The sequence below is a fragment of the Epinephelus fuscoguttatus genome, linkage group LG3 (assembly GCF_011397635.1).
Source record: "Epinephelus fuscoguttatus linkage group LG3, E.fuscoguttatus.final_Chr_v1".
Taxonomy (NCBI): Eukaryota; Metazoa; Chordata; class Actinopteri; order Perciformes; family Serranidae; genus Epinephelus; species Epinephelus fuscoguttatus.
In genome coordinates this window covers 21,356,832-21,477,294 of record NC_064754.1, presented here as the reverse complement: position 1 = coordinate 21,477,294, position 120,463 = coordinate 21,356,832, and the positions used below count along the sequence as shown (strand labels likewise).

General features: G+C 42.1%; 1 protein-coding gene across 2 annotated transcripts; it reads right to left on the bottom strand.

The window, feature by feature from the left end:
- Positions 1–7,897: 7,897 nt before the first annotated feature.
- On the bottom strand, positions 7,898–120,029 carry cntln (centlein, centrosomal protein). 2 transcript variants are annotated; one of them, XR_007448922.1, is made up of 28 exons: positions 119,705–120,029; positions 119,325–119,413; positions 114,665–114,753; positions 111,560–111,644; positions 107,352–107,486; positions 106,172–106,351; positions 103,583–103,716; positions 102,528–102,690; positions 101,468–101,692; positions 89,076–89,216; positions 81,415–81,534; positions 78,441–78,562; positions 74,643–74,759; positions 62,299–62,399; positions 59,484–59,581; positions 57,951–58,480; positions 52,327–52,408; positions 49,170–49,251; positions 48,537–48,805; positions 42,617–42,856; positions 41,201–41,298; positions 38,236–38,362; positions 37,846–37,983; positions 36,599–36,784; positions 26,953–27,150; positions 23,145–23,397; positions 21,638–21,712; positions 9,374–9,430 (listed from the first exon to the last, which is right to left on the bottom strand). XR_007448922.1 is itself a non-coding variant. In XM_049571394.1 (27 exons), the coding sequence occupies exons 2-27, from the start codon at positions 119,403–119,405 to the stop codon at positions 9,320–9,322; spliced, it is 3,927 nt and encodes a 1,308-aa protein (XP_049427351.1). In that variant the 5' UTR covers positions 119,406–119,413; positions 119,705–120,029; the 3' UTR covers positions 7,898–9,319. The 2 variants fall into 2 exon arrangements, 1 of the variants encoding a protein (XP_049427351.1); XM_049571394.1 differs by lacking the exon at positions 23,145–23,397 and having other exon boundaries at positions 7,898–9,430.
- Between the last annotated feature and the right edge of the window lie 434 nt (positions 120,030–120,463).

Below are 120,463 nucleotides of genomic sequence, written 5' to 3'. Positions count from 1 at the left end.
TGAGCATCCATGGAACATGGCGGTTCCCCAGAGGTAAGCCTGTTCCACTGTAAGGGGCCTCCTTGGACTGGACTTGGCTGTGACCTGTTAAGGCACGGACACAGGATTTCTGGGGGTAGTCCTTTGGTTTCTGGCACCAGGGCATTGGCAGGAAATCCTTTGAGTCCTGTTGGTTATGAGGTGGTGCACTAACATGTCCCACAGACACTCTGGGTGATCTGGGGAATTTAGAGACCAGGACGACACCTTGAGGGAGTGCAACTGTCATAAGGAGGTGTACGTGGTCTGTAATGGAGTTTAGGTGGGTGAAGCGCATTTTATTGTAACTAAATGATCTTTTTTTTTCTGTAAAGATATTACTGGGGCTTTTTACCTTTATTTGATGGAGGGCAGCTGGCAGGGGGCCGTGGGTTGGAATTGAGCCTGTGGCTGCTGCAGCTGGGACACAGCCTTGGTGAATGAGGCATGTGCTCTACCTGGTGAGCTAGTGGGCGCCTCTACATGATCGATGTTATTCACTTCACACGCCAGTGGTTTAAATGTTTAGGCTGATCTGTGTACACATGATTACAGTATGTTCTGATCTCTATTAGATCAGACCAGCTCCACAGTGAAAGCAACATACACATGAGGGTATATCAGATATATTGTAGAAGCACCTTGAAAACCAAGTGTTAGTTTGGTCTAAGTAGCTCTTATTGTCTCACAGACAGTACGAATGATACATCAAATGGGCTGACAGTGACCTGAGTGCAGTTCTTTGCTCAGTTTTCCTGCTCGCTGGCCTCGACGGGCAGCTCTGATAAAGTGCCCAGTCCCACAGCTCAGTGATCTGTGTGTGCGCGTGTGGCCTGAGGTGAGTGTCCATTTGTCTTAACTCGTGAGACCATAAATCTCACCTGTGCTGTTCAGACAGATGGAGGCTGAGCTCAAGTGAAATATGAGATTGTTGCCATTAACTTTATTACACTGACCACTGGTCTCATTTTTTGTAATCATACTTTGGAAGTTGGAGCAGTTTCTGATTCACACATTACTGACATGTTCACATGCTTTAATGGGGGCACATTTTTAACATGTATCTCCAGTTATATCTACATCCAGATAATGTTCTTTTGGTTCTGTTGTATTTTAAAACCTTATATTTGGGGTAAATGTTGGATTCAGAGCTGCAGGCCCATTTATTTCCATATTTCAATAGATTTTCTATGTATTTTCGATAATCTTGAGCTCTGAATCAGAGGATATCATGACACTGACACTCACTTGGGAAAATGCCCCAAAGATATTTGAACTCTGTCATTTAGGACAGCAACTTGCTCCCAACCTGAGGAGGTAACCACATATTTTCTGGCCTCAGACCTGGAGGTTTTGAGGTTTCAGCTGAGGTCATAGTCCAATGAGACCATCAGAACTACAATGCTACAAGCAGAAACACAGTACTGAAGTCACCAAACTGAACTTATAAGATAACACAGGTATGAAGACGAGATGGGCAAACTCCCATGACCTCTCTTTTATCTCTGCTGAGCGGCTAACTTGTTTAGCCCTCTGATAACTTAAATGGGGGATAAAATGATTTAACTATGAGGCTTTTCTAGACTTTCAAAATGCAAAATGCATTCGGACCGAATGGATCAAATCCAAATTGTGAAATGAAATTTTTGCGGGGGTTGTGATGCACAGAAAAAATGCATTCACTAATTTACAGATGTCTCTTTCCCAATCTTACTATATAATGACAAAAACTCTTGTCTGTGTCTCTGTTCCACGTTTTTCTCCTCACTGACTTGGTCAATCCATGTGAAATTTGGCACAGTGGTAGAGGGTCATGGGAGGATGCGAAGCAATATTACATCAATTGGCCAAAGGGGGGCGCTATAGCAACCGAATGAAATTGCAAATTTTGAATGGGCATATCTCATACCCCGTACGTCATAGAGACATGAAACTTTGCACAGAGATGCCTCTCCTCATGAGGAACAAATTCGCCTCAAGAACCCATAACGTCCGGTTATATAGATTTTCCGCCATTTTGAATCTTTTGAAAAACACTTAAAATCGATCTCTTCCTAGGAAGTTTGACCGATCTGCATGAAACTCAGTGAACATAATCTCGGGACCAATATCTAAAGTTCCCTCTTGGCAAAAGTTAGAAAACTTACTAAAACTGAGCTTCTATAAGGCAATGAATATTGCAGAGGGCGTGGCTCATCACATAAAGGTGTATAACATCTCAAGGGTTTCACCCATCACCACGCAACTTTGTAGGCATATGACCACACATAATCTAAGAGGACCCCTCCATTATTGACCCCAGCAAACAAAATGGGGGCGCTAGAGAGCTAATTTCTTATCTAGGCCTAACCGCCATATGGATTTTTACTAAACTTGGTAGATATGTAGAACAGGACGCCTCAAGGTGACTGGAGAAGTTTAACTCTAATTGGCAACTGGGTGGTGCTATAACAACAGAAAAATGCTTAAAAATGGCTAAAATGTGACCGATCCCTGTGGCTCCCCCTGTGGCCAAATGTTTGGGGGGGTTTTCTAATTTTTGGTATGACTAAGTCATGGTATAGTATGCTGTACATAATCACGGAAACTGTCAGTGTGTCATTCTGTCAGTCAGTCATTCTGTCTGTCCCACGTTTTTCTACTCACTGACGTGGTCAATCTATGTGAAACTGCACACAGGCATTGAGGATTGGCATAGGTAGAAGGTGACAAAGCTACCAATGGGTATGGACTAGTATAAGTAAATAGCGAAGTTTTCTGGGGGGCCCAATGGCACCAATAGACATGGGTGCTTCGGGATGCTTATTTTATTTTATTTTTTTATCCTTTAAAGAAAAAGATTTGCTACTTTTTACATGCATATCAAATCAGTATTGACGGTAAGAACAGTCAGTTGAAGCAAGACATTCCTCAGTGCGTGATAAATTGACTGGAAGAGCTGAGTTCACAGCTGCAAAATCTGCTGTTCTTCCTGCATCCAGACCCATCATTTGATGTGCCAGTGACGTAGTTTGAGGCATGAAAAACTACAGGCCATTTCTGCTTGGATTTTGCCTCCAGGTAAACAGGGGACATACTCTAGACGCAGTTAAAAAGCAGAACTTCCTTGTTAATTTTTTGTGTACTGCAAACCAGCTACGTTTCCAACATTTTCTGTTGTTTTATTGTGTTTTGGCTGACTTGGATATTCAACTGTATTTATCCGAGCCAGAATCCGCGGCTGAAGAAATGCAGCCGAGAGAAGCCGAAGCTATGGCTGCATAAGAAGATATGACCGGCAAGGACTCTCCAGAATCTCGGCTGCTGAGCGCAAATGCCAACTGGTGGTGCCTTCGCTCAAATTGAAAACTGAATCATTCTGCTGCAATGAATGTCAGCATGGGCAGGTTTTGCAGGATGCTGTCACCGTTGGCAACTCCAAGAGAGCTGTGTGTGTGTTACTACGCATGTAGGTTTAACTCCTCACTTAGTACAGAGGTGTGCTGGAGAACTTCAGGGTCCTGAAGATAAACTGGAGTCCTGCAGAGCTGAGAGCGCAGACGAGAGGATTTTTGTCACTTAATGCTACAATCTATTGGGCTCATAATAGCTATAGGCGTCAAAGCTCGCTCATGTGCAATGCATGCTGGTGGAAGTAGGCACTGCCAGCACGGATCTGCGAGCAGGAAAACTCGGTCAATATAGCATGCACTTAGGAATTTATTACCTAATTTGACTGCATTTACCATCAACACTGATTGGACATCAACATAAAAGATGACAAATTCTCTCTTTAATTTTTACTTTAATTTTAACTATGGTAGTTTTGCCAAGATGGTCACTTGAAATGCTCAAGAGAAGAAGCGCCTGCTGTTCCACTCAGTTAAATTCATTGTCTACATCTGTGAACTGAACACATCTTCCTGCTTGTTTCTGTTCACCTTTGAGACAAAAACCCACAGGAAACTGACTTCACTGTTTTATATTAATCTTTAAAACATTAGCAAATGGTCATGTTTATATTTCTTCATAAATAAAGCCCGAACAACTAGCTTCTTAAGAAACCTGCGATTGTATGTGTGAGGTGAATGTCTGTGTAGGTGCAGAAGGAAAAGACAGGATGGGATGTGACAGCAGACCAAAGGTCATTTGTCACACATATGCCAGTGGTGTCACTTGAGACAAACAACTAACACACACCAGGCTACGGTCATGTGTTTCGTAAGGCCTACCAATCCCCACGCCATCCCGCTCCACTCAAACATGCTAATGTACCTGTGCTCATGCTCTAATTGGTCCCAGTGATGCTCGCCCTGCTCCACCTGTGTTCATGGGAAGCCTCCAGTCAGTCCTGCAGTCAGGCCCCCGCCACTGTGTGCGAGCGTGCAGTGCTAATATTATGCAAACAAACACTTCTTTGTTGTTTGGCACTTCTTGCACCGACCCGCCACTGTGGAAGAAAGGGAGAAAGTAAGTAAAAGGGAAAAAGAGAAAGGAATAAGGGGCGGGTGAGCTGGGGGGGGCGCTTGAATTCATTAGTGTGATTACCTGAGGTGTGCTACTTTACAGGGGGTAATCTGCCAGCCCGCTTCATACCCTCCAAACTTCAGCCAGTCCGCTAATGAGCGCTTGGAAAAGTTAGTCAAGGTGGAGAGGTGCTTTGAGGAGCTATACACCGTAGACTAAGGTGTTATTATATATGCTGGAGCACAAAACAAAGGATGGCTGCCTATTTTATAACAGCTCGGTCCAATGAAGACTGATGCTGTTTGTTTTGATTCTGAATGCACGTAATAAAATGGTCCTATGGATAGTGTGCCAACTGATGAACACAAATCCTCTGCTTAGAAGCTTGGCACATTTGAAAGCATGAAATCTCTGACAACAATAAAGTCCACCAGAGTGACAGCTTGACTGATCTGTGATGTTAGGAGTCACATTCTCTACAGCGTTTGAGACAACATCCCAGATTAGTCATAAGGACACCAGAGGGTTCAGGTAGTCACATTCAAAGAGTCGCTTCTCTCTGAGGTGATGTTGAGGACTGCAGCTTCCCTCCTACGCTGTAAGAGAAGGTGGATTAGAGACCAGATCAACCCCTCTCCCATTCTTTCTTTCTCTCTTTTTTCTCCCCAGGAGCTCAGGCCATGGCTTTAGAGAGACAGCTGCCATGAGCAAGGCTTAGGACAGTCCACAGGGACGGAGAAAGTGTGTGTCAAAGAACAAGAAAAGTGCAGGAACAGCTTGGTTACGATGGACAAGACAAAGAGGTGAGAGGGGAGGGGAGAGGAATCCAAAAAGAGAAGCCAGAGGATGTATACAGTATATATATATATATATATATATATATATATATAGATAGATTCTGTAACTTTCCCCTTCCTCTCGCCCTATGCCTCTTCTTTATCACACAGCATCAAAACATAGCTTTAGTCCCCTGAGCGGCTGGCCTTTTTATCTGCTCCCTAGCTTCCCACGGCGGGCCGCATCCACCCATAATCTGCTGCCGTTTCATGTCTGGAGTGCTGTAGAGGAGGATAAGGGACTTGTTCAAGTGAAGATCAATGAGGTTGTATACATAGCATATGTGCATCAGGAGATTCCTTCTTTCTTTTTAAGGTGGCATCTATAATGAAAAGGAAAATTACACATGGACGTGTTGAGTTGTATATGTGATCTGAAAGTTAAAAAAATAATTAGGCTCTTCACTAAAATTTCACACAACAGTCAGTGGTGAGATTTCTGTCATACAGTCTGTAAACAGCATCTACCTTTTGTTTCTGATCCTTCTCTCTGTGGATCAAACATGAAGGAAAGACACAATAAAGACTGTAAACATGTTGCATTATACATTTGTCAAAAAACACATTTGGCTGTATGTCACACGTACCTTGTTATTTCAGACAGTGCCAAGTGTCTGTGTGAGTGATATCAAAGCAGACTGGTATATTGGCAGCAATAGCCGGGGTGCGAAACTGTGTCAGTGAAGTAAGGGAAATCACCAGAGGCTGTTTTCTACTCACTCCACATCTGGTTGACGAGATCTGCAAGGACTAATTGTGCATCAGTTGGAGGCTGCAGATATTCTCAGCCTGTGCTTTGACTGTTCTTTGTACTGTGGGCTACCCGCCTTCCCACCCAAGTGGCACGCACTCACACCAGACTGAAGGAACTTAAAAGTACCACGGAGAAGCCTTGGGACACACACACACACACACACAAGACAAACACACACAAACACAAATCATCGATCGACCCCAAAGTCAACCCGTGACCCTGACCTCCTCTACCCCTCCAGGAACAATCTCCTGCAGGAATCCATGGAAAGAAAAAAAAACACAAGAAAGTTGGATTTAAAAAGAAGTCGGGGTGAGTGAGAGAATGAGAGATAAAGACAGAGGAGGAAAAAAATGACACCAAGTTGATTGTGTTGGAATGAATAAAAGGGGATGGGAGGAAAACTTTGCATTTGGAACTACTGATCAAAGTAATTCCCACAGGAAACCTCTCTTAATGAGAGCTGTACAAGAAAAGAAGGGTGGAAGACGAGGAGAGAGTGAAAGAGAAGAAAAGAGGGGTATGGCACGCCATTCCTACGCAGAAAATAAAGAGATGAATCATATACAGCGCCTAGTGGAAGACACGGGTGTGTGTGTATGTGTGTGTGTGTGTGTTGGGGGGGGTTTGAAGGGTGTTTTCAAGATCGTTTTAACGTCTTCACTGAGGGAGCGTCAGAGGCAAGGCCAGGTTAATTAAACCCAAGGGAGTACCAGCTGAGGGGGCCCGCATTTGAATATGTCACAGAAATAGCACGAGTGTGTCAGCCGAGGCCGGGGCTCGGCAAGCAAACATGTTGACTATGCATTACACGCTAAAAGGAAGAGAGAGAAATAGAGACAGTCAGACAGCAAAGGGCGGGGGGCTCCGAGATAATTTGCGTGGCACCGATGCTTTGCTCTTCTATACCCACCGAGCCACCGGATTTCTCTGAGTTATTAATGTTTGTCATTAGCTGCGTTACCCTGGAGGACAGTGACTGGAGAAAAAAAACTGCAGAAATTTATATGGGACAAATATTGACAATAGCTGGCTCATGGGTATTGGAGAGGAAGAAAAGATGCAAACTATGTTAATGAATGGTAATTAACCACAAGGGTTTGTCTCTCCTGGATCCCAGCTAAATTGGTCCCCGAGTTGCAGCTAGAGACAGTCCTGGCCTAATCCTTTATTATAAAAAGATAAAGGAAAACGACATCATTAGCATATATTTGAGAAGGGAGGGGGGATTAAAAAGTGGAATTATTTCTTTTTAATTCCTGAACGGAGGATTCTTTACACCATTGTTAATTATACATAATAAAAAGAAAGAGGGAAAGTGGTGAAGAGGAAAACAAAAGCTAGGAGAGGTATAGAAAGGAGTAAAAAAAAAAAAAAAAAAAGGATGACTTGAAGGGAGGAGTGTGTGGTCTCTTGTGTAGGATGCCAACTCAAGGACAGAGGAGACCAGGATCACGGTTTAATATTCAAAATGAATAAAAGAGTGGGAGGAAGAGGGAAGCAGATAAAAGGGGTTGGAGGTAGTTATGTCAAGGATGTAACCACTCCTCTAATACACCCCTGTGCTGTGCCGTGTGTGTGTGTGCTCATGTGGACCCTTGTTAATGATGTCAACAGCAGGGGTCACTTGTTACAGACAGGAACCATGCCAACAGTCAGCTGTCAATCATGAGAGAGGTGTGAGAACCCTGCTGCCCACCAGAGCATCCTCAGTCACCATCGCACGCAGACTGACAGTCCTTTGAAATGCGGGAAAACATACAACAGAACATTTAGAAACCATGAAATTTACAACAACAATGCAGTTTCTGAGGAGCAAAATATAGGCAAAAATATGGGAAATTGTTTTTTATTAAGAAATTTAGAAAAGGTTTTCAAAAGATACTCATTAAAATGTAACATCATTACCAAATAAATTATAAAAAGAACAAATACTGACAGAGTTGAAGCTGTAACACATTTTAAACACCCAAAAACAAAGATAATTTCCTTCATAAAATAAATACTTGCAGTGAATTTGATGGATAAAACTCAGCGGGCTTCAGTTGATGACTATGTTCACATGCACTTAATATTCCGTTTTTTGCCCTTATTCCAAAAAAGACAATTTTCCTACTGAGCTGTTGACATGGCTGATCAAAATGAATATTTCACTAATAGTCTTGTTTACGTGCAAGCGTGCATACTCTGATTGACATGCCCAAACATGACGACTGGAGCAGCTTGTGCCATTTTGTTTTTTTGTGTCAAAACAGGATTTTTGAAAACGTTTTCAACCAGTGGCACACTCGCTGGACCGTGCAAACACAGCCTCCATCTTTCTTTCCTTTGACCAGCTTTTTGGAAAGATCGACGTTGCCACATTTGTGCATATCTAAATACCTAATGATATCCAAGTCTTTTACAAAGTCTACAAGTAGGTGTGTTTCTTCCTCTGATCAGAAATGTGGGCTTTTCTTTTTGGGCATACATCTACTCTTGCAAACTGTTTTGCAAACATCGCAAATCGCAAATCATCGCAAATTCAGAACAAGCTGTATACATGTCCAAAGAATGCACATAAAACACGAATAATACCATCATATCCCACATTCAAATCTGAAAATGCAACATTTGGAAAAAGTCCTAATTTGGAATATGCTGTTGACATGACCACATCAAATTCAAAATATTCTTATATTTAAAAAAAGCAGAATATTAGTATGCATGTAAATGTAGTCACTGAATATGTTCTCTATGAGCAGTGTGGTATCAGATATGAAAAATGGATCTAAGCTCTCTGAATATTCTGGTCTGTGCTGCACTCTTGACTTTCTCAAAGTGTCGACTTGGCATCGCTAGGTCAAGTCCCTGCACCCTAAGGTCCTCCAGGTGCCAAATAAATTAGGGGGGAGAGGTAAAAGAGAGCAAAAAAACTAACTTAAATATTAGCGTAAGCATTTGCCTTATCACCCCAGGTCTGCGTTCAGAGTGGGGGGAGAGTGGCTCCACTGTAAATTAGCTTGGCGCTAAAGGGCCCTGTCTGATAGACATAGTGCACTGAGTGCTAACACAGATGTCGAGGGCTCATTTACAAAAGCCGGGCTGCTGTGTTGAGCCAGTGGCCCAGAGTGAGTCGACAGCGCTTTTCTCACAAATATTGGTTCTGCTGCCCCGGCTCAGCTTGGCTCAGCCCAGCTCCCACTGAGTAGGTACCGGGGAGGGAGTGAAGAAGGGAGGGAGAAAAAGAAGAGGATGACAGTTTTCCCAGCCTCAGCCCAGGGAGTCAGGCTTTTTCGCTGACTGGTGTTGCGAGCGTGGCCAGCTCTTCTGTCAGCACTTTCCTCTCCTTCATCTTCACGCGCACAGCCTCCATTAGCTGGCCGGCAGAGGGGATCTGCAGGGGAGGGGAGGGATAGAAAAAGGGTGTGGGGGCGGTGGTAGAAGGGGTTAGAGAAAATGAGGAAAACACACAAATGCACAAGTATTAAAAAAAAAAAAAAGCTCAGATTTTTGACACCTGGCAGCTTTTCAGAGAGCCTGTGTGCTGTTTTGTGCAACAACAGAACCTCAGATGGGGCCTGAGGACTTGTGAAACTTTTGAGGGACCGGCCATGTTGAGCGTTCTGACAAAGCAATTCACAAAACAGGCTACACAGCACTAGTTTCAACACCTAATCCCACGCTACTTTTTTTCCAAGCTTCCATTTTCAATCAGTGGTGAACCGTGCGATTAAAGGACAGGTTCACATTTTTGTTTTGAATTTTTGTTAATTTGGTTTCATAAATCTAATTTATAGTTCTATTAGACTGCAGCTGTAATGCTCCATTAATACAGGTGCGTGCCTCGCTTTGTGTGCAGCAAGCAGGGGAGCAAACAGTTTTTAGACTGCAGTGAAAATATTTTTTAAAAGGCAAACGCCAACAAATATGGGTCGAAGCAGAATATTTTGTAAGATAAAAATATGTTGTGAATTTTGAATGATTACATCCATCTGTTTCAATAAAGTTTGGCATCTGGAATTTTACAATGCTCTGGAGTTACTGGAAACGTTTGGATCACACCAGTCAGAAACAATCCTACACAGCCATTAGTACAACACAATATAATATTAGTGTAGCATTCTTACTTTTATTTAGAATTCGTATCACATTAATGATGCTTCGAAGCCTCAAACCATTTACCACAGCCTTAATTTTATCCCTCATCTTACACTGGAATCATGTCAGAAAGGCCAACATGAACATGAGGAATTATCCCAGCATCCAAAAACTCAGAACATATGGGCATGTTAGTAGTGTGTTATGATAGACTTGAAAAAATGCGAAACTATTCATTAAGCACAGGAAAATGGCAACTATAGCCTTTTTTTTTCTTGTTGGGACTGAAGACACTAGAGCTGGGGGATATAATTTTTAGATGCACTGCCATCTAAATGTTTTCTAATAACCTGATGTTGATGAAATGAAAGAAGCCGAACTCAGTGGCGAGGGCAGTGCAGCACCTGAACAGTCTACCGCACAGCACATGCTAAAGTTAACTTCAAATTAATCTTTACAAAAGGCAGCGACTGGAAACAAGTTTTAATTTGGTATCTACATAACTATATTTGTGAGGTGAACGTCAAGTAGTAGAAAGTAAATACTTTCTATGCCACCACTCAGAGACTAACGTTAACAAAGAGGAGCAGCCTTCAGCACATAAACAAATGAGATCCTCCTCAGAGAAGCTGCTCTCTGCTGCTGGAGACATCAATACCAACACAGTGGATCATGCTGCCTCCCCCTTATTTTGTTATCGTCATACAGGCAGAAGAGTGTGAGGTGCTTTCAAATCAATTAATTCATGAATTAATGCATTTAATCTTTTAAAATAAAAAGGCTTCTGACCATTTGTTACGCAACAGTATATGAATTAACTATTTCAAGTAAAATATTACAGTATATAAAGGTTGGACGCTACGCCGGCATAAATATCTCATAGTGGATAACTAATGTGAGCAACTGCAGATAGATACAATCTGACTAGTTTAAAAGTTGGGTCTGGATGCATTGTGGCTATAAGGTTGAATAAAAAAGGGACCTGTACAACAGCCACATGGTTCCAGGTTAATTCATCTGTTTAATATGGATCACTACAAGTAGACTATGCTGTTTTAAAAGTAGTCACAGTGAGAAAAATATATGTACAGACATCAAACATTTTGATTCATCATGATGCATCGATAATCGTTTTGTCATCAACTCATTGCCCTCTAAATTGTAATCCAATCATATTGTGAAGTGCCTGGAGATTCCCACCCCTAGAAGACACTTTTCAGCAGACGCTCCTCTAGGCATAATTGAAACATCACCAGCATCGCAGGGGACATGTACAGCATTGTGCTTTTACTTATGATGGAAATGTAAGAGGATGAGAACTGATGTCCAGTTAATCATACAGGATCACAAGGGTTGCGTATGAAGGAACTACATGTGTTTGCTTAGTTGTTGTCGTGGAAACGATGGGAAAGTGAAAATAAAGAGGTGGGCAGGCTTCTCCTCAGAGCTCCGGCTAATTTTGTTTTTCCTCCGAATCGACACAAGGATTTTATGGTCATTAGGGCGCCTGATCAAAGGCAGGCATTCATACTGTATCACCCATAAATATTCACTTCAAGTTATGTGCAGCCTTTTACAAGCACCCTTTTCAAGCAGGGGAAACAAATTCATTCCCTGAGCAAATTTTCTAAGTCACATGGCATGAGATGAGAAATGGACTGGCCGAGTTGAAAATAGTGGCTTCGATATCATTAAGTGTTTGACTTTTTATCTCTTAAAAGAGAATGTGAAAACATAAGCTATTGAACCATACACACAGAAAACAGGCTGACTGAAGTCTGAAGTGCTGTAACAAACTTTGCTGAATAACATCTGCATCGGGGAATACAAGGTAGCATTGCTTTGAAGTGATCAACACAAACACACAACACATATTGGAATTAGTTCTGCAGCTGACATGTTTTAAGAACACGACAAAGGACGCTGATGAGATTTCAAACTCATCAATATCCGATACGTCTGGAGAGTGAGAGCCTCAAACTCACGTACAAAAACACACACAGTCCCCTGCCCCTCGACACCTCTCTCCTCTTCATTAAAGGTAACAGGAGCAGGGAAGACAAGACCCCATGTGCTTGGAAGTGTGTGTGTGCACGCAATTGAGCATATGTGCAGTGGGGAGTCAGTTCCAACGGCACTGGATGCATCAAACACACAGCGCTATTCCTCCGAGAACCACTACACTGAAGTAACTGCTGAGACATCTCCCTCTGCCTCCGTCCTCCAGGGAGGATTCACTCTCGCTGTCTCACACACACATTCACGTCGACACACACACATGCACACAATTTCCTAATCAGCTAATTGCACTTAGAGCCACTAACTATGCAAACAAACCCACTAAAATAGAGACACAGCCACAACACAAGGCTCTATGGGACAGCAAAGAGGGAGACTGGATCATTAAAAGTACCGATATGGGAATATGGGTAAACAACACTAACAGGTAAACATGATCTAGATAAACCAAACATGAGTGAAATTTAAGCCTAAATCAGATGTTAAGGCTAAAGAAACCCTACCTACTTTTAGCTCTTTTTAGCATTTTTAAGGCATTTTAAGTCTTTATTTCGGACAGCTGAGAGACTGTGGGAAAAGAGAAGGAAGAATGTTGTGGTTCATGGGCAACATCTTGACCCCTAACTACAAGCTCTTGATTTTAGGTTTTGCTGGTCAGGTCCGGAGTACGAGCTTAAACCAGTTCAGTTTTATGCAAACCAGCTGAACTGGCATTTAAGATGACGTAGCAAATCAAATAGTTGTCTGCATCAGCAGTATGATGGTGCCACAGCGCTAAATCCAACTTGTACTGCAATGGTAATGAGCAATATGACAACATGATTAACATAATATTATGTGTACATGTTTTGAAATGACTAATGGAGCCACTAGTGTCTGACAGGCTGTAAAGCAATTTACTTACAACATGAGGTCATGTTGTGTTTGTTTACTAGAAAGTTCATGTGTTTTTTTGGTTGATGAGAAAACTAAAATTGTGCCCGTATGGCAACATTTTGAATATGAGGCCAACAAAAGTGTTGCCCTAACTAGCTGTAAGCGACATGTTGTGCTGTTTTTGAGCTAGACTTTTGTAAGACATCCTATTTCTATTTCTTTCTGTTGCTCACTTTGAAAGCGCTGCAATGGACGGAGAACAGCTGATTGATAAACCTGAACTGAGTAATTTACCTTTTACTAAGCCCCGCCCCTTTGTGATGGTCCAACAAGCTGTCAGAGAGAGCATGGAGCCTACACTGTAACTAACTGCACTCCCTGATGAAATATTATCATATTTTTGGAAAACTGAAAGAGTGATTCCAGAGAGAAGCAGACAGAAGGGTCTACAGCCTGTGTTTGACGGATATATCCAGGATGTCAAACTGACTCAGCAGCAACAACAGGTTAATAAGACAAAGATAGTTAGAAGCTAAAGCCGAACTATAGGCTACAGATCACAGTGTAAAAGCGAACCACCACATCACTGCTGATCACCACACAAGACAATGAATATAAAGGGAAACGGCCACTGAGTCAAAGGCAACACCTATAGTGGTAGAATTTGGTATACCGGTGCAGTCCGGTGTTTGGGTCAGTATCACACCAGTTTAAAAATTGGTGTACACTGGCCCAACCCTACCCCTGACGACCTCCCATTTTCTTCACAAGAAATCAAAGTACAAAAACTGCCATGTATGAGTTTCACGATTCCTATGCATTTTCCATTCAAAAATTTCATCCTACTGTGGACTTCTCAGGGGATTTATCAGACCATATTTGACATCTGAGTACAAATAACTAGATGTTTATTACAGTATGTAAAATCAATGGTTTTGAAAGCCAACATGTATGTTACATTCTCAATATGTATGCTATCATGTTGCCAAATAACTGCCAGAAGACTGTAGCTAGGTGTTGTAGCTCATACAAATCAACAGTCCGTTCAGTCCACACTCCTACACATAAATTTGAGGCAGCTCTGCGTAGGAGTGGGTGCTCAGTCGCACGCCATAGTTCTTCCCTTGCTTTCAACGACATCAAGCTCACTCTGGCCCGCACTCTCTCACACAGTCATAAACATTTTGGCTGAACTGGCTGCCTGCTCCAAACACCATGAAAAACGCTTTGCTTGTATGATCAATTTATTGTTTTACAAATTCTGTGTTTTATACTTTAGAACAGAATAGAGGCAAAAGTCTGAAAACACAAATATTTTTCAACACTCTCTTTTCTTTTTTCCACACACCCACACCTGTAAATGACTAAAATCAAATTCCATACTTTTCCATACTGCCTAGGAACCCTGGATCATTCATTAAAGCTGATAAATGTCACCAGCTACAGTGAGAAAACTTTTGGTCTTGTTTGACAAATGATTCTATTGCGTTTGATAAAACACCTCTCATTCAGATTCATCTCCCTGTGTGACTCACATCAGCAGATTCTGGAAACACGTTCGCTCACAGACGGGACAAACAGGACCATCCTTTCCTTTCATCTAACTGCCACATTTGCTGGGGACCGATACCCTGCAGGATGGTTGGAGGTAAGCTGTGATGCAGCTGCTCTACTGGATCCCCTGGGCTGCTTAAGGCAGTGTTAGGAACTGGCACTAATGTTATGCTACAGTTGATTTAGCCGGGCCCCTGTCCCCTTTGGCAGAGCTAGCCAGCACCAGCGCTAAGCAACGCAGCCGCTGTTTTGCAAGAGGCCCTGTCCCCTATGGCAACACTGAAAAAGCTACTGTAGCATTAAGCCATGCTAACTCACATCCATTACTATTCAACAGGCCCTGCAGAGCAGACCTTTTGTCTAGATGTGATTTCATGAACATGTTTCAGAAGTGAACTGACATGTAAAGCCACTGACACTGACAAGTGTGTGCGTAAGAGAAGCTGAATGTGTGTGTGTGTGTGTGTGTGTGTGTGTGAAAAGAAGAACAAGGGCTGCAAGCAAAAGGTGTTTTTATGAGCCAATTAAATGACATTGCTATTCTACAGCCTGGGGCACACCTCAAGGCAAGGAGCAGCTCAAAGTTGCAGCACTCCAGTGACCATTGTCTGGTAGTGGCATTACACACATCAACTTTTTTTTTTTTCCTTAAAAGATCGATCATTCCAGCTCTTTTGTCTTCTCCCTCGGAACGGGTTAGCGCAATTATTTCCAAGGGCCCAATTTGTGAGTGGTTGTAAAGATTGTGTCAGACTGCTGGATATCTAAATGAGTCAGAATGAGGAGGGAGGGGGAATCACAGAGCCTAAGAGAGATATAAGGGGGTACATCATCCAAAATTCCACATGTGCTTAGCATATTACAACTGAGTGATCTTTCTCAGTCATTCACTAGTTTACCACTTTACCAATTTAACTCTAATAGCCATGCACAATTAGACAGATGTTGCTGCTTTATTTAACCAGGATTTTCGACAAAAGAAGACATTTGTGTCCTTCAAAAGTCCTTCAGTCAACCTGTAACAACAGCATACCTTACAGTTGTACAGTGTTTATGTATACTGTAGAAAACAAGAAGGAACACTACAGTTTTTACACTAATTTTATAATAACCGTAAAAAGTAAGGTTTCAGATCTGACTGGTATGACAGGAGCATTTTCAAAGTAATGAAGTACTCTTGCTATAAATCTTTGTCCCTGGCTGAGCCGTCTCCAATCTAGGCCACTGTTCAAGGTAAGGGAGAAGTAGTTACAGTAGTTTTATCACAGAGGGGAAAAAACAGCTCTTTGATCTTTGATCTTCTCACTTTTGTTTGAAAATCAAATTTATCAAACGGGGGAATAACAACAACAACAGCATGATAAATAGATTAAAAAAAAAAAAGCCCAAGCACAAAGGCACCACACTAAAAAGTCTTGCATTTGATTATCTCCGATAATGAATATGTCACATTTGCAAAGAGGGGCTCAGGTAAGGAAATCACTAACGCACCGACAAGCCTATTCTCTCCCTCTCCTTCATAATTACCTACCCCTGCAGTGGAGCAGATCCCTCTCTTTTCTCCCCTTTAGGTCACTAGAGACTGATATGAAAGGGAATTGGACACTTGGGGCCACAAATACTGTAATTAAAAATCTCTCCTTTTCTTGATACGTTGTTTGGAAACATCATTTCAGTGCGCAACATGCATTTGTTAGGGATCTGACCTAAATACACCCTAGATTAAACACAGGAAAGCACCGGGTCTTTGTTTCAGGTTCCTACTCATTAGGTGTGAAAATGAGGTGATACAGGCACGACTGGGGTATAAATATAGAAAGGTGATATCCATACAAAACAGATGCAACCTTTAGGTAGAATTCAGCAATCAAGAACACAACCCGTGATTAACAGTATGGCTCATTGGCTGAGGTAATGTACTGGGGAGCAGTAACAATCAACAAAAGTGGCTGTGCCTGCAGCAACCTGTCACACAAAAACAAGAAGGTGCTGAGAAATGTTGCCCTTCAATATTTGCTTACTGACATGGAGGAATCTAACACATCCAGCCATCTATTCAACGACTTTCATCATTAACTCTCTTCCTGTGTTAACTTAAAGAGTGGAAGTCCAATGTGCGCCAAAGGATGACCCTCGGGTACAATCACACTGGCAGTAAACTTAAAGCTCCAAATTAGCATCATGACTCAAGATTAATACTATTCACCGGGCCTATTTCGACTGATCTGCTGAAATGTGTTGTTTGATATATTGTAGCCTGCCTGTTTAAGTAATCATCCCAACAGTTAAAGGTCCAGTGTGTAGGATTTAGGGCGGTATATTGGCAGAAATGGAATATAATAACTATGTTTTCTTTAGTGTATAATCACCTGAAAATAATAATCTTTGTGTTTTTGTTATCTTAGAATGAGCTGTTTATATCCACATAGGGAGCTGTTCCTTGTCCACAGGGTCCGCCATGGTGTACTGCCATGTTTCAAAGTAGCTCAGAATGGACAAACCAAACACTGGCTCTAGATATGGTCATTCGTGTTTCGTGTCAGATACCTCAGGTAGCAGCCCCACTGGAAAGAGCAGCAGTGGAAAAACAGATTTTTGTAACGTGAAACTGCTTTATTCAGTGTTTTTAGTCGTTCACAACACCAAGTCTTTTTTTTTGGGAGAGGAAGAGACCTCTGCAGATAATTTGGTTCTTGGATCTGGATGTTAAGTTATCAGAGTAAAAAACTGAGCACACCTTAGCAGGTGCTTAATGCGAAACTACTTTATTCTGTGTTTTTACCCGTTTAAATCAATGAGTCTGTTTGTTTTCGAGGGTGGAGACCTCTGTGGATAACTCAGCTAACAGTAAAAACCTCCTGATCAGTGAACACTGAAGGAATTCCAGCTGGAAAAAGTTTCAGCTGGTTGTGATCTTCAATCCTCACCACTAGATGCCACTATAACCCCTAAATCTTACACACTGCTCCTGTAAGTAATGACCCAACAGTCTAATAGCTAAGGAACAGCACCAAAAAGCTGCAGCTGCTGTTTCTATTTATGTGAAATACAAGTTGAATGTACCAAATAAGTCACAGTGCGCTCTGGTATTAACAACTCTAACACCAATCTCCTCCTGGGATCCCCCCTCCTCGTCCCTGCCACTGTTCCAGTGACATATTTACAGTACAAAGGCTTGGGCTCGAGTCCCCTCCACACACATACAAACGCACTTACAGAGACAGAAAAAGAGTGGCTGATTTAATTAGCTCAATCATTAAATGAGGCTTAATTAGAGTCACTTTCCTTCAGAGGGAAGTGTGGGACTCAGAGCTGTTCCTTGTCATTACAGAGGCATAATGAGCCACACAACACAACACACTACCCCTCACCCTCGCAGCACCGAGAACAATAGAAAACTTTCTCACTGCATTAGCACTGTAAGGCATGGAGCCTTTGATATGTTTAATACTGAGGGTTAATGATGTAATGCCCTGTGGAACTGCCAACACGGTGTGAAGCTTTGACAAGAAGTGACATGAATAAAGTCTGTTATTTAACTTTAGATAAATGATGCCATTAACATCGCAGCAATAAGCTACAGCACCCCCTCCCCAAAGTTCAATAAGGGTTTGAAATTACAGGAAAAATCTCAGCCCTGTAGTCCATCCATAAATGCCTTTGATGTTTTATAACAAGTCCAGTCCAGATTGGTCCGGCCTGCCTCTACTACTGTCTTAATGTAATGTTCACCTGCTTGTTATAGTTTGGAGGCTGATAAGAAGTGATGCTTGTACGTCTCCCTTGGGTGTGATAGTGAAGTAAATATTAGCAGGCCCTCAGCGCCACCCCATACCAGTAAACCAAACCACTGTCCTCTCGTAAAGAAATCAACAGAGTCAATGACTTTTTAAATGTTATTATGCTGTCATGAGGCTTGAGATGGGTATGTGTGTGTACAAAATGAGTCTGAAAAATGATCTGGAGGGAACGCGTGTGTTTGCATGCATGTGCGCACGCTTGCATGCACATGCTCCTCCTGTTCATTATTGGCCAGCAGCAGAAGCCAGTCATTTCCCTGTCTTCATAAAGACTTGGCCCATTAAATTCTACCTCCAGTCAATAATTAGGACTCCACAAATAAACCAAAGGCAATTAAATCAATGCTTCCCCGGGCCGGTGCCTGGACCCCATGGCCCACATGGACACTCCATCTTCTCTGCTGGCCTTATTCATGGTGGGTTGCGGTGGAACCATACAGTACACCCCCTGGCCTGCTCATGATTATTAGATAGCACCGTCCCTCGATCCTGGCTATGGAGCGCCGCTTATGGTGGCTCTCCACTGAGAGGTGTAGGGTTTGATTTCATTAACTCACCAGTGGAGGTGAGAGACGAGGAAATGAATGCAATGTTTCATTTGGTTTTGAGTGGACGTGTGGGGCAGCGGTGAGGGGGCTCCAGAAATCTATGCCACTTCTTCGGCGTGAAGGGAGCGGTAACTCAACACATGCACGTCACGTATCTCCATGCCTGCAACACACTATTTGCCGCTGTGTTACGGATGTGTCTCTTTCTTGTTATGTTGACATGTGGCAGTGCAACGACAGTGCCGGCGAACAATGGCCCACACACAGAGACACAGATGCACACATACATACCACTTCTCAGCTTTTTCACATCTGCACACACACAGAGTGAGTGATGGGTTTGCTATTGACAGGGCCACTGAGATAATAAAGTGCTGTCCCACTGGCAGCTCCATTAGGCACTGACAGTGACAAGATGAGGCTGTCGTGTGAGTGCACATGCACGCAGGAACACGTACACGTACCCAGACATACACGCGCAGATGGACACATCCTCATCCTCTTTCAGTGACAGCTAGCCAGTTAAGGACATGGATCTCTCTCTCATCTTTCCTTTCACTGGGTCTATTTCTGTCTCTGTGTCTTTTTATCTGAAGAAGTGTGTGTGAGTGCAGCTTCGGGGGTAAGATCATATCACTATTAGGGGAGTGTGTTATTAGTGTCACAGGCAGGGTGACAGGCCAGGCCATTCCACTTCACAGATGTTCTGCTTGGTGAGCCTTTCATAAGCTATGACAGAAAGTAGAAAGGAAGAGGGGGTACAGTGTGACAGTTCTTGAAGTGTATTCCCTCACTAAGAAAATGCTCGCTTCTTGGCATCAGCGGACACGTGTGGTAGAGGCACTTTATCATAGCGGTCTTCAAGACATCAAATTAGGAGATCTACCTTAATTAACCAACAGACAGGCGCTAAAAGCATCTTCATAGACTCTTCCCGCGGTCTGTTAGTATGTGAGATGTCACACCAGCCTTTCAGCAAAAAGAGAAATACGAGAGACACATGCAGAAGGAGAGTCTAATGTCCCCCTGATACGACAGTACGCTTCTGAAAACCAGACGAGAGGAAACCGCAAGATGGAGAGAAGAGGAAAAATTAGAAATAAATAAATAGACAAAAAACAGAACAAGATGGACTTGAAAGGGGATAGAAAAAGTCTGTTGCAGTGAGGGGGGATGACTGCGGTGGTCCCAGCGGTCCCCACAGAGACCTAGGGGCGAGTCTCAGCCTTGTCATACTCCACTCTTTTCCTCCTCCACTCCCCACACCAGCTACTCCACTCCCTCCCCCTTCCACCACCCCTGTTCTGCCCACGGAAAACGTCGATAGCAGGCTGCCAGTGCCGAGGTCTCTGGTGGACACTAGCTCATTCTCCCGGCATCGACAGGCCCGCCAAATCAATATTTAGTTCCCCACTAACAAGCTGCCTCGGGGTCTGAGCCAGAGAGAGAGAGAGAAGGAGAGAGAGGGAGAGAGAGGAATGCAGGACAGTGGAGGATGGCAGAGAGAGACAGAGAACAGGGACTGAGAGCTGTCCAGCTAGAAGGGAAAAACATGGATTTGGTAGTGTTGTGTGTGTGTGTTAGTGTGGGAGGGGTAGAGGAAGGTGGAAAGGTCAGGAGAAGATCTGGGGAACAAGAGAACAGTGTCTGGTGTGTGTCGTGGTGCGGAGGCGACGCATGAGTGCCTGCGGCAGCCGCTGACAAGAACACAGACAAGACACACATACACACAGTCGACACTCTCAATCATACACATATCACAGCGAGCAGACGTTGACAGCACTCGAGTAAAGCTCCAGCAGAGCACTCACAGATGAGTGGCTGTGCACACAAAGACTCTCTCTCTCACACACACACACACTCACACACGCAGAGTGAGGATGTAGTTGCTTTTCTTTGTTTTATCTTTTGCATCATTGTTTTGTTTTTTTTTTTCGGTGCCTCGAGCAGGACACATTGGGGTGGGTAATAAAAATTCATCCTTCATTTACTGTATTTAGGTGAAACTGGTGCCCTCAAAATATTTAGCATCAGGTATTCAAACAAAAAAAAAGTCAAACCATAACTGACATCCAAAATAAGTGCAAGTGCACTAAAGATATGTCGAAAACCCCCTTGGCCTTGTACACAAAGTAACACCATCATTCAATCCTTAAATGGAAATGAAACTTAAATTAATTATTCTTAAACTAAATTATCAAACCAGAAAGTCAATATATCACAAAATATCTATTTTTCAGGTGATGCTCTTTAATACTTAAACATTTACTTTGGTAATAATGATGGCTTTTAACAATACTGTAGTTTATTCCGAGATAAACCGAAGCATCCGACCATTTGTAAAATAAACAAGAGAAACCACTAATTACAAAATATAATAACAATCAAGAATAACTCATAATTCAATTCATATTAATAAAAACATTCATTTTTTTATTCATCTTATTAATTAATTAATTTGTAGTTTTTTAATAAAGTACCACTCTGCTTCATTTAAATGTATTTTTGTGACCATTAAAAAAGAAAAACTTCCTAATTTTCCTTTTGACACTCCAGACTGCAGTCATTCTACAAATCTACACCGTGACTAGGAGACGTGCTAGGCCAGAAATTTATTTTACATTAAAGGAAGGCTGCTAATAGCTTGTGTATGTGCAGGAATGAGTAGCTTGTATGATCATTACTGCAGATGGGTGTGAGCCTGACCTTCTGCTGGAGAATGTGGTTGAGGTGGTCGAGCCACTCCTGGTCTCTGGGACTCTCTGAACGGGCCTCTGCCCCCTGTAACACACAGAAAAAAAAAAAATACATGTATTTCAATGGCAGGATTGAACATAGACATGGAGACGGATATAACACCTTCAATAAATCCTTGGAATCTTAGCATTTATATGTGGTGGAAATTTCAAGCACATCAGACTAGAGGTACTTGATGTTTCTATAGAGAACCCGCCGCTGTATCTCTGGATTGGCCTCTGTGAGTCTCCTGCTTAAGGGCAGAACTGAAGCAGCCATCACACCAGCCAGGACCTTGAAGAAGCTCTCTGGAGACTCAGTGGCAAGGTGTGCCAGTATACGTTTGCATGCTACTCATGTATAAAGCCCTAACAGAGCGGTAGCCTTGTTACTGCTAATGAACAGAAAGGAGAGCGACTACATGGCCGTGTACACCTCAGCACTAATGCGTTACCTCTTCACTGCAAACCCCAGGTGTTGCTGCTCGAAATGATGTGACGAGCCTTGTACTGCCTCACAGGGACAGGGCGAGGGGAGTGCGGGTGGGAGGGGGAGAAAAGTGTGTGTGTGGCTGAATCTAAAAGTCCCTGCGCTTGCACACCAGTGGACCCAAAGGGCACAGTTCTGTGAAGCCTGGGACGGCAAGAGCTGTCCAAAGCCACAAGTTCACAAGGGGGCTCATGCAGACTTTATGTGGACTCTGACGGAGTCCGCTTCGGGTGCTGACTTCACCAGAGTGCGCTCTGAAAATCACCAAATGTTCATAGCAATATTAATGTGTCAGAGGGGCAGATGTTGACTCTCATCCAACTGAGAAAGGACTTTCAGCTGAGAAAATTATGAGTGATGTTAAGTCTAAGACATTCAAAGTTAAGGGGAGTGTTACGGCGCCTAGCAATCATTTTATGGTCTCTATTATTTTATCTAAAGCTGCTGACTGCACACGTTGCATAAATTACCAAAGCAAAGAAAAATTGCAAATTAAAGATACTACATGATTTTCTTCCAAACTAATTTAATTACAGATTCCAGATGTGTTTCAGTTGTAAGGCCCTTGGAGCAGAGCTGTTTTGCAGGCTGTGATGTACAGGCGTAGAGCAGCTCTGTGTAAGAGTGTGAATTCAGTTGCACGTCATACTTCTTGCCTTGCATTTGACGACATCAAGCTCAGTCTGGTCTGCACTGTTTCACACACTGGTAAACATTTTGGCTGTGCTGGATGCCTCCTCTGTAGCCATGAGAAACACTCTGCTTTGGTGAATTTATTTTTAGACATTCTGAATTTTGTATTTTCGAAAGCAGAATAGGGTCAATAGTCTGGAAACAAAAGTATTTTTTCACACTCTTTTTTCCATACTTTCCAGACTTACTGTGTAGGAAGCCTGTCTTCTGTACAAAATTAAAACAATTAAGAAAGATAAGGTGGCACAGTGCGGTGGTTAGCACTGTCACCTCACAGCAAGAGGTTCAAACCCACCAGCCAGCTGGGTCCCTTTTATGTGGAGTTGGCATGTTCTCTCTGTCAGCGTGGGTTTCCTCCAGGTTCTCCAGCTTCCTCCCACAGTCCAAAGACATGCAGGTTAGGTGAACTGGGGACTCTAAATTGCCTGTAGGTGTGAATGGTTGTCTGTCTCTTTGTGTAAGCACTGTGATTGTCTGGCGACTTGTCCAGGGTGTACCCCACCTCTCGCCCAGTATCAGCTGAGATAGGCTCCAGCCCCCCCACGGCCCTGAATAGGATAAAATTTTGGCAGTGGTTATATCCATGGCAATGAGTAAGATCTGGAGGGTTGACATTTGGATTAGGCATGTGTTTCTCCCTGGCGCTCCCCAGCTTCCTGGTACCCTCTATGTGTGATCCCTGGTGAGAGCAGTTGGTCTTGGCTAATTTCAGTCTCTGCCTAATTGTGCCTGGTGCTTGGAGTAACTGAGAAGTAAGTTGAGACCGCGGGTGGGCAGAGTGTGTGGTTATATTAGTGTGAGAGAGAGAGAAAGAGGGTGAGAGAGGGCTCCTTGTGACTACATGCCTTCAAGCCTCCCACGGGGGTGAACACGTTGTGTGAAAGAGTGCATGTGCGTGAGAGTGAGCGTGCTTGCCCACCCTTGGTAGATATATAACAAAGCACTGACCCTCCATCAAACATTAGGTGCAAAACAAACTGGCCTGGCAATTACAGCCTTATTACATCTGGATCATTAACTCCACAACAAGTTGCCGGGGGAGCCTGGAGCTGCTCGGCCCTCTCTGGTCCTCTGTTGCACGCTATGGAATGGACAGAGGCAAATAACAGTGTGCAGCATGATACATGTGTGTAAGCATGTGTGGAGTTGTTATGTTTGAGCACACTTAGACGCCTTCTTTGCATCTATATGCATACATCACATTGATTTTGTGTGTTTGTGCATGTGCTTGTGCGTTAGGGAGCAGCTGTAAGTTTCTCTATGACTTTTGAAAGCTTGGAAAATCAATTAATAAATTAAAAATACAGAAAACAAGTGAACAAATTGCTTATTCCCATGAAATAGCTGAAAACACTTGGTGCTGTACAGTCTTTAACTACAGAACCAGCTGCACAAATACCCTTGTCACAACCACATTTCTGCTCAGTAAAACACCTCAAGCAACAGCTCAGATTTCTTTGCAGGGACAAATCAACAAAACAAGACTGATGCTCTGGAGGAAAGGAAACATGCAGGCTTTGGAAAAGATGGTGGTCGTTACACGAAGGTCATCTGTTCCCAAAATTCTCCTAAAATATAACAACAACCAGGAATAATTCATTTAGAAATGTTGATACGCCTGAAATTCAAAAATTCATTGATTTCAAACCCAAGTGCAGGTGCCCTACAATGTTAAAAACCTCTGGAAATATTGTTGACAAACTGAGGAAAAGTATCTACGTTGGCAATGGAGTATTCTCATTTAAAAGTAAAACTGAAAAAGTAAAAGCAATCCCATTGAGCCCTGAGCTCTCATTCAGCACACTGGTATCGCACAACCAAGTGAATAAATGAATACACTTGCTATGTGTTGGACTTGCTGAAGACTGTTGGGACATCCTGATAACCTCATGTCACGTCTTCAAGTCCAAAGAAAAACATACAGTCTCTACAAAGGTTGTGCAAAAGCTCCGTACATTTCTTTGAGTCGAGGGAAAAGAAATCACAACTCTGAAACAAGTACCACGAAACTTCAGCTCTGTACCAAAATTTTTAATAATTTTCAACACTGTGTCAAAAATGTTTCACAAACCAGCCTCAGTTCAGATTGTGGATAGTTATATACCATGGATCCAGTCTTTGCTCACCACTAGTGAAGCCTAATCTGCACAGGATAGTTAAGGTCAGGCAGGTTTAAGTTGACCTACATCTGCATATGGATACAGACTTCCATGCAGATCTGTGACAAAAACCAGGATGGTCAGGGTGACGCCATGTTTCCACACAGTTCTGTTTTGTGTTTGTATTTTCATATAGTACATGGAGTATGCCTCCCAGTGTTCAACACAGGTTGTCATATATTTTGTAAAAAGACGTGAGACCTACTATGCATGTATCGTATATGTTACACTGCTAGCACGCTACCAATGTTAGCTAGCTTAACATGCCGTCAGACATTTCACGTTGGATAAATGTATAAATGGAGCTGTATTAGATTCATCAGTCTGTTAGCTAATTTGTTTTATGCTAACTTCCTGTGGCACAGTGCACCGTCTGTCCCAAATCTTCCGAAAAAGTTCAGTTTTCACAGCACCTTAATATGAAACAGTCATTGGCTTTTGTTTGATACCTTGTGTCTGCAAAAAATGTAGTTGCACATTTTCGATCCATTGTTAGCATAGTTAGCAAGCACTAGCTTGGAGGCCTAACTTGGCTTGTTTGCGATATCATGTGAACATCATTGTCACACTAAACGTCACGTCGAACCCTGATCCAACTCTCAAACTGTGTGGAAAAGGAATGAATAGTCAAATATTTGTATTGGACAGCCAAATCTAAATTAACTCACATAATTTTGTTTTAAGTACAACCTTTATCTGTGCAGAAGCATTCACAGAAACAGAACATTTGTTTTGGAATCTAATTCCAACATTCAAAATTACACCAACACCTATACTTAGCCTCACTGAGTGGCACAACATTTACAGTGCTCTGGTGGGTACGTGTATTGTCGACAGCGCTGTGATGTATTAATGTTCAATTAACAAAATGGGAAAAACACACCCATCATGTTAGGGGCGCAAAGCAGCACACCATTAACCGCCATTAATACGACAGAGAAAACAAGTAGTGAGGAGAGGAGAGTGATTTTACACGCAGAGGTTTCAGCTCTGATGAAGGGGACTTTTCGTCAAGTGAGAAACTGTTCCCTGTCATCTCCTGGGTGGAGCTGGGCTGCAAAGGGCTAAAATTGGTTTCAAGTGTGAGTAAGTGCCTGGCGCGCCCTCTCTCATCTTGTGATAGATGGGAGGAAGTCCCCAGGGATGGGAGGTTGATTGTAACATGGGATTGCTAATTGATGACATTGCTGGGTATGATCTATGGCGCCCACCGAGTTGGAAAAAGAGTGTGAAACTCAGACTTTTGCAAGCGGACGACAGTCGATAGCAAGGCTTTTCAGTTCAATGACTGCTTTCAGCCGAAAGAAAAGAGTTGTACTTACTCAACTTGTGCCTTATTAAATCTTATATCAAGTTGACAGGTGCTGCAGGTGTTGACAGGTTTTTGATCTTGTCGAGAGCAAGAGCACCAGCTTTAAACATGAAGCCACATCCTTCTCTATTGCACTGCAACTTCCTAACTTATTAGTGACATGCCTTGGTGTGTGGTTCAACCTTGCTTACTTGCCAGAATCTATCTACCCATCAATAAGAGAAGGTCAGGCAGAAACAGAGATTTCCAGCAAGGCTAAACACTGTTAGATACAGGTGAAATGAAGTACGAACAGAAGGCTTCAGTTTCTCCATATCTCCTCCCCTACACTAACGCCAATCTGCAGCATCCGTTCCCAGAGGATAGGCCACTGTTACTGTAGCACCTCATTTGGTCTCAATTGACAAAGAAGATACTCGACAAGTTGATATTGATGATATAATATCTTTCTCAGTCCTCTGGTCCAATCACTAAGCAAAACCCCCTGAAAACTTTTAGGATGTTTTGAAATTTTACAGTATAGAAAATCTATTAAAAAGGTATGCAGAGTGCTCTGGGCATAATCTAGACTTGATATAGATCCTAAAGTTAGCGTTTATATGAAATGTTGACGCACTGTCCCTTGGCCTTACCTGGTCAGTGTCCATTATGTCCGCAAGATCATTCTCTGACATATTGAGGATGGAGGCAGCGATGGACTTGGCTTTGATCATAGACTTGGCTGAGAGGCCGCCCTTTGCTGCCACAGCGTTGGCCTGCCTCAACCTCCTCCTCTTCATCAACTGCTGCTTGACCTCTTGAACGTCTAAAAGTATTTCACTGGCCAGGGCCTGAAGGGGGAGGAGAAGAAGGAATAAAAAAAGAAGAGGATGATGAAATGGATATAGAAAAACAAGAGGGATAGCTCTGCCTGGCAGATGAATAAATGAAATTGATCAAGCATGCGCCAGAGAGGCCTAGTACATTATGGAGGAATATTGAGTTTGACACACTCAGATTCTCTTCGGTTTCGCCTCACGCTCCCTTGTAGGAATGTGGACCTGAGGGTTTGTTGCCCTGTCGATTGAAAGCTGAGGGAACACAGCTTTGATACCAAACGTACCCCAAGTTTTGCTAAAATCTCCACAGACAGAGAATCATGCATCAGAGAGAGAAAGACAGAGAGCTACTGAAAATACAGCCATTCATTTATTTATTTGCTTTCTGAATGTCTCACAGTACAACAGGGCAGCATAACACTGTTAATAATTAAGCTACGAGGGGCCGTTTCAAATGGTGCCCGGGTGAATGGCAAGCGAGACGAGGAAGGCCTGGGATGGCACAGTTGTCGGGCACTAAATGGGAGTTTGCTCTAAATACAGAGAGACAATTAAATGTTAAAACTGCCACTGTACACGAGAAAGTCAATAAAGTAAACTCCCCTTTGCTTCATTTTGAGCTTATTGATCGAGGCAATAATCTTCTGTATCATTCCCTTGTAAGCCTGCTGAAAAGCTGACCTTGGAATAGATGGTCAGATGAGAGAGAGCTGGAGACAGGAGAACTCGCAGTACACAAAAACAAAATATTAAAAAAAAAACAAAGTACAACTTGCTCTTGGACAGAACACAATATAGCCAGGCAGGCGAGAAGTACAGTGTGCGCACAGAAACATAACATACGAAAACACTCAAGTGCATTACAGTAACAAGGGTAATCACACATGAACAATGTTGAATTGCAGCAAACATCTCCACTCCTCTCTCTTAATGTCACACAGGTGGACCAGGTGCAGTTTATAAAGCAAGTGGTGGTTCTCACAGGAGAGTACCGAATGAGTGGTTGGAGGCTCGCAGCTGGAGTACGTGCAGTGTTGCTATTTGTCTATTGGCACCATCAAATATACACATGCAGAACTCAGACATTCAGAAATTCAAAGGAGACACGTAGGAAAACCAACAGGATCACTTTATACAAAGCCCATATGGATTAAAATAATGATGAAAGAAAGAAAACAGAAAAACAATCTGTTATATAAATCAACTGAGAGGGCGAACGCTGGTTTTTCAACTCCTGATCTCAAGTCTAATGCAAAGACTGTTACACTTTAGAACAAGAAGGAGGGCTTATCGATTGTGGCAAAAATCATAATCAGGATTGTTTTGGTCAATACTGAGTCATGATTACTTAATATGATTACTTGTTTGCTTTGGAAACATGCATTTAGAGACTTTTTTAAAAAAAAGACTTAGTTTGTATTTCAATCCCAGCAGCTTAAGGTAGGGGAGATAAAAATTCATATATACTGTAAAATATGTAGGCGGATTTCGACTCCTTCATTATGTTAGTGATGCCATAGCTTCTTCTTTTAATGAATATTTCTTTTTGGAGTCTCAAGGAGTACGTTATCTGTTCCATCTGGTACATTTCCCATACCTTCTCAGACCACATATGTCGGGGGTCAGGGTTTAACCACTTCATTGCAATGCATTTAAGTGCTGCTGTTGTCAGTATTTGTAAAAGGTATTTGTTTTGTTCTCCCATCAATGGGTGCGGTTACATGATGGCTTCTCTTTCAGAATGAAATAAATCTGAATGAAATCATTAGGAGCTAAAGTCTTTCCAGGTAGTTTACATGAGAAATATTCATTCCGAATGAGGGTTTACACGAGAGATCAGTTTAATTGCCTTTTAATCACCTGTATTCGGTCCGCGCGAGGTTTGGGGCAGGGAAGGTTTCTGATTGGATAGGGGGCGGGGCGGATGTTACGTGTTTATTCCTCGTTCCAAATAACAAGATGCTTGACAACACCGTTCTTAGTGCCTTTTTCGAGCTTGTTTTGCTTATATTCTTGAAGCAGCAGTATGACAACAACCTTGTTCTGCTAATACTTCGTCTGTTAAGGAGGAGAAGGGAGGTAGAAGGTCGAAGAAGGGAGACAGATGACCGTGCTGTGGCAAATGGAAACCAGTGAGTGCAACGAGTCCGACTGCTCTGTCTCAGCCCGTTGCTATGCATGCTATATACGTCAATGCGCCAGACGGGCAAGGAAACGAGCATGCGCAGAAAGACCGGAATGAACTTAAAGAAGAATGAGTGTATACAAGTGTGAGAAATTCTTTCATTCTGAATTAGAAACTGAATATTCCAGCCCCTTACATCGGAATGAATTTTCAATTGCACTGGCCATTTTCATTCCGAATTAGGTGTTTAGAAGATCACTTTTAATACGAATGAACTTTCATTCCGAATGAAAAGGAAATTAAACTGTCCATATAAACCCACTCAATGTCCTCTGGGGTTAGACCTAATATTACTATTATTGAATCTTTAGTGAGATTTTGGTAAAATATTTTCTTAAGTGCCTCAAAAATCTCTTCCCAAAATGTACTTAACTTAGTGGATGTCCAAAATATGTGGGTATGGTTGCCATATTGTGTAACACATTTATTTGAGTACGTTGAGCCTGTTTTAGCCACGATTTCTGGGGTCTGAAAAAAATCTCATTACCACCTTCCATCTGAATTCCCTCCAAGTATTTTAATTGGTTACTAAGTACGCACCAGTACATACTTCCTCCCATTTGTCCTGTGGTATGTATGTGCCTACTTCAGTTTCCCATTTCTTTTTTATCTGTATTATTAAGAGTCATGCTTGGAAATACACGATAAAAATGACATACACCTTCTAAAAACTTCTCCATTGGGGTGGGCTCCAACAGTTTATTCCACTATTAATGTTTTGTTAGAAAATTACTTAGATGTAAATTTCTAAAAAAGTCTGTTTTAGGAAGCATGTATTCCTTCCTGTAACTGTTCAAATGACTTAAGGCTGCCGTCATTACATAGCTTTACATAAATTTTAAAAAACTTGTTTCTTTAACGGGGGATTTTCTTAACTCTTTAAATATAATTTGACTGAAGAGCAAATTAAAACAAAAAAGAAAAAGAAAACTAGATAAATAATACATAAATATAAATAAAAAATACGGGGTAAGAAGGGGAGTGACCCTGTACTGTTGGCAGAGGAGCACTGGACTGCAATTACTCTGAGGAGCATGCATGGGAATTAATTACAATGTCATATATTTCAGTATATTTATAGCTTTTCCCTGATGGTCCCAGTTTGTTGCATTTTAGAAATAAAGTCACTAAGAGCGTAACGTCACAAGAAAGTCGCCAAGTTGGCAATGCTGAGCTGTGAAGAAAAGGAGCACGCTGAATTTATAACACGAGACAAAATGAGAGCATCACTGCAGCACAATAATTGCTTAATCTCAATTATATGTTTTCATAATGACTGGAAGCCAAAACTGTTGTTGAATTAAAATCTATTAATCGCCCAACCCTAGTCTAAAGTCAAAAGTCAGTAAGTTCAGATGCTCTTGATTTGCTCTTTGTAGATAACAGAGCAGTGACCAGTTAAATTTAATTTTAAATTTTCAGTTTCATAGGTGGCCCATTACGTCTGCGTAAAATAAGCAGAACAGCACTGATTAAAGAGGACGAGCAGAAATCATAATCGCCGTCCACCTCCTAATGAAGGACGGCAGCTTTTGCTCTTTTTTTGTGATCTGAGTGCCGTGTTTACCCTTAAGGAATACACAGCTCATTAACTAACAGTCTGAGATCCTATTCTTTTATTTACAGCCTAATAGATATTCACTGTCACTAGGCAAGGGTTACATTAAATTGACCTAAACCCTGCATGTGGAAGAATCCAGAAAGAGATTAAGGGGTGAATTTATCACTCATTCTCAGCCCTGGGAGAGACAAAGGGTTGGAGGGGGATATGCGAGCACTAACACACACACACACACACACACACACACACACACACACACACACACACGCTACTCATATACATACATGGAAGGTGTTGTGTCTGTGTGTGTTTGTAAAGAGCTCTTAGTCTGGCTAGTACACAATCACAATTGCCAGAGGAGCAATTTAGACAGGACGAGGATTAGGGCATAGAGATGGGGATCAAATGAGCAGCAAAAAGATATCCTCTTTAATAACTAGCTACCTCTGAACCTCTTCACACACATGAGGACACAAAGGGCCATTCAAAAATATAAAGAGCAAAGTGGGAGGAAAAAATGCTTTAATTTTGTTAGATTTTTTTTAAAAAACTGTTGTTTACTTCCCTACAAACTTCAGTAAGATGTTTAATTGTGTAAGCACCTTTTACAGAACAGGTTTATGAAAGGTACTATATACTGTAAGGTAGTCAAATGTTAATGTGTTTAGAGTTGTACTGATTAGGCTTGGATGGTCTCAAAGTATTACGGTATACCAGGGTACTGTCTTCTGGGTTTCTAGGCTCCAGAAATCTCTACCCGAGGAGACATGCTAGCACATTACCCATTTTAAATCATTACTTAAAACATATTTTGATAGGAAAGTTTTTCTTTTGAATGCCTGATTTGTAACTTGAGTGTGTTATTTCCTTCTGTTCCATTTATGTACAGTATATCTACGCATTATTTTTCTTAGCTATTGATTATGTTTTTAATAACTGTAACTGTATTTTTATGGTTTTACTTCCATGCACTGTGGGAAGCACTTGGTAACTTTGTTTAGATAAGTGCTATACAAGTTGTTATTATTATTATTTAGAAATCCCCAATGTACAATTTTCAACATCATCAAAAATATGGACACTCTGCTTTCTATTAAACTGATATTATAGATATTGAGACAATGTATTGTAATGCAGAGCATACAGTCACTGCAGCTGAGCTGAAAAAGACGGCGGTTGTAAGTGGTGGGGATAATGTTACAGGGCTAATAAAAAGAAAAATGCCTCTGTCACTGTTTGGGAGTATTGCCACATATGACTTTATCTTCAGACGACTTCTTCCAACTACAAAAGCAGTTTATCGGCCACATGATTTTATTCAACACATCATCTCCATTCATTTCATTGATGTGTCTGTATCCGCTGCGGCGAAATGTCATCAGGTCCTCCAGCGAGAAGGGCGCTTATTTCCTATCTATTCAATATTCGATCAGCCTAAGTATTTAAACCCAGCATGACTTGTCTAAGTAGACTAATTGCATGCTGGAAAGATTTTTTGTTTTGTACACAAATACTGTCATATACTGTATACCTGAAGGTATGAAGGTATGGAAAAGCCACCGATACTGCCTAAAATGCTGGATTGGATATCACTGAGACTGCTGGTCTAAGCACCAATCTGATACCATGTTACCCGCATTTCACGCAAATACATTTTTCTTCGCTGCTTTAAAACAGTAGCCTACACAGCAATTTGCGCTGTGCAGCCACTGGCAACTACTGTTTTAGAGCAGTGAAGAAGAACTGATTTCAGGTTAATAGTTTAACATTAGCTGTTGGCAAAATATCAGCAATACTGTCAGTATTTTACACCAGTAAAAAGGCAATGCGTACAGTATTTATGGCTTCAGTTTCAGGGTAAGTAGTATACAGGTGTTACATTTTTTTTCTTACTGGATTGGTACTTGGTATCGGCCGATATGCAAGTTCAGGTATCGGAACTGGTATCAGGAAGGCACAAATAGTATCAGAACACCTCTAAATGTGTTGTTGCATCATTGTTGTAGGTTACTTGAAATCTACGATCTAATGCAATTTCAAATGATTACAGAAATACTCCTCTTCAGGAAAAAGGAATTACCCAAACTTTTCAGCAGGGATGACAAGCCAAAATATTCTTTACAAGAGAACTACCTTTAGTGTGTATGTCTTTGTGTGTGTGTGTGTGTGTGTGTGTGTGTATGTGTGTTGTGCAGTAGTCACTACATGCAGGGCCACTGTTTAGCAGTTCAACAGCAGTGCTTACAGCCTGGGGCGTGTGCAGGGGCCAAAAGGGTTTTCTGGCACACAATAAAAAAAAAAAAAAAAAAAAATCTCCACACACAAATACATACACACACACACACACACACACAGTACATACAGGCACAAAGAACAAAAAAAACAAGCTCATAAAGACACACACAGACACATCTATCCACACACACACATGCGCAGCCCTCCGGTCCTGATCAATACATGACAAGAGTAAATCTCCTCCGGACGTCAGGCAGTCCAATCAAAGGGCTTGGTGTTCTTATAGGGAATCACAGGAGCCAGGGGGAGGCAAACAATGATGTGAATCCTCAACAACAACACAATGGCCCCAACAGCTTTGGGTTATGGGAATGGAGGAGAGGAGTTATACAAGCGTGAACTGTATTTCTATGCATTTCTATATGTGTGAGCTTTCACCTGTAATGCAGCCTCTATTCATAGGTTACATGTAGATTGTATGCATGTGTGTCTTCATCACTATATAAATGTGTGTGTGTGTATGTGAGAAGGCTAAGCTGTGGGGGGAAAAATCTGATCTATTCACCTCCAATTCTCTGATGCAAGTGAGCCATATAAGGACAAGAACAGTTTTAGTCATGTCTAATATTCCTGGCTTGTAAAGACAAAAGAAATGGAGAATAACCCCTAAACCATATCCATGATCTACCACTTGATTTATGTGTGTGTGTGCAAATACACTGCCACCACTATCTATCTCTGCCAAGCCGTTTCCTCATTTGATAGACAGGTGTCAGCTAAACGGAGTTGATGAACAGTCTTTATCAGTCTCTGCCAGACACACACACAGACTGACACAAACACCTCAAGGTGATGGATTAGGCCTTGACAAAGACAATAGTACTCATTTCCATTGGGTACACCATATTCTTACAGTTGTGGCCTGTGTCTCACTGGAAGAAAGTGCAAATGCATAATGGCACATTTACACATTGTTACAAATCCGTCCATCTGCTGACACTAAAGGGGGATCCGGTTGTGGTGCCTGCAGGTAAAGCAAGGTAGTGTTGACATCCTTCTACCTAGCTGCATCCCCAAGCTGCTCCTGGGGGATCCTAGGGCTTGCCCATGCCAGGTGGGCTGTGTAATCCCTCCAGTGTGTTCTGGGTCTGGGTTTCCTCCCAGTTGGACATTCACAGAATAAATCCACTGGGAGGCATCCAGCTGACGTCCTGATCAGATTCCTGAACCATCTCAGCTTGTTCCTTTCAATCCGATGGTTCTACTCTGAACTCCTACTGGACATCCTTTAGGTAATCGAATGATCAACTCTTATTCTTTCAATCACTACCTACCTCACAGGGCTGAAAGGCTGACAGCCAGGCAAATTGAGAGCTTCACCTAGAGGTTAAGTTCCCTCTGTACTACAACAATCTGGTACAACATCAGTTCACTTGTTGATTTCACTTTCCATCTTGAGTTGCTGCAGCTCAAGAGGTAGAGCAAATTGTCCATAAACAATCTGCTGTTTGTGGACAAACTTGACTGTTCAATTCGATGTATAAGTGTCCTTACTAGTCCATACCGAACTACCAATACCATACCAATTTCACCTGATGGTTAGACTAGTGCCTTGCATGGGTGAATGTAAGGCAATCCATTTATTTCATTTTAAGAACAACACTGAGAGACTTGAATGTCTTCACTAGTGGCAGCAACTTGCCCCCAGGCATTAGGGGCCAATCCACTGAACCATTATCTCAGACATATAGGTGCTGACTCTCATCCTAACCACTGTACACCTGAAAACTGTGCTTTGTTGTTTAATGAAGCCATCAGAACAGCATCATCTGTAAAAAGCAGTGAAAAAGTCCTGAGGCCATCAAACTGGACACTCTCCACTTATTGAAATAAAGACCGTCACTGCTGTTATTCAGTTACTGCACTCACCCCAAATTCCTTAAGATGTCCCACAAGACACCCAAGGGAACATAAAATACATGTGGGTTGGATTGCTTCCAACCTCCATGTAACATTGAAGAGACATGTCAACAATGACAGCCCAACAATACTTATAACTTTCAGCATGGCAACATGCCACTGCAGATCTTTTCTGACTATCTTAGTGACTTCTGCCAAAAACAACAGCCCAAGCAAGGCCCTGCCTCCCTTTTCTATGTCCTTCGAGAGTTTGCAAGAACTGTTCAGAGGCCAGAGACAGGAAAATGTGTTCAGAGCTGTGATTTTAGTAGGTCTCATCCAGATTTTCCCAACAACAAAACATGACTCAGGGTTACATGAAGCAGGCTGTTTATCCCACTCCATGTTTAAACACCAAGCTAGTGTTGAAGTCCTTGAGGACCCCAACCAGAGACTCCAAGAGGGCTAAATACTTTGAACTTCCTGTCCATGACTCTCACTTACATACAGTATAAGCAACCCCCTCATTAGCCTTTTTACACAGAGATTGCGCTATAGGGCCACTATGAAGTCCCTTCTTTATGCCTTCTTTGCATTTTTACACAGAACCAACCGATGGCGGCATCATTTTGCTCCAGTGTGTGATTACATACTGCATCGTGGGTTTGAGGAATCAAAACAGGCAGGACAGGCTCGACATGTAACACATCAGCCTCGGCCTCCAGTGTGACATATAACGTGTGTCTGCAGCCAAACAACAACAACTTTCCAAACAACAACAATGGCACTAATGTGTCAGTAACAGTCATTTACCCTCCCTGTTATGTAGCAGCAGATCTCGTCCTCTGCTCGGAGGGTAAGGAGCCCTCGGACCTCATTGTTTTCCCAATTTGCGGACGTTTATGGCCACTGTTCTTCTTCTTTGAGTTTGCATCTAATTGCTAACAGCTACTTTTTAAATCTCACGCGATGGTCGCACGCGTATCACATCAAAAAGTCAAACCTATGTAGCCCATCATCCCACCCCACAGACTGTCCTATTTATACAGACACCATTTCGGCACAGTCACTACTTCCCGTGGTGGATTGAAGGCAAGATCACTCTGTCCCCCCATTCTGCGATCATACTACATATAGAGCATGGCGAGGCAGCATAACTGCTATTCCCGCCTTACACAGGCAGTGTAAAAAGGAAAATTGTCTGGGGAACATAGAAACACATTGGCACCCGACAGGGGGTTCGTGAGTATTCCCACAACCACCTGGGCAACTCTGGGACAATCCAGACCCTTGAGAGGGTGCTGTGCATAGAAGTGAGTCCTGCTTTACAGTATCTGTCTGGCATAGCACCAAGAAGGAGGTGACATTCTGTTACCCATCAGCCTTCTTTTCAGCAGGCCAAGGCCCCCATCTTCAACTTCGCCCCAATTAACAATGTACCCAGCCTTACAGGTGATATACACACACAGTATCATGACAATTCATAGATGAAGAATTTGCATGCACACCACACCATACTGGTTTAAGACCAGTCAGAAGATTTCACTAGACTTTGATCCCTTGCCCCTTTGGTACAGCACCTTAATGAAGGAATGAAGCTGCTCCAGCTGGGAGTAGGCCTGGCCTAGCTGTCTCTGAAGCCTGTCCAAAGCGTGGGAGCTCTGCTGGGTCAACCCCTCCATTTGCTCAGTGGCTGTCTGTTCCAATGCAGCCAAAGCCTGCTCACTGGCTCCTATGCGAGCCTGTAAGGCATGCATGCGTTGCTCCTGTAAAGAAAAACAGCAGGCAGAACTGGTCAGTTGAAGGAAAACAATCTTTAGAAAGCAGAGAGTCTGCTTAGGCCGGTGAGACCTTTGTGGTAATTTTAGAATTTGAAATTTTCTGACCAATCCTAGTGGTAGTGTGTCTAGTGTATCTAGGGACACGAGAATGAATAGGCCACACCAGTTTTCACCAGGATCGTCCATTTATCAGATGCGATCAGAATAATTTTAACAACATTAAAGGGAAATTTCAGTTTATTTCAACCTGTCTCCTATCGTCCTAAATTTGTTTCAAGTGACTAGTGACATAAAAATAATGGTTAGCATGTTAGCCGTTAGCCTAGATACAGCTGGGGCGCATAGTAGCGTCAGACCTGTTAAAACGTAAGTGAACGGGCATACTTCAAGTGCAAAGTTAGTCCACTAAACAAGCTTTTTTTCCACAAGCTCGCAAGATATATTTCAGCCGCGCTTTGGAAAACAGAGCTAGATGGGAAACAAACATGGCAGCACACCAGTAAGGTAAGACAACACGTTTACATGTCGTTTTCTATATGTTCTCTGACATTTATCCTAACGATATGAGGCGGTCTTTGTGGAAAAAAAGCTGGCAGAAATGCAATCTTGGAACCTTCTGGTTATTGTCTGATGACCATTTAGCTTTTTATTAGCCTTTTTTCCAATTTATCTGTTTATACAGTATCAGGATTCTGTGTATATAGCATTGTTAGCCAGACTGTAAACAATGACCTTCACATGGAAGAGAGAGTCTTGGCCCAGATATTTGTTACCCAGATACTGGCTACACTGGAATCCCTGAAACATTGGCCGTTGCCTCCAGAGACCACGTTGCGGTCACAGTGATAGCCAATGGGTTCTGAGATTACATGCTGCTAAACTGTGATGTGATATGACGACAATTTTCACCTTCAACAGCAGTGTATCATAACACTGCACAGGGACAGAGGAGTTAATTATACATGTAAACAACTGAACTATATTTGCCTCTCACATCCAAAGTGCTGTGGCACAAAACAAATTGTGGCACCGTGCCTGTTTCCTACCTTCTTTTCCAGGTCTTCCTTCAGTTTTTTGCAGGAGGCCTCATGCTGGCTTTTTTCTGTGGTGGCAACATTCAGTCTCCTCTTTAGAGAATCAATGAGGGCCTTCCTGTTGGTGGCCTCCTCTGATAAAGTCTTCACCTGTAGAGAGTTGGAGCAAAGAGAGAGGTAAAAAAATTAAGCTAATCAAGGGAGTGGGGGCACAACAGTTCTGCTGTGATTAAGGCACACAAATCATACATTTAACATCAAGTAAAATCTATTCTCTAGGTTAATGTAACAGTAATTAAAATGCATTTTTTTCCCTTTTAGTCATCCAGGAGACATAATATCCAGGATAACAGAAATGCTGAGCAACGCAATACCTAATTTTCTGTGGTGTGTTTTGTGTACCTTCTTCTCCAGCTCCTCCACTTGCCCACGGTAACTTTTCTCCATCTCCTGCAGGAACTTCAGTCTTGTCTTCAAGTCCTCCACAAGCTGCCTTTTCATATTCACATCTCGCTCCGTGTGGCTCGTCCTAGAAACACAAAAAACAAACAAACAAACAAAAAAAACCCCACAAAAATGGTATAAAGCATAAATGAGTGAGAATTCTACATAGATATTTACATTCATAAACAGGAACACACTCACATGCAGTATCTACATAGCTGAGAAAATGCAGACACACTGAGACAGATGTGCACACGCATGCACACACACACACACACACACACACACACACACACACACACACACACACACACACACACACACATGCGTACACACACAAAGCTGGCAGGCACAGTGTCCCCATGCAGTGCATCAAGCATGACAGCTCATTATGACAACTAAATACACTGGCATGCTGTTTGGGTAAGTAGAGGGGGGTGAAATAAGGATGCATATATAATTCTAACTGGCATATATTAGAACAAGTGCTCTGGCGGGGAATGCCACACTAAGTGTGACTGGGGAGTGCTTTTTGACAAACGGCATTTAGAATCAGCAGTGACACTACTTGAAAGACTGTAATCAAGTATTTAAATGTTTATTATTTTCAGCTCAGCGTTACACCAGTCACATATAAAAACACGGCAGCGGGGGGACTCGGCTTGGGAAAGACTGATTATGAAGGGAATACGCTCCAAAAAATACTGTTTATTTGTGTGCTGTACTGTACTGATAATACTTCCCTGAAGAGTCCCTGTGTTGTAAGCTATTCATGTCTTAACTGTTGCAAAACATGCACCACGTGTCATTTCCTTTCTCCATAACCTGCCTTATTGACATGTTTAATATTCCGGCATTCTGCACAGCCACATTACAGCGAGGCCTTGTTTTAAGTGAGCTCAATATGTTAGTATGTTTTATTCTGTTTTCATAAAAGGCAAATATGAGGCACTTTTTCATGGTTGTCTATACCTTGGGGAATTAGAACAAATAGAATAAAGATCATAAGGATGCAGTTAATTAAAATGGTTTTGCAGTTTTCTTTATTTCAAAGATGTAGTGGATCTCTTCGCTCCCACACGCACCATGGCTTGTGTGTTTTGAATAAACAGATGACGAAACACCAGAGCAAATGCTTTCGTGTAAGTAAATGTCCCTGTCTCCCTAGGTGGATGAGTGCCTGAGGGCAGACTGGCTAAATAAATGTGAGCTTGTCCTATTGGAGTGACATTAAATTAAATGAGAGAGGAGTCTAGCCTGAGGTCTTTGGGGGGAAGTAGCGCTGGCTGGTTACCCCATGGATTTGGCCATTAATGAGAAAACCCATATTGAACCTTTCAGATGACTGTCTGGTGTTGACTTAAAGACGGAGAGCAGCAATAAGAGCCCCAGCAAGCTCCCTCTGCCCCAATGCTAATGGCAATTAGATCGACAACATTTATTTTAGATGTTCTCTTCTTCTGCACCCCAAAAAGAATAGAGGATAAAAAAGAATGAAGGATATATGGTGCTTCTGCCGGAGCGTGTGATCTCTATTTATGAGTGTTAGTGGAAAGAGAGAAAGAGCCTCAAACTATATCCCAATCACTCACACGTTTGTTCCCTTTGTTCTGCGCTTGTTGGCAATATTGTTCATCAAACATGCGTGTATTGTAATGATAACAGTCAGTGGTCTGAAGTGCGTGCGCGTAAGTGGGAGCGAGAGCGCACATTTCTGTGTATGTTGTTAAGAATGAAGTGCGGGTGGACATTTCATGTGGCTGATAGACAACAGGGCTAAAGATGAAAGAAGCAGCTTCATAAATAAGGCAGGGCCATAGTGCCGGATATTGACTGAGGACATGCCGGTATACTTTGAAATTCATTTCTTTTTTCCCCCCTTCTCTTCTTTAAGGCGAAGCAGCCTTGCTCCCTGTGTGTGTGCTGAGATGTATATTTCAGAGACGTCTAGACATGTCTTTCATTCTGAGAAGGGGTCCCTCCATGGAGGCAAATGGAGTGGTAGGCTAGAAGGGATGGCGAGTTACATGTGTGTGCAAGCGAGTGAGTGTGTGACAAGAGCCAGAGGAGCGGCTGAGGCTGTCGTGGAAACTCAGCTGAGGGATGTTCACTCTGTCTGGCTGTGATCCGCTGTGCTTTGGTCACACACAAACACATACCCGCTGTGATAGTACACATGCCCTGGATGCATTATTGAGAATGGCAGGCAGAGGACACAGCATACTAGACAAAGAGAACGAGAGGGAGGAAAGCCAAGTTGTTCTTTGTACCTTTCTCTCAGTTCAAAGATGAGATCCTAATGCAGAATGATGATGTACGCCTTTCACAACACTGTTCGAATCTCCAGTTTCCTTGAGTGAATTGTTTATAGCTATACATTCTATGTAATGTAACGAGTGCTACAGTAGGTGAACCATGTAACTCATTAGGACTTGTGGCCCACAGGCCAGAGTGATGCTGTGTGGGTTTTAGTGTCATGGGCCAAAATGGTCCCTCCTGCGGCACACAAACAATCAATACACTGCTTTGATCAGCACTCCGCATCAGCTACCCACATACGCAACACTACACTACATGACACACAAGACACCCACATGCACACATGTGCATACACACTAATTCCTTCAGTCATTTTTTTTCACTCGCTCATAAGAACATGCATAATTTCACAAATGATTCACGTTGAGGGGAAGCATGCCTAAGTGGAGTGCAGCAGACAGAGTGCTGCCACATGGTGGAATCAAACACTACAGATGGGAGCTGCAGAGAACGTGCACACAGGGAGACGGAGACAAAGACAGAGAGAGTGATGCAGAAAGACAAAAAGAAGGAAAAGTAACAGCTGTACTGTAGAGCAACTGTAAGAAAGAAACACAAAGAAAAAAAGAGCTAATACTAATGAAGAACAAGGTGTGAGACTAACTTGTCTTGCAGCTGGCGGAGCTTGTCCTCCTTCTCCTGGAGTTGGCCTCGCAGGGCTTTGTTAGCTGCCACCTGCCTTGTGACCTCCGCACTTGCACTCTGGGGGGAGGGCACACGGTGTGTGTGTTTGTTAATGTGTTTGAGTGTGTGTGATAAAGGGTGGGGGAGGTTTTCACGACACGGCTGATGACAGGTCAGGCACAGCATGCCTCCTCATTATAGTTACAGCGGGAGGGTGGAAGGTGCTAAAAGAGGTTAAGAGGAAAGCTGTATTTTCCAAAGTGGATGAGATAAGGGGAGTAATAGGAAAAATAACCATGTATAGACCTATACTACTGAGTATATTTTAATGGAATATATATATAAATATAAAGACTAAAACATTTACCAACATATTAAAATATCCCGACACAAACATTTAGTTAATCTTATTAAAATTAGTCTTTTATATCTTGTTGTTTGCATCTCTTGTACGATGAGACATATTAAGATACACGGCTCATGACGACAGGCGGACTTCTGATCATTCGACTGATGGATATTTGAACGTGCATGTTCACTTTGGTTTAAAGGGCCCCGTGTCTCTTGTGGGAACTGTACCAGCACAAGCTTTTGACAATGTGCTCACACGGTGCGCGCACCCCCACGGTGCATCCCTCGCCCTTCCCTTTTGCTGTCACCTGACATGACTTCCTCGGCTCTGTGTAACGACAGCAGCAATCTGCTCGGTGACACTGATGAGCTGGCAGCGAAGAGGGTGATAATACTGTGGTACCACTCACACCTCATTCCCTATGATGTAGGGCACGTCTCTACTGTTATTCCCCATTTCTCATCTTTCTGACAGGTGCTCCGAAATAAGATCAAATGATAAGAAATGCTAATTCATGTCGAAATCACATGCAATTTCAGGTGATGTTGAGTGTAAATTTAAAGGCTTGAGAATTAAGTTTTTTTATGTTTTATCATTTGAAAGTAAATCCTTGACAGAGTTTCTCTCAGAGTTTCTAAACTCCTCAAGGACAGCAGGCTATTCAAACCAGTGAGTTAAAGCTGAAGTGACTCAGAAATATCGATGTTTGATAAAATAGCCTGGAAATGTTTCTTCTAACTAAAAAATATACAGTAAATGCATGTAGACTGTTTGATACAGCATAATTAGAAGTAAAAAAGTGTGTAAGATTGTTTAATATATTTTGTGAGCCAAACAGCGTTAACTCTCCCAAAATTCCACAACTTTCTTGTTATTCATGGTATTATCCACTCAAGCTTCATAGTGCGCTAAATTGGAAATGAACACAATCCTTAATACCATCATCCTATTAAGAGATTTATCTCATAAGGCGTGCACAATAAGACAAAGCATGAGGGCCATTCATTAACCCCAGAGTTCCTCTCAGAACTTTTAACCACTAACCTTCAGTCTGGCTTGAAGTTGTTTGACCTCAGCCTCCAGTGCCTGAAGGGTAGTATTTGCTGGGGCGGGCACTGTCCTGCACTGGCAGGAACATTCTGTGTTGTTTACTGGTGCTGCTGGTACTGCTGGTGCTGCTGGTGGTGCAGTTTGCTGCGGGATTGTGATCTGCCTCCACTGCTCCAGCTCCATCTCCAGAACCTTTTTCTGCTGCTCCTTACCAGCCAGGTCAGAGGTCAGCTTCTGCAAACCGACAGACAGAATTGGTGGTCTTGGCTACTGCTAATGATACTTGAACTAAAAACAAAAGTTTTGTCCACTGTTATTAAACCAAGGAGACCTACATTTTTGTTATAGGATGTTGAGAGTTACAGTAAGAGGTAATGGGAAACATGATATACTGCTGGAAAATTTGATGTTCACTTAAAGAACTTTGGGTCAAATGTAATACCAGCTTCCTCTGTTTCATGATGCAAAAACGTATTACTACTGTAAGAAAAAAAATCCTTTGACTTAAAGGTCCAGTGTATAGGATTTAGGGGGATATATTGACAGAAATGGAATCTAGCATAAGTATGTTTTCTTTAGTGTATAATAATCTGAAAATAAGAATTTTTGTGTTGTCGTTAGCTTAGAATGAGCCCTTCATATGTACGAAGGGAGCAGGTTTTCTTTTATGGAGATTGCCATGTTGCATCTTCATGTTTCTACAGTAACCCAGAACGGACAAACTAAATGATGGCTCCAGATAAGGCCATATCTGTTTTCGCTTCAGCCACTGTAGTAAGCAGCCCAACTGTATTGTGCAGCGCTGGAGTTAAACAGATTTGTAATGTGAAACTGCTTTCCTCTGTGTTTCTAGCAGTTTAAATCACGTGGTCCATTTGTTCTGAAGAGGAAGAGATCTTTGTGGATAATTCGGCTCCTGGTGAAAACACCCTGAACGTCTGGATCTCATGTTATCGGAGAAAAAAGGTGACCACACATTAGCATGTGTTGGACTACCCGTCCGCAGTGACATGTCGGACTGTATCAGAAATACATGGATTTTAACGTGGGTCTGTTTGTTCTGGAAAGGAATCGACCTGTGCAGATAATATGGCTTATGGTAAAAATATACTTAACGCCTGGACCTAAAAAAGGTGAGCACAAAATAATAGCATGTTGTGGGGGAGCCCTGAGATGCCAAATAGTGTCAGGGCTGCACTGATTTGCAACGTGAAACTGCTTTATCAAGTGTTTTTAGCGTCTCTGATCGCCTGGTCTGTTTGCTTTGGAGAAGAAGAGATTTCTGTGGATAATTTAGCTATGGATAAACACTTCCTGAAGAATAGACACTGAAGGAAATCTGGTAGACAATTCACCGCTAGACACCACCAAATCCCCCTATATCTTACACTTCACCTTTAAAGGAGTGGTGTGTGGGATTTAGCGGCATCTAGTGGTGAGGTTGCAGACTGCAACAAACGGAATACCCCATCCACTCAACCCTTCCTTTCCAAGTGTGTAGGAGAACCTACAGTGGCCTTCAGGTACTGTAAAAATGTGAAAGGCCCTGTCTAGAGCCAGTGTTTTGTTTGTCCGTTCTGGGCGACTGTAGAAACATGGCAGTGCAGCATGGTGGGGTCTGTGGAAGAGGGCCCGCTCCCTATGTCGATATGAAGGGCTCATGCTAAGCTAATGAAAACATGATTCTTCTGTTCAGGTGATTATACACTAATGAATATTATATTCCATCTGCCAATATATCCCCCTAAATCCTACACACTGGTCCTTTAAACCTGTCTTAATTTTAAATTCAGATTACATGAATATGATAAACGCAGAGACAAAGTAAACACAATATGTTGGAAATACTGTATGTGTTAGCCACAAGAGAGCTGCAGGCTCTGCTTTCATATCTGGTCTGTGATAAATTTCCTTTTTTATGCTAATTAGGAGACAGATGATGCCGTTGCCTGGTCAATGGGGCCTAATTCTCACTGTGATTGGCATGCATAATAAAGCCATCCTGCAGAATCTGAGAGCACTTTGGGACGGAGGGAGTTCAGCATTTGGTGAGTGGTTGGGTTTAGAGTGATGAACTATAATGGCACTAGCTGATCATGTACAATGTACAGTGTATCAATGATTCTAAACATAAGCATCTAAGGTGAACACTTTTAACCACATGTGTGCGGTGGAGCTCAAAAAAGCACTTTGCCTGCTTATTAAGAAAATACGGGGCAGTAACACGTCTCAGTAAGTTTGGTTCAATACTGCCACAATTAGCTGATCTGGTATCATTTCAAACATTAAGAATGCTTAATGGCACAAATAGGAGATATGATACATGAAGATGTATGCTGTACACAACGGGTAAATGCTGGAACACACACAGACACACACACACACACACACACACACACACACACACACACACACACACACACACACACGAGTGAAACCGCAGATTCCCAGGGGTTTGCTCTCTGCTCTGCATACATGGAGGTTATTGATATCTAGTTGCTGGCTGACACCTTTTAATAGAATCCCCCTTGTTTTAGGTTTCCTTTGCTCTGTTGAAGACGCACATGCTATATCCCGAGAGAGGGTGAAAGAGAGAGAAGTAGGAGTGATAGAGCGAAGGAGGGGTGTGTGGAGAATGAGCAGCGGGGCTATGGCTGCAGTGGCAGTGGTGCACGAATTAAGAGTGGCATTGACACTTCCTGTAAGACAGGCTTTGATTTCACAGGCCATTTTCAGCCCTGGTGAGAGATGACACTGACATGGACTGATACACTGGTGGTCCATTAGGCTGGAAAAAAAGGACACCTCTTTCTCCCATATGAGTAGAGGTCTCACTGATGCCGTTCCAAGAGATACTCAATCATTAGCAGGATAAATAAGGAAACACAGGCTGCTGAAATAGCCACACATACACACATGTAAAAACTCAAAATGAATTTGTCAACATGAATCAAACACTAGCCTAATGTCTTACTATATAAGTTCCTCAGTCACTTTGTATTCATCCTGTTGGCCTGACTTTTTATGTGATTTGTAGTGCAACTATCATTAAAATTTAAATAACGTCTTGAGCTTTTTAAATTCAGTCAGTTGTGTCTGTTGCACCCCCTAATCCTGTGATAATCCCAGCCCCTTACATGTTAGAGGAGGGGAGGACACTTCACACATAAAGAGATAAGGATGGTGTATTTGCAAGGCGATGTCACAGTACACTGCAGAGTGGAGAAAATGGGGGAAGTAATGACTGAGTGAGGTAGATTATCCAAGCAACCAAATGATCCTGTATTTGGATGATACGCATGGCGAGCACATTCTGTCAAAAGTAAGACTGGGTAGAAATAAGAGGGTACGCTTCACCTGCCACCTGAGGTTTTTTTTAAGCTCCTTAGGCCAATTTAAAGGATAATTCCAGTTCATTACAACTTGTGTAATTTTTTTTCGTAGATTTTAGCCACTATTTGTATCAGCAACAGTAACATTTACATGAGGGAATAGTTGCCATATTACTAGAGCTCAAAGGTAACTGTTAAGATCTAGGAATATGGCAACATCACCTGACATCAGACAGGTGAAAAAACACAGCTGGTCAGATAATAGGACTGGTTTTAATGGACTTCTAGGTAAGAGGAAATTATTTGAAAGAGAAAATGACGGTGACCTACTGTGACCCTCAGTACTTACCATAGTTGTGATTGCCAAAGACTCAAGTTGTCATAAATAGGAATCATCCTTTAAAATTAACATGTCAGGAAGAAAGGGAAACATCCCAAACTTTCTACACTGCAGGTCTAAGGAGTTGGGTTACGTTCTTTTGCTGATCATGCTCATCCTGCTCATCTTGACATCTGCTAGGATACTGTGCAGCAGGTGACTAAGTGATGAAAGTGTCACCATGCTGTTGAACATATTTTCCATCAGCAGGGACATGAAGAGCTGAGTGCAGCACGAGAAAGCACGTCACACCTCTTCACTGCACGTCTATTTTTCTCTCATGGTATAGATTTTGGGCAGCAAAATATTGTTAGCTATTAAATGCAGCTATTAAAGGAAAACTTCATCCAAAAAATTATCATTTGCATATCAACTACTCACCCTGTTTTACTTCAAATTTGTGAATAAAACATTGCCTAAGCAAATGCATTTTTGGTACAATCATACTATGTATAACATTTCCACATAAACAGTCTCGCGCACGGACAAGGAGCGCTCCTGGGCAACTCAATGGCATGCATGAGCAGAGTTTAAATTCAGCTTCTATGTAGACATATTTTCAATAGTAAGGTTTAGGCAAAAGTGTGTGTTTAGGAAGTACTGAGCAATTCTGCAAGTCTGGATAAATGAGACTTGGATTATACTGCATGAGCATATAGTTTTGCTGTTGTTAAACATATTCCCCCCTTTACTCTAATTCATCCAGAATGTCTGCAATATTTGGAGGCATACAAGGAAGTTTTCTTCACGAATTCAATGTAACACAGGGCGGGTAACTGATTTACAAAATGTCATTTTGAGGGTTAAGTATTCCTTTGAGACAGGTAGACTCTCAAAATCCAAACTTATACAAAGACCACAGAGGAAAGCGTAATAAAAAATGGGGCACACTGTATAGCAAGTAAGAAAGAAAGGAATAAGGAAATAAGACTTAATGATGGAAGGAGGTAAGGAAGGAAGTAACAAGGGAAGGACAGAATGGCTGGAGGATCAGGGAGACACAGCAACACAAACAAGTTTCTGAGAAACTGCCATGCTACTTCTCACATGATGGCCCCTGTGGAGGCTGTCCTAAGCCAATTACAAGCAGAGAGTTTTAGTTGGAGAGTTGGCAAGGACCGGCTGGAACAAGCCCAAAGTCCATCACCTCTTGCCCTTTCCAGAGAGGGCAACAAGACGTGGCTTTGCCCAGTCAGTCGGCTCCAACTTTCTCTGGTGGAGTGGCATTAATACTGCAGGAGGAAAGAGGAAACAAACAGGAAGACAACAATTCCCTCTCTGTCCACTCTTTCACGCAACAGTGTGTGTTTGTGTATGTGTGTGCATGCACGTGTGCCTTTACTGCTGTGTCTGAGTCTAAGGTCTCGTTGGGCCTTGGCAATCAGATGCCTGGGTGGGAGCACAAGGGCCACTTCCTAGGAAGCAACACTGTGAGGGCTGGACTTTGACCTGTGTGTACATGTCCAATAGACTGCATCTGTACTAGTCTACTCAGTAAATATACACACATACAGACACATGCGCCTAATCAGGCTTCCAGTGGGCCCTCGCTGGCTGCTGCTATCTCTGGATTCAACTAAAGAAGTCTCCTGCCTGTACGATTAACGACTGTATCTGTATAGGTGTGTGTGTATTAGTGTGTCTGTGTATGTGTGTATACATATGTTGGTGTGTATGAGGAGGCCCTGGCAGGAAAGGTACTGTTTAGGGCCAAAGTGCTTGGTGTTTTATTTATAGTCTATACTGAGTCTAAGAGTTTCCTACCTGGAGGAAGGTACTAAATAACTAAATGGGTGTGTGGCAGTGGACTCTATGAAAAAAAGTCACCTTGTGTGTGTCTGTGCACACAGGTGCACATATTTGGAGGAATGTAACTGCTAGTGACACAGATTGTTGTGGAGAACTGGCTTGTTGAAACATTCAACGAGACAAGAGCAGAGTCAGAAAAAGAAAAAGAGAGAGAGGGAGATTCTCGTCTTCACTTCTGCTCCGTGGTGCTGACCTCCACAGGCGAGGGTAGGCCTGTCAGCCACACTTATTAAGCATGATAAGGGCAAAGGACCTGCTACTGCTGCACTCTCAGCCCCCCAGCAAACCCAAAAGAACCACAAAAAGAAAGACAAAGACAGAAAAATAAGAAACTTCCCAACACTTACAACTGGCTTTCCCTTTTACTCATTTCCCTGTTTCTTTCCCAAGTTACCTGTGTGAGCTGCTGGCTGCTGCAGAGTTTCTCAGTGAGGGAGTCGAGCTGTGCCGTGATCTTCTCATTGGCCCTTCGCAGCTCTCTGGCTGAAAGCACAGCGTCTTTCCTGGCACTTCGCAGTATGTCAATGTGACGCTGTAGGGACTCTATGCGCTGCTGCAGAGAAGAGGAGGAGCAGTTCTGGGTCTTCATTAGCATCCTCTTCCTCCTCCACCTCCTTTTCTCTCCTCTCGTCCCTCGGTCCCAGGGCTCATGCTGTTCATCGTCTAACAGGAGGAAGTACACGCAGGCACCTCAGAGTTGACAAGTGCACGTAACAAATCCCTATTTAGAAGCTACTGGTGGGAGTTAACAGGCTTATGTAAAAGTGTCTTTGTGTATGCACAAGTGAAAACTGTGATATATTTAACAACTTGAATGATTAACATTTTCCATTTATAACCAATTCAGGAGTGTCAAGTTCTGAAAGAAAAAACAAAACAAAAAAAATAACAAAGCTTGTTAACTTCTTGGATAGTTGTTTCTGATCAACAGCATGTACATACATCGAGTTGTTCTTCCTGCTTCAATTAATGGTCGATTAGATTTTTGTAGTTTTGCATGGGTGTGAAAAAGGAAAACTTCTGCTACCTTGGGCCAGAACATGATGTTGTTTTCTGTTGGATTCTGCTGATGGCGCCGCTGTGTTCGAGATCAGTGAACACCTGTAGGACTGAAAGAACAGAAAAGTTAGAGACAGAGATGAAAAGCAGCTGTTACGTGTAACACAAGCGGTTGACATGTTGTGCTTCCTGAAACGCAGCTCATAATGACACCATGATCACAGGGTGTGCTCAGTTTAACGCGACAAGACAAATCACCCCGCGCTTTAATAATTCACCTGAGCGTGTTCAACCGACTCCAACGTGAATGCTTCTCAGCACGGATATTACTTCTGACAGATGCTTGCACATGCCGCCTTTGTTCAATCACTGTCTGAAAGCCCTGATTCACTCTTACAGTATGACGTGTGTGTGTGCGTGTAGTCATTTGCACTCATAAGTGTGTATGTGTGCGTATGTGTGACACCTCCCAACTGCACCATCGTTTGTAGTGACATCAAAGACGGCACTCCTCCACCACCACCACCACCACCATACCCCTCCTTCTTCTCTGCCTCTTTCCCTTTGTATATGGGGTCAGGTAGGATTTGATCAGTGCCAGGTTTGATCACACGGTGCCTTGCAGGGAGGAGAGGGGGGATGAACCCTTTGGTTTGTGACATAGCACGTCGTGAGGAGCCAGGGCTGTCATAGCGATGAGCCCAGAAGGAGCTGATGGGCACATTTAGCGAATCTGGAGCGGGGAAACTTAAGGGGATCTGAGAGTAAGGGTCCTGACAGCTCCCTGGCTACATGTACAACAACAACCTTCTCTTCGTCTCCACCTTCTACCTAGCTCTCCTCCACTGAAAAAAAAGAGAAACAGAGGGAGAAAGAATATCTTTAAAGGTCCCTCTCTTTCCTTTCTGTTTTTGACAGACACACTGAATCTCTCTGGAGGTCGGAGCTGCCATGTCCTCCTGTGGAGTGGCTTGATATGGACAAGAGCAAGGGTCCAGGCCTATTGATTTTAATGGTTCAGAGAGGAGATGAAAAAGAAGGCGCACCGACAACCACACTTAACAAAGACTGTAAATGCAAGAGCAAAGGGAGTGAAGACAGTTACACGAACACTCCTAAAGCTGACTAATCACATTAACCTCAACAATTACTACATTACCCTTTATGGTTAAAAAAATCAAACAACTCACATAGGCTTAGAATATCACAAGAGAGTAGAGCTGGTTGTAGAGTTGCAGTGGTATGAAAAGACAAAAGTACATGAATCAACTCGCAACAAATAACTTCTCATATCTACAGTTCCTTCCTTAAATATATAGACACTAAAAACATTTCCAGAGTATATTCTTTAAATTACTGTATGAGGCCCATGGAACACAACACAGACTTTGTTCTCAGTGTTACTGTTAATCCTACCTGGTTCTGTAACTGTGGTAGTGTATGTGGAAATAACTGTGAACATAAGAATCTTCTGCCTTAAATTAAATTCTGACTGCACTTTTTTGTAAGATAGTTCCACAGATTCTTTCCTACATAAGAAACAATTTACCCTGAATATGCTTAACATCACATTGTACCTACATTAAGTTGTCATAACAAACTTTGCACTGCAAGAATGAACATATTTTCACAAATTACATTTGAGTTAAATTGTGAATGGTGGTCAGAAAAGGATGAAGGTAAGGAAAGAACCCTGGACATTTCACTGCAAACCTCCAGGTATGCGCATATGACATCACAAGATGTTGCAATGACTGTCCAATCAAGCTGTTAACCCACGTATGCCATCAAAGCGACTGTGAACAGACTTTTATCTCACTGTTTGCATAGTCAATGGAAACATACAGATAAATGTAGACGACACAAGAGCTAGTGTACACAGAGTAGCAAGCTAGTGTGTTATGCTTGGCAACCGTCCATTACCAGTCTAGTTGTCCATTATTTATGCTTGTGGAGCCAAATAAATCATTAAATAAACAACCAATCATAATCTGTTGTCTCTTCTTAATGTTAACTCATAAATGGCGCTTGCAGAACTGCTGTAGGAAAGCCTGACGCCTTGTGCCTACAACCAAATCACAGCCATGCCAATATTCAGCACAACAGCGCTTCCCCTTGTGTGATATTAGGCCCGTTTCCACCGCAGGAACTTCGGGGTAATTTTACGGGGCCAGTGCCGTTGGTGCGTGTCTCCACCGCAGGAACCACCCCCGAAGGACAGAGTTCCGGAACTTTTACAGGTGCTAAACAAGTCCCTGCCTTGGAGCAGGTACTCAGAACGGCCCCGAAATGGATGTACTCAAGGAGGGATGTGACGACAACAGAAAGCAACAAAATAGCCAGCATTTTTAAAACTCAGCAGACGAGGGTTAGCTCGTTCATATAGCTTCTGCCGCCATGTAAAAAAAACTCACTAAATGGCCCGTGAAAAAAATATTCTTTCCAGTGGATATCTTAGTTACAACATGATTGAGCTAGCAAAGCAGTTTTGTGTTGCTATGTGTGGTATTTATTCAGTTATGGGAAATCGCGATGTCTAGAAAGCATCAGTGGCCGCAGAAGCAGCAAAGCTAACATCAGGACGTCATCTGTTAAAAGCCTCCCGTTGTCGGACACGACATGAAACTACTCCAGTTAGCTCAATCATGTTCTAACTAAGACATCCGCTGGAAAAAATATTATTTTCACGGGCCATTTAGTGAGTTATTACAGACACCGCTATCGGCTACAGCTAACGGCATCCCTATGTCGCCCTGGTCAAAATGGTTGCGCAACGATTACGTCACATCCAAAGCCCGTAACTTTACAGGAACCTTCCTCGTACTCCGTGGAGACACAGCGGTTGAGAGGGCCGAGCGAGAGGACGTTCCTGTAGTAGTTCCTGCTCCCCAAATAGTACCAGGAACTTCTTCAGTGGAAACGGGCCTATTGCTTAAATAACTGAGTGATAGTTTGTAAACAGTATTTTAAGTATTCAGAAACAGTTTTTTATGATGGTCTAAAAACACCGGCACAATTAAAACAAGCCTGAGACAATTCAAATATAACCTATATGCATCCATAAACTAAAGGCTGGCTATTCCTATTAATCTGACTGAAATGTTACTCTTGCAGAGGTAGTCTGTAATGAAATCAACACACTCGGCCAAAGTTAAAACCTAGAAGTTCACTGCTTTGAAACCAACCTTGCTCTCAGCGTGTTGTCTGTGAGCCGTTGTCCCTGAGGGTACACCGTTGAGACTGTCCACATACTCTTCTTCACTGTCACTGCAGAGGAAAGTGAGAAGGGTTATTACAGGCCAGAAGTTGAACCAACAACCCTGTCTCTGAAAGTACCAACACTGGACAAAAATCCAATTTACCTTTTATGGTTGATTTAGTTGACATCAAGCAAAAATATGTGCATTTCGCCCCTCCCCTCCGCCTTCCAACAGAAAATCAATGTCCCATCCAATTTCTGAGCTGGAAGTGTAAATGTGGGTGTAAATTAAGTGAAAAGCTGCAGTGTCTGGTGCTGATGGTGAATGCATCAACATGTATGAGAGCGGCTGTGGCCTTCATTAGCCCTCTGTGTGTGACAGACGTGTGTGAGAAGCACGGCTGAGCGGAGCCAAGCAAAGTTGCATCTGATGGACACACGGTAAGGGCTTCCTGGGACACACATACACACACACATACACTCTCACACACAAACACACACACAGGTTTATTGACAGTGACCTTTGACGTGAAGGTGGAAGCCAGTGACATTTACGCTGGCGGGTTTATTAAGGTGGGGCCTGGGAGAAGCAGCAGAGGTAAAGACCACAGAGAGAGGATCTAACTGGAACATGACAGGGCTGGGGGCTAGTTAGGGTTAAACCTGGTCTGGAAGGGGCACAGGGACTTGCTGAGGATCACTAATCACCACCACAAAGACCAGAGCTACATGCATTTGATGAAAAATGCTACCAGTCTCATGCTGGTAAGACAGTTGAACAGGTCTGTCTTGAATTTAGCCTTGTGAACACAATTCTGAAGTCATCTTACCATTAATTTAAAAATACTTTTCTACTAATTACGCATCAGATGTAGATTCAAATTGACAAATACCACAGTCAGCATAATACTATGTCTCAACCTGTCAGCTCACATTAGGGCTAATCAGACAACAAGAGTCATGGCAATTGTATCAACAGGCCATCAAAGTCTTCTGGATGTGTTTCTACTGATGACTGTATATAAAGATGGAGAACGCGTCTCCACTGCCTACCACTGTACAAAAATAAAGCCAAACTATCCCGGGTACGGACACTGCCATCTTGCCCTGGTGACATCATTTGGAGCACAAGTCTTCCTGGTAGCGAATGGGAAGTGTAGCCGCAGTATTGAGTTACCTCCCATACACTCGTCCAACCAAACTGCAAGCAGGGCCACTGATCACAAGCACACCAACGGACGCACAGCTGTCAATCATGATGTCAGACCCCCTTTCTAGAGCACCTAATAACTAATTAAAACCAAAATTATCAGAAAAACGAACACTTAAACACACATCTGTGTGATAAGAACAACCTAAACTGACAAAAACAATCTTTCAGAAAAAATTCTTTAACGTGTACTTTGTAGTTTTGGCTTTACTTTTGGGGAGCTGTCATCATGACATCCATCTTTATATACAGTCTATGGTTTCTAGGAACAACACAGCTAAGGTTGTTGTTAAGGTGATCCTTTAGGGAGGACTTGTGTTAGTCACAGAAACACATCTCTTTGCATTTACAGGCTGGATGCAAAGTTGGGAAGTGATGGAAGAGGCTTCCAAATTATAGGATACATGGGGTCACTGAATGATGTTATGATTATGAAATTGAAGTGAATCATGTGCCTTTACAGTCACCAGATCTTGAGAGATTTTGGAGCAAAGTGCTAGACAGCACTCTCCTCCACCACCACCACCAAAACACCAAATAAAGTAACATCATTTGAAAGAATGGTGACAGTGCACATCATTCAGTTGAGGTCCGGAGAACATATGAAGGCACACTAACCCTGTTCTGGCGGCTTGTGGTGACTCAACACCTCACCAAGACACTTACTGTTGCCTTTCCTTGTAAATAATCTGCCACCCATGTGTATTGTAATGTATTCCAACAATTATTAAAAGCACAATAAAATAAACAATCATAAACACACACTACCAGGGCAGGAATTTCACCAAAGGCCACGACAGCCATGGCTTTTGTCCCTCTGTCTGCCTTTGGTGCCCCTCTGAAAATGGTATGCCCATCAGCAAATGTGACCTTGATGCCTCGCACTCTGCCTGTTTTGTTTTCCTTTCCTCGTCCTGCCTCTCCGCTCTCTCCGTCTCCTGTCAACTCATCTCCGGCACCAAAATGTTGGTAACATTTAGGCTACTTGATTGGCCGATAGTAATATATAAAAATGGACACATTTGTAAATAGTCACTCCGAACACCAGAGCACACTCTGGCACAAACTGGACTGTTTGTAAATAAGAAGCGCTGTGGAATATACCGTTATATGTTAGAGGTTATTCAGAGCAACACACTCTCGGATAGGCCTGTCGCGATATGCGATAAGTCGGTCAACTGCACGGTAAATTTAAAGGGAGACAGTAACTTTTCCGGCCGCGATTAATTGCCATATTCATGTGTGTTTGTTTTCCTCGTCTCTGTCCACTAAAGACACTGGACAACAAGAGCGTTCACTGCCGTGTATCATCTGGCAGCCAGGTGAGTTGGTTCATTAGCGTAATGAACGGAGGGAAAGTGTCGAGTGTTTTTGTGTCTGTGGGGGAGGCGGGGCTATGGGCTACACACACACACACACAGTGCGATCTTCGTAAGGGGGAGACGAGGTGGAGAAAAAAAAGAAAGAGTTGAGCATAAGAGAAAGACATGGAACTTGTTCCTAAACCAAATGCCACGGCCCCTGTGTGGGAGTGTTTTGGATTTAAACCAAATGACAGAGGGCAGCCCAGTAATTTGGACGAGCCGGTTTGCCAGGTTTGTTCTAAAACCATCTCAACAAAAAGAGCGAATACGACCAACTTAACTGCACACCTGAGAGTGAGAGACTAAGAATCTATTTTTTGTATTTATTAATTTATTTGGATTTTTTTTACGTATTATTTCAGATATTTAAATCTTTTTTGCATTCCTAAGTATTCTTGTTAAATAAATGTTTATTTCTCTTTAAAAGAGAAATTATATAAGTTTAAAAAATGGTCTAAAAACATCGAAATTACAACAATAATAAAAATGGTCTTAAAAGCATAATATTACTCAATATTATCGCTTATCACAATAATTTCTGACGCAATTAATCGCCCAGCAAAATTTGTTATCGTGACAAGCCTACTCTCGGAGTGGCAGAGCACACTCTGCATATTTAGAGCATACTGTCTGGAAACAGAAGAGCAGAGCGCCAAATAAAATGAAAGTGAAACTTAATTGTTTGTTAGATATAGAAACAGAAATGCTATATATCTCTGAATAACATTTTCATTTTAGCGTAAAGCGTCAAATTGGATTTACAAATGCACCCAAACAACATGTGTGGTGTGACCAATAAAAATGCAAGTGTGAAAGAGCTCTTGTTTTGGGTGACAGTTTTGCTACTACTCAATCCCACGATCAGTACTGTGCCAATGCAGCTCTCAACAGAGAAAAGAAGGAAGCTATAGGGTTCACTCGTTAGTTACTTTCAACACCAGCTTCAGCAAAAATATGTTTAATTTAGAATGTTATTGATTAAGTGTTATTATTGTTATTAATTAATGTTTTTGAGGGTTTCTCCAAGGGGAATATCCTTAACATAAATCTTATGATAAAATATGTAAACTACATACAGTGTATATGTCTGCCTATGCTTACAGATGTCACCATATACACTCATATGGTAAACCTTATCTGCATGCATCAAGAAGATGTTAAAACTTGTTTTAAAAAATCTTAATCAATAACATTCTAAAATAAATTATTTTTCTTGATAAAAAGGAGTGTTCATTTCTCTACAAGTATTGCACTGTTTATTAAAAAGGCATTAAAATGGATTTGTCTATTTAAGTAAAATCAAAATCGTGTTTATTAACTTATGGCCTTGATGCTCTGTCATGTGGCCTGTGTGCCCTCAAAGAAAATTGCCCGGCTGCAGGCCAAGTGGTTTGGTTCCTGAAATTACAGAATCCTAGGCCTGCACACCACATATCCCTACTAAAAGAGCAATTCCACACAGTTCAGAATGATATTCCTCTGCCCCTCTGCTCCCATTCTGTCCTGCTCTCTAACAAAACTGCTGATCTGCTCAAAATGGTCAGCTGCCTCCAGCAGCTCAAAACTTGAGAGAGGAAGCCAGAGGCAGCGATAAAAAGGGAGGGAAAAAACAAAGACTTGTCAGTAGCCTTAACGAGTCTGACATCTTTATTTGGTATTATTTAGGCCAAACTTCCTTAGGCAGTAATACTGTATTTCCGGGAGCGCCTACCAGACATATTGCTGAAGAAGACCGCTGCGGGATAAGAGACGCAGAAGGCTTTACAGTAACAAATCAGTTGACAGGTGCCTTAAATAAGACAACATCTCAGTTTAGACTCCTTCTTCACAAATCCACTTAGATCCTCCTCTCAGGTAAAGCGTATATTAGACTGCTGCTTATTAGCCACATGGAGAGGCATTAGGAAAGCAGGGCATAGCTGCACCCAGTCCCTGTTAAACGGCCTCATGTGGATTGAGATGGGGTGGATTACAGCCTGATGAATTAGTTGGTGAAGAGATGGGGAGTTAGCAGGACCGAGCAAAAAAGGGAGCGGGTAGAGGGAGGCATACAGGGAGAGAAAGTGAAGGGAAATAAATATCAGCGATAGCTGTGAGTGTTTGAAATCAAATCATTCCGACCATCACTCAATAAATGTTGGCTCAGTGGCTTTTTTGCATAAAACATACATGAAATAATTACTGTCGATGGTTCTTAATTTAGAGGGTGTTAAACAGCTTGTAGACATCTGGTACTGAGCCGAGTAGGGTCATTCAAAATTTATCTAACTAAATTAAGGAGAGGAGAGGAAAGAGGAGGGCGGGTAAGATGGAGAAGAAGTGTGTGTATGTGTGTGTTGGGAGGAGTTTACAGGGGTGGCTGGAGGAAATAAGAAGAGCACACACACATTTGTGAATTGACATGCCACAAGATAACCAACATGACTAGACGCAGGGTGGGGTTAGCTTCCATGCTTGTATGGTTGTGTGTGTGCGGGTGGAGGAGATGGGTTGGGGGGCCTGGTACTTGCAGGGGGATCCTTAGCGCTGTCAAGGGGGGGTTAGTGAATATGCAAAGGACCAGTAAATTAAATCAAACTGCCAAACTGTCAATTTCGGGGTAGCGTGACTAGTGCATGAAAATGGCATCACTGGAAGGTATCAAGGCTTTGGCGGCCCCCTTATCCCTTGGCTTTTCTGGCATCAGTTCAACTTTGTGTGGAGAGGTGGCTAATTTTGCATGCAAATTTCAGTCAATAAGCTCCAAGCAAGGCGTCCCAGGATATTTCAAAGGATCTGACAGTAGTTTCCCCCTCCTCTCTCCTTCTCTCTATCATTCTTGCTCGCATTCTTCCTTTGGCTCCTGAATACCAACTAGACAGAAGATGAAATTCAATCACCCATTTGCTTACGCTTTGCATATGCACGTTGTCCCCTCGATGCTGCGTGGGCCCCCCACAATTCAGCCAGCCCACCCGCTCCATTCCTACCACCTAAAAATAATGAGGAGGGAGGCTGTGAGAATAAGTGCATCTGTGTGTGCGTGTGTATCATTACCTATCTACGCTCATGTCCTCCCACTCGTCCTTAGTGGGACTGGGGCTGCGGCCTTGCCAGCTGATGGCTTGATTGGGGCTGACTGTTCGGTGGCTGCGCTGATGTAGCGGACCTCTGAGCCTGGCTGTTTTGAATTTGACCTTGCTGCTAATGTTGCTAGTAATCCCGCCTGGCCGCGTTGGTGCTGCTACACGGTTCCTATAGAAGTCCCTGGCTGCTCTGAGGATCCCCAGCTCCTGTCTCAGCTTCAGCAACTGATGATGAAGCTTGGTAACCTCTTTCTGAGAGGCAGCCAGCCGGCCTTCTAAAGCCATGATCTCGCAGCGATGCTGCTCCCCCTGGGCCAGGGCCTGGGCCCGGGCTGCCTCTTCACGGACAGCTTCCTGGGTTTGCAGATGATCCAGGGAGGCTTGGAGTCTGCGGCAGTTGTGGGCCAAGTCTTCCTTGGCCTCGAGTAGCTGCTCTTTCTCCTCCCTCAACCTCTCTGTCTCCTTCTCCAGGGACACCATCCTCCGCTCCAGCTGTTCAATCTGAAGGAATCAGAGATACGTGGCCTCAGTGGTACAACATGGTTAGTTTTTTTTCCCTTGCATATCTGTCGTTTTTACCATAAATACTCAAACTTCTGAACATATTGCTCTTGCAATGCTTGTAAAAACAACAACATGCCAAGTCTGAATTAACCCTGTGTTTTTTGTTCTACAGACTAAGTTATCAGTGAATATTTCTATGAGAAAGGCCAATTCCTGATATGACCTGTGTGTGGTAGCGTGCACACAGTGGTCTCCCTCCCCAAACATTTCCTCAAGGGTGTATAGGCCAGTGCATAAATGGTGTGTGTATGGCTAAACCAATGAGGGGGGCAATATCCCACCCCAGCCTGGCAAGGCCGTGGACATCTGACTGGCACCCCCTCACCCTGATCACCCTCATCAACCAGGAGCACTTAGTCTACTTGTTAGATCTTTGGTGGAGACTGTTTAAGAGAACACTGCATGCCTGCTGGGTTTGTGCCTCGAGGCAATTTTTCCCTTTTATTTGGTTCTCACTCTGCCCGCTGGTGAAGCCTGGTACCTTTCAAACAAAATTAGATGGCTATCCTCACTCTTGATGATTCACTGCCATGAATGCAGAAGGGGGGCAGCATATAAACTCATGCAAGCAGGGGTTTTAAAAGCATGTATGCACAAACATGTGCAACATACTAACAGCTCAGATATGACATTTATGTTAATGTATCCGCTGTTTACTAACATAACGTCATACAAATTTCTCTTCTCCACCCCTACAGTTATTATTTGTCGTTATTTTATTATCATTTTCTTAACTGTAAGACAAACACACAACTTTCTGTCACTTGATTTGGAAATGACAATATGACCAGTTCTCCAAAGAGTAGAAAGAACACTTCTGAATCATTCTTGATTGAGAAAAAAACACATTTTCTGAGAGGCATTGTGCGTAGTTATGGCTCTGTAGGGTTTCTTTTATTGGCAATGACAAAGAACACTTAGTGACTGCTTAGTGCCGTACCTTTTTAAATGACTGTTCCATTCGTTCTGAAGAAACAGAAAGCTTTTTCGGAGTGCTGCTTTTGACCTGGCGCTCCTCCACCACTTTGTGAAGCAATTCTGCAAAGGGGAACAAAGCTCGTTATTGTGACATGGTGTGTCAAACTCAGGCTGCTCAATCAATAGAATGATAATAAAGAGGGTACATTAAATCAATTAGCATTACTACGGTCTAATTTCCCCCCTAAGGTCCGGTTTCTTCGTTTTTCTTTTGTCAATCAAATCAGAAGGAGCACAGAATCCCTGATGCTGTTTTCAGAGGGACGTAAAATTTTCACACTGCTAAAACCCACATCCTGTTTCTAAAATCTCATCAAGTAGCCTTTTAATCTCCTGATTAACAAAAAGGTGCTTTATTTAGTAGGAAATACGAAAACGGTGTTCAAAAAGCACACATTGCTACATGCTATGTGCAACCTCTCTCTAGGGATCTAAAACAAACGAAGAGAAGTGCTTGAATCCCTGGTGAACACACAGCCCCAGGCTGCACTGCTTTGTAGTCCACTATGTTTCCCCAACGGACAACTAATCTCTGCAGACTAACATGCTGCTTTATTCTGAGAACTTCAATAGTGGCCTTGGCAAACATATGATTTAGTCTTTATGATAACAACAGAATGAATGCAGGACTGCTTGGGGATTTGATGCACAGATATCCATGTGTGCATACACAATCCAACAAGCCTCAGTGTCACTGTTTGACATACAGCATATACCTGCAAAAGCAGCAATACCTCCTCATCTCACCTAGATGCAAAGGGCAACACAAAACAATATAAAACTTTCTGCCTTTCATTCTCTCCTGTTAAACATTTATGACAGGACGACCAAAATAATTTGTACAATGAGGCTGGAAATATTAAATATTCAGGACCTTGACTTTTCAGGTCAGTTGATCTTTTGGAGAGTGAGTTGGAAAAAGAGGCCATAGAAGGGAGAGTCAAAAGAGTGAGGGTTATGTTGTGAGGAGCCGCTGCTCCCTTGCTTTGCATTTGACGCTTTGCCCAGGGAAGTTTGTTACTTTGAATTAGCCTGCTCTTTTGTCTTCCCAGCATGTCACATTCAATCAGACAGAGCACCAAATAGGACAGGAGGGCTGCCGTGTTCGCTGGGTACATAACCAGGTTGGGAGACAATTATCCAGCTCCGGCGCTGGTGGCTTGGGAGTTGGCACCTCAGCACTACCTTGATAAGAAGACATGGTGGCTCCCTAGTCACCCACAGTTGGAGGAGGTCCTGGCACTGCGGCATATATTAACGTCCCTCCCACGTCTCCTCATGGGCTGCAGCACAAAGGCCCTTTTCCTTTCATCTGCTGCCTTTCGTTAGTGTGATCCTGGCGTGAGCGTATCAACCCTCCAACCCTTTGATCGGGTCACAGAGGTTCTTTGGGAGCACATGTTGTGGCCATTCACATTTTTTACTTAATAATGTTGACTTTAATTCCTACTGACATTAAACATATTGATTGTAGTCTAGATGTAAATATTCCAAATGACATCAAAGATGATAAAGCCTTATTTTCAAAACAAAATAATAAACATGACCCGCATTCATTTTTTTCACACAGTTTGTGGTAAGATAACAAAATCATCATGATGTACAATTTAATTATTTTGACAAATATATGAAACTAAAATAGAAATAAAATAGGCAGTGCCTCCGTGGCTTAGTAAGAATCTTTGTCTTTCCCTTTAAAAAATTGTTGTAAAATAGTGTTGAAGTGAGTCTTGTGTTTTAAAAAGTGTTATTTCAGCAAAACAATACACAGTACGGAAATGTAAAGTGCTTTATATCCTAAATATATAATATATTTAATGGATGTTTTTTAAGCTTGGTACCAAGAGTGTATTTATATACAGAAAAAATACAGCTCTAACATTAGCGGTAAAACAATAAAAATAGCAGTTCTGGGGAATACACTGTGTGAAGCCAATCTCTGCACTGGGCAATGCTTTTGTTTCAGTATCTTTTGAATTTTTACCTGATAGAAACTGGAAAAATATTGTACACGATAACACAGAAGACAAGAGAGATCCGGCTCTTGTGCAACATTTATATTTAGTGATTATTTGTCTGACAAGATGTAAAATTAAGTGTCTCCTTTCAAAAGAGCTTATTTCCAAGTATTCCTGACTAAACTGTCAATAGGAGAGGATCCACTATTTTAATTAGTGCCATCCTTTAAATCACATGCCTGCATCTCCAACAGACACCATCATTGGTTGTGAAGAAAATTAAAGTGATGAAGGACAGATTTGTTATTGAACTAGTTAATTAAGGCCAACGGTTGCGGTGGTCAGTGCCTGACAAAAGGTTGCAGATTGGCTTGAAAAGCGATGCGCTTTTTAACATTAGGAATGATAAATGCAGACAAGATGAACACCACTTGATCTCTCAATCAATTGGCAAGGAATTGATCAAGTCTTAATTGAGTTGTCGTATTAATTCCACCGGGAGTTGTCTTATTAATTCTGCTCCCTAATACACATGGCCCAGAGGTAAAAGGATGGCTTGAAGGTGCTGTCATGTTGAACACCTTTGTGATACTTCCAGGGCTTTTTTTTTTTTTTTTACTTTGTACTTTAAGTCTGTTCCCCATCCTTGGCATTGTAGAGAGCGATAATGAACGCAAGAATAACTGTGTAAGAATTCAATTTGGGCAACATATTTTCATACCAACAGAAAGGAAAAAAAACAAAGGATGATTTTAAAGAGCCATGTTCACCAAGAAAACAAAAAAAAAAGAAAAAAAAAGAAAAGAAAAAATGTTTCACCTTGGTGCTCATTAGCAAGACACAAGTGGAGCTCCTTCACTGTGGCCCGGTCCATGGCAGCCTGGACTCGCAGCATGTCCCGTTCTTCTTCCACACCAGCTCTGCAATCACGCACACATAATGAACTTTTCTTCACACAGCTCTTACATCAAATCTATTCTTCAGCAAATATAAATGGCCTAACAAAATATGAAATAGATGAATATGAAACCAGCACTGTATAATGAGTATCTTTTTAAATCTCCACAAATATCACTCTGTGGACTCCTTTACTGTAGAAACTTTTATTACACATTTCAACTTGAATCTTACGCACTGGCTTTCTCTTCCCAACAGAAAAGACGACATGGGGAAGAAATCTACTAATTAAAATGCTTTTTAATTCATCTGGAAATCAAAGTGACAAGCAACATGAAACACCAAGGTAGGAAAGTACAGTGTGCGCGTGTGTGTGTATCATCACAGACAAACACACTGGAAAGTGTGCCCAATTACCTCTCTGCAATTAGCTTGATTCCTGCTAAAGGCTAATTATGTGGAGCCATGCTCGAGACTTTGCACTTTCAAGTTATTATTAGGACCCCAACTGAAGTCTACTGAGGATACACACAAGCCCGCTGAGACAACCACACCTGAAACACACACCTAATTTCCCTCCCCTCTGCTCCACAGAGTCAGAGAGAAACACTAGAAACAAGCTCCTGCTACTGGTGGCATTCTTCCCTCAGTTAACCTCATTACAACAGTAGGTCTTCCTTCTGACTGACTTCTTGAGGCATGCGGCGAGTGCAGCACACGCGATACACTCTGAAGTGTTTCAGGAGTAACAGGGCATTTGTGGCTATAGCGAACTGTGAAGAGCATAATGGCAATTAACTCAAACTAGACACCTGTTTCAACCAATCTAATTTTGCTAGATCAACCAAGAGATTTTTCCATACATATGCCAAGACAGTGACTTGGGAAAAGTTATCGCCATAGCACAGGGAAGGAAAGTAATTAGCTTTTTAGCCCACACAGTCCAGTGGAGGCCTGGTCTAATGGCTGACCGCAGCTTAAATAAGTACACAAATGACTCTCCCTGAGGGGGGGTGAGGAAGCAGATGGATATGTGTCGCTCCTCTATAGATTTTCCTCCATAAATGAACTCAAGTCGATGAGGCACCGGCACTGCCTTATGTGTCCAGGCTGTTAATGGGACAAATGAGCTGAAATATGCAGTATGTGAAAGGAGCCCGTTCCATCTCATGTTTCTCTTTTATGCCTTTTCGGATGCTGATGGTATTGATGCTAAACCAAAGTTCATATGCAAAACATTCAATTTTGTTGAAGGATAAGCATACTTTCTTGGATGGAGCAGGGATTAGATTGCAGATGGAGTTCATTGGCCAGGGGCCTCCAGTTTCACATCATAACATTCTGGAGATGGAAGACTATTGCATCCTTATTCAGTAACACTCAGTTGTTGCAGTGTGTGCAGCAGTCGCCCACAGAAAGGGAATTATCAGAGCTAGGGATGCTACAAAGGCAATAATACAGATTTGGTGTCTTACATTATTTAATGAAAGTAACAATAAATGCAAAGCCAAAACAATTTACACTTTTAGACTTTGGTTTGTTGGCCAATTTTAGTTTAGAGCAGCCATTTTGTTGCTTCTGCTCTGGTTTTGTTACGTTAAATGATGTCAGTCGCAATGTTACAGCACCAAGAGTTTGTTCTATATCAAAACAGCACATTTGGAATAGGGCTGGGCGATGTGGCCTATAATTAATATTGCAATATTTAGGCTATATCGCAATATATATATATATATATATATATATATATATATATATATATATATATATATATATATATATGAGTATTTGAAATTCCCTCTAAACTACTGTAGACTACTAAAATATAAACTACTACATTAAAGCAGCTGTGCAGAACTTTTTACCATTTATAAAACTGTCCCTAGTTTGTATCACCCCCCCTTGAAGATCCGCATATTAATTTGAACCCAACAGCGACAAAAAAGCCTTTCTCTATATGGCTATTTAGCGCAGCCTCGGTCGGGTCGGACACAGCGGAAGTCAGCAAACCAGAATACGGCATCTGGAGGCGGAATTAAGTCTGCACGCCCGCAGCGGCTCACAGCCATTAAACCACAGAAGAAGAAGGAGCCATGTTTACGAGTAGGATTTAAGAAACAGACTAAATGACATGTAGTAGGGAGTAGTGAATGATTTCGGACACATTGCACACTCTTGTACAGTAGATGGTGGTATGCACCTGGAAGTTGTTTAAGATCCGCCAGTAAATTGAGAGAAGAAGAAGAAGAGCCGTGTTTACAGAGTGTTCTTCGAGTAAGCAGTACACAACGGGCATTGCTGAACACATAACAATTTTACCAGATGTATCTATAAGGACTTGGTTGTACTTTCGATGTCATGGCGGATAAAGAAGGAACACCATCTAAAAGAAAAAGAACAGAAGAAGGCTAAACGGGACAGTGATAGGGCTCGAGCCCAAAAGTGTGTAAACCTCGGTCGGGCATTCACCAAGTGGAGAGAGCTGAGAGATTTGAAAGGTTTTAAAACTCATCCTGAGTTGGCCCTTTTCCAAATCGACAGGTATGTAATTTTTGTTTTTATTTAGAGAATATACCGCAACTTGTTAGACGTTGTTTCACTTCAATATATGATGACATGGAAGTTATAAGCAAGCTAAATGTAACGTTAGCTGATGTGAACTGCTTTTGTCTAGTAACGTTACAACAAACACCACAAAATTATCTGTGACTGTGACCATGAACACAAATATACAGCAGGCAGTTGTCCTCAGTTTATAAGAAATTCAGAGCTACACCAGAACAAATGCCGGCTGCAGTCGTAATTTTACGACACCAGGCTGTGGATGTCATACTGCTTCGACCAAAGGGGGCGCTATAATCAATGAAAACGTAAAGATCCACACAGCTGCTTTAACTGCTGTAAAATAAACTTAAAAGTAAAGTATTGTTATAATGAAATAAACCAAAGCAAAACCACTGGTGCTTTTATTCTGAAGCACCCAGCTCGTCTCTGGATGGAAGTGTCGATGTTTTAGCTGTGAACTTGAAGCTTCCGGTCAACAGTTTGCTGTCAGCAGTTACAGCAGCGCCGTTAAACGTGAGGGTTTATTCACTGTCACTGGCTAACTAGCGCTCCAGGTTATATTAATAATATTTGCATGTCACACTGGTGCTCAGTGGTCACAAAATGACACACAATCTGGAGCCCTGCAGATACAAAAACACACACCTCACCTCCACACACTCTATTGGCCAGGACAGAGAGATCTGGATGGGTGGGGGAGAGTCTGTGACATATCATGTTTGTGAGTCTTTTTTTTCTTCATTGTGTCTGGAAGAGGTAGACTGACATAGGAAAGAGAGAGAACCGAAACACCGTCATGTCAGTGGATTAAAAAGATGATGTGAAAATTTGATATATTTCATTTTATACATACCATGTGGAACAAGCCACAATACATTGAGTATATAATTACCCACCTCTAAGTTGGATGTACTGTCTGTCAACACTTTTAGTGAATTTGGTCAATGACAGAAAATATTTATTGATTTACACTGCTGAAAACAACCTTGTCTCTTTTCCTTAGGCAACACGTCAAAACAAATTTTAAAACTAAGAAACCATTTTCAGCAGCACAAAACTGTTTCCTTGTTGGCTCCAACCCTCCCATACAGTCTCACTCCTCACACTTTGCTTCCTTGTGCGAGTACATCATTTGATAAACAGGTGCTTACTACTTTCAGCCTATCGGGGTCCTGATGATGGGAAAAGAGTAGCTTTGAGAGTTCGAAAGAATGTTTAGGCAACACTGTGAGGCTGCAGAAGCACTGAGCTAAATCCAAACCTCAAGGAGCTGTGTTTTAGATCTGCATCACATTATAGCCGCCTCCACCTGAACCGAATTCCAGACCTTTTCCCTACGTTAGACTTCCTCCAGTAACCTGTAATTTATCTGAAATGAAACCATGTTCTCCTGTCATATCCTTGCTAATACGCTGGAGAAAAGGCTCTCGACAGCCATACCTCCTATAGAGTGTTCAATTCCTTTTTTTTTTTTTATTTTTAATCTGAATGATAAATCAAATTAAGCTAGCCACACAATTTTCAATTCCCTCTCAACCCGCCGCTTTACCTAAGGTAAAATAACACTCAGCGGGCATAAAAGCAAAGGAGGTTTCTTGGCAGAGACCAAACTAAAGGCACCAGACAGGTGTTATGTTTGGTAATGATGTGGTCTGCAATGTAAGTCTGTGTCTCACGCCGCTCTTTTGGCCCCATTTTTGAAAACATTTTCTCTCTCGTGCAGCGCTAGAACTTCAGCCCTGAGCTATCCACTCCATGTCATTTGATCTCGTCTCTACCAGTGTTGCACCTAACACAGCTTAGAGCACAAACTGCCAGCCTCCATCCACAAGGGTGTACAACACAACATCATCTGCAGCAGCCATTGTGCTCTCACACGCCAGCCTCCTCTTGGTTTCTTGCTCGGCACATAAAAATACACAGGAACAGCAGGGAATAGGGTGAGAAAGCGAAAAAACCTCTGGCATTTTTATCGCTGGGGAAAGAGTCTTGTTTTTGGGGGGTGGGGTGGGGGGGATTCCCTGATGGTTAAACTCAGGCTAGAGGGCTGTTCATTCATGGAGGGAGTTTGGGTGGATAAGCCACTGCTGTCAGCAGAAATGGTGACTGGTGGAGTTTACATGGCTCAGTGCTGTATTTTAGCTCTGGGTAATGCAGCGGCAGCAGCAACAGTGAGTCTTTAAGAGTTAGGTTCTCCAGCCACAGGCCACTGATATGAGACATTAATGGGGATTCATGTAATAACTACTGGAGGAAACAACTTAGGAAGTCCACAGTATTCCCTGTTTAAGAGGCTTGTTGATGCTGCTAGGTATTCTAATAATAAATAAGACAATATCATAATGTTGTATTTAATAAACATGAGGAGCAAATAGCACTTCCGCAGTCAATGACTATTTGAATATGAGAGGAAATAGGCACATTACATTCTCTACTGTGTGTGTGTATGTGTGAGGTTTGGTTCTTTGAAACAACTCTGTTCTTTGTCCTCTAATTTTATCTCGTTATGGGACTGGCTAAGACTTGATGGTGCACTGAAGCTTGCAACATAATTACAAGCTAAGTGTAAAGCAAGTTTTTTTTTTTACACAATAATTAATTTACCAAATAATTAATGAAGGAAAACCTTAGTTGTATGAATTAAAAACATGCATAAAACATTCTGTTTGTGTGTGTGCGCGTGTGTGTTTGTGCAAGCAAATGTGTCCCTCCTCCAACTAAGCCCTGGTCCGGGGGGCAAAAGACTCTCATTACTTCTAATACCTTTTAGCAAATCAAGATGAAACGAAAAGGAATAGAGGAATATGAGGAACATCGGGGTAAACTTTATTAAACTTAATTAGTGTCAACGTCGCTTATTGGGGAGGTTCACGTCCATAATGGTCACTCTCTATAGAGGAGCTTTCACTGCTGCTGCACTGCAAATGATCTCAAAGGCTTTTTCCCCAGTAATCGCTAGCTAATTTATGCTTTGATGTCGTCTGAGTATAGCATCTTAAGTCTGAGGGTGCACTGCATGTGTTTATTCTGTTTATGGGGCCTAAATAATCCCTGCCTCTTTTTACCAACAGACCTTTAACAACAATTAACAAGCACGGACATGGAGTGCCGCAGACAGATGCATAATGAGGCAGATAAAATGATCCCACTGCGAGTTTTCTAGCCCACCCTGCCCTGAGTTGCTTACCAGCCATCTCCTACAACCAGAAGGAAATCTCAATCAAAAATCATCCTTGGTGTCACCTGGTTTATTGTCTGTCTTTTGCATTAAAAGTACTCTAGTGAGATACTGAGAGATATTATAAACAGGTTACCTGTTGAGAGATGGGTCTTCATGTCAGATTCTGTCAGTGTTAATCACATGACTACATAAAGGAGAGGCTATTTTTGTTGTAGCATTGTTTGCTGGCAAAGTAGAGAAAGCAACAGGACAGTCCCACACTATCAAGGAAACCTAAAATCATATTACCTGAGATCAGAAAGAATTGTCAACCCATTACACTCTGTTTTGAACTCCAGTTTGACATCGCGTTGACTGTAACTGATTTCCCTGAGGTAGAGGGATATGATTTTCCCTAGCCAATCAGTAGAAATCTATGTTATCCCCCCAAAGCTAACATAATTTTAGGTCCACGCTGATGTGTAGCCACGCCAACATACTTGCTTTTACGGGTTAAAGAGTGGAGAGCATCATCAAAGTAGAAAACAAACAATGTTTGGCAAAATTAAGAAGATGTGTCGATAGAGGACAGCCTCGATGGCAGCGTCAATCTTGTCTATAGTGTTTGCCGTTGTTGTTATTACCATTGGTTCCAGCCCGCTGCTTAACGGCACTTGAAAGTACTGTTATTCCCATCCATGGCTTTAACTGGCTAATTGTTACTCCCTTCATGGTGCTCATTGTTTATTTCAACTGAGAAATGGCTGTTTCATGTTACGATGCCACACGAAGTTGGTTAGTCTAAGGTTGGAACCCAGGCAAGAAATCACGAGAGTACTAGCATCAGGGGTCGTGTCAAAGCATTTTTTTCCCCTGAGGCCCGCATATTTTTGAATTGTTTGCAATGGGAGTGCCACATATTCACACTATACTACAAACGGCAGCAGCATGCTAAGGCGCTGAGTGCTGCCCATTTGGCTTTTTTATTTCCTGAGTGCTGAGAGTTGAAAAATGTTCAGCTTTGGGTAAAATGCTGCGCTCGTCACTGTCATTTTCTACCCAGCTGCTCAATCCCGGTGGAGGAGAGACAAATAGGCCTACCACGAAAATCAACAAAAAAAGTGCTGAACAATAACAATGGAGGAGAAAAATATCAATATCTTTTATTTACTGTATATGTACATTTCCTCTCATGAACCTAGATAGACCATCAGGTCTGTCTGCTCTACAAATATGCTTAAGCCTTCCCTTCATCTAGAAAAGGTACTCTAAAGGTGCGGACACACCAAACCGACATCAAAGAACTAGCGGCGATGAAAGCTAACTGTTGCGTCGTCTATGTTGCCTAACGTTGCCCTGTGTCAGTTGCATTTGAACACACTACACGGACTAAATCTAACGGCCAAGTGGCACGTACGTTCTGCGCCTGTGTGAGAGAGAGTGGAGTGATAGAGTGATACATCCTGACAGCTGAGGGGTTTCCTATCTGTGCAGCCCAGCACCTCCACAGACTATTACATTCAAGACAGCCCGGTGTTTCCTCCGCAAGCTCCACTTCACTCAGCTTCACTCAGCTGCCCGATAAACCTGCTGCGTCTTCCCACTTTAACTTGGATAACAAACCAGGGCTCGGTGCTCCGGTTGGATCCAAACGGAGAGCTGGGGCTAGCTCAGAGACTAGTGGAGGCTAACTGGCTGTGCGTCCCTCCGTCATGCTGCGGCTAATGCTCCGCTTGCCTCCCAGCTAGCACTGGCTCTCCATTTGAATCCAAATGGAGAGCTGGGGCTAGCAGAGGCCAGGGCTAGTGGAGGCTAACTGGCTGTGCTTCCCTCCGGTCATGCTGCGGCTAACATTCCGCTAGCTGCTCCCAGCTAGCTCCGGTTTCGTATTCAGGTTAAAGAGTGAGAGGCAGTGGATCTGTGGGGCAGCTGAGTGAAATGGAGCCTGAGGAGGAAGCACCGGTTAGCCCTAGTTTCACAACAGGCAGATTCCCTCGCTACAGGGGCGAGGGAATAAAACCTAAACAGCCAATTAGAGTGATCTCTTTTGCCGACTAGTTCTGCCGCCGATTCAACATGCTCAATCGACCGAAAAGCCGCCGACGCTGAAGGGCCGACAGTGTGGGACACACCTCAAAAACTAGGCCGACAGGCGCTCACCAACGGCCCGATTTTGGTCGACGGCCGACCGTCGGCTTGGTGTGTCAGGGCCTTAACTTGGAATGAAATTTTTACTTCCCGGCTACTCCCTATCATAGCATCCAAGCACAACCACAGACAAATTGAATTATTTTTAGGTGACAGAAAAGACACTGAAAAGTGTGTGGAGTAGAAGTTAAAACTTACTGCACCTTACTAATGCCTGAGTTACAATGAGATATTTGTGCACAAGGGTGTGTAATATGTACTACAATGCACTACATGTACTAAAAAATAATATGCATAACATCCTGCTAATAGATCTCTACAACTTTCTTGTAACAGGTTGTCAAAGAATAAGCAAATTGCTGCTTACTGCATCCTTAAGTCGTTAGGATGATCCATGGGGAGCCAGTAAATCACCTAAAAGAGCAGACAGGCAGACCTGTTTCACCTTCTTGCTCAACCTCTTACTCTAGTGAAGAGATTAGAGGGAAGGCTGGGCTTCATAACCTTCTCTTAACACTGTGGGGACCCACTGTGCAGGACTTATCCCAGCAATATTCATTCTGGGAAACGGTCATTTGGGCCTCAAGACGGTGTTTTACAAGTGCTGTTTTTGGAGGAGGTGATAGGGAGCATCTGTGCGCAATATCATGACAATAAGGAAGAGCAAATGAGAATGAGTTTAAACAGAGACTCTCCTCTAAAGACAGCCACTTGCCATTTGGAGCTTTATAAGGGGCCTTTATTTGGCCCTAAATTCTTCATCTGCCAGGAGTTAATTACCCATTAGTGGATCATTGCTAATACTTATCGAGCATAACCTTCAGAAGCACAATCATTATACAGTAAATACGGTCAACAGAACAACAAGGTGCAAATGCTTTCCCAAGAGTTTCCTTCGAGTTGTTTCCACAAACTCTTGTTGTTGTTGCACTGTGATGGACACACTTCCGCCTTCTACTTTGCCTCTAAACGGAGATTTGCATTGCAGGGAAGTAAAGATGTTTGGTTAAGCTAACTTCGTCCACAGTCCCAACAACCTTATCTGTTTCTGTTCCTTCCAACAACAGGAGAAAGCGAGGAGTGGAATAGAGATGGGCAGTATGCTTTCGCTTAGTTTAACACACTGAGCTGTACGTGTGTGGAGATGCGTGCCCTGGAACGGAGAGTTTTTCTAAAGCACAAGTTTAAAGACCTCAGACAAGTTTACTTTGCACCAGCCACCCGGGTAAGGAGGGGCCCCGGGGGCAGGAATGGAGGAGATGAGGTGGAGCCGGTCAGGGGCACATGAAGGGGATCAACACTAACCCCAGAGGACAGGCCAGTTACACAGCTAGGAAAGAGGCCAGCCGCTCTCCATCCCTCGTGGTTTACCTCGCAGGTCAGTTCCAAGGACCCTGCGTGTTCGCTGTAGTCTGCTCAGCCCCCTCGCCCCACCCCCAGACCATCCAGTGCTCAACTCTTCTCAGCTCGAGTCGTGGCCGGGCAGGCAGGCAGGCGGATGGACATCCCTTAACAGGCAGCATCGGCGGCACTAGGGCTGCTAGCCTGTAATTAGCTCGGACAGCTCAGGCTTGGAGAGAGGCAGCCGGGCTATATCATAATGAGCTCAGCTGGGATTAGGAGGACAGGGCAGGGGGGTGAGCAGAGGGGAAAGCAGTAGAGGGGGTGGGGGGGGGCAAGTACCAGAATTCTGGCCTCAACCTACTGCAGCATCACAGAGGGCCGCAGGGAGGCAACTGGGAAGACAAGTAGGAAGAGGACGGTACAGAGGTATAGGATAGAGGAGGGAAAGAGGTGAGGAGAGGTGAAGGCTAGGGGAGATTGGAGAGACTGTGGCTTTAGGCCAAGCTTTGTGTAGCATCATAGAGGGTCAGTGTTAGTGGTACGGTTATAGGGGCTTCTCTAGATCAAACAAGGCAATGGCTATGCTACACCCAGAGACAGACTTTAAGACATAGACAGGAGAAAAGAAAGAGAGAAGGAAAAACTGAGTAACAAAGAAAGAGTTTAAATGAAAAGCACCTCTTGAAGAAAAGTCCCACTGTGATTATCATCACAGTCAATATTTGAGCTAATCGCACAACTACAGCTCACAGCATGGTTTCAGTAAAAAAAAAAAAAAAAAATGGTGCCAGTCCACGTGTCCTGAAATATTTCAATGTCCACGACACATGGGCAACATTCAGGTCAAGTGTATGTCAAATGATGTACGTAAGAAGCAGACTCTTACAGCTGCTTCTCTGTAAGCTCCGCTAAATTGCTAATAATACTAAACCACTAAATTTAAGCTCTTATGTCTGTTTTGCAAGCCTTGGTGGTTCTTTCTGTGGTTGGCTTGGACGGTGGTGGGCATCTGGCTCTAAGTAATCATAAGCATGAGGAAATCAACTCACCAGGCTAGCTAGCCAGGTTGATGATCTTACAATGTAAACATGAGTAAACACAGGAAAAGATGGAGAAGAATGGGCACCAGCTGAATCAACATCCTGCTAGCCACTGTACAGATGTTTATCAGGAACTGTAATTTGATTCACCAAAATGTGGTGAAATCCTGCACAGCGGCATTCAACCAGACATTTCCATCTCTACATACCAATCTGACAGAGATGAGCGTTCTGACAAGAGAAGAATAGGAGGCCTGTACTTTACAATGAATAAGGACTGGTGTATCAGTGGGAATGTGAGGTGCTCCTGGTCCAGCTGTGGGTAACTGCTGTAACACGTCACTGTGCAGAGGCGACTGCAGTGTGGTGCTGCTGTGTTCAGGAGGAACGACCCTTCGGATTGTCTTATTGGGGTCGCGATGTGTGGACAGTTAAATCATTCCAAAGAGTTGGATTACCAGAAGCATCTGGAATCATTGACATTTGTATGGCATCAGCCAACAAAATAAGAAGAATGAAAAAACAGAAGGACTAAATCACAGCGCTTAAGTTAAAGGAGTTAAAGTTGTACCATGTATTATTTCCATGTGACAAATAAATGATGATTGATTGATTGACTGACTGACTGAAGTATTAAGGTTGTTGAGCTTGAAATCAATTGACAGGCAGGCTAAATGAAGAACGACATCATCAAAGCATGCAGCTTTAATATTTAATTTATTGCAGTGTAGGCTACTTTGCTTAAACATTATATTCCAAATAAATTAAGTCCCTTCAACAGAGTAACATGAATAATTTAGTTATCTTAAAAATAAATATTATGTGAGCCTACATTCATGAGGGCAACACATGGACACAAAGAATTTCTTTTAGTTTTACACCATGTCCGAAATGAATGTGACCCGAGCAAGAGTTAGCGAAAATCAGTTTGATTGCATCGTTGTTTTTAAATAGAATGTCCCAACTTGCTTGTGTTGAACTTTAGTTGGACGTCTTGTTTCTATTAATTCCTGTTGTTCGTTTTGGAAGCATCACAATGGAGGAGACACGGCTGATTCATGAAGTTGAAATGAGGATTTATTTGATGATACCTCCTAATTTCACTACAAAAACCTTAATAAGGTGACAGCTGGCTGGTGGGATATCACCAGGGAGCTGAAACATTCTGGTAAATGAACAGTGATAACAGCAACCTATGCCAGTGAAGATTCTCAGTCATCCAGATCATGGTAGCACTTATGATAACAGCAACCTACTTCCTGTTGACAAAATGTAATTTCCAGTATAAGTTCTAATCCATCATCTAAGTGGTTACAGCTCCAGGTCCACAACTGATCCTCCACTGCTACGATATAGTGATTAAATTAATGTATGTGCCACAGCAATCCTTTTGAATTTGTGGTCCATTACTTTCTGATCAGGTATCTGACACATAGGGCCTAATGTTACTATCAATATTATAATAAAACAGCAGTGATGTGGAAATTAGACAAATTTTAAAATATGCCGGTATTGTCATTGTTTTAAAGAGAAGATGATTGAATAAAATATGTAAGTATTTATGGGACAGGTTTTTGATATCTATCTTATTTTAGGTATGTAAAGTGTCTAATTGACACTCACTTAATAACAGCAGCAACAGGACTACAGTTTGGCATAAATGTTCCATTGAAATTGCAATTATTTCACAAAGACACAGCTAGGGATTCTGATAATGTGATTTTACTTCCTGCACTTTTATGTGTGAATTTTTGGGCAGCCAATTTTACAAATGAGCACGGAGTCTAATGATCTTGCTTTGGCCCCTGCTGGCTGGTAATGATGTGGAGGGCTAGGTGGATGCTGTGAAGCTGGGAAGGGCACACTCAAATTTTAACACCCACAAACAAGAAGGGACAGTGGGAGTGTGTGTCGGTGTGTGTGTAGATTGAGAGAAAGACAGTTGTAAACATCCGGAGCAGGTATTTATCTGTGTTTCAGCCAGGCAACTTTGACAGCGGGTGACTTACTTTTCAATGGAGAGTTTTCTGGTGAGGTTTTTCAAGTAGGCCAGCTCATTCCACACCGCATCACTGTTCTCTTGTCTTAGCTGCCACGGTTCTGCGCGCTGCATCCTTCCACCTGGCCTTGGACACACGTATGCAAAATATAAGTAGAAATGTAGAGGCAAGCTAAGGTGCAGATAAATTGAACAGATAGCCTCACTTATAGTATGCACGCACACGCACACACACACACACACACACACACACACACACACACACACACACCCACACACACAGAACCAGACACTTAAAGCAAACATACTAACAAGGGGAAATGGTTGGTACTGTACATTATCTTGCTGCCTCTGGCCAATTCACATGGGGTAACGAGGCCCCTTAGTCTCACTCTGTTTTTGTTATTCAGCCATCTTTAGCAGTATTCAAATGAGCAGCCTTGACTTTGACATTTCAGTGGCAAATCATGTACACACGCATGCATGTTTGTTAAAGCCCAGGGCACTGCCCGTGTGGCAGGGTGGTGGACCATTCCCTGTGTGCCATGCAAATGTAAATAATGGCAAAAACACACTTGCAAACGAGGTCATTCAAATGTCTACACCTCACTTATGAATACTTAATGACACTTTGTGCTCAGTGGCTGCCCCTTCCATTGAACTTCCCCTTCAACTCTCACACACACACACCCACACACACACACACACACTCTGTCCCTACTGCCCCCAACTGCATCCCTGCACACACCGAACTCATCAATCAGTCTTAGCCCAGCACATTCAATTCCAATTAGCCTTTCATTTGCAAACTAAAACGGCTTTTAGTGAAAAATCCACAGATTGCAAAAGTGGCAGATGAGAAGAGAATACCATTTTTGTCTCTCTCTTTCTCCCTCTTACACACACACACACACACACACACACACACACACACACACACTACAGTTTCTCATTTTTACTTAATCAATGAGACAGAGGTGTGGAAATGGATTGTGAGGGTCACTGCTATTGCGGAGGGCTCCTTATCCCGTGGTCATTATTGGCTATGTAGACACAGCCACACAACGCTAATACTAGTTAAACCCCGGTGCCTGGGAGTTGCAGGCTACTGAGGAACGGCAAATGTTTTCATTTAATACTGCTAATGCCCCTGTGAGCAATTTGGAGCCCTTGAACTTATTCCTAGTATATGTGCATGTAAGTGTATATGTGTGCTGGGGTTAGTTTCCCAGAGTGCAAAGCTACTTAACGGATAATCTCACTGTACAGTCACAGAGACTGATACACTTTTACTCAATCTACTGCAAGCACTCGGTGAATTCAGCCTGAGCTATCTTCACACTGCCTGGAGCTGTAAAAGTACATGATATTTTACCCACAGCTCTGTTTTAATTCGCTCTGTGTGATTTTTAGGAATGTAGTGTATCAACTGCATTCCTTATGAAAGGTGTATGAAGCTTTATTAAGTCACGGTAAAGCTTTATACATTTTAATTTGTTTACAGTGGGCCAAAAAGCTGTTGAACATGGAGCCATGAGAGAGCTATCTTCTTCAGGCCTCAGTGCTTCCTCCCCTATGGTATCCTAGTTTCCATTATTAAGCAGGAGGAAATAGAGAGAACTTTTCCACGCTGCTGCGGCTAATTGCTCTGATTCAGGGGGAATCTGTTTATGGGCGCAACTTTGATCAGAGTACGGATGCTTTAATAACCTTTAATTTTATTTGCTCACCCCCATCATCCCCAGTCTGATTAAAAAACTTTTTCCCTTCTCTAATATAAATAAGAAGTTGGCTTTTTCCCCCTCTCCTTCATACCATTTTGGGAAAATATGGTGGTAATGGTGAATGGCAGGGTGGTTTCACTGGGACTGGCCAACTGCACTCATCCTGCATGCTAATAAGCCGACGGACCCCGCGTCTGCTCTGTGATTGGCTGGTAGTTCTATCCTGGGTGGGACTGGTTATCACATACACTGGTGACGTCACGCAGCAGCTGGCCATACAGCAACCAATTGTCTAATTCAGTACTTTACTCTGCTGATGAGAGGTGAAGATTGATAAGAGGGAAACTAAAATCTAGAAGGTATGGGAGACATTATGTTAATGTCTAACACTAATATATTTTAGTTGAGGTGCACTGTGTGTATTTAACAGAAGTTGCTGTAAGTACAGGCGTATGTGTGTGTGTGTGTGGCAGGTAAGGGGGCTAGACACATTACAGTCTTATCTTTTGGTCCTGCACACAAAAGGGGAACAAAAACGACCCCCCGCATCTTTCCAAAAAGGCAACAACACAGCATGGAAGCTACAGGGAAATCCCTAACAAGCTCGAAATGCAATGAGACTCGACGCCTATCCCCACTGACTTGTTAGGGCCCTGATTTCCCAGCACTAATGGGAGTATTTAAGTCATTTTCTATTGTCTCTCATTCAGGCTGGCATTACCCCAGTGGGTTTAACAGCTATTTAAGGATGGGGCTTAATGCCAAATGAATGCCAGGATCATAACATTGAGTGACTGGCTGGTGCCATGGAGGGCTCTGACTGAAAAGGGCAAAGCTGCCTATTGCATCAATTTTATGTCAAATCAGTCATGAAATACAAATACACTGACACTGAGACTGCAGATGTATTATTATGGATTTGCAGGTCTGCTCAGCTCTTGACTCTTAACCACAGCCCTGTTTGTCTTATCATACAAACATACATGTTTTCTCCTCTCAAAATCAAGGCAGTCTTTGACAAAAGTACATTATTTCACCTCACAGAACATTTCTTTGATAACCTGCTAAAATGTAGAACAGCAGCACAACTGGTGTTGACTCCGAGAGTTCTCTCTCTCTCTCTACATCTCTCTGTCTTTGTTCCCACTGTCTCAGACACATGCTGTTGAGCCGCACTGAGCTGACATGAGCCGAGTCGAGCCTTGCGCTGAACACGCTCTCTCACTCACTCCACTTTCACACGGGCTCACATTGCACTGCTGTTTTCTTTAATTAACCCGGAGAGAAAACAGCTGACAGGGTCAACACTTTGCTCCCGCGCGGCCACCAAACATATGCACCTTTATTTACATTTTAAAATGGACTTGATGATGCTGTTGGAGAAAAGAAACAGACACAGAAAAAGTGGGAAAAGACTGGGAGAGACAATGGAGAGAAAAAGACCAAATATTAATGACATTTTTCCAGCACATTTTCCACTTTGTGTAAAAATCCTGGGGTTTCTGCTGAAGATAACAGGTCGAGGCAGGAAATGGACCGCTCCCCTCCTCCTCCACTTTCCTCCTCCCTCCACAGGCCTTCTCAAACACCTTGCACCCCCCAGGACCAGACACCTCCAGCCTCTGGCTCTCACATCTTAATGAACGCTGAGGGAGAAGAGACGCAGAAGCGCACACACTCTTGGCACAAAACGGCTCAAATTGACTGGGCTTAAAACCTCAGAGCTTTTCAAAGGCAAAGGAAGGAATTTCTCCCACTTTCCCAAATCCAGCACTCAGGCCTTGTCAGACAACATGTGGAGAGCAATGAGTCCCTAAGACTATTTGTGAGTAGTTTCAGAGGGTTGTAGCATTTCACAAGGGCTTTTAACATAAGGCAAGGTAAGTTATGTGCTTTGAAACGTCTCTTAGTGCCTGCTGCTGGGTGGAGCTGGAAGTTACCCAAGTTGCTTTGTGTATGTAGAGGTCCTCTGCGCACACCAACAGGTCCTGTGCATTGTGAAAGTATAAGCTATTTATTTTGCCCCATTTTCCCCACTTTTCTCTGTGATGAGTTTCAGACTAAACAGTAAGCAGCGTACTCACAAGCCATTTGATTTCTCCAGCGCTTTCAGCTGCTCCCTGACTGTCTTGTAGCTGGTCTGAATCAGACACAGGCGTTCACGGCGCTTATCATGAGCTCTCCTCAGCTCTTCGTTCTCCTCCACCTGTAAGGCACAGTGACAAGATTTTTTTCTCCAAAAGTTGTACATGTCAAATGAAATATAACTGAAACAGGGAGTCAGCTTCATTTACACTGGCACAGCAGTGTGGCAGGGAAGCTGAGAGAAGCCCATCACCGTCTACATATTTAAACTGGTCTACAGCTGAAACACCTTTGCCTGACAGAAACCGGCAGGTTCAGTTTCTCTTCGCTCTCCCACTGCCTCTCTGACAAGTGCTTCCACTCTCACTGGGCAACTGAGACATCATTAAGGGACGACATTTACAGGACGAGTCAATGGGGCCACAGAACACCAAGCACACACACACACTTTAACCAGCAAAGACACTCACTCACTGGAGTTACCGACTGACGACCAGCACGCGTTGTGTTGGTGGGTTTTTGCAGCGGTGGGCTTGTTGCTGACAGCTATTAAAACACTGCAAGATTTGGCTCCAGCTTTAAAGAAGGAGTAAGAGAAGACAACATATAGATTTTTCTTGTCAGGGGCACCCCTCCTCCCCACCACACTGACCTTAACAGCGAGGGCGATGGAGAAAACACTTTCAAAAGGCAGGACAAACAGAGGTGGAAAGAGAGCAAAGGAAGAGAGAAAGGCAGCTGATGAAAACAGAGGAAAGAGAAAGGGAGAGAACAGAGAAATTAGAAAGAGAAGAAAGAGAGAGAGCAAAGCAAAAGACAAAGTGAAAGGAAGAGTGCAGGACAGGTTTCTGCTTGAGTGGCCAGGGCTAGGGAGAGTTGTCGAGCGCTTTCTGAAGGGAAGGAGCTTGTTTACTGCTGATATGACACGGCTGCCCTGCAGAGAGGGAAATGCGAGCCCTCAGCCCTGTTATTATTAACAAGGACAAAGAGAACAGAGAGAGCGCACAAACATGCACCGGACACACAACAGGTGCACACACACACACACACACACACACACACACACACACACACACACACACACAAACACACTCTTGATGCACACTCACACTGCCATTGTGACAAGTATGGATTTTCCCTGGTGCGGATTATTCACAGAGGACATCTGCAAGACATCCTCGGCCCCTTCAAGCTGCCCCCAACCTCTCAAAAACAAGGCTCTAATGAAAGGGGCCAGACCAGGGCAGTGTTAACTGGTGGAACTAGGAGCTGGGGGAGGACACAGAAGAGTTGAAGCTGACTGATGGAAGGGAGGAGGGGGGGGCAGGATGGAGCAAGTGGCAGGGCATTAGCCACATCATGGCTTCCCAGGCTCCTTACAGAGTTTCCCCTGGGCAGCCCAGTTCTGGTCATCAGGCCACAGACCCTTGCCCACAGATCAATACACCCCCTTACTCAGCCAGCATACACATCTGTGGACGTTCTCAAGCTGAAAAATAATTACACAGCAACAGCTACTGTTTACTTGAAAGTGTGCGGAAGAAAAAAAAGAGGCCATTATTATGAGAATTGTTTGTTTGTCTGCTGCTGTTAGCTGCTAAGGTCAAAATGTCAATGGTACAGGCTGGCGTACCCAATTTGAAAGGCATTCTATTGGAAAGAATTGGATAGGATCAACTGGAGAACAACAGACTGGACAAAGTGAAGTGCTGTACTGTGAGGTGGTGGAGGTAAGGTCTCCACTGTAGCTGATGGAGGGCATTTTACTCCATGCCATATCCAAGCAAAGAACATAACCACTACATCATGCTCTGACCTAATGCTCGCATTAATGTGGCCACAGATGTGAGTTGCCAATCACAGTTTTTCTGTGCATACCTTTGCTAAATGCCCCTCAACTGGCAGACACGTAAATGGCACCATTAACTAAGACAGTCATGCGTGTCGTCTGAATCTATGCTGAGCGTTAACGTCTGACTAGGTGTCTGCCGGTGATGTAATTCAGACACTTCAGATCTGACAAGAAAATGATGTCTAATGTGTTCCTGGGATTGTGTTCAAAGGGAGATGACCTCTGCATAATCACATACTCACTGGTCAGCCTGAAAGATGGAAAGGATAACGAAAGGCAACCGCTTTAGGGAAAAGTCAAAATTAAAAAAAAAACAAAAACGATTATGGCAGTGGAAGATATATTCTGCTGACATAAAATAAAAGAGGAAGTCAAATTTTGAGACCTTAAAAGAAACATAGGGGAAAGGTGAAAATTAAGTGTATTTTGCTTGCAGTGAATTTGAGAGACAGAAGAAAATAATACATGGGAATGAAGAATAGTGGGAGAAAGACGTCATAGAGCATGTGAAGGTTAAAAGACCAATAAAGCTGATTCGTTTAAGGGAAAAAACCCTGCTGCATCCACTTTCACCAGAGCAGCTCCTCTCCTGCTGCTTCACTGCCTACGCACGCTCTGTTTGTGTGCGCACACATACGTATTTGTATGTGTGTGTGAAAGACACTGTAAGAGAAGGTCATGGAGGAGGCAGTGGCAGCTGTATTGCAATTGAACCCTTTGGTGACCGTGACTCTTACAGAGCTGCAAACCTTCCTACAACCTAGCAGCTGATAGCAGCAATCATATGTAAGATAGTGGCCAGAGCAACAAGCAGCTCCAGTATGCCTGTCTAGTTCGCCACACTATTAACTGGACATCTCTTTGTTACTGAGCGTGCCCAATTCACTAACCAAGGCCTTTATGTATGTCAAAGTCACTGGCAGTCAACAGCCACAGGCATGAGGGGAAAATATTGAGACAGACGATTAAGACAGAAAAGGCAGTGAGGATGATGAAGGCTGCAGGAAACAAAGAAGTTACCGTTAGAAAAAAACATAAAGAAGAGTTTGGGATAAACTGATTAATGTAGAGTAGAGAAAAGGAGAGGATATTATGTGTATTCATCGATGCTAGCTAGTTACCTTCAATTGCAGCAGCTCCTCAAGGTCTTTAATCCTCTGTTCTGCCCCTCTTCTCCTCTCGCTACCTGACTCTGCACTGCTGGCTGGGGACAGAGACCTGGATCGCTGCACTGGTGCACCCTGGGACAGGTAAGCATAGAAGCACTGGGGTGAGAACTTGAGCACACTTCACTTACACAGGCATGCACAAACCCATGCAACAATTAACATCTGTAGAAACACTGAGTGAATGCCAATAATGGAATCATCCATGTTCATTCCATTCCCCTCTCACCTTGAGTAAAACATGCACATTGTCTTCTCCGGTACACACATATGCACACACAAACAAACATGCTATCAGAGGAATAAAGCAAGCTGGCTGGAGCAGCAGTCCGCAGAAGCTGAAGGGAGGAGGTTCGGTTTTGTGTGTGCGTATGTGTGTGTTTGGAAGTGGGAGTTGCAAGCTGAGAGCGGCAAAGGTTTCTCCCTGCGACTGGCTAATGAGTATGTTCATTTCCATTTACATTGTTTCTTTGACAATAATGATGTCCCATTAGGGGAGACTAAAGGGGCTATAGATTCCAGAATGTGCTGGGCTTCATTACAAGAGGTGGGCAGGGAGGCCGCTCTAATTGCTCTACTAGGGGCCTCCAGGTTACACTTGATAGGACAACTGGAAGAGCCGCCGATTAGGGGGGGGTGCAGTTTGCTAGCCAGCCTCTTCTGTAGAAATAAATAAAGAAGTGGAGAAGTGCTGGGGCCGCGCTGTAGAAAAGCAGTGGGAACAATATGCTAGTGGAATATGAATATGGGAGGATAGGAGGCCCCCTGCGGTGCCAGGCAGGGCTGACCAGATGGCAGGCTAAAATATGCAATGCGACTAAACGTACAACAGTCCTTGGGCTGGAGTGGATGAGTAGTGCAGGAGGAGTAGGAGGTGGTGGTGGTGGAGTGAGGAGGTTTATGATAGGACAATGGCTCAATAAGCCCCCTCCCTCGAAAAAAATATGTTCTGATGGCTGTTACAAGCTTTGTTGTCTTTTGAAGTTAGAAAACTAGAGTTAGGTAGAAACGGCAAGTGTATTTTAATAACACAGGTCCTAGGGTTACCCTTCGAAATGATACATGTATCAACCACAGGGGGCAGCAAACATGTCTTACGGGCCCACCAGTAGAAGAAGAGGAACTCATATTTGTCAGGGTTCCTACAGCTTAAGGCTAGTTGGATTTTAGACTTCTTAGATCCCTTTAATGCCAATCAAATGAAATTTAAGACCAATTTTACAATAACCAAAACTGAACCAACCTCAATAACTTAGTGTAAGGACAATTTTGTCCAAATGTTTATTGTAACATAAAACATGAGTTTTGTTTCATGGTGAAGACGAGGGTAGAAGAGAACTTGGAAAATACCTGGCATTTGTTGTTGAGTTTTCTTGGTGATTTTGTGATTCCACTGCCATGATTACCATCATGCCAAATTTGAAAATCTTTCTGCATAAAGTACACCGAGCCTCGTATGCACTGTCTTGTTCCATGTTCCATGAATTTGCACTTCTCAATATCGTCCAGGGTACAGCGACAGCAAGCCAGCAGACAGTTGATCCTACTCAGGCCATAAAAGTGCCGTTGGTTATGCTGTCCTGATCTGCGTGACGTTAATGTAATAGGCATTTAGTAAATTGTTTAAAAATAGATGTTACCAGTTATTATTAAAATACACAATGCAGTGTCAGAAAAAATGATAAAATCCTACTTCCCATGTCTTAGCATTTTTAAGACCTTTTAAAGATTGATTTAAGACATATCGATACCAATTAAAGCCTAATTTTTAGATTAATGAATTCAATGCCTTTAAAGACTTTTTAAGGATCTGTGTAATCCTGTTTGTTTACAGTGCAGCCAAACAAACCGTAGGCTATGAAGGGTCATTGCGTGAAGTCGTCAAAGACCTAAAAAGACAGTAAAATGTTCTACCGCCTGCATTATGTAAAATGCATATATGCAATGGTGATTGTCTGCTGCATCATGTCTACCATGTATAATTTTCTCTGAGGGAAGCAAAATTCGTCAGTGGCAATGAAAACCATAACTACAGTAAGAGAATTCAAATACTGTATATTTAAAGGCAATAACAAATCCTGGCCAAAATTGCAGGGTGATATTATGAAAATATTAAGGATTTTAACAATAGTATATACACATTTATGTAACTTGTCTTGTGATAGGTTTACATTATCACTACAGCATGCATGTTTGTAAAATCATTTGCCTGTGACAAAAATGCCTAAGTATGCAAGTGTGTTTGGGAATGTGCCCTCGGGCTACAGTTGACTGCAGTGACCTGGTGTGCCCGCTTCTGCTATCATGCCTGCATGGGTGCCAACCATGTGTTCTAACTCAGCCTTAATGACTCTATGCAACTAATTAGCAGATTGATCTGCATATTCCTGATGAGTGGCAGGCCAACTGGCTTAGCCTGTATGTGCTTAGGGGAAAGGGAGAGGCCAAAAGGGGGATCCAAATCAACTAAAAGCCCTAAACTTAAAAGTGAAGAGGACTAACTATAAAGTATGATTACTGAGGATGAATTCTAAATAGGTTTTCAGGTGGAAGTGCATTTTGGGGAGGATTTATTTAACAATGAGTGAATATTCCAACATTAGTGTTCCTCTGTATGTGAGAACCAGAGAGGAACTGCAGTGTGCTTTGTCTGAGGGAGTACAAGGGAAGATGACATGGTGACACTGACAAATGACTGAGATTTGCTGCAGATGTTCTCTCTGGTCCAGTTGGACGCCTGTCTGCTGCAGGTTCACAAGACACATGAATGCCTTCTGTTTGTGTGGGAGGCTCTATGTTGTGACATTGTTGCTAATGTTCCACAAGACAGGCCTGAAAGATAAAAAGCAGAGACCATGCACGAGGCGAAGAAAGATGTGCCCGCTGTCTACCTCAGCTCGGCAGCTGGTTGGCGGCCATGACCTGACCTGTGCATCGCACCCTGTAATGGCTCTGCAAACATGAGAGTGCAATGCAGATGGAGGGGAGGAGGGCATACAGTAAGAGGGAAACGAGGAGAGAGGCCCGAATCTAAACAGAGTCTGTACGCAGGCAAGAGTGAAACTTTTAGTTACTGAGGGGTCAGTGTCACTGGCTGTTGAGCAAAGAAGAAACATTTAATCGACCGCCTTCCTCCTCCACTCTCTCACTCTCTCCATCTCCCAGAGAGAGGGGTCACTGTCATCAATGGGCTTCTTTATGATTGCAGCAGCGTGTCATGTGTGCGTCTGGAGCTCTCAAAGCTGAACTTGTTCAAGTTCCCGGGTGAATAGGAATGTTGTGCACATGCACACAACACCAGGACAAGACACATACATAGACAAACTTATGTCCAAGTGTAAACACATGGGTGCACACATAAACACAAAGTCTATCTCACAAAAAATCTAAAAAGGAGCACAAAAATAAATAAATAAATTAAAAAAAACAAAACAGGATACAGTGCCAAACGCATGTCTAATGTAAGAGCTGGTGACCTGTGAATAAACAACTGCAATGAACGCACACGGAAGACGAGTGCACCAACAAAGACACCGTCATGTCGAGGCGTTATGTATGTATGTGGAGATGCCCAGCTTGCACTAGCACAGATATCCCTGAACAGAGCCCATGAGGTAGCCATATCCCAGGTGGAATGCGCCAAAAGGCTGCAAGCAACCACTTTCTAAGACAAAATGATAGCCCCACAACCCAGTGTGACAGACCCTTCTATGAGAAGAGACTCAAGATACAAAGAGGTGGTTACCCTTCCTAAAACCCTGAGTCCTGTCCAAATAGATGCGTAAGTGGAGAAAAATGAAATTAGCCATCTAGGGCTCTCCGTGGCAAAAGGCATTCCCATCACTAACGAAATTCGTGTAAACATAAGCTTCATCTTCCTCTCCACCACCACGCTCCTCTGAGGAGCTGCACTGGGGTCTTCCATCATGTCCCCCCAGCAAGACCAAGCAAAAACGGCTTTACCACTATGCAACGGTAATCAAGAATTCTAACCAACAGGAATCTGCATCTTCAAGCAATGTCCAAGTGTGCTTCACTCCCAAATATGTGAGTGTGCAGAGGCGATGGTTGTCCTTCCCTGACATGGCAAAACCACAAAAGTCTAGGCAAGGGCAGAACTACGTCCCTAACCTTGCCACCACCAGCGCTCCCCTGAGAGGATACAGCAATAGCCGCAGCAGCTAACAAAAAACCTTGACGGCTAGCAGCTACATACATGCACGCTTACTTTGACGTGCTAGCTTGTCAGTTAAAACAGAATGAAACAGGTATAAGTCCACCACAACTCAACAACCATAGCCTGTGAATGCATCTCCTGACACCAGATAATCCACGTTCATAGACTATCTTGGCTGTGTTAAGAGGAAAACCTTAAAGTAAGGACAGCTGAGGAACTCAAGTGATCTTCACGGGGAAGAAAATGAGAATACCATGTTGGGGGCCACAGGCGGTTATGAATGGGGATGGGGCACTTCCCATAGTGAGATACCTTTCAAGGTTTGAAAGAAAACTATAAAAACAAAATGATTTGTCAAATAAAGTACAAACTTTCTATGGCAAAATTACAGATTATGCTGAACTGACTGAATAATATTCAACTTAATTTTTACTAATGATTGAAAGGTTAATTCACTTGTATTTGTTTTATTTGACTCAGGCTTTCCCAATTAAGGAAAACTTTACTCAAATCCTGACAACATCAGTTTAACACTTACTGTGTGTGGCAAATTGCGAGTCATGTTCAGCTGTGAACTGCTCGTTGCCTCGGCCAATAATCGCATTTCACTTTAGGCACTTACTGAAAGAGCTGCAAATTGTGTCCTAGGTGGTAGCAGTGGGCTGCACAGAAGGCTCATTTCATCGCCGTCTGACCTTGCAGACTGATATTATTGTTTAAATGGAGTGTAATGAAGCATAACAAGTTTATGGTTTCTTTGGAGCATCATCATATTTGAATATTAAGCTGCCAACAGCAACAACTACTCAAAATGTTCATGTTTTTAATGACAGTAAGGTTTAAACTGATTTATCAAGTTGGCATGATTGACCTAAAGCTTATGACCTTAGATTTGCAACTCTTTTGACTTATTGGGGAAGAGGGAGAATCAAATATTGACTGTATAGATGAGCATGCCACTGTGCCACACAGCTGGTGGCTGGTTGAGTGAAGAATGTCTGCTCCTTGTAGCAGCCATATAGAGGACTGTTTTGTAATCATCTCTCAGAAAATAAAAGACGAAACTAGGGATGGATTGATTTATGCGCCAAACACTGGTATCAGCCGACATTTGCTTTGTTGACTGCTGTCATACTATCGGCAAGTAAGATCTCATTCAATGGTAGCAGTGGTCGATGTTTTTCCATTGTGTCATGTCAGTGTTGAGCAGGCTAAAACGCACGGCTCAACACCAATAGCACCCTGTCATTCCGGTGACAATAGAAATCGTGCCTGGGACAAACAGAAATCTTCCCCAGGATGTCTTCAGGACTAAAGGATACAGTAAACTCACTATCTTTGTGTCAGGGGACGCACCCTATTGTTTCCCTGATAATGCTACATTGTGAACAACAAATCTGTGTTGACACCGACAGGAGGAGAGCTACTTAACACTGGTGGTAGCCTGCACTAACAGCTTACTGAGGTTCCACTGATTAACATTATAATGCAGCCAAATGTAGTCTTGTAAGATTTATTTTTTTGCAAGACATATGAATACATATAGTGGCTTGAGGGAGAAATTTGTTGTTTATAAGATATATATAGTAAAATGTTTTTTTAAGCACCTATTATTATTTTAAAAGATGTTTTCATATGAAAGAAGGTTATATTAAAGGTTGTTTCACAAATTTGTATCGTTGAATTTGTACTCATTCAAAGACAGTGTAATTAAGGACTGAATCACTTTAAAACAGATTGGTTATTTTTTTATAACAGAGATTTATTTGTTTCCCTGGGACAAAGAAGGACAAACACAACAACAACGAAAAACATTAGTATGAGCCTTCGGCCAAATTGTTATTTTAAACATGGGTACTGACTGAGAATCGGCAAAGAAAGTGTTCAAAATGAAACTCAGCGGTGAAAACTGAATCTGAAACGATATCTTAAACATTTTATCAGTTTAATTATATCCTCATTTCATTTCAACCTTTCCCATTGTCAAAGCTGATCTATTTTTCATTTGAAATTATATTGTACAAATTGTATCACTGAATAAAATAAAAAAATATATTGATTTGAACAAATATTCAACAAATACATTTTTTAGTTTAATGGGTCCATGGGAGCAGGATAACATCAAATTCACAATTCTGATTTAATCTCTGTGGATGGTCATCTTTTTCCATAAATGTTGGCCGAGCAGTTGTTATATGATCGTGTACCCACATTAAAATTTCATTTCTAAATGTATATATGCAATAGATCATGTGCTTGTGTGTGTGTGTGTGTGTGTGTGTGTGTGTATGTCTGAGTGTGGAGTGCGGAACAAAAATAACTTCGGTATCACATCAAGTGAAGCTCAGGCCTGTCAGGTTGGGACAGAGACACTCTCACTTATGGGTGTTTTATGTCATCTGTGGAAAAAGTGAACCATGCAGGACTAAAGAACTCAAATAGTAAAAACGGAGGAGGATTAAGTGTCCTATCAACACAGATTTTTGACATCTTTAAGCTCACGAAAGGTGTTTAAATGTGACGAAAAGGTTCAAAATGCTGATTCTAAAAATAGCAACATTACTGTTGTGATCTTGACATTTTAGATAGATTAATCTAAGGAAAGTTTCTATTTAGAAAAGGACAAAAGATGCACACTGTGTTAAACCACAGATTTACGTCTTTATAAATCAGATTATGATTCATGTTATTATTCAGCCTAATAAGGTATCAAAAATGTACTGTGTGAAAAATGTATTATAGTCCCATTCTAATTTAAAATATCAGCACAAGAATCAAAATAATTAATAGTAGGTGAATAACAACAGATTGTGTGTGAGTGTGTGTGCATGTGTGTCTTAGGGCATGCATCACAGAGCCTCCAGAAAAGGGAAGCACATCAAATGATGTCAATACTGTTTATTTATTTTGTACAAAATAATTACATTACATGTATAAACTGCCGGAACAGAAGCACCTCCATTGAAGCTATAATGAGGACAGCTGTATAAATCAAACAGTGTGTCTTCAGGCCAGCTTTAGAATGAGTGAGGCCATCTAGAAACATGTCCTGCCAAACTTATGAGTGGAATACTGAGAAGATCAAAAGCCTCTTTCTTGTTCATAATGTACTGTTGAAGCGGTAAATTAGCCAGTGCCTGAGCCCAAGGCATGCGTGAAACCAGCAGCACACGCCGGCCTGGTCACAGTAGGAGGGGCATTCGTGTGTGTGTGTGTGTGTGTGTGTGTGTGTGCGTGCGTGCGTGTGCTGAGGAGTTCAGGACAAAGGTTGGCAGAAGCAGGGTCTGATAAATCACATGATTCTCAACAGACCATTTCCTTCATATCCCTTCTCTATGGCTTTGATCTAATCTGAGCAAAGTGGTAATGGGTAAGTGTGGGCATGTTAGCTGCTCACCCACGTGCTGTCTTTGTCATAATTGGCAGTAGTGTAACCTACCTGCTGTCCTCTGACAGAAGTGGTGGATCTCCGTTGAAGGGTCTTATCCTCTGGCCTGGGATCTGAGCCTCGGGTGGGGGCCCAGTCAGAATCAGGGCTAGACCTCTGAGCTGCAGCGTCAACCTGCTCTGACACCACTGCCTGAAAGACAAGAGAGACGGTGCATGAGTGTTTGTGAGTGAAAAACAAGGAAGAGAGAGAAAGACAAGCCCAGAGGTGCAGAGAACAACAGAAAAGTGACAAAACAAAACGTGACTCCAAAGTTAAAACACCCTGGCTCGCTGGGCGGCGGGAAAACTATCACGTCCAACAGTATGCTCAAAACCTGCATGTGTTTACATGCGTTTATGTGTCTATGACTTAACAGCGATTTGACATTCATATTATTGTACATATGTTCAACAAGTGTCATCTTCAAAAAGACGATGTTCTCATATAGGTAAGGAAATTCATTAATGATCCAAATCTGTGACATCTGAGGTGAGGCTACTCAGGATGCACCAATATTCGCATTGTTCACTGCCTATTAGCAAATACAGTGACATTTTTCAAAGGCAGTAGCTGATGTTTGTCTGTTGTGTCAAATCAATGTTGCGCAAGCTGAAAAGCAGAGCTTGAGACTAACAGCACCCTTTTTAGCCAAACATCAAGCGTTTTGTCCTCTCCAAAAATGTTAAAAGTGATGTCCTGAAAATGCTGCATTTTGCCACTCCGATCCTATTTGGCCTGTGTGGACTAACGTTAAGTGATTTTGATGCTCCTCAGTCTCACATTGCTATGGCGTCCCTAGCAACGGAGCATCAGAGCAGCGGTGATATCTCAAGAAATAACCACTGCAGAATTTTGTTGATTGACCAATCAGAATCAAGTATTTAAGAGTGCCACGTTCTAACAATGTATATTATCTTCTCTGAATATCTTAAATAAATTTCAATACTCATTTTCCTCAATTCTGATACTAAATACTACTTTCTCACTCATTTCTCTCCAACAGCTGATAACACAGTGGCGCCACAGCTGTCATTAACTCGCATTGTCGTCTTCTCATTACTCGTGTCATTCGCTCTGGTTGCATAAAGGCTTTTGCGGCTTGATTTTGTTTTGTTTATTACTTGCACTTTATTGTTTTTCCAATGTGTGGCAATCACAAATGTTTTTGAAGCTGTGCACTACTGCAAGAAGAATACTGTTTTTGTTCATGTAAAAAATGCTTCCATTATTGTTAATGTTTACAGTCATTCTGCTTTTCTCTGCTACGAACCAAGAAAAGACCAGTTGACATCATCCTGTTAAAGCTTTGTTATATTTATCTTCTGATAAAAGAAATTTAATTTCACTCTCTCAATGCCAATATGTCCCCTGGTATTATTCAAGGTATTATATTGAAGTTAGAAATTCAAGTATTGTGACAACACTAGTTTTATGATTACAGTATACAGGAAGAAATCTACAGGAGAGGTGGAGATACCAGTTTGCACTGTGAGAGTTAATGGATCATAATGCAATGTTTTTATTAGGATATGACATTTTGAGGAAGCCAACAGTAAGATAACAGACATGTCGAAGTGTGTACATACATGTGGGTGGCCAAGCTGCCCACATTTCTACCTCTGACTGGATGAACAACAGTTGTCAAAATTAATTCAGGGAGACGTAGAAAAGCACACACTGACATTGTCTCAAGTAGTTCAACATGCTAACCTTTGTATACTCAAAGTTTACACAACATTTTCATACGCTGCCAGATGTGTCATGTGGCAGTGAGACAGCTATCTACCATCTCCTGAACTGTGGTGTGTGTGCTATCATGGCCCGTCTATTTATCAGTGTCTATTAGCTGGTGTCGAGCAGCATCTGCACACCTCAGCACACAGCGGGGACTACCAAAACAAACTGAAGGGGACAATGATAAAGCAGAGGGCCCACCCACAGAGGAGCAGGTTGATGCACATACATGCACAAATGCATATACTCAAGCATGTACATTCCTATAATGCAACCATGCAAATTGATTTTATGTCGCTTAAATGTGACATTCTATCTTCACACTTCTGCCGCTGCTGTTATGAACAGCTCTTTATAGTGATGTGTGTACAGACAAGATGATTTTCAGGGCCAGGATACATTCTGTTACAGAGACACATTCACTCTGCAGCCAAAGAGCATGTGCTGTATATACACTTTGTATAAGCTCAGTGACGTCTGAGTCCTTTATCTTATCTAACACTCACTCATATACCTCTTGACTCCATCACCTTGCTGCATAAATTCTCACCTTTCTTTTCTTAAGTCCTTAATAAAAAGGTGTAAAACTCTGAAAAACAGATTCACCAGCTGCTATCAACAACACATCAGCTTGCAACACATCAAATCAAAGTCTTCTGACAAACAGAAGGATTCACAACTGTGTTTTACTGGGAGGCCAGGTAGTCAAGAAAACCGCACAGGATGTCATCACCTTTTTTCCGACGAGTCCTGATTGCATTATCAGAAACCTGGCATCTGGGCGTGACCTTGTTAACTGCCAGGGTAATCAACTTTAACCAAAGGGGAGGAGAGGGGATGATAAATTATTAGTGAGGAAGATTTTGTTCATGTTTTATTAAATTGGCCTGTCAAAGGGGGTTGGTCAAATTATCTGGGGCCTCGTTTATTGGAGGCCGGCCATATTGGCGCATCTGTTACAATTATTTATAATTTCCAGGCAGTCAGGAGGACGGACTGGGTTTTTCGGCATCAGCCACATAAAGCAATTTAGAAATTAACTGATGCGGGAGTGTCTGAGTTTTTTTCCTCTCACAATCTCTCTCATCCCCATCCTGGTTTTTATCCAGCAAAAAATAAAACAGGGAAAGTGTGAGACAGTAAAGGAGCAAGGATGCAAAAGGGAAAAAATAAACATATTACAAGCAGCTTAGTGAAAGCAACGGACAGGGAGAGAGCACGAGATTGAAAGAGAAGAAGAGAGCATGCAGGTGCAGTGGAAAAAAAGAGCAAGAGATTGTGGGGAGGCTGAGGGAGGGAGGGAGGGAAAAAAAAAAAGAGAAAAGCTGGTCTTGGTAATTACTGAACACGATTAGGTTCTTGGGGGAACTTGTCTGGCACTCGCGGCCCTCGCTGCTGAGGATGCGGCAGGCAGGACCATATGGAGGGAGGCTTGTGATTGTGCTCCCTGAAGCTCGTGACCCGTCTGCTGCCGAGCCCTTGAGCTGAATGTGAAATGAGACTTGCCAGGCCTAATGTTCTACACATGCACCATTTATGCCACAAAACAAATCTGATCACTGTTAATTATGGAGCAGCTATAATCAGGAGGGGCCCCCGCCACACACACAAACACACACACACACACACACACACACAAAACTACATGCATACGCAACTACATACTCACATCTGTGGAGCGACAGCATTTGTGAAAGTGATTGGATAGGCTTCAGAAGAGAGGGCTAGAAGGTGCATGCCCCCCACCAGGCCAGGTACACTTTGTATTCAACATGGTGATTCTTCAAAGAATATGTGTGTGCATATATGTATGAGTGTCTGTGTGTTAACTGGTAATGCACTGAGGAAGGACTCTATAGAAGGACAGCACACAGTGAGTAGGATATATGTTTTGTATGTGTGTGTACACAACCCTGAGTCCTCCCACACAGCCTGTTTGACCTGAGTGTATGTACTTAAACGAGTGAGTGCATGTTTCTGCAGCGGCACATGGCTGTGCTTCATTAATGAGGCGAGCTGTGCTACACAGAGGTTCTCATCTAATGAGAGCAGTTGAGCTGGTAAAACACACCACTGGAGTCCATGTCATTAGTATGTCTCTGGTCCAGGACATGGCCCAGCTCCAAACACACACTCATATACAATCTCATGTTGACAACAGTGATAATACTGATAACACACTCGGCATACACAAGATAAGTGGTTGACAGAAATAGCATTATAAGCCGTGAAACATTTATCAGACTATACTTCTTGAGAATTATTTGAATTTCTAACCTTTACACTGTGTGTTCGTATGGAAAGGATGACTGATGTGTCTGAGGAGGAAAGGCATATGTAAATACAAGCAGCAGGTTGCACTAAATTTTTAAAATACTCCTAGGGAGGTCCTAACAGTTAAGTTAAAGGAGTGCCGTTCCAGATGGGAAAAACTGAGAGCAGCCAGAGTCAAAATGAGACCCATGTGAAAGACAATTCAAAAGTATCTGACATATACAAGCTTTCCATCACATTTTACTGACCATTAGCAGAAAAACTAAAAGTACCCTTTATCCTTATACTCCTCTGTACCTTACTGCACTGAGTATATAAACATACACAAAGGAATCCTCTGGCTGACTGCATTTTGTTTGTTGAGCTCCTGGCTGAAAAATTAATATCCATGTTTCCTTGTAGCATTACGGTTTCATCGTTTTCACTTGATGGTTGCCATTAATGATGATGATGATCAAAAGAAACACCTCACCTAAGGTGAACGTGACCCGCCAAAATGGTGGGTGTATTAACACGCACATGTGTGTAACCAGCACTTTAATTATACATCTGAAAGCGTTTAGATTGGCTAACATAAATAACAAGGCAGAAGCAGACGGTAAAAACAATCTCAAAAAGCTAGAGATGAACCAGGTGGACTTTTTTCAATCTATAAAAAATGGCCAAAAAAAGCCCGGTCACCTTGGGAGATGTTGTTTCCATGCTCAAGTTTCAGTCTAAAAAACCCATATGAGGGACTTGAGTGTTACAGGGTTTCAACACATTTTTACTAATGAATATTTTTGAAGAGAAATATTCGCACATCCAACTGTCTCAGATGCAGGCAGTGTTGTGTGTAACGCAACTACTTTTATTGGGTAAAAAGTAGTGTAACGCGTTACTACTGAAAATATGGTAACGGAACGTAGTTACTTTGTCAGTTGGGCACAACGTTACTTTTCCCGGGGACAGATTTGACGGTGACACTGCCTGTCTGCCTCAGCTGCGCACTAGGCAGGAACTGTGACAGTTGCCATGTCAACAGTACAGACAGGAGCGCCAAAATCAAGAATCGTATGAGGAATATGGAAGATACACACGCCTCCTCGGATTATTTTAACGGTTTGTCCGCCGAAGACAGGTTAGCTTATTGTAATAAGCTAACAATTAGCAGCGGATTGAGGTTTCCTGATCCGTACTTAATGTCGGGTCAGTGGGTCACCGACCCAACGAAATGGCCTAAGCTATAGTGACTGGACATTTTTTTTTATATCTTGTGGAGAAACCCAGTGTTTATACGCATGGAAAAACTCAAGGCATAAATCCCTTGATGTGTATAATTTTGTACTTTGCGGTCATGTCCAAGATATTGAATACCGGGATTTATCTGATGGTTTTTGTGCTCTACGGACCGAAGTACTGCCGAGCCAGAGACAAGGACACATAACAGTAACGTTAACTAATGTACAAGACCTGGGCGATTCTGAACAAGACGACCAACCATATACTGACAGTGAACTGCACTTGTATGGCTGGGTAAGTGTTGTTTAATGTAACGTTAACCTCGCTAGACCTCAGACATGGGCAACATACGACCCCGGAACCTCAAAGGAAATCAAAACGACCCCCAAAACATCAATAAAATGCAGCATTGTGTTAACAGAAAACAGAACAATCATAACCTGCCTACCTTCCTGGCGCTGTGTGAACGGCAGCCTGTTGCAGCAGCTCCTATTTTGTGTATTTTAAATTGCTGCTGTGACGTTGAAATTTCCCCCCGAGTGGTTAATAAAGTACCTACCATACCATACCAGAGGAGAAAATGAATTAATTTATTCGTGCAGGTCTGTAGCTTACTGTCTGTTACACAGACACAGTCTCACAGTTACACACGTAATAACAGAACAGAAAATGATTTATTCATGAATATGACACTATTTGTTCAAAGATAGTGTCTGTGAATATTAATATTTTCCTCATTCAGTGATGCAGCAGGTCTGGCAAATAGGCTATTAGTAGTAGTAATCTGTCATGTAACAAATTCATGTAGCCTAGTTAACACAAATTAACTCACTCTTTAATCTTTATTTATCACCAAAGTGGTAAATACCAGTGGGAAACTGGACTAACTAAACTAAATGTGGTACACATTTAGGAAATGAGATGGGGTTCTACCCAAAGTCAAGCACCATAAAAGTAACGTAAAAGTAACGAGTAACGTAAAAAGTTACTTTTCACAGAGGGTAACTAAGTAAAGTAAGGGATTACTTTTTTTAAGAAGTAACGAGTAACGAGCAAACACTACTTTTTAAAAGTAACTTCCCCAACACTGGATGGAGGTGCGCTGGAAAATATCACTTGAGTTTTTGAACAGGAAATCCTGCACACTGCTCTCACGAGAGTGTTAAACAGTGTTGATAAAGGTCCAGACGGACCGAAACGTTAGTGTTACTTATAAATTGTGATGGTAAGCAAGAGCAGTGTGCCGAATTTTCTGTTCAAAGACGCTGAGAAATTTTTAATCTTTTCCGTAACTATTTGGAAGTTTGCAGATCTTAGGATAGCAAAGGCATGGCCACCGTTAACCTAACCAATACCACTCTTGTTGCCTAAACACAACTAATCCAACCAACAAGGCAACAACCACTAGCCAATCAGGGGGAGAGCAGGGGGGATCATTCCTTCTCATCCTAGGATTCCCTAATTCGCTATGTTGCCACAATATTTTAACCCATTTCCATGACTTGATTTTAGTAGTTTAAAATGAGTAATCCTATATAGCAACAAAGCCATACATTACACACACATACACACACACACACACACACACACACACACACACACACACTTCCCAGGCACATGAGGATATGCAAACTGCCAGCACTTGCTAACTGTTAGACATTCCCACTGCCAACTAGCTGCATGTGCTAATGTGTATCATGTAATACCAGTGACATTTCAACAGTCACAGAATGTAGCACAATATTTTAAATTAGTAATGGTAGAAAGGCATTTTGCGTAACGTTACCCATGTTTTGGGATTTTTATTAACGTATTTTAAACAATAGCCAAAACAATGTATTTTCAAGACTTTTCCAAATCATTCTGTTAATTCTAAACCAGTGGTTCCCAACTGGTGGATTGCGGTTCACAAGTGGGTCATGGGTCCATTCTGAAAGGACCTCAAGTGACACGCGAACATGTCAACTTTGTAAAAAAAAAAAACATGCTTTATCTTTAAATAAAGTGAATATAAAAATGACTAAAGAAAAAATCCGGACCCCGTGGCTGGACCAGTTTGGAACCACTGTGTAAAACCATTTCCAGGCCTGGAAAACAGCTTTTCTAGTTTCATAACTTTTCCACAAATTTCATAACCACGGGAACCCTGGTGTTAATGATATTTTTCAAATCAGAAGCTAAAACTAGCTGTATTAAGTGAGGTGGCTTGGCCTTGATGAGGTCTCATATCTACGAGAATTCCTGTATTTCACAGTGTGAAAATAGGCTTTTGTCATAGAGACCTTTACTTGTCACAGCAGGAAAAGAACAGCTGTTATTCATAACATTAATGATGCCTCTTTCTATTCAAGGGTCCTAGTGTGACAGTGAGCCAGTATTCACAATAACAGGACTCTGACACTGCAGCAGCTAAATGGAAACCAGCCATCATTATTTTCTTTATTTATACCTGTGCTTTTCTGACTGTAACATGCCAAACTGTTCTTTATACAAAAATGCCTGTTTTACATTAAAAAAGTTTCAGTAACATTGAAAAGACACAAGGCTTCTTTCTCTTACATTCATATGAAACTTTTCTGGAGTGAATGAACATGCCTAATTTTCCCTTTCCAATGCTGATGAGAGAATAACCAGGGCTTTGAATGACTGCCCACACAATTAACAACTTACCACTCATTTACTGTGCTGAAGGTTCCAGAAAGCCTGAGGTCTGCTATGGATTCTAATGTTGGTCTTTAATCACCACGCAACTCTGACAATAGCCAAACACTGGACTACTATAAATACAATGATGCAGTGAGGGAGATTGTTGTAGATGATTAAATGTTCACTCTAGCTAGTTTTTTTTCCACTAATGAGGACTCTCTTCCCTGCCTCTCTAGAAATGTGATGGTGACCACCCAACCTGGCAACCCAAACCTCCACAACCTGGCAGTTTGTTCAGACTGCAACTCATTGTGCGTGGGGGTCACCCAGGTGCCTGACGATCGGCCAGGCCCTAGAGCAAGAAGATCAGGGCATGAGGCCATTTTCTGTCTGACATTATGGAGATATCGCACTGTTTTCAGTACACACACTGAGACACATACACAATACAGAACACTTCTGAAAAGTGGCAGTGGTGCTACAACAATAAGTCAATTTGTTGATGAACCACTCTCTGTAAACAGATATCTGCATAGGAATTAGGGCTGGGTGATATGATGGTATATACCGTGCAACAGTAAAAATATGTCCACCAGTAGAGATTTGGCAATATCGATTTTTACTCTGGGAGCTACTCCGGGCAGGATATGTAGCAAATCAGGGCTGAATTCTTGTGTAATCTCACAAATACAGCTGCCTCACAAGGTAACGTGATTTTGGAAGACATGGAGGAGGAGGGTTAAGTTGTAAATACCGAAACCTGTAACACTTAGTATTTTTCTAAAGAACATTAAAGCTTCCATTTTTTAGTTGTTTTTTTTTAACCCAATTGTTGTTTTGTGGGGCAACTTTTTTTTTGTTTGTAAGGAAGTTCCAAATAAAAGAAGAAAATGATCAACTACTGTATCATAACAAATGACGCCACTGTGATAGAAAATTACATAAACAGTGATCAAAGATATAGGTCATACCGTCCACCCCTAATATGAATGCAGAATCTTCGGGCAACAGGACAAATTTTGGTATCACAAGCGTTCTGGTTTCTGTTTGTGGTCCGATGGCATTCTAAGCAATATTAACCAATCATTTTTGAGCGGGCTCTGGTTGCATACAGGTAAACAGTCCATGTGGACAGCAAAAGAAGCGGATTGCATTGGTCAACATGCAATCTTGACACCAATCGGCTATCATCTGATGAAAATTTGCTTTTTATTGGCTTTTTAAAATATTTATCTGCATTCATATGCAGAAATCTGTTTATCTGTCCATTGAGAGATTAGACAAAATAGCCATCCAACCTCATTCTTGTGTCCACATTGGTAACTGGACTGTAAACCATGACCAGTGCATGGAAGAGGAAGTCTTGGGTGTATAATGGATATCCTCTGGGTACAATAACACCCCTGCAATACTGGCCGTTGCCCTAAGCGGCTAATTCTCGTGAATTTGATATCTCAAGAACACCTTGAAGGAAATGCTTCAAATTTGGCATACCCGTTCTCGTCAAAGCGAGCGTCCCCTCAGGCTCAACGATGAACTAAGATTTTGGTGGTCATAGGTCAAAGTTCAAGGTGACCTTGCATCTATCTCATACTTGTGAACATGATATCTCAAGAATGCTTGACAAAACTTCAAATTTGGCAAAAACGTCCCCTTAAGATGAACTGATAAGGTTTCAGTGGTCAAAAGTCAGGGTCACTGTGACCTTGCATCCATCTCATTCTTGTGAATGCAATGTCTCCAGAATGTTTTTAGGGAATTTCTTCAAATTTGGCACAAATGTTCACTTGGACTAAAGAATACACTGATTAGAATGGGGTGGTCAAAGGTCAAGGTCATTGTGACCTTACAAAACAAGTTTTCGGCCATAACTCAAGAATTCTTACGCTAATTATGACAAAACTTCACACAAAATATTTAACAGAATATAATGATGAAGTGTTATCCAAAAGGTCGACGGTCAGCTTCACTGTGACATCATAATATTCTGCATAATACACTCTTCTAACCATCTCAGGAACAGAAGAGGAGAGATTTGGTCAGATACATAATTGGTGACACTAATCTTGGGTGCTGTGTTGGGGGACAATGGGTGTGAAGCTTCCATGTTTTCACAGACATGGATGTAAACTGTGAGAGAACTTGACTGGACACATATGAACACAGGGTGGTAATCTTAGTTTCTGTTTTAAATTACTTAAAACTGAATATTATTCAAAGTTTGCTCTGGCAAACTGTGATGGGCATATTCTTCTGGCATTTTTCCCTAAATGATAAAACGTAAAGACTACAACAGATTAATTGACAATAAAAAGTATTGTTAGATAAGAATTAGGTACAAGAATCATATTTTTTCTATATGCAGTGGAAACATTACCGTTTAAAAAAAAAGAAAAGCAAGTTTATTTTTTTAACCTAGTACTAGTCCTACGGGTTAATTCATATAGGAGATAACAATTTTTTTTAACTGAGAGCTAACAGAATAGTTTGATTATTCTAGACATTGTTGAAGTCTTCCTACAAAGAGTTAACTTGACACAAGACAGAAGAGAACAGACAGTCAATCTTGGTACACAGCATGGAAGTATAACACACAATGGGTGTTATTCCTCTCACCCACCCGCCTCCTTTATCCCTGCCCCCCCCCCCAAACCACTGCGGGAGGGGTGTTCAAAGCCGTCGCTCTGGTCCATATTCAAATGAGCGCTGCATCTCCCCCCTGTGCTCCCGTTGCGATCAGCACTTTGATCACCTCCAATGGTAACTTCCACCAAAACATTTAAAATTAAAATCAAATCTGCCTTAACAACCTGAGCATTAGAATTTAACAGGTGTTCGGGAGGAAGTTGTTACAGAATTTGCGATTATGTGCTTGGATACACACACCTTTAGTCAAACACGCACCTACGCAGACACACATACACACAACCTGTCAGTGAAATTACAGAGTGGGAAACAGAAAGCCCTCCTGACTGAGTGCTATACCTTGGGATACCTGATCTGTTCACTTTGATGTCAGTAGGTAAGAAAGTTAAAGAAACAAATCAGCCAGACAGCAGCTACATGTGTTCAGTAAACAAAAGTTCATATTAATTCTTAACGAAGGTTATATACATGGTATTTTTGTAATTACATCTCAACCCTGGATATGTCTGATGAGTTTTTTCATTCTGACCCGCATGGAGAGGAGACACAGGGTGGAGTGCATGTTCTGTGTGATAAAATAAACACATACGTGCATTCACATACATACTGCTTATACAAGCATGCATGTACACACACATGCATGCCTACACTACACACACACACACACACACACACACACACACACACACACACACAGCACTAACTGCATCTTCTCTAAATGCAGTATTAATTACTGGGGGAACACTGCAGTACTGTATTTAATTACTGACTAAATGATCCATTTATATTTCACCGCTGGTTAAATTAACAGGGTTAAGTGAGACAGGGCGATTGTAACTCACTTAACATTTGAGCTGATATCTTTTAACTTCCAGTCTGGGGGCAGCACTGTCAGAAAACATCAACCAATCAAATTAAACAATTACAGTCTGTGGAGGCACAGAAATTACTCAACTGCTGTAAAAATATTATCTTCTGCAGCATCAGCTGCAGAGTTGCTTTATTTGCAATAGGATGTAGTTTCAACTGAAGTGAAAGTCATACCACGGAACAGATTGAGAAACTCATTATAACAACAAATGCAGTGCCCTGTAATGTTTATGGAATGAGACTGTGTGACTGCAGAGTGTAAAGTAGAGATACCTGTTACTACTCACGTCTTTGACACTGTGTGGTCCAAGTAACACCTATCACCATATCATTAGGAGTTGTTTAAGCCCACTTAAAACATGGCTGCAGCATTAACTTTATACCAGAGCCTCCATTGCCTTGGAGCAATAGTTCAAAAGGTAGGGAGCTAAAGACAAACCCCTGCTGACTGACAGATGTTAGAACTGTAACTCCAACATCATCTTCAAGAAGATTACTGGGCTCCAATTAAATCACCTCTCTCCACCTCTTATCTATCTTTGCTATCTGACGGGAGTGTGTTAAAAGGACTTCCAGGTACTTGGGTGGGAGGATAGAAAGAAGATAGATAACGTAGGAAAGTCAGGGAGTGCATGTGTACCCAGGACAGAGAGCTGGAGAAGATCAGATAGCTGACATGAAAGACACTGTGCTTACAGCGATGGATGGATCAAGGGTGAACTAGAGCGATATTAAGAGAGTGATTCTCAGTTAAAGACCACCACCACAGGCTATGCTGGGGCTTGTCAGTCATTGCTGTGCCTACTAATCCACCTACGCATTGCTGTCTCTGTACCTTAGGACAATTAGACAGTAGTTCCAGACAGGTGATTGAGAGAAGCATCATAATGTAATATGTTTGTTATGTAAGGACATTATGTAGAGGACTCATAAACATACATACACTTGATGAACTCTAAAAGGAGATGGCCTCTGTGGGGGAGATGGTGGAAAATAAGAGGGTCGCTTACCTTAAAGTTGGTTTGTCTGTTTATTGAGGGTTTAAGGGGCGTGTACTGAGCCTGCTGTTGCTGCTGTTGTATCTGTTCCTGCTGCTGCTGTTGCAGCTGTGCCTGTAGCTGCAGGATGTGTTGGTCTTTTTGAGCCAGCAGGCTGCTGAGGTTCTGGTGACTCTGACGGAGGTTGGCCTCACTCGACACAAGGGCCTGGTAGCACTGACTCAACTCCTTGTACAGCTGTCAACAAACACAAATAAGAAAACAGGGTTTGAAAAGCAGGTGGGGGGTGAAGAGGCAATGGGGTGGATCATGTCAGCCAGAGATAGGAGGAAGATGAGACAAAATCACTCATGAGATTGGGTGTGGGACAATATATAATTTTAAACACTTATGTCCAGCAGCAGTCACAGAGACTTCTAGGCAACTAACAATGAACGAGACTCAGCATACGCACCAACCTCGAACAACACAAAAGATCTTAATCAAACAATGGTGCCATTTTAAGCATATTTTGGTGATTATCATGTTAACATCTTGAATCGTGATTTTGGCCAGAATAAACATGACATGAAATTTTCATATCCTCCCAATGCCTAACTGCATGAAGACTGACAAATTATTTCATAAGGGGATGATTTCTTAATTCCATAGTAGTAGGAAACACATCTAAAATAATCTAAGTAAGGATGAAAAGAAAAAAATGGGATTATAACACAACAAAAAGAAGATGATGATATGAAATATGACCAAGTTCATATTTTATGACTCATAATTGCCTCAAATGTCTCCCTATCCCCCTCTGTGTGAAATGCTGTGTACCGCACAGTGGTAGAGTCATTAGACAGAGAGGTGGTAGGTTGAGAGCCCATTCACAGTAACAGGATACAGTGAGAAAAGTCCTCTTTTCTGGCACAAGTCAAATAATTGTAGGTTACAGCTAGCTTGGAAATAAATCACCACAGCGGGTGAGGCCTGAGTGGAGAGCAATAAAGTGGTTATAATAATGACGAGTCTGAGGTTTGGCATATGTTTGTGTGTGTGTGTGTGTGTGTGTGTGTGTGTGTGTGTGTACCCTCTGATAGGAGGTGGTGTCAGCAGTATGTGCCTCTTCTTGGTTCCTCAGGACTCTCTGAGTGTCAAGGTTCAGTCCTTCCAGTTGCTTGATCAGATGGCTCTGCTCTGCTGCATGCTCTGTGCTCTGTCTGTACAGCATCTGCACCTCTGCCAGCTCACAGCTTTATACACATGCAAGCAAACACATGCAACATGTTACACAAATCCATACTGTACATGCACTGTGACTGTTAAATAAAAATATTGTTTATCAATACACACAACGGAGCAGTAATGCCATTCTTTTCCTCGTTAATTTACTAGAATTAAACGTCCAGGTTTTTGGATTTAATTCAAGCCTATAAATATAGAAAAAAATATATTTAAAAATGTGTGAAGAGGTCAGAGAACTTGAATTACTTAAACTTTACAATTGCTTTTCTCAGTTTTTATGATTAAATGAAATGTATAAAATGTGTTATAGAGATTTAATAATTACCTGAATTTCCGTCAACATAGCAATAGCAGCATTAAAGTTTACTTCTAAAATTTCTGTCTTGTCCCATGGAAGTACCAGAAAGTGCCCCACTAACTTGTGAGGAAATCTTGACTCACCTAGCTAAAACCCAAAGAACGGTCTCTAGTCCTGATGTGACTGACATGTCAGAGTGCCTCTGGCATTAAAACAGAAAAGTAGTTAAAAAAGGTTGAGATTACCACTAAGGCTCCTACGGTTCTCACAGTTTTTATCATATCGACTAAAGCTTAGCCAAAGCCTGCCCTGTTTCCCTTTTCTCCTTCTTTTAAATCGCATCCACTATGCAGGGCTTATCAAGTGGCTTTAGGTGAGCCTGAGCGAAAGAAATCTGTGTCACCCCCAAGCCTCACAGCATAGAGAGCACTATACTAACTGCTCCACACAGTAAACCATGTGAAGCAATGTTTACATGTTTGTCTACACTGGACAGGTGCGTACTTTCTTTCAATAATGACATAACCCAAAAATATAACCAAGTTACAAGAAAACAGACACTGAGGTGTATTGGGTGATACTTAAGTTAAGGCCAGGCTCACCGAAGTTGATTGAGCTGCCCCTCTTTTGCTGCCACCTCGTTCTCTTTGGAGGAAAGCTGAGCTGGTAGACTGCGACTGTAGCTCTGCAAGCTGGACAACTCCTGCCGAGTGCTGTGTAGCTCTTCCTCCAACTCCTGGTGAAGAAGAGTAACAGTAGTTTGAAAATAGAGTGCTATATGTTTGTGCTGTATTTACATGGCTTAGTCTTCAGTCCACTGCAAACTAGTGAGGTTGCTTACTCTGCACTAGAATCAGAAATGTTTAACTTCACAATGTGATCAAATCCAAACAACCCCCATTTGATACCTGCTGTCTACACAGCACACATTTCAGCCATGTCTGTTGTCCATCTCAGATCCATCTGATGAAACGGAAACTCTCCATGCAGCTGTCTGCACTGGCTCTACATTACAGCTCACATTTCTGTGACACTTTAAGTTGGTATCAGCATTCTAAGCATTTTCAAGCTCTAAATCTATTTACTTCCACCTTATAAATGTAACTTCACTGGTGCATTGGACTGTAACCACTGTCAAAACACATCTGAGTGCACAGCAGCACTGTGGCAACACAGATCCAGTGGAGAGACACCAACGTAGCACTGCAGCTGCTGCTACTGCGCTGCTTTCACTGTGCAGCAGGTCTTGACAAGGTGTTAGTGACAGGTTTTTCTTAATAAGAATAAACCATTTGAGCTGGGCAGGTTGCACGGCATCAAACACACAAAGGTCCCCAAACCTAGATGAATTAAATATAATTAAATAGCCTTTCATGGGGCGGGAAATAACCATATGCAAAAGTAATTAGTCTTCGGAAATCACAAGAAAGGACATGAAAAGATGCCACGACACGTAGAGCACATAAAACGGCAATCGCGTTTGTTTTGTGTCTTTACATGGGGAGGATAAGAAACATAGCGGACAGTACAGTGGACTAAGGTTACCCTGCAGGAAAACTCACGTTTCAGGGTTTAAGATGAAGGTTTTGGGGTTTTCAGGCAAGTGGGTCAGAAATCTGCTTGCCCAAAGTCAATTTTTACTTGCCTCTATGCAAATAGTTAGTAGCAGTTATCAAATAAAGATACTTAAGTTTATGGTCATGTTGTGACATTTTCAGAAACTTTGAAAAACAATCCTGTTTAGCACACCTTGCTTTCAAACTTGTGGCAAACTGTGCAATACACAGATGGCGTTTTGCCCACGCCCTCTAACAACACCCAAATAAACTCCTGTTTGCAAGGTAATTGAAATGCCTACTTGCACTTCAGCTCATAGACTTTGTCTCCGCCCTCCACCATTTTCTCGCAAGTGCCCGCTCAGTTATGCACATGTGCATCTCTCAACAGAGATGAGAAGGAAGCAATATGGCTCACTCCCTTGCTACTTCCATCATCAGCTCTGGAAAAAAAACATGTGTTCAACTCTTTCTTACCACATGCCCGATGTGGAATTTTACTTTCCCCGGGCAATCAGGCAATCCTTATTGTTGACCCTGATGTTTATGATTTAATGAGACTGTTAATGTCATTTATTTAAAACAAAGTTTGTTCTGTCAAGCAGGTATTTCCATAAGTGTTTACATAAGTAGATATAATAAGGAGGATCACTAAATCTCCACTAGCTTTAGGGCTCCCTTTCATTTTGTCCGCCCCCTGCAGGTGTACCTGATCTCAACATGCACCGGATTAAATTCCAAATTCCCGTACAAAACTTTGCTATGTAAAACAAATTGGCATGATGTATCCACTGCACAGCCCATGTTCTCCATCTCCATCTCTCAAATCAATGTATGATACAAAAAATGAGGAACAGGTGGAGTGTCTTAGGCTGTGATGGATGTGCATAGACTAGTTGCTGGGCTCCATCCTGTCCAAGTGTAATTACTCTGCAGCCCTGACTTATTCAAGACTTTCTGTCTGACTCCATTTGACTAGCGTAGCAATATGTTTCATAACGATTAGTCTATAAGGGGGGGGAGAATGTGCGCTGCTACTATGTACTGAGACTCAAATATTGGCAGGCAGTGGATATCTGTAAGGGGATGGTAAGAGTCGGCAGGTTGAAATGCGAATGGACTTTGATTGTGACTTGATTGGTTGAATGTTTTAATAGCAGCACTGCTGTCACTGTCTAATCACTGTATGTCTCATGTCTACAGAGATGGGAGGCATTGATTTATACGGACAACTGGAGCAATGAACAGCTTCTGAAAATTAGCTGCTTGCATAATTTGGGGGAAAATGAATGACTCACAACAACTACAAACTCTTGCAGCCACACAAGCAAATGACTTCACAAAAGTTCCTTTCAGTTGTGGTCAGCTCAATTCATTTTTCACCCCAACCAAGATAGATCTGTCTCCCCCATGCTGAATCATAATTTTTCCTTCCTTTGAATATAGTCCCTGCATATTTAAACGGTGTGCTTTGCTACAGAGATCTTTTCATATTCACATGCTGAGGAGGAAAGGGTATGAGGGATCAGAGAGTTCAAGGTCTGCAGAAGAAAGGGAAAGCTTGAGGATGGGGCCCTTCCCGCACAACTTTGTGTCTGTATGTGTGTCTGAATGGACTTGTCCCCATGTTCATACCTTGACTCTGGCCTGCGCGGCATCCCTCTGGTCTCGTTGGCTGTTGGCCTGCCTCTCTTTCTCCTCCAGGTCAGCTCGCAGGGCGGCCCAGCGGGAAGTTAATCCCTCTTTCTCCTCCTCTAGAGCCCGCACCACCTGCCGCTCCTCCTCCTCTTTTCTCCGACACTCCATCTTCATTTCCTGGATAAGAGACGTGTGTGTGTGTATGTGTGTGTGTGTAAAGAGGAGAGTGGGGGGTCATGAGGGCCAAATAAACAACGGTGACGGAAGGAGAGAAATAGAAAAAGTAGTGATTCAAACTGAGAAAACGAGAAAAGGAAAGACGGAAAAGTACAAAAAGAGAAGCAACCCATGGGGTTGAGGCTGAAATGAATATGTAAACAGTGGACCGGCTTTGCTGCGGGAGCCCCCTGCATGGGCTGCTGATTGGCCAAGGTCACCTGTGCCGTATGACTGGACCCACGCGGCCAGATGTTGGCTGGCGTGGGCCGAGACGTGCCGCAAGAGCTGGGCTCATGCAGGTACAGGGCCAGTGTGTCGGCTTTAATGACAGGCTCCTAATGAGAATGGTGCTTGCTGCAAGACCCATTAGACTCAACCTAGGTCTCCTTTGATGCTGTCCCCCACAATTTCTCGCCATGAGACCTCACCAAGACTGTGTAAGGACCATTCCTTTATCAATTAATCATAGCCAGGTCCCAACTAAGCATAATTAGGGAGAAGCCACACCATCACATGCACACTTTTCACTTTCCCCCACTGAAGCAGTCATTAAGTATTTATCTGCAAGTTAACAACCTGCTTTCCTTTCTCTCTCCCTTTCTCTCTCGCTCACACACACACACACACACACACACACACACACACACAGGCGCACACACAGACACACACACATGCGCTCACACACACTTTCCAGCTGTTAAGTATTCTCTGTTGTCAGTAGCACGAAAGAAAGCTAAAAGCAAGAAAGGGTGAGACAGAGCGAGGGTGAAAGGCAAGAGGAGAAGACACAAAGACACAGAGATTGTGTTCAGGAGGGCTTAGCAATCCTCTTTCTCTTCTAAATGATTCAAATGCCTGTGGCTATAGCCACGGGGGACTTGTCGTTCTCAGTGTCACACAGAAAAGAGACTTTTCAACTCCAAGGCCCAGACTGCCACGGAAAATTTGTTCCACCAACCTTAAGTTCCTGACTGTTATTGACCAGTTGTTCACGCAGAGCTGTCAGCTCCTTCTTCATTAGGGCACTCTCCTCGTCCACTGTTGTCCTCCTGTGTACCAAGTTGTTAATCTCCTGCTGCTGCCCTGTCACTTTCTGTGGCAGACAGCGAGACAGAAAAAAAAGACAGAGAGCGACACAGAGAAAGAGAAAGAAAGAGAGAAAAAAAGATTACATTATGGATATAAAGGTGGCTTGGGCGAGTCTGGAAAAATACAGATGCTTTGCGTTGGTTTTCGGACTGAACCACCAACCCAAAGCGCCAGCATTTGATGACCTTTGAATAAGACCCAACAATCAACTATAATTCCCCTGAATACCCTACTCTGGCCACTGGACTGTGTCCTGATGAGGATTGGAATAACCAGGTATTAAGCCTCACTGCTCAAAACCATATCTGTAAATATTAAGTAAAAGAGTGTTAAAAATAAAAAAAATCTATGATTATTTTTTACCCTTGAGCATGTTGCAACAGAAATAGGGCTGAAACTTATGATTGTTAGATCTATAGCACATCAGAAAACAGTGAAACATGCTGATCGCAATATCCTAGAGCTCAAGGTGAAGTCAGTACATGTCTTCACCAACAATCCGAAACCCAAACATATTCTTTTTACAGCTAAAAAAGTGCATTTAGTAGAGTTCAGATCTCTGTCAGGTGGCCTCGTTCTGGGTGCAGCTGCCAGAGTTGATTGCAGACACTCTAGACAATTCATGTGTAGCTGCGCCCAGTGGAATGGTCCCTCGCGGCTCCCTTACAGTCAAGGTGGCAACAAAGATAACAACTTTTTTTTCCCATATCACCTAACTTTAGTGGATCATAACATATCGGATATTGATTTAACTTGTCTATGGATGTCAAGCCACGACGAAGGCCAAAATGTGGCCCGTGACAGACTAGGTGAGGCTTCTTGTTTTTGGCCGCACCGATTTTCGTGTTTGCCTTTTGCTCAGTGCTTTTGCTATGCAATTTTATTACTGACTTACAGTCCTTGCAAACAGGTTAAGAGGAGTGAGGAGTCAGCAGTCAATAATTCACACACTCACACACACACAATCAAGCTCATGATCTCCTCCAGGTTTACGACTGGCGGAGATAATAATGTTATGGCCAGAAACAGCACATTTGAGAAACAGGACACACCAATATTTTGGCATTTTTGTTTAGAAAATTACAATTGATCAATTATCAAAAGAGTTACTGGTTCATTATCTGTCAATTCACATATTGGTTAATCCACAGCTCTAAACAGAAAGCTACCACATGCTCATCAGATGTGCCAATTTTGAGTAAAAAAATATCATAAACCTGGGGCGTCAGTGGCTTAGTGGTAGAGCAGGCACCCCATGTACAAGGCTGTTGCCGCAGCAGCCCGGGTTCGACTCCAGCCTGTGGCCCTTTGCTGCATGTCACTCCTCCCCCCCACCTTTTCACTTGTCTGTCCTATCAAATAAAGGCTAAAAAATGCCCCAAAAAATATCTAAAAAAAAAAAATTTAAAAAAATAAATCATAAACCTTCGTGATGATCTATTTAATCATTTGCAAGGTTGGTTAAACCAGAGGCCAGCAGAAACGGTACAATCGTTTTGATGACCATTTACTTTTGATTCTGGTATATGTTCACTTCATGGTTTTTGGCAGCCTTTGTGGCGTTAGTAGGAGGAGGCTAGCCTCTTAACACTGCATCAGCTGGGGTTTGGCATTGGCTGGTAATCCACAGCCTTCTGTGGGTACACCCTCCTCTCAAATAACACTGTGCTCTGGGATGCAATTAATTGCCATGTTGAGGGAAATCGCTCAGATATATCCAGATAGTGGATTTAGCGTTCCTCGCTACTCCTAGCTCTCTGTGCTAAGAACAGAGGGGCTTTAATAGAGATTTATACTGGAGAGCAGAAAATAAATTCAAACGCTGATAATGAGGTAGGCAAGAACAATTTGAACCCCAGTAGTGCTCAATTGATAGAGGAGAAAAAAAAGGGGGGTTCCGCCAAGTTAAGAGGTCTAGGACAGAAAGATTAGCATTTGAAAATTCCCAATGCAGTTCAAAAATGAAAGCTAATTATGTTACAAAAATGGAAAGGAGTAGCGAGGGAAAGTATATAGAGAAAGAGGTGGAAGAAAAAAAGAGGACTGGGGAAGAAAAAAACATCATCAAAGTTGGAGAGTGGAGATATTAAGAGGAGTGTAAGATCCTGTGTGGACTCAGTGGACCATCACATCTCCAAAAAAAAAAGAGGAAAAACCAATTAATCACTATTTGGGTGTGTGTGGCTCAAGACTGTGGACGAGATGATGACTGTCAGAGGGCCGAATGACACAGCACAGAGCTCAGTGCTTTTAATGAGGTTCTCATATAACCAGTAAGTTTCATTACCAACAGTTTAAAGGGGAGCACAGAAAACAGAAGCATATATGAAAAACAAAAGAGTTCATTCATACTTTTATGGACTTTTCTGTAAAAGCCAATTTAGAATTAATCAGATTGGCTGATTAGACATAGGTAGGTTTACACTATTACACATACTTTTGAACTACTACTGGAATATGAGCGATGATTCAGTGACTGAATAACTTAATTATTACAACTCTTAGCGCACAAGGTTGGCTGCAAATGTGACTCACTGGAGGAAATGTTTTTTATAGCACTGCTAACACTGTTTTACATTATAACTTTCAACAGTTTTTAAAGAAACAAGCCTTTTCATGTGTGAGGGCACTTTTCATTCATCGCACTTTACTAAACTTAATAGGCCGAATCCAAGTGACATCGCCCTAACAACAACAATCACTTCAGGGTACACAAATGGCATTTGATTTTAATTGTTGATATAGTATGTGAAATCGGCAAACTTGATTTCTATTGATGATTTCAGCAGTATATATAGCTAATCGTAGTGGTCCGACCTATTTGACAGTTTCGTTGTGCCAATTTGTTGTTTGTTGCTTTTCTAGCGTCTTTGATAAACCAAATCTACCAGCACAGAAGCTAAGCAATGAGCTGCTGTGTAGGGGGGCTGCTGTAAAACATATTTTAGCCACCTAAAAAATAAATATCAGTTTAAGTGTGTGCTTTATTCAGAATATTTTCTCTGCCTTTCCTTAAACCTTTAACCAATCGAGGTAGCAGTAGACCAGCAACTCCTGTATTATGCTTAGTAAGATGAGTAAAACTTTTGTAATTGGAGTCTGGTGGTTTAGAGATAATGACAGAAAGGGCCGTCTGATGGCAAGGACAAGCTGTGAGAATATTCTAAATATAAAGTACACTAAACTGATATTAATTTCCTGGGTGGGCCATTTTATGGGTGGCGAAAGACAAACCACTTCAGGCAGCATTTGCTAAGCGCTGTTACATTTAATGTATGTGATGCAGGGATTTTCTAGCCAGAGGTTACTGTAAACAAAAACTGTGACCCAGTACTGTCTTTGTGTTTGTTTATTTATTTATTTATTTATTTTACTGTATATGCCCAATCGTGTTCACGGCAGCACTGAAGGAATGCCTCTGCGTGAAACCTGTTAGGAAAAGTGCACTGTGTCTGCTGGTTGCACTGCCTTTATGCACTGGAATAAAGTTAGACGTAATCACATATCTTATGCTCCTATGAGTTAATACTATAGCTACTGTATCGACTGGACCTGAGTTAAGATGGCTGAGGAGGGCGATGTAAAAAAAAAAAAAACACCGGCAAGCTGATGACTCCATTACAGCTAGTCTCATTAGGAACGAACACGATTCTGGTTGAGGGACGCTAATGAAGGAGAATGACAGATGCTTCAGTGAAGGGATGATGATTTGGAGTAAATTACATTAGTGATGTCATTATTGTCAGCCATCATACCATCAAGACATATTGCTCAGGGGGGCAGCTCAAAAGGAAGCAGGTAAGAGAGAGAAGGAGTTTGAGGTGTTCAGTTAAAATACATACATATATAAATATGTATACATACACACACACACAAATTTTACTTCACTTGACATCTAAGAAAACTAAGAATAAACACTAAACTCCTTGCTAAATTCTCTAATCAGGTCTAATCAAGTAAATATGTCAGATATGGTTTAATGCCCCACCCCCCGCCACTCCATTAATGTGTCCAAGATCGAACAGAAATTTGCTGGGCACAGAAAGTTACAGCCGGTCATATCAAACTGTACTGTACCTGTTCCAGCTCCTGTATCTTGTAGTCTTTGGACTGTAGGATCTCCAACACTTTCCTGTCCTTGATCTCAGCTTTGTGTTTCTCACTATTTGAGAAAAGAAAAAAACAAATAATCATCTATAATTAGCAATGTGCTGACTGTGAAATTCTGGGTTGCTACCAGTTTAAAATAACAATTTGGCCAATAGCTGATGGATTTTTTTTGTTGTTGTTTTTGTATTTATTCCCCCCTTTGTGACAGGGACAAGAAGAAATCTTCATTATAAAAAAATAACTGAACTGTTAAAAAGTCATTCAGTCCTTCATCACACTATCTTTGAATAAGCACAAACTCAAAACATAAAAATAACAGTCCTTCAAATGAAAAACAAACAACAAAACTGCTTTAATGGCCTTTTTACAATATCTATAATACATCATAATTTTCTCTCTAATTTCTATTTTATATTGCTCTCAAAACAACAATACAGTTCTTCTTCCACTGTATTTTTCTTCAAGTTTATGGCCCAAAACTACATTTCATTAGATTGCATTTCAACACATCATTAGAATTTCATAATTAACCTTCACCAAACACTCATTTTTACTGAACAGAGCTTGAACGCATCGTAACGGAACTCAATGCAGCCTCCAACAGCAGTTAGTCCTGGCCTCCAGCCACTAACAGCTAACATTTACAAGTGCTCAGCCTGCCGATGTTGACACAGATTTGTCGTTCATAATGTAGCGTCATCAGGGAAACGATAGGGTGCTAGTGAGTTTACTGTATCCTTCCGCCCCGAAGCATTCTGGGTAAGATCTCTGTTCGTCCCAAACACGTTTTCTATTGTCACTGTGAGAACAGGATGCCGTTAGTCTTGAGCCCTGCCTTTTAGCCTGTGCAAAATTGATGTGACACAACGGAAAAGTATCGGCTGCTACCACTGATAAATGTCTTCTTATTTGCTGATAGGCCGATGGCAGTTGACAAGGCCAATATCCAAGCTGCCTAATGGTCTACTATCAATGTCAAATTCTTTGTGCACCCGTGGTACTTGACAAATAAAGAAGATCACTTTACAGATGGGCAATTCATATTCTGTTTTTCTTTTTTAGATGATCTTTATGAGAACTACTCTTTAAGAAAAGTATTATCAATGTGAATAAAAAGGAAACTGCTGCTGCAACAAACTCTGAACTTCTCTCTCTAGCCCACGAGCACCTCTTTTATCATAATGAACTTTTAGGGAGACAAACACAAGGCATCAATTGGGGACCTGTTTGTTTCAACTGCTTTAGGCCACCAGGGGCCACCCATTCCCTCCACTCATCACTTGCTCCTTCTACACCTCCCATCTGTGCGGCCTTTTCTCTCGTCTCTTCGCCTCTTCTGATCAGCCCTCTCCCCTGGCAGACACTGAAATAAGTATCTGGCGTCCCTGGAGGAGCTGGAACGCAGGCTAGCCTAGCTACATCTCCTTGTATATTGGGCTGTGTTCACCATGTCCTGAGCAACCAACCAATCACTCTACAAGATCCACACAGGAAGGGGAGGGGAGGCTGAATGGCGGTTCCCAGTGGGCACCAGCGCTTGACTGGAGTCGACACAATTACCATGTCAATATCCTCCTGCGCATCAGGTGATACAATACACATGCACTCTCTGGGTGCATGTTCCCCCTCGAGTCTCAGCGGACCAGCATACTTTGATGGGTTTCCTATGGGGCTGTAAAGGAACTGAAGAGGGTGTGGAGAAGGAATGAGAGGCACAGGTACTGAGGAACTCTCTGCACGCTGCTGCACTGTGTTTAACCCCTATTAAAGGTCTACTATCAACTGACAAACCTCAAAATGTACTTCATATGCAATCATGATAGGAAAAAAAACCATCCTCAAAAGGAAAAAAGTCAGTAAAACTAGTCTAAAGGTTTCGTACAACAAGTCCATATTTTTTATCCAAAGTTGTCGCACGTTTAAAAATGACTTTGACCTCATGTTGTGTCAGTCATGTTTACAAATTGACTCCAAAACTCCAAAAACTCATTAAAGTTTTCGAAACAGGTTTGATTTTCTACGTTTTTTTTTTCTCGCATCTTTAGAGAATTGTTTGACCAAGAAGCAGTGAAGAAAATTTGGCATAGCCTGCAGGACACATACATCTGCAACAGGAGGGAGAAACGGGGCGCACAGTATCATTTCATAACTCAGATAGCTAACTTTCAACAGGTCAGATAGTGATATTCATGTGGATGGTGGTGACAAGAAGAAGAATGTAATAGAGGATGAAGACTGCATGCAGAAAGAAAGAGAGAGCAACAGTGTGGAGACGGAGAGGGAGGACAGCTCAGCCCCTTCAGATAGCCATGGTGCCAAATGCAAGAGTGTCAACAGCCAGTGAGGTACCTCTGGTGGGAAGAGGCAGGGGAGCAAATATCATTTTGCCTTGTATTGTGAATTTTTGCACAAATAGAATAATAAAACACATCAGACTCAGTGCGCAAGGTTTCTGTGCAACAATTTTTATCTGATGACGGATTAAAAGCACGCATAGAAAAAAATAAAAGACTTTATGTGCAAAGGCCAAACAAATCTTTCATTTTAACATACGTAATTTGTAAAAACAACCATTGTTCAAACTGCAGTGATACCGGCATCAAAGATAATTTAAAGTCCAGTGTTTTTTTTCTTAACAAGAAGGAATATATTTAATTTATCCAACTGTGTGCATCAGCTGTGAAAAGGTCTGAACCTCTGTTCTTTTCTGAAAGTTCCCATGCCACTGTGTTTGGTGTAGCTTAGCCACCCTGCAAAAGAGGTCATATTCAATCTCACAATTTATCCGATAAAGACAAGTATTTGGCAGGAGTGTTTCAACTGTCCAGAATGGGTGCGGCGGAGGAGGAGTGTTTTCATTAAAAGGGTTTCCATGGTTGAACTGCTAGACCGGGGATAAGAAGGCTTAAATCAGCATCTGCACCAGATTCCATCGTAACCCCAGTAGAATGGCCAAGGTGCCTTAAACACCCCTTGAACGACTTTCACACATATTTCTCTTCACTTGTGAGATAAAGGAATTTTCAGCGATTGAGCCTCTCAGGTAGCAATTTGAAATATGAATCTACTCACCGCTCAACCACCAAACTGACAGCCTGGGTCAAGTCTGGATTTGCCACTTGCAGGCGTTTCCATAGGGACCACACAAACTCCTTGTCTGCCTGTGAAAATAAAGGATTCAATGAGTCAACAGCTGTTTTTCCTAATTGAGATAAATAGCCTTTGATAATAGTCTCAAAATGCAGTGAGGCCTACATGAGAAGCCACAGCACATCCCAGCTTTTCTCGCTGAAAAACAAAAAAACATAAATAGCATGCTCGATGACATTAGCATATGACAGAAGGGGTAGTCGATCAATTATTTAACTATCTTGTACAAAATAGTTTTTGATTTGGCCTGCCCTCTCTAATCACGATCCTATCTTAACAGGAATTTTCATCGCTAAGATGTGACCTTCGACTCAAGGGGAGCCAGCATTGACACTTGTCATTATGCACTATTCATGACTGGGGAGAGCTGGGATCCAAATCAAAACACAGCAGTCGAGCTTGCATTTTCTTTATTAATCAATTGCGCTCCAGATATGTTTTCCACTGCAGTTCCCAAGTAACTAGCCCCAAAGAAACTCAAAACTGATGACAGAGAGAGTCATCTTCAAGTAGAAAAACCCAGCCAGCCCCTGACACATTTCCAATTCAAATTGTCTCGCTGTTTTTTCAAACATTTTTAAGCTACATTACATTTAATGAGGGACATCTAAAAACTACATTTTCTGACATTAAAAGACAGAATTATACCAAATCGACTTAATATAAAATTATCTGATAAATTATGTTCACATCATCATAAGATAAAAGTCATCCCTCCCACTGGAATCTACTGGTCTCCAATTAGTACATGAATTTTAACCCCCTTTTCAAAAGTGTCTAATCAATTATTTACTAAAATGGCAGAAGCAGACCTTGATAAGACCATGAGCTGAACACATAAGTGGAAGGACTGTAGATCTCTGTCTCTGTATGCATCTGTGCGTAAGTGCATGTGTGTGTGTATACAGAGTAGGAGCAGGGTGAATGAGGATAGAGATCTCACCAAATCAGCCCTGCAATGCAGCTAACGATGAAATTAAACAGTGTGGTTGATTTGAAATAGGTGGTCTCCCTCTGCCTGGCCTTTGGCTGCCATTAGCCGTTCCACAGACAAGCGTTCAATCAGGACCCTCATCAAGACCTCTCCTCTGCCATATGTATGCTTAAAGATGCATTGCATGTGTGTTTGATGATGGCTGAATTATTCATTTTGAATCGAGACACTGAAACACCATGGGCTAAACATACCAAAGAAGCCACTGGAATTCAGCCACATTTTAATAAAATTAGCATGGTCTAGTAGGAACATTTGCTGGCCGACAGATGAGACTCTTTGTAGTTAATGGCTGTCCTGAAGTACATCTTGCCAGAGACTTAAGACATCAGTGGTATTCAAATGCCACTATTTAAATAGTACACTGCGCAACTAAAGGTTCCTATTAGATAGACAGAATCACTGATGTTCTACTCTGGAAGAGACCACCAAGGATGGCTTCAGTGTCAGTTCAATGTGGGGAAGCAGGTATACAGGACAAAAAATGACTAAAGTAGCAGTGAAAAAGTGAATAAGTAAATACAGGAATACACAAACATTACAGAAACACACAATAAATAATGAATAAAATAATAATTATGCTGAAATAAATACGTAAATAAATGAATTATTGAGTAAATAAAAGTTGATGATTCAACAGAACATAAATAAAAGAATAGTTGTGCATTTCTGTGTAAGTATGTTAAAGCAGGACTGGTTAAGCCTGCTTCCTACTTTTATGTAAATGTTGTCATTCACCCATATCTGCAAAGTCTGCATAGACAAGTCCACGTGGACGTCCGTGTGCAGCCCATTTTTCGTGACCGTGCAGAATGTACGCATAGCAAGCGCGCTGGCTGTGCTCGCTCCAGTTACAAAATATAATCACTTGTTTCACACTTCAGTCTAGGTGTTGGTGTACACACCTCTAGTTGGTTTCCAAGAAAAAGAAGTGGAAATAGAAGAAGGAGGAGTAGAAGAAGAAGAAGAAGAAGAAGAAAACAAAATTACTGTTTGTTTCTGGGATGCGGACACAGCAAGAGATTGCTGCCTTGTTTACCCTCACCCTCCATGTGCGTACAAACCAAACGGTCTTGAAACCTCAGCTATGATCGAGTGAAGAGGGCGGGCTATGATCAGTTCTAGAAAATAATGCTACCAACAGGGATTACAGGGTAAATTTGCTGATTAGCATTAGCATTAGCATCACTCACTTTACAGGAATCTATTTTGGCTCATACACATGGTGACTGAATAAATCACTTCTCAGTGGTGATTGTGCATCTTAATCAAGTACAGGAAAAATTCACCAGGAATCACTTCAAACTGTTTAGCTTGCCTTACTGACCAATCCTACTTTAGACAGAGGTTAGGACCTCCTACCTCATTAACATACACAGATATACAGATATAAACATATGCCAAGTTGTACAGAAATGGAGAAATTAAACATTTATTTATGTCCTGCCCAATTTTTTAACAATTATTTATTGGTTTATTTCAACATTTATTATTATATCTATTCTTTTATTTATTGATGCATTTATTTCATTTATTTTTTCTGGTGTAAGCATCTATTAATTCTTTTATAAATTCAATTCCTTTTTAATTTATTTATTCTTGTATTTACTGTCATTATTCGTCCTCCATAAGCAGGAACTGTATCACTGGTAAACTAGTAGTATCATGATGTAGTGCTTTACAACTGAAAGAGGCATTTAACACACAAATGTTACAGTGTAGAGGTGCTGTGACTCAGAAGATCAGCTGTTTGATCCCTGGCGCCTCCTGTCCACATGTTGAAGTATACTGAACTTCAAATTGCTCCTGGTGCGACAGTGCATTTAAAAAATCTGTACAGTAACCTCAGCCATCAGTGTGTGAATGTGACTCTGTAATGTAAAAGTGCTTTGAGTGGTCAGAAGACTAGAAGGACGCTAAACAAGTGCAGGTCCATCCATCTATTATTGGCTTGTCAAAATGTTTACAGGACGAAGGTCTATTCAGTGCTATTAACAGATAAGTGATGCACAATTGCTGTTATTTTTTTGTGGGTTGTTAGGTGAGCAAACACCCCTAATGATAAAAAATCTTTGCGTAATAGGACACCGGAAACATCTTCGGAAACATCTAAGTGGGAAAAAAGACACGTGATTTTTCGTTTTTTGATTATAAAATGTAAAAAAGGGCTCACATTACACACATGACTGTAATTGGTGTTTTTTTTAGTGGTTCTACAGTATTTAGCTGACAATTATTCATACTCTGGACAGTGAATTGGAAGCAAATGCATGAAGTTTTATGGTTTATTGAATTCCAGAGGTGCATGCATGGATCTGCACCACTATAGAAGTTTGTAAGGGTGCCTTGTGTCTGGAGGTATGGAGGTGTCAAACTTCTTCAACCACAACAAATGTTCCTGCCTCATGTGTCAGGTGGTACCTATAGTCTAATAAAAACTCAGGTTTAACACATCATCTGCTGAACCCCACAGCTGTCTACCTACCTGTGCAACAAGGTACTGTGAATATGCAAAGTGAGAAATGCTGGGCTAAGCTCACTGATGTTATTAGGCACCACCTGGTGGTGAGTATGCAAGGACAGCCTCCCTCAATCACTGACTCACAAAGTGGATATGAAAGGTTCTCATATCTGCTCATGAGCAGTTTCTGCGTCTATGGGTTTGTATTTATCTGAATAAAAAGAACACGGGGGGTCAGTTTATTCAAATGTACTCTGGAAACAGATACGTGTTGCACAATGTTTACTGTTTGCTGGAAATTCAATAAAGTGTAGTCATTTACAAACTTTTGCAGCTTAACAGTAGTTACAGCTAAACGATTAAAATATGCTTTACGCAGTTTAGTAAAATCAATTAACCTTTAAATAATACCTAACTTAATCATAGTAGATATGCTTTTCTGTAAACTGCTCGTCATAAACTTTAAAACCATTCATGCTTTAGGACTTCAAATTAGTGAAGTTAAAACAAAACAGCTGACAATGTACTGTCCTGCAGGCACTGTTATCTCCCTTATTATTTTAATTATCTTACACAATGGCTCACTCTGTATGTATCTTTGGTGAATCATAGGTCTTTATCTGTTATAACAAATATAATGGTAGGTAAAAGGGGAAATGGTTTGGAGTTTAATAATGTGAGTAGTCACTGTCTCATAGAAATGACAAACACAAAAAAGCTTTGCACAGGATGTACTGCAAAGCAAGAGGTGCTGGCAACTGCAAAATGTATATATAGTCTAATAAATAGATCACAAACGTTTGCTGTAGTGACTGCATACTCAGACCATTAAAATATATGATCAAGAATCTTTTTTACACTGGTAAGAGCAACATATTTCTGTCCTTGCTTATAAAAAGCTCATGTATTTGAATGTAACATTTCATGTACTATTTTCAACTTGTCAGCAACAGCTGCTTGAACTTACTGTCATCATTTCACTCAATAAATTTCACTACTTTAGAGCATGTTATAAGGAAGCAAGCCTTAACCATTTGTGTTCCCTATAAAACATATTCTTCAGATAAAAGATACCACTTGTACTCTAGCAGTGCGTTCACATCTTTTGAATACACTTTCATACATACCTGACATTGCATTAACTCATCTGATAAACTCTTCACTTGCTCCTCCAACACAAGGACGCGAGAGTCGTCTTCGGAGGACATTTTGGAGACTGAAAATAAAGCAAAACAACAACTGAGATCACTTTGGATACTTGTGGATAAAAAGATTACACAGTTATCAGCATGTATACCCCTTCGTGTTTAATGGGCGTTTTTCACTGTAGTCTGGAATCGAGTCAATCCTTCTGAAAGCAATATCGACAGGTTTGTACTTTAAATCTGATGTTAGCTAACATGGCTTCACTTAACGTTAACTTACATGTCTTCCGCACACTCGCTGGGTGACACATTCAAGCTCACAGGACGCTTTTCAAGAGAAATGTACACAGTTTGTCTCTTACCCGTTTCGATAACTTGTTAACCAGGCAGATATCGACACTGTAGAAGAAGCCTTACAGCAGCAGCGCTACTGTAGCTATCTTAGCTAACGTTAGCCACTGAACAAACATTCATATTTTCTGCTTCTTGTCTACTGTTGACAGCCTTCCGCCTTATGTCATAACAACGACACTGCGTGCTTCAACGGAAGAGTCTCAGCAAAGACGTTACGGTATCCATTAAAAGTAATATTTGTAGTATTATCTACAATACCAAACAAACTTCCTCTGTGAGTCACACCGTTGTCAATAACTACCAGAACGCTTTCCTTCTTTCAAACGAGCCCGCTGTTTTCCGTTTCTGTCCCTCCCTGGCTGGTCCCTCTGCGTCGCGCGACATTTTACGACAGGTACAGTTGACATACGGCAGAGCGATACGAATGAGAGTGCAGTGGTTCTGCAAAGCGGTTACAGGAACCATGAGGAGTCCTTATTGTTGTTTCAAGTGGTCCTTTCATACTTTTTACACCCTTTATGTTTTAATATATATTTATTTATTATTTTTATTTATTCATTTCTTTATTTTACCATCCTACAACCCAATCTTATGTACAAGATTAGCCCATTAACCTTTGGACCCCTTGGATATAACAGTTGACAGACCAAAATTAACCTTACAATAATTATTAGAATGCTATTATTATTTTTCTAATTATTATTATTGTTGTTGTTATTTATATTTTTAGTAGTAGTAGTAGTAGTAGTAGTAGTATTAGCAGCAGC

Bases quoted from the DNA above. Each gene is read 5' to 3' on its own strand.
- cntln (XM_049571394.1), bottom strand. From the start codon at position 119,405: ATGTCCTCCGAAGACGACTCTCGCGTCCTTGTGTTGGAGGAGCAAGTG. The intron at 102,691-103,582 runs GTGAGCCTGGCC...ATGTGTATAAAG, and splicing joins GGGCAGCTCAATCAACTTCG to CTGTGAGCTGGCAGAGGTGC. The intron at 38,363-41,200 runs GTTAGTCTCACA...TTGTGTTTCTAG, and splicing joins CTCCGCCAGCTGCAAGACAA to GACGAGCCACACGGAGCGAG.